At 38.4% G+C, this 144,179-nt stretch overlaps 4 protein-coding genes and 7 non-coding genes across 18 annotated transcripts in view; 3 read left to right on the top strand and 8 right to left on the bottom strand.

Moving 5' to 3' along the window:
• Positions 1-13,519, bottom strand: part of spint1b (serine peptidase inhibitor, Kunitz type 1 b) — a 16,681-nt gene extending 3,162 nt beyond the window's left edge. The window contains exons 1-7 of the mRNA XM_065263729.2: positions 12,879-13,519; positions 11,957-12,114; positions 11,093-11,234; positions 1,422-1,592; positions 1,244-1,282; positions 799-924; positions 663-710 (exon numbers count right to left, since the gene is read on the bottom strand). Of these exons, the coding sequence (XP_065119801.1) occupies positions 663-710; positions 799-924; positions 1,244-1,282; positions 1,422-1,592; positions 11,093-11,234; positions 11,957-12,114; positions 12,879-13,287 (1,093 nt within the window). The 5' untranslated portion in view covers positions 13,288-13,519. The remainder of the gene's footprint in view (positions 1-662; positions 711-798; positions 925-1,243; positions 1,283-1,421; positions 1,593-11,092; positions 11,235-11,956; positions 12,115-12,878) is intronic.
• A 19,105-nt stretch (positions 13,520-32,624) lies between these two features.
• LOC135745481 (apolipoprotein B-100-like) lies at positions 32,625-91,543 on the top strand. Its single transcript, XM_073816318.1, is given in 51 exon segments — positions 32,625-32,913; positions 33,136-33,174; positions 33,719-33,831; positions 34,013-34,158; positions 34,668-34,812; positions 35,224-35,376; positions 35,813-35,937; positions 36,021-36,106; positions 36,221-36,665; positions 36,905-37,022; positions 37,113-37,259; positions 37,397-37,608; positions 37,691-37,919; positions 38,007-38,186; positions 38,307-38,510; positions 38,658-38,822; positions 38,943-39,148; positions 39,265-39,438; positions 39,513-39,637; positions 39,766-39,967; positions 40,133-40,305; positions 41,013-41,185; positions 41,311-41,426; positions 41,520-41,893; positions 42,002-46,266; positions 46,504-47,655; positions 49,396-49,493; positions 51,055-51,319; positions 51,830-51,852; positions 53,991-54,354; positions 56,060-56,128; positions 56,270-56,375; positions 56,599-56,786; positions 57,293-57,465; positions 58,319-58,613; positions 59,010-59,103; positions 60,114-60,218; positions 60,299-60,441; positions 61,178-61,286; positions 64,261-64,401; positions 64,489-64,794; positions 65,111-65,341; positions 70,475-70,745; positions 73,315-73,444; positions 73,544-73,678; positions 75,629-75,766; positions 75,934-76,059; positions 77,821-77,892; positions 82,574-82,695; positions 82,926-83,118; positions 89,272-91,543. Coding segments are annotated over 51 exon segments (13,551 nt in total). The 5' UTR covers positions 32,625-32,858; the 3' UTR covers positions 89,404-91,543.
• Positions 91,544-93,273: 1,730 nt separating this feature from the next.
• Positions 93,274-102,028, top strand: ccnk (cyclin K). Of its 8 annotated transcripts, none has more exons than XM_065263731.1 (11): positions 93,274-93,429; positions 94,094-94,365; positions 94,498-94,579; positions 95,464-95,595; positions 95,678-95,783; positions 95,884-95,968; positions 96,197-96,369; positions 100,603-100,805; positions 100,897-100,930; positions 101,011-101,079; positions 101,400-102,028. In XM_065263731.1, the coding sequence occupies exons 2-11, from the start codon at positions 94,166-94,168 to the stop codon at positions 101,972-101,974; spliced, it is 1,659 nt and encodes a 552-aa protein (XP_065119803.1). In that variant the 5' UTR covers positions 93,274-93,429; positions 94,094-94,165; the 3' UTR covers positions 101,975-102,028. The 8 variants fall into 8 exon arrangements, with proteins under 8 accessions (XP_065119803.1, XP_065119809.1, XP_065119808.1 ...); XM_065263737.1 differs by having other exon boundaries at positions 93,276-93,429; positions 94,084-94,365; positions 95,911-95,968; positions 96,200-96,369; XM_065263736.1 differs by having other exon boundaries at positions 93,276-93,429; positions 94,084-94,365; positions 95,911-95,968.
• A 3,122-nt stretch (positions 102,029-105,150) lies between these two features.
• On the top strand, positions 105,151-107,787 carry casp8l1 (caspase 8, apoptosis-related cysteine peptidase, like 1). Its single transcript, XM_065263752.2, is given in 6 exon segments — positions 105,151-105,162; positions 105,374-105,427; positions 105,429-105,503; positions 105,553-105,777; positions 105,780-106,013; positions 107,618-107,787. Coding segments are annotated over 6 exon segments (732 nt in total). The 3' UTR covers positions 107,750-107,787.
• Positions 107,788-129,185: 21,398 nt separating this feature from the next.
• LOC135745497 (5S ribosomal RNA) lies at positions 129,186-129,304 on the bottom strand. Its single transcript, XR_010531272.1, has one exon. It is a non-coding gene; the product is annotated as a 5S ribosomal RNA (ribosomal RNA).
• Positions 129,305-131,395: 2,091 nt separating this feature from the next.
• On the bottom strand, positions 131,396-131,514 carry LOC135745505 (5S ribosomal RNA). Its single transcript, XR_010531280.1, has one exon. It is a non-coding gene; the product is annotated as a 5S ribosomal RNA (ribosomal RNA).
• A 2,082-nt stretch (positions 131,515-133,596) lies between these two features.
• On the bottom strand, positions 133,597-133,715 carry LOC135745506 (5S ribosomal RNA). Its single transcript, XR_010531281.1, has one exon. It is a non-coding gene; the product is annotated as a 5S ribosomal RNA (ribosomal RNA).
• A 2,083-nt stretch (positions 133,716-135,798) lies between these two features.
• On the bottom strand, positions 135,799-135,917 carry LOC135745507 (5S ribosomal RNA). Its single transcript, XR_010531282.1, has one exon. It is a non-coding gene; the product is annotated as a 5S ribosomal RNA (ribosomal RNA).
• Positions 135,918-138,024: 2,107 nt separating this feature from the next.
• LOC135745508 (5S ribosomal RNA) lies at positions 138,025-138,143 on the bottom strand. The gene has a single exon (XR_010531283.1). It is a non-coding gene; the product is annotated as a 5S ribosomal RNA (ribosomal RNA).
• A 2,107-nt stretch (positions 138,144-140,250) lies between these two features.
• Positions 140,251-140,369, bottom strand: LOC135745498 (5S ribosomal RNA). Its single transcript, XR_010531273.1, has one exon. It is a non-coding gene; the product is annotated as a 5S ribosomal RNA (ribosomal RNA).
• Positions 140,370-142,460: 2,091 nt separating this feature from the next.
• On the bottom strand, positions 142,461-142,579 carry LOC135745499 (5S ribosomal RNA). Its single transcript, XR_010531274.1, has one exon. It is a non-coding gene; the product is annotated as a 5S ribosomal RNA (ribosomal RNA).
• Between the last annotated feature and the right edge of the window lie 1,600 nt (positions 142,580-144,179).

Raw genomic sequence — 144,179 nt, 5'->3', positions numbered from 1 at the left:
AGATTTTAGATCTAACTTTGAGAAAAAGTTTCCAGCAACTTACGTTTCATTTTGATCACATTATGTCATGACTTCCGAAAACCTACAGTGCATTTCATGAATCGTATAGACCACGTTTATGTTGCTTTTTGCCCCTTTTTACTTTTTCACAAAGAGCCACTTGGACTGGTTAGGAAACTTCCATAGAAGTTAATAATTTCTGAACTTAAAGGGTTAATGCTTAATAATGCTTCACCCAAAACGAAACATTTCCACATTAAAAATATTTTACTTTTAAACTATAAACACTGGCTTCCAGTAAGGGTCGAATGTGCCATGATGAAATGCACAGAGAGTCAATGTCTGGCGTAAGTGTGACCTCTGACCGTCTGTGACGCATGACATTGGCCTATGTGTACAAATACTACCACAAGCCAGTGTTTACGGTTTAAAATAATATTTTTATTACAAAAAACATCATTTATCTTCAGAAGACATTTACTAACCCACTGGACCCTTATATGGATTATATTAATGATGGATGGGTGTGCTTTAAAATCATGGCCCCCAATGCAATGCCATAACAAAACTACTGTAATGGGAGACAAGAGATAATTTTAATTTTAGGGAAAATTATTCATGTTAATCACCCCATAATTTTTTAGGAAGTGCAGGAAACTCACCTTTGTTATCCGCCTTAATGACAAGAAGTTGGGACAGGCTTTCAGTAACTAAAAAGTCAAAGACAAATGTGAAATCTTTTGTAAATGTATACTTCATGTCTTAAGTCATGTATGATTATGATGGTTAAAGTCTGACCTTTCACGCAGGACGCCTCATCAGAACCGTCGCTGCAATGCATCTGTCCATCACATTCAACCTCTTTCTTCAGACAGCAGCCATTAGAGCATGTAAACTGATCTTCATTACATGGAGAACTACAGTCTGTATCACACATACACAGAAAACACACACACAAAATCAAATGAGCACAAACCCAGATAAAGCTTGTTGATGAACCTTATTAAGATCATATTTCACCCCAAGTAAAAAAATCTTTAAACAAAAAATGATCAAAGTGAAACCTATTTGTAACAGTACGTCATTTAACTGGATATTCCACTTAACACTAAGTGCGTTTAAAAAAAATGACAAAAAACTAATATTCGATATTTAAATGGTACGTCTTTAATTTAAGCGCTAAATATACTTGGGGTGAGGTTTCTTGACAAATTTCATGAGATTCATCTTTGAGTAGATTTACCTTCGGTTAACCCCTTTCTTGGTCCCACAACATCTATTGCTGCAGACAAACAACATTTCAGTGTTTACATTGACAGCTGTATTTCAAGGGTTAAATTCAGTCAAATAATCTTACCCACTGCAAATCTATAAAGTATTTTCCATCCACATTGCATTCATTAAAATGAGATATACATTACCTTTGGTGTCTTTGCAGGCATCCGAACATTCCTTTTCGGAGAGGTAGTTGTTCCGATTCTGCTTACAGCCTCCAAAAATGAATTCTTCACAACTGCTAGAAGCTGCGTTGTAATGCCATCGAAGGAAAGACCCTCGGCAGGGACCCACCTTTTTAGGGATCAAACAGTGATCTAGTGGGAAATCAATTAGATTGTAAGTTAATTCCATTCTGATAAATAGACCCCTTTATCACCCACGTCACTGTGACGTCACCTCTCTAGCTGGAGGCAAAAAATAAGTAGGAACTCATACCCGACGCGCTAAAAGTTTGAGTTTTTGACTTTAAAATGTCATCTTGTTGTGTTTTTGGCTGCCAGATTAGAAGGAACAGCACTTTTGGTTCAAAAATAAAGTTTTACCGGATCCCAGCAGACATTTCTTCACAGAAATCAAGAAGACAATTGTGGTTGAATGCAATACGGCGCACAGACTAGACGGAGACGATCATAAATAATACTCGTGTTTGCAGTGCACACTTCATATCAGGTAAAATTATCTATGCATATGTACTGTTGTGTTGGCTTTATCTTGTACAAATCAGCAAGTTTCTGTTTTATAGGTGACTTTTCGCCAACCGCGCTATTGTTTAGCTTAAATGTTAAACAAACATACAGCGATAGATGTGTATGCCATCGTTTAAATAGTCTCTTAAAAAAATCCACATTGCTAATCATAGTTAGCCCAGTGATAGGTTACGTAACACAGTAAGCCTAGACAAAATTACCCAAATCCACCTGAAAGTAATTCATATGTTGTCTAGGAAATATCTAAAACCTGGTTAAAATCGCAAGAGTTAATTTACAAAAATACCTGTCACGGTCCCGCAGAATCAGTGACTGTACATATTCGGACTGATCCGAAACTTCTTCTGCATCCATGTTTAATAAATCCCTCCTAAAACATGCTCGTTTAAGCTTGTCAGCATAGCCTCTGCGGCTCTTTCTGCCTCCAACTAAGCCCCGCCCACACAAATACGTCACAATGTTAACCAACTGTAAAAGGGTCTATAAAAGAATTGTGGAAATCAATCTTTTTCTTGTTGAATGACCAAATAAGGACGAAACATTTGCACTCTTGTAAGTAAATAAGCACTGTGTTAATATGAATTTAGTTGATTTAATGTGACTTGGCAGTTGTAGGCAACTGTATTAGGGATGCTTAACGATTAATCACGATTAATCGTTAGCAAAATAAAAGTTTTTGTTTACATCATATATGTGTGTGAACTGTGTAATAACTTTGTATAAATAAATGTTCACACATGCATGTATATGTTTTAGAAATGTTTAAATGTGTATATACATTTGTATATTTATGTATAATTTATATTATATATAAATATAAATACTTAATATATACATTTTTTTTCTTAAAATTATACATGAATGTATTCATATTTATAAATATACATATTTATTATACAAAGTTTACACACATATGTGATGTAAACAAAAACTTTTATTCTGCTAACGATTAATCGCGATTAATCGTTAAGCATCCCTAAACTGTATCTAGTGTTTTAAGCATGAAAAATCATTGCTACTGTATGACCCACAACCGTTGTGGGTCATTTCTTTGTATTTATTGAGGGGTCCAGAATCTGTAAAACATTGGCCTGGTTTTACAGACAGGCCTTAGATTAAAAGCCAAAAGTTAGTACTGTATTAGTTAAATTATGACATTTACTGTAAGTAGCTTTTGTAAATGTGCCTTAGAAAAAAAACAGCAGTGCATCCTGAGACAACAAAATGGCAGAGATATATTTTAAGATGTTACTTAAGACATGTTATAAGATATTAAGATACAAGTTATTTTTAATACACCTTAAAAATGCATTTCAATCTGGGGCTAAGTACTGTAAGTGTATAAGTGTATTTTTTTTTACTGGTATCATTGACTGATCAGATAAACAACACTAAGTCTTTACCAAGTTGTCATTCATGTCTGTAACACAACTAACATGTCAAATCTGACTTTGCTGGTTTTGTTAGTTGCAACATTGTTACGTTTTTAACAACTGCCATGCAATGTGCTATTAATGAGAATAAAGTTGACTTTGAAAACTAAGGGTTGGTTTAAATCCTTAACTAAAAGCACACTGATGCTTGCCTTAGCAAACACCACTAATAAGGATGAATAGCACTCCTTGACTACAAATAAGTATGTAAGAGAAGAATAAAGGACTTCATGAGTACATGTTGATTTTACATGACACAACATGCCCCATTCGGTTTCAACTGTGGAAGTTCCTTTTAAACGTATTGTTAAAACATGCAAGTGGATTCAACACTTCTGGCAAACATTCAAACTCTTGATTCTTTTAGTTGTTTTCAATAATGTTCGACTCAGTGGGTAGTATGAATTTCATTATCCATAAACCCATTACCCATATCTCACATAACTGGAAGTCCCCCAGTAGTCGATAATTTTATCAGTTTAAACTCATCTTTTAGCATCATAAAAGCATATGTAAAAGTTTCTCCTGTCACAATAATTTTGTTATGCTTTAAAACAGCTTAAAATGTAACTCTGCACCCTAACCCTCACCCTCATTTGATATGAATAGATATGAATATCCCAATCAGTCCCCACCTTGACTTGGACCATAGATATATGTGTAAACAGATACTACATTCGTCATTCTGGTTTCGAACAATAGGTGAACTGCGCGTCTGCAGCACTAATTTTTTAGCGCTGATGTTAACAGGTTACAGCACAATGTGGCACACACCAAAAAACTTAATTCTTAAAGGGATAGTTTCCCCAAATGAAAATGTTGTTTATTTAATCGCCCTCAGGGCATCCAATATGTTGGTGACATTTTTTTCTTCAGTAGAACAATAAAGAAGATATTTTGAAAAACCTGCAGTGCTCTCTGTGACTCATATAATGCCAATTTGAGAGCTTAAAAGCAGATATATCCGATACAAAAGTAATTCCCATGACTTCTGGTGACATACTGACGTCTTGTGAAACCAATCAATCAGTTTTTACAAGAAACAACGTTATTTACAACATTATTAGTGTTAATGCAGAGCCACTGCTAAAAATAAGTGTGATCATCTTCTTGTGATATCTTCTATCTTGCATGTGTGTGTCGAATCCTAATCGAAGCCCACGTGTTTGCCAAGAGCAATTGCAACATCGTGTGGCTAGCGGTTAATTTTCGTTGAGACAGAGCTGTCAATCAATTTTGAATGCACATTTTAACGGTAACCTTGGTGTCGTCATCAGATAAATTATAATAAATGGAGCAGCGGGCCAAATTAAATGCGAGACCACCAGGGTTTCCTTCTGTCTGACTGAACACACGTCAGTGCCGTTTACATTCGGGTCCACTCGGGTTAAAAAAAATTGCCAATGGGTCGGCCTCAGGTTAGTCTCGGGTTATTTATTATTAATTCTTTATTCAGGTCAGATTTGGTTAAGTGATTCGGGTCATTTCGGGTTGAATGCATTTCTTTGTACCCGAGAAGACCTCTAGTGTTTGGTAGCGGTTGGCAAAGCCTCTCATTGCCACTTGTACAGCGGAAAGGTAAATCGCACCTCCTGTACTATGTAATGTATTGTAATGTATTAAAAATATACATCATTACATTTCTGGCAATAAAAAATCGATTTGCTTCACAAGACGTCTATGCGTCACCACGAGTTGTGGGCATTATGCGTGTATTAGATATATCTTCTTTTTGAACTCCCAAAGTAGAGAAAAATGTTTCCTTGCATCATATGAATCACAGAGCACTTATCTTCTCCATTGTTATACTGAAGAAATAATGTCATATTAGATGAGTGAGTAAACAGTACATTTAAATTTTTGGCTGAACTATCCCTGTAAAATCTGTCTGATCGCCGACCGTCATCTTGGTCTGTTCCTAGCTGGTGTCTGATCTCTGTTAAACACAAACTGCATCACTGGAAGGGGAAGTGTGTGAGACATGAATGTGTGTCAGGCATTAGCTAAACAGCAAGTGCATATGATGATTAAATTGACCTCATATACACTACAAATCACAGATTTTTAATCGTTTTCCATGAGTTTTTAATCCAACAGTTTATTTACTCAAAAATATACTCCATCTATCTGACCACTTCATTTCTCCCCTTTTTATTACTCACTTCTCCTCAGTTCTCATGAGTTAATCTGTATTTGCTGGGGTGTGTTGTCTGTGTTTACAGTACTGCTTTCCATATACTGAGAAACTCCAGTGACTCACGCTGCAACATGTTAAACCGGTTCTTCACATTTATAAAAGGGAGCGGTGAGTCCTATTTCAGGCTAAAAAATGGAAAGAGCCTGTCCCCAAATCATCACTGACATTACTGAACAGCTAACAAATAACTAGAGTATTAAAAGAACACCTACTGTAGCTCTTACGCCGGGTTTTTACAGAAAGGGCTTAGATTTGACCTTTACCATTCACACAAAAAGAAGATTCTGTTATTATTTACTCCCCCTTATGTTGTTACAAACCAATAAATCTGTTCTGCTAAACACAAAGGAAGATATTTGTAATGAGGAAACAGAGGCACCACTGACTTCCATAGTAGGAAAAATATTACTATGGAAGTCAAGGGTGCTCAAAAAATGTAAATTAAGATGCGTTTTGGTCGATTGGATCACAAGTGGATGACGTTTTTTACAGGTGTAAACAGGGAGAGAAACGTTTTGAGGTCATCCACTTTCGACCACATTCAGAGGTTGACAAGAAAGCATTAGACCGGATTGCTTTTGTAGTGTAGACATGCATGTGGTCAAATGTGTTTGAGCAGCCACAAAAGACCACCTACTTTCCCCCATTGATCCAATGAGTGATGTATGAACGCAATGTTGCTCCATCGGTCCTGACTTCTAATGCAAGCACTCAGGGCTATCTTCTTTAGGCATTCATTGATCAAACTAAAGCAGCTGCTCGCCGCCTCTTTCATTTCTGTTTAAGTCTTTCCCCGCCATTGACGAGTTTATACAGCAATCCATATTTCTGCTATTATCCACCAGGTGGCGCTCTCACCCAACTTATAAACACTGAAGCATCCACTAAGGCCAAAAAGTAAAAACTCTGTGTATGTTTTGATCATCGCTCTGAATCTGATCTATAACAAAAGTAATTCACAAAAATGCAATTATCATTTTTGAAGATTATCTGGTATTTTTCTACAATTTTTTTCAGGGTCTTTTCTTTCATTTAATATATTATATGTTTATATATTTAAAGAAGAATATTTTCTGGCAGGCATTAAACTTGTGAAAATCATCAAAAATGCTGGTGCTGGCAACTTTTTTTTAAATCCTGTTGGGAAAGAATTAATTTGTGAGCGTGTGAAAGTTTTGCGAGCTTATTTCATCAATTACTTTAAAATATCACCAAAATCCTTGTGTACAAAACGTTATGCAGCATGTTTACTAATAACACAAGCAGTGCACATCAAACTAAGGGGCTGTATTAAGATGTGTTTTCATCGATCGGATCACAAGTGGACGAGAGAGACACATTACGTTTACACCTGGTATTTAAATCCGTCTCTTTTGTCCACGTTCGACCGCTTCTGTCCTGAATACTGTGCGGGGGTGGTCTGTGAGACGGTGGGCGAGTCTCTCTGCTGTCATTCAAACGCAAGCGGGGTAATGATGAGTTTTTATTAGGGCTGTCAAAAGATTAATCGCGATTAATCGCATCCAACATAAAAGTTTGTGTTTACATAGCATATGTGTGTGTACTGTGTACAAATATTATGTATATATAAATACACACACATTCATGTAAATATTTGCATTTAAATACTGTATATACATTTCTATAATTTATATTATATATAAATATAAATATTTTATATATAAATATAACAATTTTTTCTTAAATATATACATGATTGGGTGTGCTTTTATATATAAATAATAATTATACACAGTACACACACATATGTTATGTAAACACAAACTTTTATTTTGGATGCGATTAATCGCGATTAATCTTTTGACAGCCCTAGTTTTTATGGACGCAAACTAATATTATGTCGGAGTCCGATGCTTGTTTAACAAGTATACATGCTGCACAGTGTTTTGTACGTGTGTATGTAAGAGCTTTCTCTGAATTTTCAGTGCAATTGATGAAATAGGATCGCGCAACTTTCACGCTTTCAAAACGAAACTACGGAGAACACCCGCAGTAGTTTTATCAACGAAAGGCTAAAAATAGCGCTGTTCACATTATGTTCACGCCAGAAGTAAAACTTGTGTTTAATACCTCAGATTAGATAAATGGGCGGAGAGAAGGCGGTCGCGTGTGGCTGTTCGAACACATTCAACCACATATGCGTTCCGCAACTCCAAAGCGATCCGACCGAAAGTGGTTTAGACTACCTCTGGATGTGGTTGAAAGTGGTCGAAAGTGGATGCATTCAAAACGTTTTGAACACCGTTTACACCTGGCATTAACGTCGTCCACTTGTGATCCGATCGACAAAAACGCATGTTAATGTCAAGTGTAAACAGCCTCTAATTTGTAACCACATTTCTACTGCTTGCGTTTGACCCTCCTGTAGAGGTCATCTCAAGTCCTAATCAATGTACCCAACCCAAAACTACCTGAATCACTTTTTACCCAAACCCAACATGCATAAATAAAAAAACCTACTTGAGACAAACCTGAGAAAATCAGACCCAAAACTGACCCGACCCAGTGGCAATTTTTTTAACCCGACTGTACCTGATTGTAAATGGCACTGACGTGTGTGCAGTCTGCATCCCCGCACCACCAATCAGAGAGAAAGAAACCCCGGTGACCTTGCATCCAATTTTGCCCCCTGCTCCATTTATTTTCATTTGGTATCTGACAAAGACACCAAAGTAACCAATAAAATGTACATTCACTTGATTGACAATTCTGGCAAGGGTCTTGGCAAACAGATGAGAGGGTTGGAAAAGGACTCGATGCAAACACGAGAGAAAGTTTGAGTCTTTTCGGATCTGTCCGGCAAAAACACATTACTTTGAAATTGCCACTAATATTCTACCCGACCTGTGCTCAAGGCACACCACATAAAACTTTTAGACCTGATCCCACTTGGGTCGGACCTCGGTTTTCGGATCTAAGTGGACCCGTAAAGACTTCTACCCTTCCCTTCAAAGTAATCAGGACAGAAGCGCCGAAAGTTGACAAAAGAGATGGATTAAATACCAGGTGTAAACATGAATGTGTATCTCTCTTCCACTTGTAATCCGAGCGACCAAAACGCATCTTAAAGGTGCAGTGTGTAATTTTTAGAAGGATCTCTTGACAGAAGTACAAAATAATATACAAAACTATATTATCAGGGGTGTATAAAGACCTTTCATAATGAACCGTTATGTGTTTATTACCTTAGAACGAGACCTTTTTATCTACATACAAAGAGGGTCCCCTTACGTGGAAGTCGCCATTTTGTGCCGCCATTTTTCTATAGAAGCCCTTAACGAACAATTTTTTTTTTACAAAGTTGTCTCCGATGATGACATGTTTGTCCGGTGACAGCTACCATAGTTTCTCTATACGTTTCAAATGCAAAGGGTGAGCAGTGGACTACGCCGTTGGTTGCAATTCGCAACTCCACCACTACAAGCCGCTAAAATGTACACACTGCACCTTTAATACCGTGTATAAACAGCCTCTTTGTGTTCAGCAGAACAAAGAAATTAATACAGGTTTGTAACAACATGAGGGTGAGTAAATTATGAATTTTGTGTGAACTATCACTTTAAATAGTTAAGTTGTTACTATTAAAGTAGTTACTATTTAAGTATCATGAAAATCAGATGTTTAAGTGCTATAATTGGGTCCCTAGTGCTTCTATCAACCTTGAAAACATGAAAAAGATCGACCCAGTAACTTCGTTTTGGTAAACCATTCTCTACAAGACTATGAAAATATAGTTCATTGAAATTTGGTTCTCCTTGTGATGTCAGAAAGGGGGTCTTATTATAATAATATTCCCCCTTAATCTGCAACAATCTAACCACAGCACTGCCATTTATTTAGGCAAAGTTTTCCTCACAAAATGGCAATAAAAAATGTGCATCTATCCTTCACAAATCCAAACGGCTCCACGATGATAAACAAAGGTCTTCTGAGGGTAATTCGCATGGTTGTAGAAATATCCATATTTAAAACTTTTTAAACAAAAATAACTAGCTTCCGGTAGCGCCGCCATCTTAGACTCCTCTGTATTCAGGAGAGAGTATCAGCGTAGTGTACGTACTTTTCTTAGTGACGTTTTAACGTTTTTAGTTTTAAATATGGATATTTCTACAACGACACCGCAAGATTGCCCTCGGAAGACCTTTGTTTATCATTGTGGAACCGTTTGGATTTATTTTGTGAAGGATGGATGCACATTTTTGGACTTGAAGGACGTGGACCCCGTAACTTCACATTTAATTAACTGAAAGATCTCAAACATTTTCTAAAATATCTGAAAATGTGTTAGTCTGAAAAATGCTGGACATATGCATCTCGGACGGCTTCGGGGTGAGTAAATCATGGGTTTAATATCATTTTTGGATGAACTATCCCTTCAAGACAGCTCAAACTTGTGTTTTGTCTGGGACTAGACTTAAGCTTTGTGTTTAAAACCAGGTCTCAATGTCCTAATTTTGTTTGCATAGATGAAGACTTTTACTCAGTACAGAATTCACTTTCATTAAATAAAAGTCAGGTTCCCCTAAACTGTTCTAGCAGATTAAACATAGCTATACACTACATCAACTGCAAATATCTTCCACAATGTTTAATATTGATAATAACCAGTAAATGGCAATTTGTCCATATTTTATGAAGTGGCTAATTCGCATTAATTTGTATGAGCAACATTATTTTAACTTTTAAATTTCATGATTAATTTAAAGCTGCAGTTCGTAACTCTGGTCTCTCCATCGCTATCTCTGATTGAAATATAAAATTGTAGTTACTTGAGTAGTAATGCTCTGTGCGTGCTTTGTGCTTCACCCCACTTCACCCCACTACTACTACTGCGCAGATGAATCTGATGTCAGTGATCACAGCATCAAAGCAGATCTGTCAATATACATCCACATGACAGAAGTACATCCTAGTACAGTGTTTCTCAACACTGGTCCTCAAGGACCCCCTTCCAGAATGTTTTAGATGTCTCCTTATTTAAAACACCTGTACCAACTCATCAGCCACCCTCCAGAATGTCAACCTAACAAGCTAATGATTTAAATCAGGTGTGTTAATTAAGGAGACATCCAAAACATTCTGGAAGGGGGTCCTTGAGGACCAGGGTTGAGAAACACTGTCCTAGTACATCCGCATTTCCCGGAAAACCGACCCGACTGCTCAAATTATAAATCATTATTATAAGCTTACCATTGTGAATTGAGGCAAGGTAAGGAGAGGTTTTTAAACCGATTTTTTTCTACATATCAATGACATTGACATTTTTACGGATTGCAGCTTAAATGTTAGGTGGATGATGCTCGCATGGTGACAAATTGGAGAATCGAAAAATGATTCAAAGTTAATTTAAGTCACCAGATATATAAACGGTTTAAAAAGTCCAGTTACAATGAGACTAGGGGTGGGTCAGACCAGCTGATCTGGAAAATAATGATCAAACATACAGTAATACTCACGCTCAGACTGTTCAGGAGTGAGAACCAACACAGTGACTTGAGCTGAATCAGAATGATGTGCTGAATCAGTCACTGTTAGTTTGAACCCATACACTCCAGGAATCAAGTTGGTCACTTTTATTTGGTCCTCCAGATTTGTTTTCTGTGAAATAAATTTTTAGATATTTTAATCAACATTCCTATTATGCAACTGATGGGTCGCATATCTGAGGTATGATACGTTCCAGACTAAATATACTGTATATGTAGTACATATTAGTAAGAGGACTAAATCGAACAAGGTAAACCTGGTTTGTGCCCAACAAAACTCTATGAGGTGAATTATTAATTGTTAAAAATTTTAAATTGTGTTGGGTCTATATAGTTACTAGTATAATACATTTCTGTTTGATTTGTAATAAAAAATGATGATCTGTACTGTGATGGATGTCCAAATAATATATAAGGTAAAATCTGGGTCCTTTTAAGAATCTGGGACTAGTTAAGAAATAATTCATTTTAGTCCACTACACTCTAAAAACAAACGGTGCTATATAGCACCAAAAGTGGTTCTTTGCTTGTAATCATAGAAGAACCGTTTTAGTGCCATATAGCACCGGTGACGCACCAGTGAAGCACCTGTGTAGAACCAAATAGGGGCCATATAGCATCTACACAGGTGCTTCACTGGTGCTATATGGCACTAAAAACGGTTCTTCTATGATTACGAGCAAAGAACCACTTTTGGTGCTATATAGCACAGTTTGTTTTTAGAGTGTACATTACATCTTTATTTAATCTTAACAGCATAATAACCTTAAACTGAAACATAATTTCACGTCAGAAACACTCCAATAATCATTGATCATATCAAAAGCATGATACCTCCATCACGACAGATGGATCTCCCTGGGCAAGGGTCCATGAGTAGCTTATGATTTTCTGATCATCCCAACTCTCTATGCCATTTAGCAGGACCTCCCCTTTAGGCTGCACCACCACATCTGGCCCAGCATTGGCGATGGGAGGTTTGTCTGTTTCATCTAGAGGCAAAAACAATGATTGCTTAACTTTAACGGCCATTGAGTCATTTCTAAAGAATGGTTTACACATAATTGTTATTGTGTGATAGCATGCAGTCATTTAATAAAATGAATGTTTCTGCAACCCTACAAAAATGGGGTCTGACACTACTAAAGGTGCTTCATGATGCCACATAGAGGAATCAATTTTTGCTGAATAGTTCCATAAAGAATCATTAACATCTCAAGTACCTTTCTGTTTCAAAAAAGGTTATTTAGATTATAAAAAGGTTTGATGTTCTTCTATGGCATCGCTTATTTTTAAGTGTGATGGTGTCTTTCACTATGAAAACTTTAGCTGTGTCCCCTAAGACAAATTGGTATTAGCCATTAGCCACAATATTTGAATTTAAACAAAAAGAACCAAAAGACCATTAAACCTTTTGAAAGAAAATATTGGTTTCTTTTTTTATTTTACCTTAACAAAAATTGTATTAAACTGATTCCTCAGCACAGGGACAAACAGGCCTCAAAAATAAATAATTAATTTGAATTACTCTAATAAACTTTCAGGGTAGAAGCATTTCCTTATGACCCAAGAATTCTGTGTCATGCAATTGTTTAAATAACTAAGCTTTGGCAAAACGTGTATTTCTCCCTTCCACATAAAATGTATGCAAGCACATATCAATTGTAATGTAAGGATATTTATTTAATAAAATATTTCTCTCCTCATTTCATAGGCTTCTTATAAAAGGTTGATAACACCCTTTTTTAATATTTACCAGATGTGTGTCGATTCAGGTAATGCTCATACACGGACTTCAGTATGTAAGTCGTAAAACTGGAATTTTTGATAAATCTACAGACATATTTTTGCTTATATAAGCAGCTGAAGAGGAAGCAGTTGGTAACAGATTCTTCATCTTGTCCTTGTTCAATAAGCGCAACGTTACACTTGGCATCACTGCAGCACGCGGCGACACATTCGTTCATATGATTGACGCTCGGGTTGTCCAGGTACGTGGCCCCGTGTTTAATCGAGTCTTCCGAATCCAGAACAAAATCTTGTCGACCAGCAATGAACTCTTTCTCACACTTCTTCTCATGTCCAGACGCGTCGCTCTCCGTACCTTCGCCATAAACAGCGAGGATCTGAAGCAAGACGACGAAAACAAAACAGCACGAAGCCATTTCTGAGGGGATCCTGATGTATTTGTTAAGTCCTCAAAGATACGTCAGTCACTTCAGCTGGAGTTTAAATCAAACTTAATTATTAAGACTGAATCAAAATTGAAACATCCTGTTTAGTCAGAAAAGATAAGCTCAAAACAACGCTTTTTTTACGAAGGCTGTGTCTGTGTGCCCGTTCGTCTGCTGTGTGTTTTACCTGAGCTCAGGTGTGTTTTCGGTGAGAGTGAGGAAGTTAAACCGTGACGTAGTGCACGGTCGTGTCTAAAATCATAGTAAGCTGACTTGACTGCATTTATGGGCATGATGTCGTTGTTTTCCTAATGAGTTGCCTTTACTTTTTAAAATATATTTTTGTTATATAATATTAATGATAATAATAATGATAATATAATAAATGTATTTTTTTAATTGTTACATGTTAAAATAAAATTGTAAACCATCAAAGAAATGTCTATACTCATTAAAAGTAATATTTTAATTTAATTTCACATATCTGAATAATAGTAAATCTTGTTATTTGTTTTACAATATAGGCTTATTTTTTGTGACCCTCTTTGTGAAATCTAGGCTAAAGTCTCAACAATTAGTAATATATCATATTTTTACAGAATGTTATTTACATTATATATAATGAGTTTATGAAGAAAAGAGTAAATCACAAAAAAAGACTAGCTGATTTTTCAGGCAGGGTCAAATTTGTCTTAATGTATTCGTTTTCACCACTGTTTTTATTTTAGCAAACTGAAAGAGGGCATTTGAGCTTTTGTGGGAGCTTGGATAATGCAGATCATTTGGTAAGACAAACATTGACAACTTAAATTGTAGGTTTTATCTTTCCTCAGTTATAGGTACCAAAATATAAGATATATGACTGTAGTTTTAAAAATAAAGAAAAGTAGCCTATAGGATTCACTTGCAGGTTTTAATGATAATGGTGAAGACACAAGAGTAATATAAACACTAAGGACCAGAACTTCTCAGTAAAAGTTTAGTTAAAGCGTACAAAACAAAAACTACTACTGATAATAAACTGAGGAAGAGGGAGGATATAAAGACATAACAAAGTAATAAAACTAAACTAGAAAAAGGTCACTTTAAAAAAAACTAATGATAAACAGTTATGGGAAAAGGAGCTAAAAGTCTATAGGGTGGTTTCCCGGACAGGGTTTAAGATTAGTCCTAAACCAAAATGCATATGAGAAACAACTTGCACTGACATATCTTAACATATGTGCCATGTTTTGTCTCAAGATGCAAATAACAGATGTTTTTTGTAAAGTATGTTTATAAAAACTACTTAAATAGTACTGGCTTAATCTAAACCTTGTCTGGGAAAACCGCCACTAAAATTTTAATGGATAAATATTAAAACAAGAGTCCTTGTTTTAAAGAAAACGTGACAGCAGGACCTGCATCAGGAAACTTTATTGTTTTATTGCCTAGTAACCGCTGAAATGATAATATTACTTTTTTTTACAATTGCAAATCAAAACGTTTAGCTGTTAATTATGGCGAAATGTTTTTTTTTATCAAAGCTTACGTTAATGTTTTGAAGTAATGACAACAGCAATATTATACAGAGCTTAAACTAAAACCCTTTTAGTGTAAATTGTTATATTTCAATGTTTTTGCAGTTTTCATTGTCTGTTTAGATCTCTGTGTATCTAAATGATAGAGATCTTATAAACTTATAATTGTGTTGCACTGACAGATTTGTCTCTTTTCTGTAGGCTTTATATCTACATACAGTATATGTATGTATATGAAGCTGAGAAGAGATAGGTGGAGTTACTAGACAGCTGTGAGAAATAGGGTAAGAGACAGTGGTGTGTGTGGGGGGCTTTTCTCTTCAAATTTTCAACATACTGTCTTCCCAGGATTCAGCATTTCACAGGCATGAACCAGTCCAGAGTAATGTTTATTGCTTCAAACTGGGGGGAGGACAATGAATCCCCCCCATCGCATGCTTGGGAACTGACTGTAAAGAACTGCAGAGGAGGCTGGACATTAAGGAATGGATTGATATTGCATCTTCTGTCTGATTGTGAGGTGAGACATGGACTTTATTGGAGAAATACATTGATGACTGAATAGTAGAAAAGATAGGATATTTTGTAACACATTTTCATTATTTGTAACTGGATTTTTACAGATGTTGATATAGGACTTCAATATTTAGTTGCTACATATTAACCCTTAAGTGTTTCTTCAATCATAAGTACATGTTCGGGTCTTTAGTGACCCGGGATGTTTATCTAACATGATTGGATCTCTAAACCGCCCAAACAAAACTGTCCTAATATTTTATTAACAATTCCAGAATGATACATTTGAGCATGTTTTCATCAAATAGATGATGGAAATACAGGTTCAACACTAATAATTTACTCACCACAATGGTCAGAGCACGGCAACATTTGTATCAAATACACTTATGATTTATAACTTCACTGTCACGTCAGGATGATGTTCGTATATATGAAAGTGACACTGTACAACTGTAGCTAACCTCTCATTTGGTACTGATTCGAAAAAGAAAGATTAAGATTGCAAAGGAAGAATCCAAATGAATTTGGGCCTCATTATTCCTCCCCTTGAGCAAGAACGATGATAAATGGATGAATAATATCCTGTGAATATATGGCCTATTTTTGAGTCTTTACCAAACTGTTATAACTGGCTTTGACTGTCACTGCCACATACAGATACGAGATCAGTGACATCATTACCACCTCCAGCATATTACTACAAACAAGCTTGTGATTATTGTGTTTCCCTTGACAGCAAATAATGAGATCTTTTTAAATTACGTCATACCCTAAAACATGCTCCTGCAAGAAAGGATCTGATCACTGGCTAAATGATTCTGTATGTCAGAGCAATGAGCTGCTGGACGTCTGTTACTTTGTATATGTATATGTATGTGAGAATAGTATCCCAAGAACCCCATTGTACTGATGTCTGGGCTCTGTTTCAAAGTACAAATAGACTGGTATAAAGCAAACATTTGGATCTCAAAAGCTTTAGTACACACTCACCTTTGTAAATTGAATTAGAACATACAGTAAAAGTTTACACAGGCTGATGTCATAGGCCAGGATAACCTTTCATAGTTACAAAAAGGGTTCATGCATAAAAAGTAATAAAATAAAAATATAATTTTTAAGTGTATGGAATTGTCGAAGCAACAATCTTGAAATATTTATTGGGTCTTGATCAGAGCTTTTAGCCTCGACCTGATCATCTGATGCTCACAACTGAAGACACACCTTTTCCATTCAATTCTAGGAACACGCATACTGATAGACGAAAGTATTTAATCTATTTAATGTATTATAAGTCACTTTGGATTAAAAGCATTTATGTCCGCAAACATTTGTAATATATTTATGTTTTGAGAGTTTGAATTGAAGTCTTACAACAAATGCAATCGTATGAACTAAACACTGTGTCTTCAGTTAAGGACAGTTGTTGACTAAAACTATGAAACATGGGTCACAAGTGAATGATGTACAGAAATACACACAGTCCTTTCCCCCAGCTGGTCTAATGGAAATACTTCTCCTGATTGTCTAGTGGAAATACTTGTTTCTTTGTCTGTGAATGAAACTCCCAGTAGGACATGACAGACCGTGGGTTTATTCACATCCTGTTTTGTTAATAAACAATGGTTCTAAGCAAAGGCCTCATTTTCCTTTCAAACTGAGGGGGCACAAACATTAATCGTCTATTAAAGAAATGTCCATTAATCTGTTACTTGTCTTTTTATCTGTTTAATATGCACAATATTTTAGTTCTGTGCGACAACCTTGTCACTTTTCAGAGATTTTTGCCATTTAGATAGGGTTTTGATCGTGTTACGTGTTAATTTATTCATGAGGAAGGCCCTGCAGATGCAACAGCACAGTCGCCATCTTTGTTGACTGCATTTTACAATCTAAAGAATTTAAACGTCGTCGAAACGCTGACAACATTTCCAAACTCTTGGTACAACGTCAGAGTTCTCGGGAGTTGAAGAATCACATTCCTAACAGTCACATATAATTAAGTGCAAAAATGTGTTCCTCTAATTATTTTATATACAATTTTTTTTTTAAGTTTAAATATTTGCAATTCAAATAAAAATTGGGGTGGTGCGAAGACATTTTGTTGCCTTCATTAAATTGACCTCAATAATTGACCTTATAAGTTGCAAATGGGTCCTTCAGCTGTTCCTTAGATGTACATTAAAATTTCCTGGCCTCTTATTGCTACCTGTCCCAACTTTTTTTGGAATGTGTAGCTCTCATGAAATCCAACTGGAGCCAATATTTGGCATGACATTTCATAATGTCTTACTTTCAACATTGGATATGTTATTTATATTCTATTGTGAATAAAATATAAGTTTATGAGCTTTAGGTTTAAGTTATTCCATTCCTTTTTACACACAATTTCTACAGTGTCCCAATTTTTTCTGATTTGGGGTTGTTCAAATATGGCCTAGTTCCTAGTTCACTTTAAAAATAAAGTTTCCAATTTAAACCCAAAGAAGTTTTTGGAAAAGGGACAAGCCCAGGGTTAAATTAACCTAGGAAATGTTTATATTTGACCCAACAATGAGTTAAAACAACCCAGCATTTGGGTTAAAGCAACATTACAACTCAAGAGGCTGGGCTCATCCCTTTTTGACCCAATGCTGAGTTGAAAATAACCCAGCAGTTCTTTCGAAAAAGCATCCTTATTGTGTTTTTGCACTTGAGCCCTCTGTAAAAAATTAACCCCCTTTTAAAGGCGCTCTAAGCGAATTGACGCGTTTTAGGCCATAAAACATTTTTTGTTACATACAGCAAACATCCCCTCACTATCTGCTTGCTGCCTGTCCGCTGATCAAACTGTAAAAAAACGCGATCTCTGTAGACAGCCCAGGCTTCACAAACGGCAATAACAACACAGTGGCCAAACCTACAAACAGAAACCATAACAAAGTATTCTAACCAATAAACGACAAGAAGGATTTGGGGTTGGGGGTTGGGCGCGTTCATGAAAGCACGGAAGGGAGGGGGAGGGTAGAAGTTAGCTACACTCCATCTGTTTGAAAACAATTTAAACGTCAACAAAAACTAACGTCTCGCAGATTCGCTTAGGACCAGGATGTAAAGTGAAAAAGGACTGAGTGTTTGTTACATTCACACTGTCCATGACTTTTGGATTCAGATGCGTTTATGGTCCACTTAAGTAGTAATGTGGTCTAAGACCCTTCTGCAATGCTCTGGATAATGATGTAAATAATACATGAATTTTAATAAATTTTTGTTCGATTAGAATAATTTTTTGTGAAATTATTGTTTGCACAAAAATAACTTTTGTGTACGACTGCATCCCTATTTTCCACAATAACACTGTGTAATACTGTATCCCAATACATCTATTTGTATAAACCTGTTTTCCCATGTTTTATGTATTAGTCAGCTGCCAATATGGTTTGACCCCAAAAAATTCTAACAAAAGGTTTCTCTGTGGTTTACAGTAGTATCAGATGTACTTAAAAACATACTAAAAGTTTACCAAAGTTTGATTATAAGAAAGGCCCCATTTTCAAAATAGCGGCCGTCAGGTCCTTAAAATGACCATTACTCCCTTGTATTCCCCCTAAGCCAGGAATACTGGTGCCGGATACATGTTTTGACCATATTCTAATAAGCATATCTGAATAATAGATGAGTGATTACAAGTACAATAATTTATATTAAAGAAACTGGATACAAGCATATTTATGCGAAAAACAAGTACAAGTAATTGCATATTTCTCCTTTCCCATATTGTTTTGCCTAGTGTTGGTGGTTTCTGTAGTTCATAACCATTCTTTTGATTCCAATAAAAAAATAAATTCATTAGAACTGTGTGGTACTGTAAAATTAGTCAAAAGAGGACTGCCATGTGAAGGCTCAGTACCATTAACACCTTTTATTTATTTATTTTTTAAGTTTTATAATGTGTTTTATTTTTGGCCTTTTTAATACTTTTCTTATTTATACATATATTTTCTATTTTTTTTTTCAGTTGCTTCCTCTTATTCTGGTTTATTTTGTATATGTTTTTGCACTGTGACCTTCACTAGATTTACCATTAGTCGTCAAACTTTTTCTCCCATAGAGGTTGATTATAGTGATTCTCACGATTCCCAACTTGATATGGTCCACAAGTAGTCCATATGTCCTCCAACTGCACTGTTGTGTTCGGCAGACAGTTGTGCAACTACAGTGGATCATCTGCAAAAGGCTTTCTGGAGCAGCAGTCTTTCCATTGCATAGACCTCACCAGTTGGGTCGTGCCAGCTCACTTTACTTTGGCTTGGTTAGCTTTTCTATTAAGTTTAGTACCACTTCAGAGTGGGTTTGGTTGTGTTGGCTGGGAGTCCGGCCAGTAGCACACTGCAGTAGTCCAGTCTGGACAGGACAAGAACCTGGGACTAGAACTTGTCTAGCATCCTCAGATAGAAAAGGTTTAACTTTACTAATGTTGTAGAGGATGAATTAACAAGAGCGGGCGGTGCTGGCAACATTCTCTGTGAAACTAAGCTGACCATCAATGACCAAACCCAGATTTCTGGCTGTACTGAAAGGCGTAATGGTCAAAGAACCAAGTTGAATGAAAAGATTGTGATGAATCTTAGGGGCAGATGATATGACAAGCAGTTTTGTCTTTGCGAAGTTCATCTGGAGATGATAATCCTTCATCCAGAGTGGCATAGCAGAGGTAGGAAAAGCCATGTTTCTGAATTATAGAACCTAGGAATGTCATGTCAATGTCATAGAAAAAAGCAGTGGTCCAAGCACTCAGCCTTGAGGTACCCCGGTATTGAGACGTTGGGGTTCAGAGATGTCATCTCTCCAGGATACTCTAAATGACCTCCCTGAGAGGTAAGACCTGAACCATAGTAGCGCCATGCCAGAGACAACCATAGCCTTGAGGGTGGACAGGAGAATGTGGAGATTGACAATTTCAACAGTGGCAGATAGATCCGAACAGATTATTTGCCCTTGTCTGCCTTAGAGCTTCCATGACTGAGAGCAGCGCAGTTTCAGTGTAGTGACCGCTCTTGAAACCAGACTGGTTGCTGTCTAGGAGGTTATTTTGTGTGAAGAAGGAGGAGAGCTGGTCTAAAACCACATGATCAAGAGTCTTGGCAATGAAGGCAAGGAGAGACCAGTCTGTAGTTTTCTAACAATGCAAGATTAATTGTGTGTTTCTTCAGCAGTGTTATCTGGGCATCTTTTGAATGCTGTGGGGAATGTACCAGTGGAAAGAGATGCATTGGTAATGTGGGTGAGAACAGGTATAACCAATGGAGGAATGGCCTAAAGGAGATGGGTGGGAATGGGATCTTGCGGGCAGATAGCCAGGTGTTTAGAAACAAAGATTGTGGAAACATCTGGTTCCGCTAGAAGAGAAAAAGAGGGGAGTGAGCATGCATCAGGAGTTTGAGCATGTACAAGAGGTGGCAGCGCAGAGCACGGACTTCTGATAGTGTTAGTTTTTTTCACAAAGAAAAAAGCAAAATCTTCAGCCATTAAGTCAGATGAAAGTGGGGTGCGGTTAAAGGTTCAAGTTATATTTCAAAATATAACTTTTTAAAGTTATATATTTTGGCCTTTTTGCCTTTATTTAAACAGAGGATAGAGGAGAGGACAGGAACGTACAGGGAGGAGAGAGGGTATGGGATTGGCAAAGGACCACAAACCGTGAATCAAACTTGGGTCACCGGAAGTTTGAAAGCACCACATGTCCACCATCAGCTCCTATAGTAAAACTAATCTTGCATTAAGCAATGACGCTGGTAATGATGATTCTCTTAGACCAATCAGTGTTTTACAGTGCTTTCACATCATGTTTTAGTATGAGCTCAGCTTGCTTGGAACCTCAACCAAGGATGTACTAAGAAAGTATTGTGCACTATGTACTGTACCCAGTAAAAGCCCCCAAAAGTGAGCTGGAAAGCTTCATCCTGGTTGTCCACCAGTTTCCATCCCCAAATCTGGGTGGGGGTGTGTGGTTTAAGTAGTCAAGGATGTATTCTGTTTGAACAAAATGGAATACACTGTGCTGCCAACAACATTTCAATGAGACAAGCAATATCAAGTGTCAGTATTCTCTTCCATCGTCTTCTTAATTGCTAACAATTGTGAATTTAGTTTTGTTAGGTTTAGTATAATGCCACTTTTATACTCAAAAACATCTATAGAAGATGCATTACATATTTAATATCTTATTCAAATTGAAATGAATAACCATTTTAGAGGGCTCACATCCAGGCCTCTGTTTGGGCTAATTCAGAGTTGTTTGTGATCAAAGTTACACAACTCCAATTTAAGTTAATTTTTGGTGCAATACATTTTACGTTTAATGTCAAGTCTGTATTTTAGCAAGAAAAGGGTATGTGTCTAAAAACACATATTGGGCCCTATTGTAACGATCTGAAACGCAAGTACGAAGCGCAAAGCGCAAGTGAGTTTGTGGGCGGATCTTGGGCGCTGTTGCTATTTTCCCGGCGTGAGAAATAACTCTTGCGCCGAGCGCAAATCAATAAGGGGTTGGTCTGAAGTAGGTTCATTATTCATAGGTGTGGTTTGGGCGTAACGTCAAATAAACCAATCAGAACGCTATCCAACATTCCCTTTAAACGCAAGGGTGCAAGTTCCATGGCGGGTTGCTATTATTATGACGGATTTACCAGGCGTACGCCAGGAGCGGTTCACAGCCGAGGAGACCCCCGTTCTTGTAAGAGCAGTCAAAGACAGAGAAGTTGTTTTGTATGGGGATAGGATAAACCTGCCCAAACCAGCGTAGGTTAAAAAGGCATGAGAGGAAATATAGCCATAGTCTCATCAGCTGGCATCCCCATCGTTGCGCCAAGCACTACAATGATGTCAGGAGACAGGGGAATCCCAAGCTTGCCTGCATAAATCGGGCACACCATGTAACAGGAGGTGGATCTGCCTACACATATGACCTGACGCCAGCAGAGGACATCGCTGCGTCACCTCACCGCTGAAAGGGTTTGGGGGCTTTGAAATCGGACCCAAGAAACGCAAGCAAGGTCCAACCCCAAAGTACTCTTACAAATCCAGTTCATATACATTAAGGTTTCTTATGAAAACATTTTAATTATTATTTACATAAAATAAACGTAATACAGCCACACAACAAACGTATGAAAATATTTCAATCGTTATTTGCATGAGAATTTTTTAACGCAGCCACACAAAATAAATAAAAACTATCACCACAATGCTCACCACTATGATTCCCCTTATCTCGTGTATTAATATTTTTTTGTGTAAAAATTTATGATTTACAAAAATAACTGTTGCATCTGTGTAGATTAGATAAGCAAAGTGTATGAGCGTTGTGCACGCTATACATTATGGTCAAGCATGCGCCCTTAAAATAGCATAATGAACAACGCGCAACGCGCCACTGACTTTAAACTTTTTTTTCTGGTCAGTGGCGCAATTGTTTTTTGAAACTGCAAAATAGCATAAGAGATGGTTTGCGCCGGAACACGCCTCCTTTTTTGCGCTGAACCGCCCAGGGAGCGCAAGTTCATTCCCTAGTTTGCCGATGTGCGTCTGTGGAGGGAAAAACCCGCTGTGCGCTGGTGCAAAATACGAATGATACATGCGTCACTGACAAAGTCAATTGCGCTGGCTGCAAGATAGGGCCCATTGAGTAGGCGTTACATGGCATAGGCTACATCGTTTACATCTCTGGTTCACCCCAAACAAATATAAAACCTTACAGTAATCTCACAAAATCATGTATTCCATAAGTATATAATCATGTCAGTGAAATTTTGACAAGTCCAATGGCTTCATAGACCCATAAATCATGGGGTTAGACACCAAGATTACTTGGCTAGGTCAAATAATGAAGGAGTTAGGATATTTTAAGGGCTTCCTGCCTGTCTTGGATGCCATCTTGAAAATTACACCGTTCTAGTGGTCAAACTTTGGTAAACTTTAAGTATGTTATTAGAGACACCTAATACTACAAAAAACAGCTGAGAAACCTTTTGTTAGAATTTTTTTTAGGGTTAGGTGTTTTTTTTCATATATGCAGCCGCCTATATAGAAAAGCAGCTTCACATTAACAATCAGAAAAATAAATGCAAATTACATGATGCAAAGTTCAGAAACAACTGAGAGTAATTAAAAATCTGCTGTAAAACAGATCTATAAAAGACAATAGCGTCATTATTCAGTTGAAGCTAAAGTTCGGTTGAGTTTATTTTATTTTATACCACAGGGTTGTTGAAGGCTTTATTCTGATTGGTAGAGAAATGTTCCCCAGGTGTTGATTATTTTTCTGTGAAACGCGCACCTAAGGGCGGATCACACAGAATGCGTTTCTGGCAGTGGCAGGTGCCTTTTTTAAATTGTTTTCTATGAGTAAGTGTTTTGCACAATGTTTATGCGTGCCGAACGCCTCGCTTTTCAGTTGGATTACAGTCTTTGACAATAAGCTTTACTAGTACTTTAACAAATAACCAGAAGTTTTAATCCTAAACCAGTCGTTTATGATAACTCAATTAGGTTTACAGATAAGTCTTTAAAATTAATCAAAAATGAAAATGGGCATTGTCTTTATCTGTTTCCTACTATCCAATCAAACATTTCCTTTAATAATTGATAAAAATGGCATTACTGCTTTTGTCTTGGAGGTTAAATGTAATCAGTTGATTCCCTAATTTGATTACATTGCTCTCTTCTTCATGATGTCTGTCATCAATCCCTTAGGCTGTGCTATTGGCTTTGTAAAACTCACATTGCCTGATATTTGAAATCAGACTCATAGCAACACCCTTTTTTCTCCTTACTTGTATTGTTATGAAATTTGTTATTATGTTGATTTTTATGTAACTAGATACTCAAATAAAAAAAAATGATGATGAAATGATGATGATGACCCTTGGCAACCACACGTATCAGTTTGAGAACGGTTTGTTGTTGTTGTTTTAGCTTTCATGCATTTTACACATGAAACGTTGTTGTTCACGGTCAGGGACTATTTTTTCTAGCGGAAGGAATGCTTTTATTGATTTAACTTCATTAAGTTACACTAATCCATTTTTTTTACTTTAATATTGGTAACCGTTTTATAAAAACTCAGCTTTGCGTCGTGCCTAACAACACCCTTCAGCTGCTACTTATTCACGATACAGCAGCAAAGCCTTTCGTACCTTATTGTTTACGTAAGTGCACAGACTTGACTTTAGTTCCATCTCTGTAAAAATGTATATTAGGCTACTGCTATGTGTAACTGCATAGCAAGCAACATAATGATATATTAGAAATACTTCAATAAACGACATGACGTGAGGTGCAGATGAGCAATAAAATCCAATTATGCATTCTGTTTTACTCGCCGGAAGATGTTTTTGGATGCAACTGAAAACACCCACTTAAACATTTACATCAATAATCATATATAAATATGAAAGTAAATGAAACTCTTTCTGCAGGCCAGATAATTATATATTTTGGACAGCAGATGGTAGTTTGAGACGACTGGACTTAATGTCAATATAAATGTACTATAGGCAAATATGCACATAAAACTTCAAAAATCCAGAGCCGGACAGTAACGGAGTACATTTACTTAAGTACAGTACTTAAGTACAATTTTGAGGGTTCTGTACTTCACTCGAGTATTATTTTTGAGGAGTACTCATGACTTTACTCAAGTACATTTGAGAGGTAAATATTGTACTCTTTACTCCACTACATTATCCATAACCATAAGTACCCGTTACTTAAAAAAAAGGAAAAAGGAAAAATCTCAGAAACGCTCAATTTGTGGTTTCCCTCTCAAACGTGATTGGATTGTGCAGGTGCCACTGATTGGGACAGCCTATCAGCAATCACCTTCAGCTTTCCGCCAAAAGACGAAACCATGGAGGAAACAGTGGATGAAGAAGCAGCAGGTTTATCCCAGGAATGTGACAACCCGTGGCCCCACCTCACAGACTATTTCAATTTTCTGAACAAGTTAATGATAGTTTTCGCTTCAAGTGTTTGCTGTGTTTACTAAAAAAGAACTTTATCACCGCCTGTAAAAATTCAACCCCTTGAGTGGCAGGGATCACTGGTGATCCCGGATTATTGTCGTTCAAAATTAATTACTCGTCAAAATATCACAATCTCACTTGATCTGGACAAACTCAGCATCACAAGACTCCAGCTTCGATATTTAAACACTATTTAAACTTTATGATTAAACTGGTTTGCAGTGACATTAGTTTCTTAATTTATGCAAGGAGTGTATTCTTTTGAATAGAAATCATCAATAAAACATTCATTCTCATCTTCTCCAGTTTATTTGTGTTGAAATACATAAAATATACAGAATCTGCCAGGTTATTAGTAAAATAGTGCACATATTTGGACAAATAATGATTAATTATCACATGTTAGTAAAAAATTTTATCATACTGAATAAGATTTCTATACATTTTCCACTGAATTATGCGATCCGAAGAGCTCAAACAGCGAATCCACTTTTGCAAGGTGTTTGGACATAAGTGTGCATTGGCAGTGTGTGAACATAACCACCCTACAATGAAAAAAATCCCCATTAAACCAAAGCAGTCTCCAACTTATTTCCAGTAGTGATCTGTTTCAGATCCCCACATAATATTTAAACCAGGGATGGGCAACTTCGGTCCTGGAGGGCCGGTGTCCTGCAGAGTTTAGCTCCAACTTGCCTCAGCACACCTTCCTAAAAGTTTCTAGTATGCATAGTAAGACCTTAATTAACTGCTTCAGGTGTGTTCAGCCGCTCCAGGACCGAAGTTGCCCATCCCTGATTTAAACATTTGACTAGAGTTTTTCTCTATGGTTGTTGGAAAAACAGCATCACCTTGTGGTGATATGTACTGTAAAGTGACCTCAAAAGGTCATACAACTGCCCAGCATAGAAATGCAACATGCACATTTTTATATTAAGTGTCAACACCCATCCACCTCCGCCTCCCTCGCCTTGCCTTTGTTGTCATGGACAGATGGGATTTTATAGAAATTGGACAAGATATTATGCCATCAAACTGTATCTCTATAGCACCACATGGTAATATCATTATATTCAGTAACCAAAAACATTTAGTTTATCTGAACTCCTCATCCATTAAGTTACACTATAGGGAGGGTGCCAAAAATATGTTTTGAAAAGTACAGTGGTCTTATACTGAAAGTCAATAAACATGAGCATGAGTTATCCTGATTCAAAGTCTTATCACAAGTTCCTCAGCTCCATAAAATGTCTGATGTCTGATGTAATCACAGCTCAATTGTTGTGCAATATTGTTTTTTTCAGTTTTTGTCAGTGTGAATACCAGTAAAGAGATATAATTGTTTTGCTAGATGGTATTAGAGGAAATATATTTTACACTGAGAAAAAAAGTACATACATATTAAAAATTGGTTTAACAGAACAAAAACTTTTTGTCAGTTTTGCAGAGTGCACTACATGACCTAAAATTTAAGACAAATAACAAGCAATGATATTTTTCAATGTAATATTGTAAGGGACTGTGTATTATTGTACAATTGCTGGCTAAAACCCTGTAAATAAGCTATGAGCAATTACCTAGTTTAATCAAGGAAAATTGTTTTAAAAAATATACTGGAACTTATTGCAGTACATCATCAGGTCCACCATTAGGGGGGGTGGGGGGTGCAAAGACTGTCCTCTAAAGACATGTGAAAGCAGTGTTTTTCTGAATGAAAGGCACAATAACATTTTCTCAACTGGTTTCAATAATTTACTGTATAGTACAATAAATATACTAAATAAAAATAAAATCAATAAAATATTGTTACATTTTCATAACCGGTCCCTAATTTAATATAAAACACATGAAAAGTATGTGATAAGAGCACAGGTTGTTTACCTTGAAATACTGTAATATAAATCAAATTTAAGGTATGTTACTATGCTATCCTATTTACTACATTCAGGCACTAGCAGGTGCTTTTATCATTAAAGGGACTTAGAAAATAATAAAGCAATTCATCCTAAACAGGCAACAACAAGATAAGTGCTAAGATACGATATTTTATATTACACTGCCCTGTTTTCTTGCCATATCACAAATATGTTTTTGTACTGTAACTGTAAATGTTTTATCAATCTATATAGGTTTATCATCTAATTGTCCTTTTAATCATCTGTTTTGAATAACACATGTTTTATTGCTTTTAAATATATAAAAAAACTGTTTAACTGCTTTGTTTCACTTATGTCCCTTTAAAGCCCTAGCTTGAACGTAACTGAGACTTAAGTCCTTGAGCCTTGATCCTGGTAGTTTAATAAGTACTTGGTAGTTAGTTAAAATCAGAGACTTTTATTCAAGTAGTGCTGGTACTTGTAACCTGTAATAGAATATGTACACATTTGTTATGGGTTTACCTTCAATTTATGTTGATTGAATGAAGTATTTGTTTGAAAAAGTTTATATAATAGGATTCGAAAATAAGGAGTGGCAGATGGCCTGGTGTCAGCATGTATGATGCTCCGGACAGTTGAACGTCCCTTGCCCCATCTGGCCAGTGTTGCATCATTCTCACGAAAGGTTATCATAAGTTTTATGCCTTGTCAATAAAAAAAATTTAAAAAAGAAAATGCAAAAAAGATTTCAATCTGCCACTTATGCACTGTCTGAGAAGTTTTGTGTATATGCACATCCAAAGTGTGTACACCCTGAAGTCTGTGTAAACCACTTGTCTTAACAATATTTAAAAATGTTATTAGTTAGGTTTACAGTTTTTGGGCAAAATTTTTTATAAGATTATGCAATAATGAAACAAAACAATAATCAAGTCTCACGTGAGATGGCAACAACAGGGACGGCCTTGCCCCTAGGAGCTGGACATTCTGGGTGGCTGGTGTAGAAGTCTGTGAGGAGAGACAGGTATAAGATGTCATCACTCATGATCTTTTTTGGGACTATAGCCTTGCCAGTCTACAAGGTCTTTGAGAAGGCACATGTTGTGTGATGGCACATGTTGTGTGTTGTCGGGAGTCCAGGATGGTTTCAACATGGTAGATGACTCAGTGATAGACTCAGTGGAGGAAGGCACAAGAGGATCAGTGAAAGGTTTAAAAAGTGATACGTAAAATGTGGGTGATATGCAATACTTTGCCGATAGTGCCAAATGGTAGGTGACCTTGTTTATTTGCCACTTTATAGCAAATGAACCTATATAGTGGGGACACAACTTGTGGCACGGGAGATGAAGACAAATATCCTTGGTTGAGAACCAGACCTTCTATCCTGGATAGTAAATGGGAGTGGCAGATCTTTTGTGTCAGCCTGGCTCTTGTGTCTCCAGATGGCATGTTGGAGATGAAAGTGTGCTTGCTCTCTCGGAACCAGTGGTTCTTGGCTGGGACATCTGATTACTCCCCTGACCAGGGAAACAGGGGAGGCTGGTAACAGATTATGCATTGGAAAGAAGTTAATCCAGTGGTGGATGGTTAAAGGGATTCCTGTGCATACTCAGCCCAGGAAAGGAAACGTCTTCAGTCCTGTTGATGTTAGTCACAGTATATTTCCTGCTTTCCTGGACCTTATGTTCAGCCTGGTCGTTGGTTTGTGGGTGATATCCAGATGAAAGGCTGATGGAAATGCTAGGTAAATGCTGGATAAAGGAGTGCCAGAAATGGGAGATAAATTGTGGTCCACAAAGACAATGTCTTCTGGTAAGCAAAAGTGACAAAAGGCTTGGTGGAAAATGGCTTCTACTGTTTCTAGAGCTGTTGGTAACTTTTTCAGGGGAATGAGTTTGCAGGCTTTAAAGAATCAGCTCACAACCACCAGAAAGCATGTGTATAAGGTGGATTGTGGGAGATCTGTGGCAAAGTCTATGCTTAAGTAAGACCATGGATGGTTAGGAATGGGTAACGAAATTAGTTTACCTGTAGGGAGTTGTTTTGGAGTGTGTGAAATGGTGCAGACTGAACTGGCTTTGACTGAGTTTGACTGCCAGCAGCTCAAGATTTCTGATATTGTCATTTCCCTTTGCCAGAGACCGTTTCTTGGAGAAGAAGGCACATGGATAGAGTACAGAAAGATAACCCTGCCACTGGGACAACAAGCCTCCAACCCCGCTCATAGAAGCATCCACTTTCACTGTGAACAAAAGGGTTCTTTAAGGTGTTAAAAAGATTTTGTGGCAAGAGGAATCCAGGATAGAAACATGATCTTGTCTTTCAGTAATAATGTGAGTGGAAAACTGATTGAAATGTAGTTGAAGATAAAATATCAGTAGAAAATGGCAAATCCCAGAAAGCTTTGGATATCTTTGATGGTGATGGACTGTGGTGATCTCTTAATTTCTGGAAGACTTGGGTTACGTGTTGGCAATTGTTAATGAGAATATTATAAATGTAGATAATGACAAAGTGGTGGAGTAACTCCTGAAATACCTCAGTCATAAAGGATTGGATCATGGAAGGCAAGTTAAACAGGCCATAAGGCATTACTAGATATTCATAATGGCCAGCAGGGGTTATGAATGCACTCTTTCACTTATCTCCCATCCATATTCTGACGGGGTTATATGCACTCCGCAGGTCTAGCTTAGTGAAGATGCGGGCTCCCTGTAACTGTTTTAAGGAAGATGGGACCAGAGGAAGTGGATAACAGAACTTAACAGTGCGGGTGTTCAGGTTGCTATAGCCAATGCACATCTCAAGCCTCCATCCACAAAAAAAGAAGCTGGAAGTTTGAGGGAGACAACATTTTCTGCAGATCCGGTGTGGATTAAGGCTTGTGCTGCAACACATGGTTGGGACGTAGTCAACGATACAATAGTATGAGCTAATGTGGCAATCACTTGTTGAAGTTGGATGGTACTTACTTCTGGATGGTTGAATGGTTCCTCTTGGAAACACAGTAGAGGCACAGCTTATTCTGTATACACTTTTGTCGTTCCACGTGAGACAGATGGCATGAATCCACTTGCATAGGTTCTGGTGTCGGAGGGGCGACAGATGTTGTGGTGGGAGGTGATTTTACAGCAGGTTCATCCAGTGCATGCACATAGTTGTTGTAAGATGTGAATCAATTTGGATATGAAACTCTCCGTTTTTGGTCCCAAACCGATTTTGCCCATTGCAATGCATGTCCGGAGAGTAATGAGATGATGTATGGGATTTTTAACCCAACATGTGTTCTATCCAATATTTTCTCATTATGGGTTAAATATAACCCAGCTATTTTCAGTGTTGTAGACATTTTTCATTAAATTCAGGAATATGCCAATTTTACTTGTTTTCTGTAGAAAAGCTTTTGAAGATAAAAATTTCCTGATTAAAACTTCTTGTTACATTTCAGATAAATTCTGTTTTACTTTTAGTATATGTCACTGAACACTGCAAAAAATGACTTTCTTATTTAGTATTTTTGTTTTGTTTTCGGTAAAAATATAAAAAAGTTAACTTTTTCATAAACACTTATTTCAAGAATTTTTTTCTTATTCCATTGGCAGATTTTTTGCTTGTTTTAAGCACAATTTCACTTAAATTTTATATTTTTTGTCTAAAACCTAGACTTATTTTCGTAGGTCATTTTGCTTATCAAGAAAATACATCTTAATTTAAGGATTTTTAGATATTTTTGCTGAAAACAAGACAAAAATACTTAGTAAGAAAGTCACTTTTTGCAGGGTGGACCTTTTATTTTCTGTCCCTTTAAAAAACTTAAAGCAATTGAAGCGTTTTTAATCTTCAGTCTTATGTAACTGTGCATATGTTGTACTCTGATTAAGTTATCTCTTCTCTGAGTGATCTCACACAAATAATGAGAGCAACACGTCTGAAATCTCTATGACTACTTTGATTACCTCATGGATTTCAGTATGGATGAGCAAGTTGACAATTTCATTTAATCAGACATTGTCAGACGTAAAACCCAACCCAAATTAAACATTTTGCTTTAAAATAGTTATCCCGACCATCATTTTTAAGGATTTACCACCAGGCTAAAAACAATTTTTTAGTCTTTACATTAAAAATCACTCAAACCAAGCAACCAGTTTTCTTTCCTACTTACAAGATCCAGGTGCTGTTCTAATGATACAGGAGATCATTTGGGATAGATAATTCTGAACACAGTCCATCTGGGATCCTAAATGTTCTGTGAACTTTTGCACACTGACTTGGTTTCACATGATAAGGGTTGTAAATTGGGAAAGACATGTTCTGTGAAAATAATTCAGATTAGAACATGACTCATATACTGTATGTATCACATATTCTGGAAAATGATTTAAGTTAAGGTTTCTTTTTCAAATAAAGAGATCCTGAATGCTGATTGGTCAGTGCTGCTGCAGTGCTCCAGCTGTTCTATAATATAATATGATGTAGTATATCAGTGGTTCTCAAACTGGGAGCCGGGAGATGGTGCTAGAGGGTTTTATGACATTTTATAAAATACATTAATTTATCATGAATTCTGTGTAATAAAATCTAAAAAATAAGGCTACTCACCAACAGCACTACTTTGTATATTTTAACATGTTTTGTTTAATTAAGATGTTATGTTTTAGAACAACATTGTCATAAATTTTCTTTGGGGGGGCCGCAAATTAATGCACTGTACTCAAGGGGGGCCGCCCGCTGAAAAAGTTTGAGAACCACTCTAGTATATGATGCGAACATCTCTTTACGTGGCTTCTGTGAATATCTTTACACAGCTTCCATAGTAGCCCAACTGGCTCTTTTTAATTCACTGTATCAAACTGCAATAAAAACTTGAGTCCTTAATATCTTTATCATGCAGTAGTTGTTTGAAGAAAAGCAAGAAGGTACTCCTAAGAGACCGCGCTACTTTCTGAATATAATCTCGGTTGAAGAGTTGAAAAAACAAATTTTTTGAACAGGATATTTGTCTTAATAAATTATATAAAGTCTTAATTGCAAAACCTTTTTTGTTTTAATTTGATAAATATTTTATTAATATGCAGGGCAAACACAATTTTGCTCTGCAGACATTTCAAAACCCATCAGCCCTTTGATGTGTTATTATGATATAATCTATCCTGCTGTGTGCTTTATCGTCTGTTCAGATGTGAAAGATGCATGTATTTATTTATATATCAACCATGATGATTTTCTTTGTTCAAAATTGTTTGAGAATATCCAGTAAATAGATTTTTTTTATCTAAAAACCTTAACAAAATGTACTTTTCTGGTCTACATCCCGAAAAACAACCTTTGGCCTTTGCCAGATTTTACGTGAAAGACAACAAAAATCAATCAAGCAGGGGTACTAAAGGCTATAGCTGCTGTCGGCCCGATGCAATCAGTGAGTTTCATCAGTCCCATTGCTGACGGGCAAGTCTTGGGTGTTGTTTATGAAACAGTCTTTGCCTTTGGCCTGCCACACTGGCTGGTGGAACTTTGAACCTGTTGCAACCTTTGTTTAACCCCCCAAGATGTCTGAGTATAAAAGGTGTTGATATAGGAGCTGCATCAGTCTCTGTCTGGAGGAGGACTCGCTTTAGTCCTTGAGCTTCTTCTGACCCAACATGGGCAACTTGAAGCTCTGTCTGGTGCTGCTACTTGGCACTTGTGCCTTGGCCCGTGAGTATCATATTACATTCTGCTCTGTAGATATAACAAAAACACTCCATCCTGTTTCATTTTTATTGCATATTATTTTGCCATTTTACTAAGATTTAATCTCAGCATTTTGTGTTTGTGGTCAGGCGTATTACACATTTATTTAAATTTGTATTTATTATTTACTTTAGTTTTAATAATAAAAAACAAATATATTGTAAAATACTTTTCTGTCACCTGCAGAGCAAGAAACTGAGTCTAATTCTCATCCAGAATGTCATCGTAAGTTTAATTACATTTTCTATTAATGTTTTATTAATGTTATCTGTATTATAAACCCAGACTTTCAAACATATAAAAGCACCCATACTTTGTATTTTTACCCTTTACCTACTGGACTTATTGTACCTTTGTTGTTGTCAGTTACTTTGGACCTGCAATAAATTACATCAACTAGGCCTGTCATGTACTCTGAGTCAAGATGTCAGAGTCCAAATGTCTTAATACCTATTGTGATTAGATAATACAATACAATGTGATACAGTTTATATGATGCGTCACTGCATACTTAAAACCATATTAAATCAAGATAAACGTACCTAATAACAATATTCACAGTGTTACGAGACATAATACAATAATGTTAAAGACATATTCTCTGAACAGATATCTGACATTTTCGTTCCTTAATAGATTAAACTTGCTTTTAATATGTTAAGGGATTTTTTCTTAAAAAACAAAACAAGATAATACTTTAAAAAATAAATGATTATAATGTTTCAGATATTTCATTGTTGCATTTAACTTGTGTATTTTTTCTCTTCAGTATCTAAAAGATTTAAGATCTACAAAAAATATACATATAAGTATGAAGCAGAGATCCAGAATGGTGTCAAAGGGACAACCCCTCTCAAGAATGGCCCTAAAGTCTCCTGCAAGGTACAATTACATTTAAAAGTCACACTTCAAGCTTCTGAACGCCTTGGTTTTTCCTTTTTTGACCCAACGCTGGGTTGAAAATAACCCAACATTTTTTACAGTGTATACACGACTGGTCTACATGTTTTTGTAGTACTAGATTTCCTTCCTGTTAATAATAAATCTAAACTATCTGATCTAGGTTGAGATTGATGTACCTCAGGCATGCAGCTTTCAGCTCCGTACCAGCGAGTGCTCTCTGTCTGAGATAATAGATGTGAGTTCGGATGGGACGCCCATCTATGAACCTGTTGCTGATGCCCAGAACTTCCAAACTGCCATGGAGAAGTATGTTTAACGGTTACTTCACAGTAACTTAAAGCTGATAACTCTAGATTTGCAAATCTGTTTGAAAATTAAGTATGTTTAAAATGACTACAGCAACTCAGAAGCGCAAGCAACCTGTAGAAATTAAATTTTAAAGTGAAGATTTTTCAGGCTGGATTCACACTGTCTCATAATTTCCCAACAAATACCAGCATTTTAAACATGATAAAGTTTGCTGTTGTGTTAAGAACGGTTGTAAACAAATATAAAATGTCCACACTGCCACATCACACTAATAGGGTTCTGGCTAGAAGGGATACTGCAATATCCAGAGGAGTGCTTCTTTATTCCAAACCTAAATCCAACATTTCACAGGATTTTAGCCATACAATCATTGTTTTTTGTGGACAGTGAGACTTTAAGTCTCCATTTTAAAATAAACTGATATTAAAAGTGATCTGAATTCGTCCTTAAGCCACAATTTACAACAACCACGCATGGGTTTAACAGCAATTTTTGTCTTTGAAAAGGAATGTACTGAAGTTCGTAGTTGAAGGTGAGACCGATGTGACACTTTACTCCGATGGTGAGGATACCAACATCCTAAACTTCAAGAGGGGTATAATCTCCACTCTGGTTGTGCCTGTCATGGAGAAAGAGCAGACCAAAGACATGGTACAAAACCAACGTTATCTTTTTTTATAAGTCTTAATCTATAATGGTATATATGCTTTATCAAACATTGTACAGGTCAGATTAACTTAATTTGCATCTTATGTAATGCCAATATTAGCACCAGCTTAATAACTGAGCAGATAAGATCATATTCTTATCGGGAATAATAAATTCCACTCAAGAACATCTTGACCCATGCAAACTTCATAATACGATAACATTACCTGTACATTGTCCCTAATTAAATACTGTCAGTGTTTGGATTTAACTGTCAGATCCAAATAGTGCAAAATCTTTTGTGTAATGCAAGATAATCGATAAGTACCTATTTAATAAGTGAAAGTAGATTTTTAGGTCTTTCTTAAAATGTTTGCTCTTCTTGATTTCCCTTTTGTTATTTCATTAATTTAGGCAACTGTCCATGGAATCTGTGCCACTGAGGTCAAGGTCAATAACAAGGAAGATATTGCCACTGATGTCACCATCACCAGGGATCTGTCAGGATGTGATCTTTTCAAAACCCAAAGAAGCCACTCTAGCCCTCTTGCAATTGTCACTGGTTTGGTAAGGCATTAACACAGCATTAAACTTTATATGTGAACCCGGCCTGGGACAACTCAGCAAGTCATATTTTGTAATTTACTATTTTCTACATATAAACGTCCAACATAATTTAAAGAACATTTTGTGAAAACATAACCTTGATATCTGTAATATCGAAATCAAACTTTGATGCTCATAATCTCATTATTAGATTATAAGACTTTAGCCTGGATTTTTGGCAGTTGGCAAAGGGGATAAACCTATTAAACTTATTACTAAATATATTTAAACAGTTGGTTAGGGATTGGGCAAGTTATCATTAATCAAAATTGTCAAATGCATAATATCACATAGATGGCTTAGATTGGTCTATGCCTCCTGACCCAAAAACAAATAACAATAAAATATTTTAATTATATAACATGATATTTTTTAAGCTATATCTGTTTGTCCACAGCAATACCCTCTGTCCAAGCTGATTGACAGCACCCAGTCCTGCACATACAAGTTTGACAACCAGAAACAGCACATGACTTCAGCTGCATGCATGGAGAAACACATCTTCCTTCCCTTCTCTTACCAGTGGGTCATACTGACATTTGCAAATTCAATTTGGGTTTATAAATTGAATATATGTCAATTAAATTTCCATTCTCTCTCTGCAGGAAAGAGTATGGTATCTCTTCGCTTGTGAAGCAAACCCTAACTCTTCAAGGAACCAGCAAGATCAACGACAGAGTTTTTGCTATCAGTAAGTTTTTCTCTTTCTATGTAAATCTATTGGTTAGGGATTTTTCATCAATTTCACTATAAGAATTCCTAACATATAAACTGCATATCACATCATCTTCCATCTTTTATACAGATTCTATTGACAGCAAATCCTTGGCACTGGAAGCTGTGGAAGAAAAAGCTAGAATCCAGACCTCTGATGCTTTGATGATGTTGTTCAGAGACCTGAAAACCATGCATGAACACCACAACCAGAGGGCCAGCACCTTCCAGAAGCTGGTATCTGAGCTCCGCAGCCTGGAAGTTGAAGTTCTGAAAGAGGCAACCGCTCAAATGGTTGAGGAGGACAAATTCTTGACCTGGCAGGCCCTGACCCAGTGTGGCACCCCAGAGTGTGTAAGTTCCATGCTCAGTATCCTGAAGACGATGGAACCCGATGCCATTGAGGTAGATGCCGCAGTCTATGCTCTGGGAATGATGCACAGCCCAACTGGCCTCCTGGTGAAAGACGTACTTGAGATTGCCCAGACCAAGAAGAGCAAACCAATCATGTATGCTCTCAGCAATGTCGTAAGAAGGTGAGTAAATTCTTCCTAGGAACCTAGTGAGAAGCACTCACAAATAAAACCAAATAAAATTTAAGATGGTTGACCGATATGGTCTTTCTAGCGAAGTTGGTTGACCAAGCAAGTAGTCTTTCTGTTTAAGCTGGTTAGGCGACAAGCACACCAGCATCCAAACCTGGTACCTGGCTATGCTGGTCTTGCTTTACAAATCCAAAATATATGTACATGTGTGTGGTATATTAATTTTCTAGGCACTTCGAAGCTGAGGGTAAGCTCACCCCTGAGATTCTTGAGGTATACAACTTTTTCACCTCCATCCTTGGTGCTGACTGTGCTGGAGAGAAGGAACTGACCTACCTGACCCTAAGGGTGTGTATTCTTGAGCATCTTCCCTCTCAAACCTTTTCCCAATTCATACATTCCAGAAAATAATCTCTTATTTCAATCTGCCTTAATTAGGTTGTTGGAAACATGGGCGAGGCTATGGAAGCAGTTGATCCAAACATTAAAAACATGCTGCTCAAGTGCATGAGACAGCCTACCACCACTCTGTCAGTCCAGCTGGCTGCTATCCAGGCTTTCAGACGCATGTCTGTGACTCCTGATGTAGGTGTCACCCGATATTATGAATTTCCTTAAAAAACAACCAATTGTGTTCTACTGCAAATATGGCAGATTTAGGTCTTAGGTTCTATGGAAATATTTTAATAAGAATATCAAAACTCCAAAATCTTTTTCCTCAGATCCGTTCCAACATCCAGAGAGTTGCCCTTTATGGCAAAGGTGCTGTTCAGAAAAGACTGGCCGCATATCTCATTTTGATGAAAAAGCCTGAGGCAAGCGACATAGAAGTTGTGAAAAAGATCCTTACCCAGGATCCGAACGTACAAGTCAAGTCCTTTGTGGCTTCCCATGTCTACAACATTGTTCACTCTAAAGACCCTGAAATTCAAGAGTATGTATTTTGCTTATTTGTCGGTTATTTTTTTAGAATACTCATTATCCTTTCCTCAACACTATAATTTTTCTCTTCCCAGGTTGGGCAAGAAAATAATCGAGGTCATGCAGGAGAATGAAGTGCTTACCCATTCCAACTACACTCAGCTTTCTCGTAACTACAAGATGGACGCATTTATGCCAGGAAAGGAGGCTATGGGCTCCATCACGCAGGGCAGCATCATCTTTGATCCCAGCAGCCAACTCCCCAGAGAAGTTATGTTGGAGACAACTCTTAAGGCATTTGGTTTTAGCCTTGACTTCATAGAGGTGGGATACTACTTTAATAGTAGTGAAGAATTCAAGATCCCAATTGTTGTTATTCGGTTTATTTATTTGTACTTTCTTTTATATCAGTTTGGCATGGAGGGTAAAGGATTTGAGCCAACTGTTGAGACTATCTTTGGAAGCAATGGGTTCTTCCCTGACACCATTTCCAAGGCCATGTACTGGGCTGGGAACAAGATGCCAAATAAAATCAATGAGATTCTGCAGGAGTGGGTTGAGCCTCTGAGAACAGAAAAAACTAAGAGACAGGTAGCGTTATCTATTACTTACTCCAACTATAATTACAGATATTTTATTACTGATGTTTGGTGCAAGTACAGTATCAAAGGATGGCAATTACTTGAATACTGTTATAATTCTCTTTGACAGGTTCCTGAAAACATTGTAAGGGAAATGGTGCGCAACTTCAACAAGCTTGTTAAAGACCTGTACAACCAGGACTCACCAGAAGCCATTGCCTACTTGAGGATCATGGGAAATGAGCTGGGATACATCAAGGGCACAAATGAACTGTCGGCTATTGTGGACAGGATGGTCACATACATTCAGGCCCTCAAGTACTCACCTGCTTTGGTATGTTCATACATTTTCACATACATATGTTTACTCGATCTTGTATATGGAACAACTTCATATCCAAAATCATGGCATGTTTACAATTTGCTAAGTGATATCCTAAGTATAGTATAGCAAAGTATATATACTTCTCTTTCAATTCAGATTACAAAGGCCCTGATGTCTGGAGATCAGAACATCTTTGCTCACTACATCTTTATGGATAATGAGTTCTCCCTGCCAACCTCTTCTGGTTTCCCACTGAAGTTCGCTATGTCTGGAACCTTTGCACCTGGAGTAAAGGGTGGTCTGCAGATGAAACCTGGCAAGGTATTAAAACAAGTAGCTGATTACAATTTGATCAGATGATAATTGGTGTATATGTCTGTTACATAATCTTGTGTTCGACATTTGCACAAGAAAAACTCACTGATTGTTTTTATTTCACAGCATGAACTGTCTTTCTCACCTTCAATTGGAGTACAATTTGTCACCCATATGGGAATCCACATTCCCAAGTTTGTTGTCTCTGCTGTGGAAATGCACACTACCATGTTCCATGAAAGCTCTCTTAATGCCAAGATCACCATGGGCAATGGTCAAATAAAGTTGTCTATCCCTGCACCCAAGGGTACTACTCAACTCTTTAGGGCCAGGTAGATTTGCGTAATTTGTTATCTGAAACCTAATTTCATCTTTATTTCAAAATCTAAAGTAAATGTACAGACACATCAAAAATGTAATGGAAAACCTCTTGTATTTTTTTAAACAGCAACAAGCTAGTGATGGTTTCCAACTCCCTGGTCAGAGTTGTGCCTGAAACAGGCGACAGATCCGCCTTAGTGAATTGCAGTCCTCTAATTTCTGGCATCAAGTACTGCAGTAGTTTATCTTTCTCAGGAGCAAGACCAGATTCTCCATACTTTCCGCTCAATGGAGAGTCCAGGTAGGAGTACTCCATGTATTTTAAACATTTTGCAATGCATCACACGTTATACTAACGCCGTTGCCTGCTCACAGTTTTGCTGTGGAAATCCAACCCACCGGTGCAGTCACTGAGTACACAGCAACCTTTGCCTATGAGGTCTTGAACAAGGAAGGTGGCAACAAGGTTGATTCGCTGAAAATGATTCTGAGCACAGAAGGCATGTCTATTTAACTTTGTAACTCATGATGCTACAAAATTTCAAATTACAGCTATGGCACAGCAGTGCACATAGAGTTCCCTGAGTTTCAGGTAAATACATTTTTTTTCTGTGTTCTCATCATAAAGGTGCTGATCCCACTGAGGCAACTGCCACTGTCAAGTACAACCGCAACAAGAATATGTTAACCACCAGCATTGAAATCCCTGACTATGATGTTGAGGCCGGAATTAATGTTGGTTTTGCTGAAAGCTCTTCTGATGAAAAGAAGGTCATCTTTGAAATCACCAACAAAAATATTCCCCAGCTTTCTCTCATTGGTCGTGCCAAGTAAGCACACATCACATTTTTATGTTATGATGCTAATAGATCATTGCATGCATCTCTGACACAACATTTATTCATTCATTCTGAATGTAAGAACCATACCAGGCTTTACAAATTGACAAATTATGAAATGTGTGAAATGTAAGTTTTTGTTTCTGCTAATAACAGACTTGAAGGCATGAAAGACGGTTTGCTGGAAGCTCAGTTGATTGTACCCTCACTCGACACAGATGCCACCCTGTCTGCCACCATGACAAATGTTGAAGGTTTAAATGTGGAACTTCAGAGTAATATCAAGCTCCCAGAGACCAACTCTGTGCAGAAGATCATTTTCCAATATGGTATTTTATCTTCATACAGTTTTTGCATGATTTTGAATGCAAATATAGACACACATGCTCATACATCTTACATACATCTGCCTACATTTCTGCATAATGACGTACGTTCATATCGCTTTGTGTTTCGGTTGGAGTGTTCACTATAGGCACTGACGGCTTGTTTTTTCTCCATTTTGATGCGGGTTCATTCAAGGTTACAAAGAAGACAATACTGAATATTATTGAAGTATATTCTTCAGGCCATGGTTGTGTGACTATGGCAGATAAATGTCTGATGTTGTCACTCTCATGATTGATTGTGTTCAGCTGATGTATGTCAAGAAGTTGTTGTTTACAGGAACATAGTGGCGACTTACAAAAGGGATAGTAATGATTGATCACAATACATTAGGTTTTGATGGCTGTGTTTTATTAAAATTTAACTGCAAGGAAAGCGTATGTCACTTAGGCATGCAAGACAATAAATAAGTACCAAACAGAACAAATCTACTAAACAAAGATGAGCAGGTTTTAATTTCTGTGTGTGTGTGTGTGAGTGTGCTTCGTAACTTTTGACACCAAATGCAACTATATGTACAGAAATGCAGAAATGTGTGTAGAGGTATGTATGGTAAGTGAGCCTGGGTTAAAATAGTGTTGGTCATAAGAAAAATCTCAATAAAGGTGATGAAAAAAGTCTGAAAATCTGACATTTGTTGTCATAACAGCTGATGATGAGATGAAAGTTCAGCTAAAGTCTGACATGGACTCAGAGATCCAGAAGCAGTTTAACACAGAACGTCTTCAGAGTCACCTACAACAGGCCTTTGAAAAAATCATGGAGCATAAAGTTGTCAAGACTGACATGAAGCTGCGTCACATTTATGCAAAACTCTGGGAGGTATGAGTTCGTCTATATTTATAAAGTTTACACTGATTATGAAACCCAACAAAAATTAAGACAATTTTGTTTTTTTATAAATTTGTGGAAGAATGTTTATTCCAGTTTGTTTAATCCTATTACAGGCTTACCTCATTTGGGTAGACAAGATTTCCGCCGACATGCCCTACCTTCAGAATCTAAGAGAAAAAATTCCAGAACTGACTATTCCATCTATGCCTGAGAGGGTGTACATGAACACGTAAGATTACTGCTAACCACCTTCATTTTTATATTTAGTTTCTACATTATACATTAACAACTACAAAATGACGGTTAATTTTTTTATTTTTAGTGAGAGCACATTCAAATACAAGTTCAACAGAGATCGTTTAACAGTCAGCATTTCCTTGCCTTTTGGTGGAAAGACATCTGAGGACCTGAGAATCCCTGCTACCATGGCCACCCCTGACTTGGTTATGCCACAGATTGGTCTAATGCTGCCCTCTAAGCAGTTCAATCTACCATCCTTCTCTATCCCATCGAGTTATGAACTCTCAATGCCACTCCTCGGAATGGTAGAAATATCGACAAAAGTGAACACCAACTTCTACGATATGGAGGCAGTTTTCTCTGGTGGCAACAAGACTGAAAATGACCTCGCCTACATTGCAAGCTACAAAGTGGTCGCCAACTCCCCAATGGAGCTTCTTGCCTTCGCTGTAAATGGTAAGCCTATGCGTACATGCTGTATTAGATTTTAATTTGTATGATTGATAATCAATGTTTATTCAGTCAGTACTAAAAGAACATAATGACCGTATCTGTTACATGCAGGAACTGCTCAAATTGGTGAAATATCAAGCGACACTGTGAAGTTCGAAATCGATTCTTCCCTAAAGCATAAGCTCATAGATGCGCAATTCAGCCTATTGGAAACATCCACAACTACAGATCTAGTAAAGACAACAGGAAATTACAAGATCAAAGCTTCCAGCCCTCTGGGTATGAAGATGTCCCTCGAGTACACAGCCCAGTGCTCTATCTCCTCTGAAATCACAGGAGATGGAAATCTAGATGGATCACTGAAATTAGGCCCACTGTCTGCTAGCACAGTTGCTTCGCAAAGTTACGTACTACAACTTGAGAACAGAGAGGCAAGAGCCGAATCTTCTTTCAGGTTGAGCTCTTCCATTTTCAAAATTCGAAACAAAATGAAAGCTTCAGCAGCAAATGGAAAAATTTCATTTGAGTCAAACACTAACATCGACAACAACCCAGCCCAGCGAACCGCTGTTAAGCGCACACTTCGCAACCAGGTAGAATTCTCTGCAACCTTGAAGGAGGTCACTATCAAGATTGAGTCCCAGGCTGATGACAGCACAAATCGTGCTTTATCCCTGCTTGCTGGATCCTTTAACACTCAGGGATTGGAACTCAATACTGATTTCAACATCAACTTTGCTGCCAACCGTGCCTCCCACAAGGGCACCCTGTCTTTCACCAAGGATGGCCTGTCCACTAGCTGTACCACCAATGCTCAGGTCAGCTCCGTGACCTTTGAAAACATTTTTCAAGGTGGCATTGCAACTTCTGGTGCAACCATTTCTGTGTCCACAAAGGGAGCAGTCCAAGATAACAGCGTTGAGCTGAAAGTTGAAGGAAGACTTGCAAGTTCTGAGGTATATTTTAACAGCATGTATAAGGGTGATATCTTTAATGCCAACACTAGAAACAGGATAACTGTAAAGTTGAATAAAGAGGGATTGAACCTCTCCAACAACTTAATGGCATCACTTCAGGAGATGAAAATAGAAAACACAGACTCCCTGGAACTTACCCTTGAATCTTTGAACATCCGCTCTGAATCTGACAACTTCCTGAATGAGAACAACTTCTACAAGCACAACATTGCAGTGGACATTCGTGACTTTACATTATCCTTGAATGTCAACAATGATCTTAAGGTTATTGGTGTCAACTTAATCAATGATGCCCAGATGAAAGCAGAGCTTTACAAGATGGAACTTACTGGAATTCTGAAGGGAACATTTGGTGAAGAGGAACTGAAACATAAATATGAAATTATTTATGCCGATCAGACAGCTTCGGCAAAGTGCAGCAGCAATGGAAAACTTCTGGGCACTCAAATGAGTCAGAGCTCTGAGATTGAGATTGTTGGATATTCATCAAAGTTCACCAATGAGATGCGCTTCAACTCTCCCTCTCTCCAACTGGACAGCAACATTCTCACCAAAGCAGAACCTTTTAAATTGGTTGTTGACTGCTCCTTCAATGCTGATGGAGAGCTTAACCTGTATGGAAAACACAGTGGTCATGTGAAGAACATACTGCTACTACGTGCCGAGCCGTTGTCTTTCTCACACAATTATGAATACAAGGCCTCAACCTCCCACCAGCTAAGCAATAGAAACACCATTACAACTAACTTCCAGAATGAAATAACAAGTGATGTCACTCCTCACCAGCAAAAGTTGAACAGTAAGATAGAGTCTAAACTGAATGACCATGCTTTTGACCATACTTTGGAAATCTTCAACACCCCAGAGAACATTGGTATCGTATTTATAGACACTGTGTCTACCAACCTCCTGAATACAGACAGCAACGAAAATCAGGAATTTTCCATCTCCAGTGCTCTGAAATATAAGAAGAACAGTGACAGTCATTTTATTACCCTGCCCTTTACTGACAAGCTCCCCATTCTCACTGAAGAGGTCAAAATTGCAGTGCTTAACATGAAAGAGCGTAGCATTGACATGATGAATGACATTAACAACAAATATGACATTACAGACACTCTCCAGAGCAAAATAAGTGAACTTTTGGAGGCAATTAAAAATTTTGATTCTAGCAAGCTTTATGATGGTATAAGATTTGTTTCCACGTACATGACAGAAGTAGTATCGGAAATAGATATAAACTTGGAACCCATCCAGAATTTTTTTTATAATTTCGAGCAAAGAACTGGCATTATCAGCAAGATAAAAGAAATCTTCTACAGAATTGTTGTGATTTTGAATAGTTATAAAATTGAGAGAATTGTTGAGGAAAACATTGATAATGCTGTGGAACTCATGAAGCAATATAAACTAAGGGAGACCATGCAATCAGCTGTAAGTTATCTAAACTCTTTTGACATAAAACCACAGTTTGATTCATACTGTGCACAGGTGTGTGAGTTGACAAATCAACTATACACCAAAGCCAGTGATTTAATTGATTATGATTATGACACCTTAGCTGATGAAGTAAGACAGAGGGTCACTGACCTAAGCAGGGTTCCATGCTTTGGAACGTTGTCCGGTGAATTTGCGATTAAAGCATCTGAGCACACTTTGATGACCACTGCTGAACTCAGGAATTCAACGGATGACTTCAATAAGTTCACTGCAGTGCTGAATTCCCAGTTCCAGACAACTATTGATCTCTTGGCCTACACCTTTGATGCCACTGCTCATCTTAAAATCCCAGAAATTAATGATGTGTCCCTGACTGAAACAGTAAAGGCCAATCACATGGCCTTTTCAGTTGATCACCAGGGATTCTTGTCTATTAATAGCGCTTTAGCCCAAGCATCTTCAAAGACCACTGCTAAGGCAACCACAGAACCATACACTGCTGACTTTGTGAGCGATGCATTCTTGAGCACAGAGAATGGATTATCAGGCACTTTGGAGACCTCTTACAGTCACAGTGTGAACATGCCAGTGGCCAATATCTTCAGCAACGCCAAAATTACCCAGAAAGCTGTTGGTCAACTGGAATCTGGAATTATTACCTTCACAGTTGGAACTGACGGCAAAGGAAAGTACTCTATTCATGATTTGTCTAATGAAGGAACACACAAGAGTGACTTGGAGATTCTGATCAGTCTAGAATCCCTGAAATTGACCTTTAGCAGCGATATAGACAGCAGTCTTATTAAGATGAAGCAGAAAGTGGATGCTGAGACAGTTGGTTTGACTGAGATCAAGTTTAATGTACATGTGGAGACAGACACTCCCTTCATCAAGAAGAGCATTGCTGCGGCTAAAGGGCAGTTAAATGTTAAGAATCTCATGATAGAGCTCAGTGGGTCCCACAGTGCTGAACTAACTGGCAAAGTTGAAGGAACCATTTCCAACTCTGTCACCTTCAAGGCTAAGCCTTATGAAATTGTCTTTGACACCAAGAACAAGGAGAACACAAAGCTGGTGCTTCCCTTTACATTGTCCGGTAAAGTTGATCTGCAAAATGACATGTCTTTAACTCTGAGTCCTGCTGTGCAACAGGCAAGCTGGACCGGTCTTGCTAGGTTCAATCAGTACAAGTACTCCCATTACATCGCTATGGCTAATGGTGAGAAGGACATTCGGGTTTCTGCATCGGTTAACGGCGAGGCTGATCTTAATGTGCTGACCTTACCAATTAATATTCCTAAAATGACTGTCCCATTTATTAACAAGGAAACACCAATCGTAGAGGGATTTTCTTTCTGGGAGGACACAGGCCTTAAAAGAATCTTGATCACACCTCAGCAAACCTTTGATATGGATGTGACGTTCAACTATGTAAAGAACCCTGAGATGTTCAACATGGAGCCAATTCTGAATGCCATCATTAGCAAAATCAAAATACCAATACCAACATCTCAAACATACCCATGTCCATATTTTACAAAGATCACTCTTCCCAATATTCAGAAACCAGTCATGATTCCTGTCATGGGAGACCTGACCTATGAGTTCTCTGTTAAAACTGCTATGATCACCACAAATACCAAGGCTGAGATCCTGAATCTGGAGGAAATTGTTGCTCAGTTTGAGTCTCGTTTAACCTCAGAGTTTGATGTTTTAAATGGCAAGACAAGCGGCAAGTCCACACTGAACAGAAATTCAGGGATGAAACTGTTGAGCAATTTGAATGTTGAGCATAAATATTTTCCCACTGGGAATTTTATGCTCTACCACAAACTAACTAGAAATGCTGAAGAAGGTCTTACTGTCTCTGTATCTTCTCCATCTGCTGGACTCCTTGGTCTTCAGCTGCAATGCAAGGGCTCATCCCAACATACAGGAAGACTTTTTGGGGCATATAACGTAAGTATTTATAATTCATTAAAGGAATAGTTCACCCCAAAATTAATATTGTTATCATTCATTCACCCTCAAGTTGTTCCAAACCTGAATCAATTTCTTTGTTGAACACAAATTTAAGGGTGACTTCATTTTGGGGTAAACTATCCTTTTAAGAACATTACTACATACCATACTAGACTTTTACTGTAATACTTAAAATTAGCTGTTGACATGACCATGCTTTTTTTTAAATTACAGTCTGAAGAAAATGTGGACCTTCTTAAGGTCAACGTTGCCATCATGGACTCAAACCGGCTGAGCATTCAGACACAGTGGAACAAGGAAATCTCTGTTAAGATTCTTATGTGGCTTAAAGAGAGAGCTGCTTCCCTAAAAAGCACAATGACAATTTATATCAATGCAGTTTACAAAGACATGAGCAAGAAGTATGAGAAGCTAGATATCACCATTAATCAAGTTAAGGATCAAGCTAAACTCATGTACAAGAGAGCGGCTGAACAGATCAACGCTGTTGATCTTGCAGGAATCAGCAGTAAGATTTCTGACAACATTGTGATCATCCTAAGAGCGTACCAGAAGAAAATCCAGGCCCTGTTGGAAGCATCCATTACATTTATGAGAGACACCCAGTTCCAACTTCCCGGATACAACGAGAAACTCACTGGACTTGATGTCTACAATAAAATCACTGTCTTTGTCACTGATGTCATCGAGGAAGCCATCACGAAGTTACCAGAGATCTTCAGTAAATATGTTGAGGTTCTCACTGAGCGTATCAGAGAAGTAGAAATCACCATTCCAGGATCCACCTACGTTCTCCGTGGAAGCGATATGCTGAACGACCTCCATGTAGTTTTCCAGAAGATCCAAAGCCAAATGATCACCATTGTAAAGAGGTTAGGAGATGTTCGGTTTGAGTCCATTGTCCAGAAAGTGTCAGAAACCCTTAAATTCACTTTGGTGAAAGCAGAGGAGCTCCTTAAAACGATCAAAATTCAAGATCTTGACAAACTCACTGCCTGGATAAGCACTGTTTACAGAGATGCTGTCAACTCCGAAATTGTTAGAGAGATTAGTAAGCAGGTTGAGACATTCAGAAGAATCATTGTAGAGTACTACAGAAGTGTCAAAGCTAAGGCCCAGAACATCATTGATGAGATGACCAATGAACAACTGATTGCAGATGTCAATGCATGGATTGAATCTACCGTGGCACGTCTGCGTGTCTTTCTGAACCAAATAACCAAGACCCTTAATAATGTCGTCGAGAATGGTAAATTCTATGTGAAAGTGGATGACACGGAGATCGACATTGACATTCCATTTCCATCAGTATGGAATTTCTTCAGTAGAGTAATTTCCAATCCTTGTATCGGGACACTCCTTAGCTAAACTATTTTCAAAAAGAAATTATCAATAAAGTGTTATGCATAAACAATATGCCTATAAGCTGCTTTTGTTCCCTTTTTTATTTTGTAAATGACTAATTTAGAATAGTGTTATTAAAGCAAATATATGAATGTTAGTTACAATCTGTCTTACTGTATTTAAAAAGCAATGACAGTGAAGCACCAATAAAAACATTTGTACTGCAGAAAATGTTTTGTATTTAATATAATAGGTCATCTCCCCTTTTGCATTAACACACGCACAACACTCGTGATATTAATGTTGTTCCTCATTGATTCATCTTGGGTACATAGAAAATCCCCATTTCTAATGTAGGCCTACGTCATAGGAAAATGACTAAAGGCTGTACTGAACCACCCCCCCCCCCCCCCACCCACTAGGTGTCACTATAACAAATAAAGACATATAAAATCTTCACATTTGTAATCAAAGACCACTGATCAGTCTCAGGGCAGCTATTTAAAATGAAACAATGCAGATTTATGGTCTCATCAAGATGCATTTATTTTCACCTGAAAATTGACATTTCATCATCCCACGAAGAGACATAAGTAAACAAGTGCAACATTTGAAAATAATAGCACCACTGTTTAAATGTCTACATTCTGTGATAACTCTTCAAGTGAAGTCACTCAGCTAGAAACCCACCACATGCTCCAGTCCAACTGTATATCTTAATATAGCTCACAGACATAGATGATGTCACGGCCAACAGAGCTCCTCCCATGCCATTTCTTTGGGGATAAACTGAGCTATGAGGCTGCTGACTCACTGTTTGTTCCACTGTTGAAACTAAAAACACAACTTTGAAGTAGTGGTGAAACCAGGGGTGAAACTTGGACTATTGGTTACTGTATACTGACACCATTGACTGCAAGATTTGTTCATTAAACAGTCAGTATTCGATCTTATTGATAAGTATTTAACATGTTTTTTTATACAATTTGAAAAAAATTATATTGTTTAAATACAATTCTTTATATAACAATTTTTTATACAATATATTTTTTATTATGGTTATCTATACAATACATTCTATAAATAAACATTATTAATATACATTTTGGGTCCATAAAGTGATTCTCAACACCAGTCATGGGGACTCACAATACAGCAAGTCTTTGTTATAAAAAAGGTGGAAGACCCCTGACTAGATGTAATTCCCCTTCTGAAGGGGAGATTACTCCTTGAGGTTACACCCAAAATTTACCTACATTAAAAAATTATTAAACAAAAATACAGACTCATGATGAACATGAAAAAAGAAATATAAAAAATAGAAATAAAACTTAATTTTTGGTAAAAAGTTTACATTTTTGCTTTTGTTTCATTTTCTTAAATCCCTTTCGCACCTCCATGAGGGTCTCTAACCTTGTATGAAAACCCATGTCTTAATGCACATACTTCCAAATTGCCCAGACATTAGTCTTTTTTTAGGTTTAAAACAGTGCTAAATAGAACTAAAAGTGTAGAACCATATTGTGCTATACAGAACCATATCTGGTGCTATAGTGGTGATATATCACCCCGGATGGTTCGTCATAGGTGCTTTATATTTGCTATATAGCATTAAAAATCGTTCCCCTATGATAATGAGCTTTTAGTGATATTTAATAGCAGCACTATTTTTATTGTAAGTAATTTTTATTTAATAAGCTATGATCAGATGTGTTTAATGTGCTCAAGGTTCTAAAAAGAACCGTTTCTTTCTTTTCTTAGTTTGTAGAACCTTTATCCACCACAAAGAATCTTCAGAAAGGTTCTCTGGATGTTAAAGGTTCTTCAGGAAACATACAACCTGACAAAGAACATTTCAAGTATACCTTTATTTGTACATTTATGAAATACTGACAGCAAGTAAAATCATATACTGTAAGTTTAATAAAAGGCTCAACATAAGGAATGTGCCAAATACATAAATAGATTGTACTAAATACTAAATACCCTCAGGGAATGATACAACTCCTTTCATTTACACAATTTAATGCCAATTTAAAATACAGTACAAATTAGTTTACAAAATGCTGGGGGGTGGGAAGTGTCCCACTTTTTTGTTCTAAATCAGTCACTATTGTATTTAAGATGTAGTTGAAGTTATAAAGTGCTAAAGATGTATCAGATGTATTCTCATTTAGTTTGGGGCGGTTTCTCAGACAGGGTTTAGATTAATCCAAAACTACTTTAGTTATATAAGGACATTTGCAGGTGTTTTTAACCCTGGGTTTAATTAAGGTAGATCAAACATGGATTTTAGTCTGGTACTAGCTCTGTCTGGAAAAATGCCCCTATAAAGTATAAGTAATATATAAAGTATCTTTCATGAACAAAACCATTTGTTTTGTTTTTTTTACATTCACTTATATTGCATGTAAATACCTTACAGCAGCAAATGTCACAGAATTAAAACAAAAATTATTTCCTTAATTGCAAAAAGATCCTTAATACAAAACAAACTGTTTGATGACAATAGGGATGCTCTGAAATATAGGCTATTAGTTTGTGTGATTTCAAATCCCAATGGCATGACCGGAAACAACATTTATTTTTCAATGCAATATTTACAGTTAACAAAGACACGGTTGTGTTTAACTACAAACTCAGCTGTTCACATCTAAAATAAAGTTTAGTTGTCATATAGGACCTGCATCAATACAGCACAAATGCTTCCTAATTCAGAAACAATGACTTTTTCTCTAAACCTTCCAATGCAGCTCATTCCAAATCTAGTCAAACAATCTTAAAAAGATCCTTAAAAAGAAAAAGATTGGTGTAACTAAAATCTGAACTCAGTATTGTACATGAAACATTGTGCTAATAGTGTTTAATATTCATATTGTGCCAGGTATACAATTTTATTTAGATATTTTGGCCTAATGGTGTCCGTTAGGCCTACTTAAAATGATGTACGCCTACTGGAACAGCTCAATTGGCAGTGCCTTATCTTTTGTGCCACAATTATCATTCATTCACATAAAATGACAACCTTTCAGCCAAGCCACTAGTGTTCAGTCTGAATCTTTTCATGGCCCAAATGACTTTGGATAGCTTTGAAACGTTGACCTCATTTGAAACAACAGTGAAGTGTGTTCTTTGACTCAAAAGTCATTTCCAGCTATAAACACACCCACAAAAGCAATCCCTAGAAGGTGCAGTCTTTTACCACAGAGTAATGGTTATGGTTAAAGATTCAGACTATAGCCCCGAACCTCTCAATGCGCGACCATGAAACGGGTAACCTGTTTGTGACTTTTACACGCAATGACTTTTACGCCATTCACATCAATCGACAACAGTTCAAACAACCAGGAGCCGGTTTAAATCTCTTCTGTAAGGCAGCTCGAGTAGCGGTCTCGAACACTTCCCGCACCCCTTCTTTAGTTTTGGCAGAGCACTCAATGTATTCGTGCGCTCCGATGCGCGCAGCCATTGCGCGTCCGTCTTCCGTCTTTACGGGCTCTTGTTTCATTCTCGACAGCTCGCTTCTCAAAGTCTCATCGTTCCGCAAATCTTTCTTATTCGCCACCAAAATTATTGGCACGTTAGGACAGAAGTGTTTCGCTTCCGGTACCCACTTCTCCGGAATGTTTTGCAAAGAGTCCGGGCTGTCCACTGAGAAGCACATGAGAATAACATCAGTGTCGGGGTACGATAAGGGCCGTAGGCGGTCGTAGTCCTCCTGTCCCGCCGTGTCCCATAAAGCAAGCTGAACTCGTTTGGTGTCCACTTCGATGTCCGCCACGTAGTTTTCAAACACAGTGGGCACGTAAACCTCTGGAAACTCGTCTTTACTGAAAACGATTAACAGACAGGTTTTGCCACACGCTCCGTCGCCAACAACCACCAGCTTTTTACGAATACTCGCCATGAATCAAGAGTTGCGCAAACTTTAAATAGCGGAAAAAGTGGTAGCAGTCCTTAGACTGTACTTGATCAGTAGTGCGCAGTGAGTAGTCCTGACTTATAAACGTTATGCGAGTTCTTATTATAGCAGCCAATCAGCGCGAAGTGCGCTCTGAGCTCACTCCTAAATGCTGTCGGGACATTTTTCTCCTTATTTCAAACAGATTGAGTCAGATACGTGTTGAGGAGGAGTTATCAACACAAAGCACTCTGGGAAATGTGAACTTTTGGATGATCTTTGTTTCAATGTCAGAGACAAGGGGAAGGGGAATTTTGGTAAACCACACTCTGGAAAGGATGTGTTCATTTTTAACAAATTTTTGTTCATGCTATTAACACATGATGTGTCATTTTTACACATTATGTGTCATGTTGTGTTAAAAGTAACACAAAATGTGTCCAATAATAACACAGGGATGTGTGTATTCTGGAACAACGAATTTATGAGTGTGTTTGAAGAAACGCCTAATGTTTTTTATTGTTATTTGTCACAATTTTAAAAATACTAAAGTCATTAAAACTGTAAAATAACACAAGTGGAAGTAGGCTATGTTATTAAAAAAAATTTTTATTTTGAGATGCTTCAAATGCCTTAAAATGAGACAAAACAAGCATTAAAATAAGTTAAAACAACCAGAGATCAAGATATTTCTTAGTGTTTGTATGTTTGTAAAAAAAAATATACATCTATCTAGTAATGAAAATAGGCTATTTGGTAGAAATTATACGTGTTGGGGGCTTTTAAATATTGTTGTGGACCTTGGCACTTTAAAGTCAACTGAACAGACATGATCACTTTATCATGCTGATAAACTTGCCAAACCTGTAGTACCATTCTATCAAACCTCATTAAATGCATTCAAATCGATGTGTTTTGCATGAGGATCAGTGATTGTGAGTGTGATCTAGTGACATGTTAGTGCGCAGGTCTGATGTTGTATGCGCCCTGTGAGCGAGTGTGTGTGCACAGGGGAGGAGGGCACCAATCCTCCCAAACTCCTGCACAAGCGCCTCCAACACCTAATCATTAAAACACACACACACCACATCTCCACGGAAACTAAACTTATACACAGCATTGCGTCCTTCACAACCTCGGAGCATCGGCCTTGAACATCATCACACACAGCGCGTGAGTATTTTGAAGCAAATATGATGGATATATCGGCGAGAGAGCGTCAATTGTTGCCCCTTTTGTTTAGGGGCTCGTGTAGGGGGGCCATGTTGTGAGTCTATCTCAGACAGGAGACCTGGGGCTTTATTCCAGAATTGTGACCAAATGCTCTCGTTATTGGTTTCATAACCACCTGGTCGGCGCGTAGAGGTTTGTAATTGTTTGTAGTTGCTGTTTAAGACATTCATTGGTTGTGAAATGAACTTTTAGAGGCGAGAGGCCTGTGTGTTGTTTTATCAACAAAGCGGCTCGCGGATCTGAGCTAACACGTTAGCATGGGCAAACGCTTTAAAGCGAGATTTCCTCTTAGTCCTAGGTTTACGTTTAGATTAGTTGTTTTATTAAAGTAGTTGATCTGTTTTCTACATCCGTTTGGTGGATTTTAAAACACAAACAAATATGTTTTTGTACGAACACAAACCCTCACTTGCGCTTAGTGCTAGCGAGGCGCTATCTGGCGGAGTCACGGGCCCTGTGATGCTAACAACCAACAGACACACTCGATCAAAAAAGACAACTGCTGAGACTACACATTTACACGTTAAAATAGTGTGTTGTACAACTATGACATCGTTGGCAACCGTGTATTCGTTTATATCTAATATAAGTCTTACTTCACCGCCGTCCATCAGCAGTGGGTTAGCTATTAGCATTGTGCTATCACTGTCCACCCAAGACATTCACATTGGCACGCATGTTAATTAAATATAAATATGTCGTCTAAATGAAAATGTTAATTTTGTTTTTATAGTTCCAAATTGAACAAAATTGTTTAAGCAAAGTGGTGTGTATATAAGTTAAGATTATAAGAAGTCTTAATACTGCCTTGATCTTATGACACTTTTTGTGTATTACTTGATGGCTTAGCGGTTATATTTATGACACTTCTAATGACAGTCATAAACAGACCAATATATGTGTTTGAGTTGTTAGATTGTTTGAAGGCTGATGTTTCAGGTTTTTTAATAGATATAAAGCAAAGTGTATGCGTCAATATTGGGAATTGCAATTTTGTGGCACAAGGTATAAAAGTTAATAATCTTTACTGTTGTCTGCCGGTTAGTGTTTACACCAGGTCTGTTTTTTTATATAAAGAGCGTGTTTTGAACAAGTACCGGTATTTCAAGGTAGCAAGACATCTTTTTGCATATTCAAAATAGACCGAACAGTTCAGGAGAAGCCACTTAAAAACATATTGTTTTTAATACTAAGAGTGAGTAAACTTGACATTTATTTTTAGGTTTACTCGTGGAATGAGCATTCCATGCAGCATCCTAGGTATGAATGACGTGGCCTGGCAGGAGACGCGAGGCGGGATGCTGCACACAAACGGTGCACCAGAGACCGGAGGGGTACGAGTCCATGCAGGGGGCTCTTTAGCCACTGTAGGAGGTGCTGGGCAAGGGCCTGTAGCACACCCTCTGTCAGGAATGGATCGAGGGGCAAATCCCAACCCCGGCACCCCTCAGCCCCCACTTAGTGGCCGTTCCCAAGACGATGCCACTGTGGGCTATTTCTTTCAAAGGCAGCCTGGAGAGCAGCTGGGCGGCTGCGCTACAAGCAAACACCGCTGGCCCACTGGTGATGGAAACCATGTTGACCAGGTACCTAGGGGTGAACTCTTGTTTAATTCATGCTGCAACCTGAAGTTGGTCTTGCTTCATCTTAAATTCTTCATCCTTGTATTACATAATTCTCTGAAATGCTTGATTCTTATTGGTCTGTTGTGGTCATTCTGTAAACTTTAAAACAAGAAATTCATACTTAAATTTTCATTGCATTGCCCATCATGGGTCAAAACATGAATCAAACCTAAAATGTGACTGAAGATACTGTATTTTGAGTGTTTAAAGGCAGGGTCCATGATCTCTGAAAGCCAATGTTGACATTTGAAATCACCTAAACAAACACGCCCCTACTACCCCAATAGAATCTGGACTTTCTTTTGATAGACCCGCCCCACACATACGCAACCCAGGCAACTTTGTTGTTTAGTAGGCACCCGCCTTACTGCCGATTGGCTACAAGTGTGTTTTGGTAATCGGCCTGACTCCTTTTTCCAAAGCGTTTTTCAGAAATCGTGCACTCTGTTTTTATTATAGGGCTGCAACAAATAATTGCTAAAAATCAATCATGAAATTCATTGTCAACGAATCCATGCTCAAAGTCAGGCACTTTTCGTCATACAATGCGAGCTGTACATTTATCAGGCGCTTCTCACCGCCCAAACAGTGATGATGGAAGCAAAAGCGCAAAAGAACACCGCATAATAAAGCTTTAATTGAGTCCTTTAATATAAGTGAGTTTGTATTAGATTAAAGAGCATTAATTATCCAGTTCATGTTTTTGCATTTCCTTTGGTGTGTATTAGTTAAAGATATGCAAAAGGTACAAACCCCAAAGTAAAAGATAAAGTGAGTTATCGTCTTCAACGTAAATCTCTTTTCTTTGACTACAACAAACACACGGATTGTAGGCAACAGTTTACTTCCTGGGTTTGGTGATGTAGACAAGACCGACATTATCATAATTCCTCTCGCTTCAGACTCAGCCTGTAAGTTAACTCCTGACAGCATTGCACTGTGAGTGAATCTTTTAAACATGGTAAGGAGCGTCACATGTCTGGCTGACGACAGAGGTATTCAGGCAAATCACATCACAATTTTTGTTGGGCTTTCATAAAAATAGTAATGAACCACAAACTAAGCATCTGTTTTAAAGTAAAGGGGAAATCCAGGTTTTTATTACTGTAACAAAGCAACAATGTAGCTATATCACTTTCATATCATATGGCTTATTTATTTTGTTTATAACAAATAATGCTAATACTTATCAAGGTCCAAAGTTGAAGATTAAAATGAGTTTATTAATCTGTGGCCAAATGTATTCACCAGTACATCCCTGTAGACTTGATTTTCTTTTTTTATTAATATTTTGAAATTTAAAGATGTTTTACTATTTAAAGCTGCCAAACGTTTTATTATAAGGCTTACAATATCACAATCAAAAGATTATATTAGTAAAAACTATTGGTGTTTAGCTTTTTGCAGTTTTAAAAGTAGAGTTCTAAACGTCAATACCCTAATTTAGTGCCGTATTTAACTATAATAAGTGAAAATTCGAATTAAGTAAAAATGTAGGTTTTATCCGATTAATCAGAAAAAGAATCGCACAATTAATCGATTATGAAAGTGATCGTTCCTTGCAGCCCTAGTTTAATATTTTAGAGGTATGCCCATACAATGTTCAGTGGTGAAAATAAAGTATTAAAAAGTCAGCAAACATGACAAATGCCTTCTGCATGTGTAGGTACGCAGTGTGGATGAGATGAATTATGATTTTCAAGCTTTGGCTCTGGAGTCTCGTGGAATGGGTGAGGTATGTGATTGAGTTTTATTCTTTAAATGGTAATGCGTAAACATGTGTTATAATGTTTATAGTTTTCATTGCTTTTGGATGTGTTTTTTCTTTTTTTTTTTTTACCCGCAAATGAGATTGCCATGTCAAACTTTGTTACAGCTACTTCCTGCAAAGAAATTATGGGAATCAGATGAATTGGCCAAAGATGGACGTAAAGGGATGTTGCTGGGTGAGGAATGGCGAGAGAATGCCTGGGGTCCTTCCCGTAAGTTCTTTTATAATTTTACACTACGTCAAGTAATTTTTGCACATTTTAAAAATTAAGACTTTTTTCACATTCACTGTAGAGGTGAAACAACATGATGAGTAAACTAGTACTTAACCTATTCTAGTAATATCCTGAATTCTTAGTCCATGTTTTATGTGTGTTCTGATTAGATCTTGTTTTTCTCATTATAATGCCTCTGCTTTTTCTGTGCCGTTTCTAGATCATTCAGTATCTCAGCCTATTATGGTGCAAAGGCGACCAGGCCAGGGCTACAATGGTAATGGAGACACAAGTTCAGTGCTGTCCCCGCGCTCAGAAGGAGGTGGTCTAGGTGTTAGTATGGTGGAGTATGTTCTCAGCTCCTCTCCTGGAGACAAGATGGACGGTCGCTACAGAAACGGAGGCTATGTGAGTCCACAAGTGTCTTATTACTGTCACTGAGCCAGTACACAACACTTGTCAGTTATACACAAATCATATAGAAAAAGGTTTTATGCATAAAAGGTTTATCTGGTATTTGTAGTGATACGTTTTAATCAAAAATGTCTAATGGCTGTTTTTCTAAAAGGAAAAATCAGTATGATAGTATGTGGCACTTGGTATGTTGGAATAAAATAAGTTATAAATTGAAATTTCAGCCACCAAAACTGTTAAATCTTAAGGATATTTATTTTCGGTTTATAATTTCATCTTAATTAGACATCATATTATTAAGCCTGCTGAGTTGTTGCATTACTTTACTACTGTTTTTCATATTCTAGTTCTTAAGAACTTTACATTATTTAGATAAAAAGATAGTCTATCTTTCAGTATCTATAGGTGATTTTCTTTGTCTAAATTCATATTGAGGTAATACTACAGTATTTGTCCTCTCAGGGATTAGCACATTTAACTTCGATTGATGTTGATTTCAGGGTGGAACAGATACAGATCCAGATGGCAGGGAAAAGGGTGATCCTAAAGAAAAGGTTTCTCCATTTGAGGAGGACAAAAGCCCTGAGATGAAAGTCTGTGAAGAAGGGGACGCCTCCAAAGGCAATGCTAGAGGATTACTGAATGGAATGGACCGTGACTGCAAAGACTTCAAGTATGATGCTTTGTTTTTAAATAAGTGTAATATATAGTGTTGTAGTAATAAATAAAACCTAAGTAAATAATAACTACTATAAAACTAAAATTAAATACTTATTATTAATACTATTTCCAGAATTTCACTGTGTATGTTCAGGGACAATAAATATCTTCTCTATTAGATAGGGATGCACCGATACCACTTTTTGGAATACGAGTACGAGTACTTGCATTTCAGTACATACCGATACCGTGTACTTTATAAAAAAACGTGATTTAAATTTACAGGTAACAGCTTTAGTCATATATTTTAACAAAAAAACAAAGGGCTAGTTTTCCAGTTTGTTGTAAACTCTGCCTCTTTGGACAACACGAGGCATTAACCCCTTACACGCCGCTCAAACAGACATTTCTCAGACCGTGGTATCGATTCCAGGTATCGGGGGACTTTTAACGAGTACGAGTACTTTAGAAAATGTGGTATCGAGGCCGATACCAGTATCGGTATCGGTGCATCCCTACTATTAGACTATATTCTGGCTAAAAGTATCACATTATGGACGATAACATTAAAAGCGTTATAGAAATAGCAGCGTTCACAACACAAATATAACGATAAAGGTACAAGGAACAAATCTTTGGGATCACTTTAACAGCCAATCAAATCTATTAAAATGTACAGCCCTTGCGTATTTGAAATGACAGCCGACACTTTGGAGAAGCACATCGCTGAGGTCCGTAAGTTTCTGACAAGTATGCATCGCTTCTAGTCAGATACCGATCAGATGAGTTTGTGCAGAGCTGCATAATGTCTTTTATGTTTTTATGTAGCATTGACTGAATAGGAATCATTGTTTTTTTATTTATAGTCCTACTCCAGGCAGCCGCCAGGCGTCCCCCACAGAAGCAGTGGAACGATTAGGTCCCAGTCAGACGGGGCTCGAAATGATGGGGCAGCACCATCCACATGTAATGCAGCCACCCAACACGGTCACAAACAAACCTCCCACCGAGGACTTTCAGAGCCAGGAAGCCCAGAATATGGGTGGCATGGAGCAGCAGACAGGCATGGAATCACTTCAGTTTGATTATGCTGGGAACCAAATCCAGGTGGACTCAACTGGTACTCCAGTTGGCTTGTTTGACTACAACTCCCAACAGCAGGTACAACTGCTACAAAAGATTAAGCACTTATTTCTAGATGACTTTAACAGTGTAGACGGTTTCATCTGATGCACGTGATACACGTCTGGATCCGAACCTTACTTCCGGTTTCGTTTTTTAATGGTCTGACTAGTTGCTAAACTGATCTCTTGAACAAATGCCTCGTCGAAAATAACACATGTTTTGGTTTCCTAGGTAATCTATGTGTTGTTTTTTTGCTTGTTATATAAATAAACTACGTTTAAAGTACTTTGTTGTTATGTATTATTAGCGGAGTTTACCAGAAGTTACGTGCGGACCGCGACAGCCGCTTGTTTATGTTATTATTGCTGAAACCGTCTATAAAGGGAAAACGAAGATGAAAGGCTATCTTTTTTATAAATGTTTTTTTTTTAGCTGTTCCAGAGGTCCAATCATCTTACTGTTCAGCAGCTGACAGCAGCGCAGCAGCAGCAGTACGCCCTCGCTGCAGCCCAGCAGCAGCACCTTGGTAACATCACCATATACTTGCATCATACATTCAGTTTGATCTGTGCCAGCTTTGAGTTAGATGCTTTACCTGAGACACTAGCCTGGTTTCCATTATCGACGTATCACAAAAGTTTTGATGGTGTTTCCATTAGTCAATTTTATGCGACTAAAATTTTTTTGTCTCATGTTATGAAAGTCGTTCCAAAAATTATGGCTATCATATATAACAGCCACTACACTAGCCTTTATTATTTTTTATTGAAGGAGACGCAGGTTTGTTATTCAAGCTTTAATAAAAATATTCATGTGACTGTTATGCACGTCAGGTGAACTGAAAATGTTTCATTGCAGTTTGTGATATATTTATTTTTCGAATTGCAAGCGTAAAAACTGGTTATTTTTCAATTCACAAATTTCAGTTTTATTTTCAAAAATAATTGTATGGGTAATGGAAACCTAACTACTGTCATGATAGAAGGACAACTTTAATTTATGGTCCGGTTTCACAAACAAGGCTTAGATTTAGCCAGGATTAGGCTAGATCTGCTTTTACAAATGTAAAAAACACAATACTGATGTGCATCCTGAGACAAATATTTGAAGATATGTCAGTGCAAGTTGGATTTTTGAGCTGCCTTAATTTAAAAACACTTTGTACTGACATATTTTAACATATATCAGTGCCATTGTTTTGTCTCAAGATGCACACCAACTACTTAAATGTCCTAATATAAATAAGGCGTAGTCCTGGATTAATCTAAACTTTGTCTGGGAAACTGCCCCTTAGACATCCAGTTTAGTCTGGGACTAGTCTTAAGCCTTGTCTGTAAAACTAGGCTTTTATATAATACTGTTTTCGTACAAACCGTAGCAAAAATTTAAGTGAGAGTGTTTGTTTGTTTGATTTTCCTGTCATTTTGTGATTAACCCAGACAATATGATTTAATATACGAGTCATTTTGTGCGTAATGAAATAATTAATTTAATCTGTATGGCATTTTATTATGCCGGTGTGCATGTTCCCGGTAGGCCTTGCACCTGCATTTGTGCCAAATCCTTACATCATAAACGCTGCCCCTCCTGGAGCGGACCCGTACACTGCTGCTGGCCTGGCAGCAGCTGCAACACTTGCAGGTACGTGCGTGTATACACTCAATCAATCACTGTAATGGTAATGCTGCGATTGTTGAACTAAATTGAGTGTTTTCCCTTAGGTCCAGCAGTAGTCCCTCCTCAGTACTATGGTGTCCCATGGGGCGTGTATCCAGCCAACCTTTTCCAGCAACAGACTGCAGCTGCTGCCAGTCATTCTGCCAACCAGCAGGCATCCAATCAAGGGCCAGGACCGGGACAACAGGTCGATTGCATCAACTCAGCATATAAGCCTTTTCTAGCACGTGACATTAGTATTACCCCTTTATTACTTCACTTATGTCTGAATATGAGTATTTTTCCATAAGCAAAATTAATAATTGCTAGTGTGAATGATGTGCTTATTGACTTTGTGTTTTTGTATGTCTTATCTTCTAAGTTCATTATGATGTCTTGTAATCCAGTAACCAGTTTAGACAGTATGTGCAGTGAGGCCTGAAAAAGCGGTGTGACACAATATTCCATAAAATACTGTTTACTTTGCATTGAACTCAGAATAGTCTTTAAAAAAAGGTTCAAAGTTCAGTCACAAGTTTGAAGATCCCTTCATGTTAAATGCAGTGACCTCAACATTGTTTGCATTTAATCTTAGGGTTTCTTTGTATTTGATGAGATTAGTTTAACTCATCACATATTAAGTTGTTTAAAGAGTACTGCATTTTTCTTATACTGTGTTCTTAATGTTTTATAACACTCCTTGGAGCCCAGCAGTGTAGTTTTTTTTTATATTAGTTTAGATCATTAGTTGTTTTTACTCTGAGAGCTTGTAATCTAATCCATTGTTTGGCTTCTCTATGGTCTGAAATGCTACACCAAGACTATGAAATGCATTAAAGTTGAGATGTTTTTGGCATTAATGTGAATGATGAAAGATATGTGTTATGCTTAGGTCATTGGTTTACTTTAGGCTCTATTGTGAAACTCTTCCATCCCCCATTCAGGTGATGCGTGCAGGAACCAACCAGCGACCTCTGACCCCCGGCCAGAGCCAGCAGAGTCAACAGGAGTCCCTTGCTGCCAATCCGGCGCTGGCCTTCACTGGCATGACAGGTGAGACACTCTGATCTTTTCTTCCTGTTCTAACTTGAGCGGTTACTTAAACTCAGGAGAGATATTCCTTACATCTCAGATTACGTCTACTTAGCGCAGCCCGTGATGGGACACGCTTGACCTCGCCAGTAACAAATGAGCTTTTTGTCACTTAATACTGACAATACGCTCAATTACGGAGTATTTTTCAGTCTACTCATCTGCAACTGTTTATGTGTGATTATTACTCCTGTACTTATTTTGGCTAGCTTTGATTTGTGGCCTAAAAGGAGATGTTTTACTTAATGTGTGATAGGGAAACTGAGAACAAATGTTGGAAGATTTTAGTCAGGAGTTCCCGCTTCATTCCAGACAGAAAAGCACAAGACTTAAGCAAAAAGCAGTTAGTAGGTGTGATACTTTGTTTTAAAAAAATCCTTAATTGTGGTTTCTAGGCCTGAAAAAGTAGTTTCAGTTTCTATCAAAGGGGTCCTATCATGCCCTTATTAACTCTTTCACCGCCAGCGTTTTTAAAAAAAGTTGCCCGCCAGCGTTTTTCATGATTTTCACCAAAGTTTAATGCCTTCCAGAAAATGTTCTTCTTTAAATATATAAACATACAACATACCAAATGAAAGAACAGACCCTCTGCTTTCAAACAAAAAAAACCGTTTCATCCTACCTTCAGTGGTTCTTTTGTAATCAGCTTTTGAATATGGGTAGGTTTCTGCCAAAACACCACATTTTGAGCAAAAGCAGAGATAATTCAATTTTTGTGACGGACTTTTCATAGAGATCCCATTCAGAGCGATCTTTAAAACAGACATGGACATGCAGCCGCTTGCCATAGGGCAATACTTCTGGGTTTAAAAAGTTGCTGAAGGGCGTCACCTAGTGGATAATAGCGGTATTGCGGAAAGACGGAAATACTCGTCATCGGCGGGGAAGCGTTTTCTTCTTAACTGCCATTTTTATCTTAAATTCAAGCTTAAGAAAAAAGTTAAGAATATTTTGTATTCTCAAAAAAGCTTCTTAAGAAAGTTCTTATTTTTTTTCCTTAAGTATGTTCTTAAGAAAAAACTTAAGAAGAATTCCAATTCTCGAAAAATAAACTTAAATAACATCTTAAAGTTAGGATAACCTTACAGTAGTCTTAAATCTCAAAATGTAAGATGTTTTATAAGTTAATGTGATTGTTTTAAATGTGACCTGTTGTATTTTGTAGTCTGAAATGGCAATTTAATCAGTTTACTTCACATAGATTAGTTTAAAGAGGAATTTTAAAGAAGAATTTTATTTGAAAAAGAATATTTTCTGGAAGGCATTAAACTTTGGTGAAAATCATGAAAAACGCTGGCGCTGGCTGGCAATTTTTTTTTAAAACGCTGGCGGTGAAAGAGTTAAGAATGTTTTGTGAATCCGGCCCCAGATTCAGAACTTGCACAGTATTTTAGTGTTGAGTGCAAGCATCAGTGTTCAAGTTGGGTAAGAGCTCCACCTAGTGTATAATAGCGGAAATATGGATTTGTGGTAAAAACTCAAAAACCGTTTGCTCTTAATCGACAATATTTATTGACATTTTTCCGGATATAGGGCTGCTGGATTATGGGGAAAAATCATAATCCTAATTATTTTAGTAAAAATCTTAATCTCGATTATTTAACACGATTACTTAAATGACTGTAAAAACACGCAGCTCTCTGCACATGTGGGGGAGAGAGAGACAGACATGGAGCGGCCCCACGATGCAGCTGAATATATTTTAAACGCGAGTGATGGTTTGCCTCACCTTGCTTTAAAAGCATAAAACTGAACAAATACGTGAGGATTACTACTTTGTGTTCAGACTTCGGATAGATGCTCAAGAGCGCATGCACGTGCGTGCGAGACGCAGCTGCTTATGACCCACTGGATTTATAACTCAAAACTAAATGACAGAAATACGGCACACTTATCGATCTCCCTTGATCATCTTGTTTTTGCAATTGAAATGTGAAAAAAACCTGAAATGTGCAAAAACCGAAATTGAAAAATGATTAATTGCACCGCCCTATCCGGATATCGACATTTTATCGTGCAATTGTAAAAAAATTCTAAATATGTTTGAAGACTGTGGTGTTTATTTAGTTAACAGTGGCACGGTGATACTTAAGCTACAGTCTGGACCGTGGGATTACCGGGTTTTTTTTATCACAGATTAGAACGTGTTTTAACCAATCAGAATGAAGAACCAGAACTGCCCATTTTAAAATTTATAATTGAAACCAATCCACTGTGTGTTAAGCAGCTAAGATGTAAGGAGTAAATGAAGATTTTATGTTCACTCTTACATCCAACAGCAAAACAGCCTTAAGTGCTTATTAGACATACTTGTTGCTACAGCTTCTCCATCATGGAGACAAATGGTGGACAGTGCACAATTTACTCAGGGTGGAAATGATGCTAATTCAGCAGTCTGTCAGCAATCGTGGGTGTGGCTTATGCAATGTGACATCACATTGCTAAGAAAATGAAAACGAGTTGGGCTGTGTCACAAATGGTGCCCTTCATATGGACTTGCGATGTAATAGACATACAAAGTCCACAAGACTATAGTGTCCAATTGTCATTTTAGGTTTGAAAAGGTGGCTCATGGGCACCCCCTTTATAGTCGATGTGCACCCTTGATGCACACTTTTCTTGAGCCTGCAATTGTGTGTGCTTCGCAGCGGACTTCTTCCCAACAGTCTAAAAAACAGCGTTACGTCTCGAAAGTCTTGTGAGAACACTGAAGTGTTTAGGTTGCCATTTGGGACATGGCCTTGGTCTGTGGGACTGTTAAGTTTTATGGGGATTTTTTTTAAATAAAGGGAGTGGGTGGATTTTTATCATTATGGTGTGGTTGTGTAGAAACTGACATACATATATGTCCAAAGTGAATTTTACATATAGGTCCCCTTTAAATAAATATTTTTTCTAGGTTTAACCAGACCCCTTTCTTTTATGCTTTGATCAGGTTATCAAGTTTTGGCACCAGCTGCGTATTACGATCAGACTGGAGCACTTGTAATGGGTCCTGGAGCTCGCACTGGCCTGGGTGGACCTGTTCGGCTGGTCCAAACCCCACTTCTCATCAACCCAGCAGCTGCACAGGCTGGTGAGTATCTTGGCTTGTAGCGATGCTTTAAAAATATTTTTAGGAATTTGTATTAAGAAGTACTTAATCCAAAAATTTTTTGTTTAGCTGCAGCTGCATCTGCCTCAGGCTCCGGCAACAGCATGTCCGGTCCTGCTAATGGTCTGTACCGGTCTATGGGCTGCCAACAGCCACAGCAGCCTCAACCTCAGCAGCAGCCTCCACCACCCTCCAGCGGCCTGGCCTCCAGCTCTTTCTATGGTTCAGGCTCAGTGGCACCCAGCTCCCAAAGCAGCTCGCTCTTCTCCCACACAAGTGCGGCACCGCCACCCAGCAGCTCGCTGGCTTTTAGCAACACCGGTGGATCTCTGGGAGTGGGGCTCGGCTCTGCTCTTGGTGCATTTGGCTCCTCAGGTCTGTTTTTAGATAGAACAGAGAATAGTAATTGTTGAGTTAGTGATCTACCTCTTAAACTTATTTTTATTTTGTGTTATGGCATTAAATGCACACTCTAGTTTTTGCAGTTAATTGTCATGGTTACACTAGTTATAAAACCAACCTTAGGCCTAATGGGATCTTGAAACTGGGTGGTGTGGAACATGGCAACATACTCTCTGGTTGACCATTTTACACTGGTTGACCACTTATTGGTTGACCAAGTTTACTGCTTGTAAGAAAAAAAATCTCACCTTGCCTTATTTTGTTGTCTTTGTCCTTCATTGCTTTGCAGTGTCAAGTTCCAATAGCAGCAGTGCAAACCGCCGGGACTCTCTATTGGCCAGCTCTGACCTTTACAAGCGTGGAGGTGGCAGCAGCTTGACTCCCATTGGCCAGTCTTTCTACAACAGTTTGGGATACTCTTCCTCCCCCAGTCCAATTGGCCTGACACCTGGCCACTCACCTCTGACACCTCCACCCTCTCTGCCTTCCTCCCATGGGTCCTCATCCAGTCTTCACTTGGGTATGATTTCTTCAATTAGTTAATTGATCCAGCCCATGATATCTTCATATTTATTATGTCACCAATGTAAGAACCATTATAAGTTATAGTGGTGGCTTATTACCAATGTAGTTAGGAATAAACTAGTAAACTAATTACCTACGGAGGAGCGTGAACAACAAAGCATAGTTCACTCAGTGTTACTGTCACAGTTTTTTGTTGCATTGCTACAAGGACAAATTATTTGGGTATTTTCTTAGAATAATTTGTTTACTTTATAATTCCAGCAGCATTTATGTTATACTAAAATCTGTAAAATGGTAATATTAAGAAAGGTAGTGATGCACCGAAATGAAAATTCTTGGCCGAAACCGAAAACCGAAAAAAGGAAGCCAAGGCCGAAAAACCGAAACCGAAACACCGAAATAAATTATTATGCCAATTATTAGTACAATGGCATTTATGGCCATCACTGTGTACTAACTTTACTAGGGGTGTGTGACGAATAAAAAAAAACTCAGTTCGGATCACATTACAGTTTTTGAGGCACAGATCAGATTATTTTTCGGATCAGCAAAAAGCAGGTGGGAAAAATCTAATAAACAATAAAGAAATTGCAAACATTTATAAAAGAGAACAAAGTTGTACATTAATAAGGTCTGAAATTAGCATTAGGTACAGAAATCAAATTAAATGAATCATAACACAATCTATTAAATATATAATTATTTTTTAGAGCTATTTGTCTCTTTGTCATGGGTTGTTTGATTAACATTAATGACACAGATTTAAGTAGGTTAATCTGACTGTAATCTATACATACACTTAAGACATAAACAAATGTTTATATTAGAAAAAGAATACTGTGGAGAGAATTTTGTTTATATGTGCCCTGTCAATAACAGCGAGATTTTATGTTTGCTTGTTTTTTTTTAAACGCGTTTCTCTCTTATGTGCACTACCCAGGGCACTTAAACGCATGCACATACAGAGACCGAGGGTGTATCCCAAACAGCGAAACAGTCGCTCCACATAAAAAACGTTACGTTGTGTTTCATTGCTTTATTCGGCAAATGTATGTTAATGGATTACAGTATGAGACACATTAGCGCGACTCTCTCTAAAGTTTACACATCAAGACATGCTTAATCTTTGCAGACGCTTGCAAACAGCTCGACCGTGAGTGAAACCTGCTTGAGCACGAAGGGGAGGGGTGGGAGAGACGACTGATCACCGTGAGCGAAACCCAAGCGCTAGCGCACAGATGGGAGGGGCGCGGTTGACATTCATTTGCGGTTTACATTTTCGGCTGGATTTTTAATTTCGGCCCGAAACCGATAATGCCATTTTTGGCCGAAATTTTCGGCGACCGAAATTTTGGTGCACCCCTAAAGAAAGGTATAATGTATTGGCAGTGAAGCAGAGTCTTGTATAAAACTGAAGGGGTTTATTTCACGATAACAACTGGCCTGTACATTATCCCACTTATTACATGGCTATTTACCTCATAAGTAAGTTAAGGAACATTAAATATTGATTTGTAATATTGTATTTGCTTATGTTTAAGCAACCCTCTGTTAGGGAAAACACGTTTACTTTCGGTTTTAAAATAAGACGAGACTTTCAAATGTCACACAAACACACTCTTTGATTTAATTATTTGTAAAAACATTGGGTCTCATTCACTAATAATTGCGTACGTTTTTCGCATTTGTCACACACTTAAACTTCTCACGAAAACGTTCTGCTTAATTCACAACACGTATGTACGCACATGAGTTTGTTCTTATATTTGTTCTTACGTAAGTGAATTTGGAGTGTTCTACATGAGCAGCCGCGTGCACAGGGTTGGTAGTTTGCATAAAACACGCCCAAACCAGCACCATATAACCCCCAATTTCCACCAACTGCGGAATGGCGGCGGAGTCAATCGGTTTCCATTGAAGTCAATGTGTGTATTTCCAATGACTGCGCTCCGAATCCGTCACAGCTCCGGCCATCCGCAGCCCTCCGGCACAAATACGCAGAGCTTCTATTTTTGACGGATGCCGGACAGCTCATGGGTCCTCGTCACTTCAGCACGCAGCCGCAACAAATACGGAACTGGTGGGTATTGGCGGACGGCGGAGTGCGGAGCCGTAACGCAGCGGAGCCGATCTGCAGCCGCTCCGCAGTTGGTGGAATTTCCGGCGTAAGGGTTTTCCGAAAATTTAAGAACAGTTTGTCATAGAGGCAGAAGAGCTCGAAAAGAAATCCATGATCATATTTATTATCGGTAAAGTTCAGTTTTGCTTTGCATTTTTTATTTGGGAGGTTATGTTGTTGCTGGAGGAAGACAGGAGTAACATTATAGTATTGGATGTGTTAACAAATATGACATTGAATTAATATGACAGAGCATCTGTATTTAAAATAAAAAAGACAGGAGATCAAGTGATTGATTGCTTGGACTTCTCGTTACATTATGTTTATATTAGGCATTAAGCAGAAGCTTTCATATAGAGATTTAAAAAGTGAGGAAGGAAAGCGTGAAGATTTGTCATTACGTGCATCTTCTTTATGTGTAGAAAAAATAAGTAGGCTATGTTAATGTATAATATAATGTATATAATAATAATAATATAGATAATGTATAATAATATATAATACAGAAAATATTATTATGTAAATTTTATATATCAACAGTGAGTGCGTTTACATGCACAGAGTAAGCGGATAACTATTAAAAATCTGCTTATTATAAAAAACTGTTTTCATGCGTTTACATGCAAATCAATAAACCGGCTATGCAGACAACTGCGTTTACATGGGACTTGGAGAATTATCAGTTTTCTCGGAGGCAGTGACGTCACCACCTATAGTACATAATAGTCGATCAAAAAGCCAACGGCATATCTGTCTTAAGCTGTACTGTTGTATCTCTCCTCGTGTCTGCAGAACCTGTAAATGTAACATGAGCTTCTATTTTAACAGTTTCTCTGCCAACTGCTTTAGTCGAGCGGAGACTTATGCGTTACCTTGCGCTTACTTCCGCGTGTGACGTTTATCTTTCATACGCGGAGACATGCGCACATGGACAAAACCATGAGAAAGCCGGTTAAGGTGTTTACATGCCACGTGAAATCGGCGTAATGAGCAAAAAACTACCTGTGCCGATCGGTTTTTGCTTACGCCGTTTATGGGCTTTCCCCGATTTAAGAAAACCGTTTTACGCGTTTACATGACCTCACATGTTATCAGTTTATTAAGCATAATCGGCGTAAGACTGTGCATGTAAACGCACTCACTATCATACACATTATAATTATAGGCTAGAATTTTATTATTGTGTATGTGATTATTGTGTATGTGATTATTGTGTATGTGATTATTGTGTACGAGTGGCTTTGTTTTCTTGAATTTTTGCATACATGTAGAAGACATTTTGATACAAAAGGTTTTGTTGAATCATGATTTGTACGCACAAAGTTGTACATGCTTGGTGAATGAGACCTAATGTCTAGGGGTGCACACTGCACAGATAAATGCTGAAATACACTAATAATACATACGTGGCCGATTACTATTCTGAATCGCACAGCCGATATTATTCACAGCTATTTCATGTACTATGGCTTTTGATCAGTAAGTAAATTGATCTGAAATCACTGTTAGTTTGAATCGTTTATAACGTGCATTGGAAAAAGCAGCACTTGTTAAGCATAATTATTACACATATACTTTATTATCATGAAAATACCTGAAAAGGTTTTCAAAACCAGCAATATAAATATATCCTTATAACTTTTATAACAATTTCCTGGACCTACATGTCATAGTTTTGTGTGTGTGGTTTATTGTCTGCAGTGCATATTGAGTTTCTGCACGAGAGCGCCCTCTGGCTTTAGGATGTAACGTCTTTTCACAGTAATTCATTGAGAAGCATAGCAAGCACCCCTAACAATTTCATATATATTAAAAGAAACATTTAAATTTAATTTGTGTGCAGTATTAAACTGTACCTGCAGCATCTGCGTCACTGTGTGTTATTAGTTTTGAGTGGTTGTTATCTGGGAATAACAAACTTGCAAATGTCACGACTGGCCAATCAGAATCAAGCAATCCAACGAGCTGTGTCATAATAATTGTTAAGTAGCCGTTTCAAAACATTTGTCTTGTAGTGTTAAATAAGTAGTTCATCTCTTCAAATGTTACCAGAGCTTTCATTTAGTAGTAAACAAATGTTAAAAAAAATAAACCGGCAAGCAAACAAATTGTCAGACCTGTTCATTTTGTATATCTGTAGTCTGGGAAACAAACACCCTAAGCCTGGGTTCCTTTGCTATACCTGTAAAACCGGTTTGTCAGGTGCCTGAGCTTAGTATATTTTCATGTAGTCACGATACCAAAATTCTGACTTTGATTTCCCAGTAAAGTGTCATGATACTGAATAGATAACATGGCAAAAACTAAAACATCAGGATAAGTAATTTATTAATAGATTAACGAATATATGGAACTTAAAATTCTTCTTTAAATATTAATAAAAAACACCAAAAGCTCTCACTGAAACATGGCTGGATTTACACTGCATATCTTGATGCCCAATTCCTGTTTGTTGCCTGTTTCCAATTATTTTGACGACCCGCCTACATCATCTTTTAAAAGCGGCTCGTATCTGATTTACACTAAACACTTGGCAAAACAATTTATGGTGGACATACTGACCCAGAAAAACTTAAAGCACAGAGGCCATAAAATGTTGCAATATGCAATGGACACAGAGAAAATGATTGTACAAGATTGGAGAGCTTTATTTCTGTAACAAGACATAAAAGTTCAACATCACTCCAGTAAGCGGAGCCATCGTCCTGAGTTGATGTCATTTTCCAGCGTCACATTTTTAATGACACACAACATGTCTTATGATGGGAATATCCAATCTGTCCGATTACACTGCGGACGCGAATGTATTCGATTCATATCCGATTTATTTCCACATATTGAATAGAAGGCCTTAAACCATTAAGAGAATATCAGATTTTATGCACTTTGATTTTGATTGGGCCATTTACTCAGAAAGTGATGCAACCAAATCTCTCCACTTTTGCTTTTTTAAGTAAAGTAAACAACATTCTCATCAAACTCGAAATCTGTTTTTCTTACAATTCCCAGGTGGTCTGCCCAATGGCAGCGGCCGTTTTATTTCTGCCGCCCCAGGAGCAGAAACCAAATACAACAGGAGCTCAGGCAGTACCTCCAGTCTGTTCAGCTCCAGCAGTCAGCTGTTCCCCCCACCACGAGCCCGATACAGCCGCTCGGACGTCATGCCTTCAGGACGCAGCCGCTTACTGGAGGACTTTCGAAACAACCGCTTCCCAAACCTGCAGCTCCGAGACCTGCCGGGACACATGGTGGAGTTCTCTCAGGATCAGCATGGTTCCAGGTGCCAACACTTTACACTTTGTTTTAGGGATGTGCATTTATGTCATTTTTTCATTTCGATTAATCCATAGGTCTGAAGAACGAGTACTCGATTAACTGGGGGCGGGGCAATCAAAGGGGCGGGGCGTACACGTCATGGTGAAACTGAAAATATTTTTATTAAAAACACTCAAATAAAACTTAATTTCGAAGAAACTATGACAGAACAGTGAACACATACTGGAGTTTTAATGAATTAAATGTTTTTTTTTTTTAAGTTATATTTTTGGGCCATTTTGCCTTTATTGATAGACAGTAGTAATTGAAAGGCGACAGGAAAGTATAGGGTGAAGAGAGGGGTATGAGATCAGCAAAGGACCTCGAGCCGGGATTCGAACTCGGGTCGCCGGAAGTGCATTTGCACCATATGTCGGAGCACTGTCCACTACACCAGGGGTTCCCAAACTTTTTTTCCTGCGCACCCCCTTCTATGTCCCAACCGGGTTGGCGCACCCCCAATCCCCATTTAAAAAAAATCCAAAAAAGCTTTATTTTCTCACCATAAATACTCATGTTTAATCATGCGCAAATAACCAAGGGCTGGTTGCACTAGCCGGACGTTAAGAAGTTGGGTGGAATAGTCCTACGTCGGGCTTAGCTACGTCCAACATTGTGAAAAATATTTACGCCTATTGCACCATCTGAAACTACGCTCAGCGTAGATGATGCGCGCCCCCGTGTATGCGTTTAACCACTGTGATATTTAGACGCCATTCGAGTTTACTATGGTAAAAAACGTACACTTACTGCCGTCAGCTAATAGATGACATATGAGAGGTTTCCTCATGTTTACCAGTGCGTCACGTGCAGACCCATCAAACACATTAACGAAAGCCTTTACTGTTCGCACAAAAGGTGTATAATAGTTTGCAGATTCATTATAACAGCTCAAGTTTCAAACAAAATTAAATAAAAGCTTTTAATAAATTCTCTACAGTAAGTATTTATGTATTTTATTATATAATTCATTGGCGGTCTCTTTACCATGCATGAAAACACATTGCTCGCGTATCCTGTGCCCATGTCTCGTCACATTTCATTATTTCTATTTTTGCCATAAAAAAGTCTCTCTCTCTTGGTCCCTCTCCTCCTTCGTGACTAACAACTTTATCATAAGACGACCCACACTTGACAGTTTCCCTGATTTCAGTCAGTTAAGCATATTTATAATATATATGGAATGAATGAAACGAGTTGGCACGCATATAGCGGCTGCAGTGCATAACAGAAGAGCAGTGCGTAGAAAAAGACAGCAGCTGTCTTCTACGTTTCTATCAAATAAATAATAACTAATTACTAATAAATTATAGTTTTTATTTAAAATAAAAGCGATTACAAAGGAAATGTTTACTGTTCATTTTTTTATTTATTTATTGTATGTAAAAATCCCACTTAAAGAAACAGACCGCCATTACATTTTTCCTCTAGCGCACCCCCTGGTGGCAGCTCGCGTACCCCTGGAGGTGCGCGTACCACACTTTGGGAATCCCTGCACTACACCATCGGCTCCGACGAATTAAATGTTTTTTACAGAAACCTCTAACAGGAAAAGCTGCGTGATGGAATGAAACTAAAGGGTTAACAAACACAAACCGAAGCGCTCTGCATAATATTAAGCCTTTATACAACATAAATGTACAACGTGCATCTATCTGCATAAATGCAAGACTTCAACTAAGTTTTCAACTAAGTTATCTAAAAAAAAGAAAGTTTAACTCCCTTTGTGGATGTGCATCATAAACAGCGCACTTTTAAACACGTCCAGTCAAAGCACAAGCTTCATAACATTAAGCAGCTTTAAGTGTTTTGCTATCATTTTAGCATTTAGCTGTGTCGTGTCGTCCTCTTACCTTAGTCAAGATGTAAAGTCTATCTCTTGACATTTGATGTTTAAATATGAGATGATAACCCATTGAACTTTTGACGGCGGTGTACATTTTACAACTGACTGACTGTATTTCCGAAGATCACGGCATCCTTTTAAACCATAGTGCCTCAGTGATGTGAGGTGTGACCGGCTTCGCGGGCTCGCGGGCTGCCGCGCATTACGCAGACCGGCGGGTTGCTGATGCGCGGTCGCGCGGCATCTGTTTGTTTTTGAATCACGCATGGTAATGTAACTGATGTCATACGTCGGTCTGCGTAGCTCGACACGACGTCAAACACGCATCTCCAGACCCAGTCTTTACTACCACATGCGCTCGTAACGCTAACCAGACACCCAAATGCCGCCATATCCACAATAAATAAATAAATAAACCCACATGATCATCGTTTTCGTGATCGATCATCGATGCCACGTTCGAGTACTCGAGCAATCGAGTACTCGTGCCCATCCCTACTTTGTTTGGTCATAGCAACACCATTTTTATTGTGAAGAATTCAGATTATGTGTCTGATATTCAGTACATTTTGTTTAGCCATTTCAAACACCACCTGCTTAACTAAGTTAAGAACGTTCTCAGTTTCACTATATTGCCTGCTGGTCATGGTTTCTCTTCTTAATTTAATGTCTTTACCTCATTGTGCAGGTTTATCCAGCAGAAGTTGGAGCGTGCTACCCCTGCAGAGAGACAGATGGTTTTTGGGGAGATCCTACAGGCTGCATACCAACTCATGACTGATGTCTTTGGGAACTATGTCATTCAGAAGTTCTTTGAGGTAACTTGGTAACCACCTTTTACCGTCGTTTAAGTCCAAACTGTCTTTTTTGTTTCTGCTTTTTCAATTAATTGTATTCACTATCTTCGTCTGCTGTAGTTTGGCAGTGCGGATCAGAAACTCGCTCTTGCGACTCGCATCCGTGGACATGTTTTGCCACTGGCTTTGCAAATGTATGGTTGTCGAGTGATCCAAAAAGCTCTGGAGTCCATCTCCTCCGACCAGCAGGTAATTGTAAGTTGCCTTTTGTTTACTTTTCACATCACACCTCAACACAATTTAGATGAATTGTTGCGATTTATTACCAAAGTCATTTTAGTTGTTTATTAGTCATCCTAACATAGTGATCACTTGTCTTCTTACTGTTTAAGGACTAAAATATTATATATATTTAAAATATTCAACAATCTTAAAATGTAAGTCGACAGATTAATCAGCACCATGCTGTTGTAAAAATCCATGTCGATAGTTTTTCTGAGTTACATCCATTGCTTCATATCATTATGAAAAAATATTCTGCTGATTAGATGCTGCGTTAGCAGAGAAACAACAACAGAAACTTAACTGTGCGTTCACACCGGCGAGAGCATCAAAAAAACCTCTGCCTGCCCTGCCAACGACGCTATAAAAAATATAGTTTACAATAATGCATTCTTTGGAATTCTCTTAAGCGGACGTTTCCGCCTTCCGATTGGTTGCCGCGTCATGGCTCATTACCATAAAGCTGAGCTGATTTCAACTCTCCTCGACGCTCACACCGTACATGACGTGCCACGTCGCTGATCGCCGGAGCTCTCATTGAAAATAAATGCCTTCCGGAAAATTTGACGCTCTCGCCCGTGGCGATGTAAAAGCACAACAAGTTTATCATCAAGGCTAACAGGACGCTAATATTAGTAGTACCTCAAACAGTTAAACAAAAATATGCGCAGATAAATTCAAACCAAATGTTTAATGTCATGATTATTATCATCCATTTGGATTAGTTTATATCCAGCTGGTTACTTTTATCCATGATTTAATCGGCTAAGCTGCATATTTTAAGTTAAGAAAGCGAACAATATGTGGCTGTCGGCTACATTAACATATCTAACAAAAATTTATTGAAAAAAGATTTTAATTTATTGCTTTTATTATAACTTCAATACAATAATTTAATTAATATATTTTTATTTATACATTTATTTTATTAAGGGCTGGGTCTTTGAAGTATGCGTCCTCAAATGCAAGGGCTCATCCTTTGAATTTTGCAGCCTCTGAAGTCCATAATTGCAGCGTTTGGGGGTCGGAGCATTCGAATTGGGATAAAGCTTATGACATGTTTGGTTTTGAGCAGTGCTTCCCAATCCTGGCCCTCGAGTACCCCCTCCCAAAATGTTTTAGGTGTCTCCTTATTTAACACAACTGATTAAACTCATCAGCTTGTTAGTGAGACCTGTTTACCATTTTGGAAGGAGGCTGATAAGCTGAATCAGGTGTTTTAAAAAAGGGGACATCTGAAACTTTTTGGTAGGGGGTGCTCGAGGACCAGGTTTGGGAAGCACTGGTTTTGAGGAATAGGAAATTACTTTGTCTCTACAGTTCTACTTCGTTTCAACACAAATAATAATTTTATATTTAAATGCAGTCATTATAAAGTTCAAATAAGCTTAAAATATGCATTTTTTTCTCAGAAACATATAATTATGCTTTAATAGATGTAAAATTAAATCATTTAAGTCATTTGAATTACTTAAATAATGGATGAATTTGCTTTTGGAGCTTTGACATGTTGTCTCCCATATAAGAGAATAACATGACATTATTTTAATATAGAATAATTTGTTTGTACATGAAAAAACAAAGTCTCATGCATTGGGGATGATTATTGGTGTTTATCCAAAGTGACTTACAGTACATTCCATCTATATAATATTACTTTAGAATGTGATCCCTGGAGTGAAAGTCATAAACTTCACATTGCTCACATAATGCTCTACCAATTAAGCTACAGGAAACTGTGTTAAGGACCTTTTTATTTCCTATAATCCATTATGAAATAAGTTCTTAAGAAAAAAATTAAAAATACTTTTCCAGAGCACAAATCTGTTGTAAATTGGAAGTTATAAAGCCTGTTTTTTTTATGTCCAGCAGTGTGAATGATGAACAACAGCAGTGTTACATTTATATTGTTTTTTTTTTCAGAGTGATATTGTGCGAGAATTGGATGGCCATGTGCTTAAGTGTGTGAAGGATCAGAATGGGAATCATGTGGTGCAGAAATGTATCGAATGTGTCCAACCCCAGGCTCTTCAGTTCATCATTGATGCCTTCCAGGGCCAGGTATTATCTCAGAAACCCTCTTTTTCTTACCCACAACACATTTACACGAGATCACATGGTGATTATTAATACTGTATGTGCAATGATATGCTTCCAGTTCACCAATTCTTAATTACGTTCTTATAAAGTGCTTGTTTCATGTTCATTATGTGTTTTTTTGCGTGTAGGTGTTTGTTTTGTCCACTCACCCGTATGGCTGCAGGGTAATCCAGCGTATCCTGGAGCACTGTACTCAGGAGCAGACCCTACCCATCCTGGAAGAACTCCATCAGCACTCAGAGCAACTGGGACAGGTATGATTTCTCCACACTCACATCCAGAAAGGGAGCTGTGATCTCTCTGATGTCTATCACCTTTACTGTAGTTTAGGGTTTGTATTGGGTGGCCTCTCTTCTTCTCATTCTTCAAAATGACTCCAATAGATATGACAGATTGTGTAGAATGCAGGGATAGGTCACATAGGTACAAACTTGGGTCATTAAGCACTTGCTCACTGCGCTCATTTAAAGACACAGTATTTTCTTGTTTTATAAAACTAGTCGCAGAGTAGGTCTATCAGTTACAAGATTATCTTCCTTTCTCATCATAGTTAAAGTTCTCTCACTCATGTTAGTAGCAACACAGTAGTAGAGACTTTATGATGATGATGATGGGAAAATAGCCCAGAAAATGAATGAAACCATTGTTGTGGAGACGTTGGTAGCATTTTTTTTTTCTCCCGCTTCCCACGGCCTCATCCACCTGCACTCTTTTTTTTTTTGCTCTGTAGCATTTCAGTTGGATGTTGCTCATTGCTGCTCTCTTGCTGTTTGCAAACCAGAAAACCTGCGGCATTATTAACGCTTTTTATATTTATTGCTCTGTAGAAGGATGTGTATTCGTGCACACGCATAGTTTTTCTTCACAAAGTAACGTCACCAACTACTGGTCTAGCACACATAAAACTGAATTTTTAGTCATTTTAGACCGCATTGTTATGTGAAAGTGAAAAAAAAGGTACATGCACAGACAAATGTTTCCGTTTTCACTATGTTGTTATCGTGTGAACTTAGCCTTAAGAGGCGGTTCCATTGACTTCCATTCATACGCATGCGAATGCATCAGACTGAAAATGCAAGCTCGTGCGAAGATATTTCACATTCCGCATAGCAAAGTTTAAGTCTTATGAACTTTGATCTGCGAATTTGTATCACGTGAAGATATGTGACCAGTAGAAAACCGGTACGTCATGGCATGACCTTTCTACAGAAAAGCAAAGAAAAGAACTTGTATTGATGAAGTGCTCCCTGCCCATATTCACAGTAACGTCCGAAAAATAGTCTAGTGTGATCGCCCCTTTAGTCAGCAACAGGCTTGCGCTGTGATTGGTGAAGATCTAGGGCTTGTCGCATATTTAAAACCTGAAAGTGTAAAGCTAAGTTTTGCAGTGTGCTTTGCTTGCATAGATGAAATGTAAGGAATCAGATAAAGATTTTCTTTAAAACGGCTTTTCTGGTCAGACTTTATGAAGGCGCGGTTTCCCGATCAGGGTTTAGGCTAATCCAGGACTAGGCCTTATTTATATTAGGTCATTTTAAGAAGTTTTTACAAACATACCTTACAAAAAACACTACATGTGTGCATCTTGAGACAAAAAATGTCACCGATATACTTTAAAATTATTCATGAACTAATAGTAAGCGATTTAAACATGCATTTTTGTCTGGGACTAGGATAAGCCCTGTCTTGGAAACCACCCCGTGGAGTCTAAAAGGTTTTGCTAACTTTTAATTCAAAACCTTCAGCAGACCAGTCAACATATTGTGAATGAAACTTTTCATCTGATCCTAGTCTTTTGGGTGAATGGAAAAGAGGCCACACAATGAGAAAGTAGTTGGGTGGTGATGATTGCATGACATTTTCTGCATGACCTGTGAATGTATTTGTACCATTTGCCTATTTAATTGTAGCATATTCAGTTGCTATGCAGGATGTTCATGTGTCCAGTTAGATATGCTTAATGGATTTTGATGCAAAACATCACCCACCCCTTGACCCCCACTTATTTTATCTAGAAATATCAAGGCGTTTCTTTGGAGATGACCCCCAAAACATATTATACAGTGTCCAGCGATGCACTGTTCAAGGTCAGAGTCAAGCGTCCTTCCTCCTAATGAAAACCTCCTGGCGTCTCCTCGTCTCCCTTCTAACCAGCCTGTGTCTAACACCTAGATGCCTCTTCTCCACTTACTATTTGCTTTGCAGGGTTCCTGTCCCTTACACGCCTCCTCTTTCACACGCTTGCCTTCCTTTATTTCTTCCTCCTGCTCTGCTGTCTGCCTTTAATTTACTTATTATACAATTTAGACCTCAGTGTTGACAGCTTGTTTGATTTGACAAGAATGTGGCTGTGAGGTACGAGTGGCACAATACCAAGATGTCAGTCATTTATATCAATACCAGTGCAATTTTACCACTTTAAAAAATAATATGCTAAACATACTCCGTTAAAGCTGCAGTCTGTAACTTTTGCCTCTCTATCACCATCTCTGTTTAAAACATAAAATTGCAGTTATTTGTGGAAACATTTTCTGTACATGCATTGTGCCACTCCGCTATGCTGTGCAGATAAATCTGTTTAGTTTGTTTTATCTGACAAAATAGGAAAAAAATAATCTGAGCAAGTAATATGTTGCTTTTTATGTTTTGTTCTGACTAAATGAAAATTTAAATGTTGTAAAACTTAAATGGCATTGCTCATGTTTTACCTATCCAAAAGAGAAAGTCATCTCTAACTGGGTTTCCATTATTTCGTATTTTATGTGCATTTTGAAGTATCCCATAAGAAATGCCAAATTTGGAATAAAAATCCCACAATTTGCAAAAATCTTTTAGAGCTCGCTTGAAGCGGTTTCTGAACTTGTGCGAATAGGTGTTAATGCGATAATTGGAGATGAAAACGAATTTGCAGAATAGATTGACGTAGTGAACATTAAGCCCACTTGACTCATCGTCTAGCTCTTTCATCCAAAGTTGTCTTTCCAATATGTGGTCATAATGCCCTTGCTGCTAGTGCCTGCTTTGTTTGTCTTTTTTAATGCGAATTTTGAAAATATTTGTTTCATGTTTTGATAAACCCAGCTTCTGATATTAACGCGTTTTAGCACTAGCTTTGTCATGTACGTACTGGAGGTTCTCTTTAGTTTTCAGTGTTTTTATATATATATATAAAAATGAAATACAAATATCAATTCCTTTTTGTTTTTCCCTCATTAACAAGTACTAAGGGTGGACACAAACATGAACAATCCCAACCCTCAGTCCCCACCCACCCCGAAGGAGGAGATTAAATACATATTTCAATTGAAAAAAGATAAATAAATAAATAAATAAATGAATAGAATAACCCCCAATTTCCACCCACTGCGGAAAGGCTGCGGATCTTCTGCGGAACGGCGGCGGAGTCGTCAATCGGTTTCCATTCAAGTCAATGTGTCTATTTCCACTGACTGCGCTCCGAATCCGTCACAGCTCCGGCCATCCGCTAGCCTGGTTGGTAGTTTTGCTTCGCTTCATAGACAGAGTCTGGCTGGGCATAATTGACAATCGTTTTCCTTCTCGTGGGAGGGGCTTGTCTGAAGTTTAAAATCATTGGTCTAAACGTAAGCCAATCACATAACGTTTGGATATGATGTGCGTTATGCGCCGGCTCAGCCGCATCGAATTTCTGCTGTAAAACACACGTATGATGTGAAAACAAACCCATCGAGCGAAATACCGGAGTTAACATGGCTATGAACGACTTCTGCAGATTATGTAAAGTAAATCGGGCCAGAGCTAGTTAAACACTATCCTTACGGTGTCTTTCCACTCACATCTAAGTGGAGGAACGCCCCTCTCTCCTCTCAAACTCTTCCACCAGACAGCCATAACCACATGTAAATTAAATCTTCCTACCTTATTTTCTGATTAATCAGGAACGTCACCAAAGAATGTTTGCCCACGCGTCCTCCACCATTAACTGTGAACAATGAAATTTCCTTCCATGATTTCTCGATTGTTGTGCATGTCAAGCTGTGCTGCACACAGTTTCTCTCTGACGATCGGTTATAGTTGATGAATTAAACTTTTCCCAAAACCTGTCGGGAGTGGGGCAACAACATAATCTCCATTCAAAATGTTTTACAAACACGCTTCTTGTTCGAGCTTAAGTTGGCAAGTGCCGGTTCTCCACAACAGAGCAAAAAGCTTTCTGTGCCTCCATGTCCACTACAAACTACAACCGTACATTCGGCGCTTAGCGTCTACGTCACGGCTCTCAGCCCGCCCTCTGTTCGTTGATTCGACGGTTGTTTTGAGACCTGAGGAAAACGGTTTGAATGGGAGGTATCTCGGACTGAGTACAGAATTGTAATGAAATTTAGCGGAAGTACAAAGTCTGACATAGTCTGGCTAGCCATCCGCAGCCCTCCGGCACAAATACGCAGAGCTTCTATTTTTGCCGGATGCAAAAATCCGGCGGAGCCATGACTTTATCGCGTGATCATACCTGAATTCGCGAGATCTTGTGTTTTTTTTCCTTTATTAAATCTTTGCAATACAAACATTACAACGTCATTAATACAGAAACAACAAATAATACACAAGAACAGAGACAGGGGGAGTTAAATGGTAAAGTATATGGTATAATAAATACATTAAAGATAGAGCATAAATAAATGGTTTTAGCAGCTTTCTTATTTTTTTTATTTTGGATGGATTTGATGTACTGCTCTGTCTACGCGAGATCTCGTGTTGTGATCTGGGCTGGTTTGTAAAAACGTCATAATTCAAGTCATAATTGGCGGAGACAGAACTAGGTATCGCGCGATCATCACGTGAATTTGTGAGACCTCATGGGTTCTTGTCACTTCAGCACTCAGCTGCTCTGCAACCAATACGGAACTGGTGGGTATTGGCGGACGGCGGAGTGTGGAGCCGTAACGCAGCGGAGCCGATCTGCAGCCGCTCCGCAGTCGATGGAAATCCGGCGTAATAATAAAAAGGAATAAAAAAATTGAATAGAAAAATAAACGGATGAATCTGTGGAATTATTAAATAAACATATTAAGGATCAGCAAAAGTAAGAGATGTGTTTTTAACAAAAGCAAGTAGAGGACATTTTCAGTTTTTAAACCTGAGGTTTTCACACTTTTTTGTCAGCTGTACCACCTGAGATTTTAATTAATTATTTCAATAATTTAACTCCCTGCTAGCGTTTTTTATAAAAGTTGCCAGCCAGTGCCAGCATTTTTCATGATTTTCACAAAAGTTCAATGCCATCCAGAAAATGTTCTTCTTTAAAAACATAAATACACAATATATCAAATGGAAGAAAATATGTCATCCTACTTTCATTAGCTGTTTGCCCTATGGCAAAACTTCTGCCAACTTGTCAATGGCGAGGAAAGAGTTAATAGCACATTTGCATGTTTAACTTTATAAATATTATTATTTTTAATCTGGTTTTAAAGTTTTTATCTGTAGTTATTGTTACCAGTTATTGGATCTTTTATTGCTATCAACGTATTTGTCTATTTTACGTAAGTTTTCTGATATATTATAGTGTTGTGTAATGGTCAAATGACATCCATAGTAAACATATAAAATATATATTTTTGTTAGAATTTTATTTAGATTTTTTTATTCTGAAATTATTTATTGACATTTTATGATTTAATTATAATTTATTATTTTTATCAACTCACGAACCCCCTGCAATTCCCCCACAAACCACCAGGGGTTTACGAACCTCAGTTTGGGAAACCCTGGTTTAAACGACAGATGATTCCCCAGATGTAAGGTGTAATAAATTGACGTGTTTACTTGATATTCCCCAGGTGATCGTCGCTTAACTTTACAGATAAAACGCTGCCATCTTAGATGACAAGTAACTGTTGAACCTTAGCAAACACACACATGCAATTTAGTTACCAAGCTCCTGCAAATGAAAAAAACCAACTGTTATAAACGTAAAGTTAGGAGACACTTTCTATGTCATTTGATTTATTTTTACCGTATAAAGTTAAGGACTGCAGCAAATATACATCAAGTTAAATTTAGCCTATAGTAATGTACTTATTAAATAGTAGATGGGTGAAGTGTCATCAGATATTATCCTCATCCATTTGACGCAGACGCTTAACTGTTTTTAACACTTGCAGCTTCGTTTTCATTTCTGTCAAACTAAATACGCCGTCTTCTCTGAGGTCTATTTCATCTCCTTCACACGCTATTTTCGATCATCTCTCTGCATTTCAGTGTTGTTATGGTATTTACTTTCTTCACAGTTGCTTTCTTTCTCTGCTCCACTGAAACACCTTCTTGGCATCTCGGACCAACACCTTTGATTTGTAGTGGGCATCCTTAATAGCTGAACTAATCTTGTTCAACTGAACCAACCCAAAACAGTAGTCACCACTCCTTCATTTGAGGGATCACTCCAAAGTTAAGACAGGCAGGAGGGTTTAAATCAAATGTCCTTATTGAAATATTGACTTGCCTTCACATTGATAATTGCTGTGTCTGTACTCAACTTGGTGCTGTAATGGTTTCTTATAGGGTCATGTGTAGTGCCAATTTTTAGGCCCAATCATATTCCAGAAGATGCTAGTGTTAATTCAGCAGTGGTAATGGGTTGCTTGTTTTGGGTTTACCCCAGTGAGGGGTTGGAGATTTCAGCTCATTAAGGTCAAATGAGAGGGTATGGTATTAAAATGTCACATTTTAAAACCGGACTGTTAGTCACGTCTCTTTCTCTTTTCATCTGCCCTTTGTCTCCAACTGCAGGATCAGTATGGTAACTATGTGATACAGCATGTTTTGGAGCATGGGCGTCCCGAAGACAAGAGCAAAATAGTGGCAGAGGTCAGAGGGAAGGTTCTGGCTCTGAGTCAGCATAAATTTGCAAGGTAGGTCAATACTGACAAAACTATCATTTAGTGCAGCACTGTACTGGGTGGAGTAATATTGCAATATTTATACCAGATGACTTGATAAGTTCAATAATGTGTGGCATCACATTGGTCACAAAGTCAAATGGAAAGCATGGTTTTAACAGTACGCAACAACATGATAGAGATTCACCTGAATTCACAGCTGTTTTGCTGATGTTATTTTTTTAAATATGTCTTTCCTTTAGTAATGTTGTAGAGAAGTGTGTGATTCATTCATCTCGTGCGGAGAGGGCCCTGCTTATAGATGAGGTTTGCTGTCAGAAGGACGGCCCCCACAGCGCGCTCTACACCATGATGAAGGACCAGTACGCCAATTATGTGGTGCAAAGAATGATTGACATGGCTGAGCCTGCCCAGCGCAAGATCATCATGCACAAGGTAAAAACCAGAAAACTATACCATTGGTCTGTTGCTTAAAGCTAGTTTAATGTAAGTTTGCTTTAGCAAACTGAGTTTTGGGGCTCAATAAGGTGGATTTGGTTTAAATCCATGATTATTGCCATGGCAGCTTGTGCTACATGGCTAACCGGCTACGGAGCAGGACCAAAGTCCCTTTAATAATGAAGTCGCATCCCTCATACCGCCATATTTGCAACGCCTCCAGTTCTTGTTAAAAAACAGACAAGCAAGAGCTGTCGATTCTGTGCATGCGCAAAACTCCTTTCCCAGACGATTCTGATTGATGATTGGCTCTTTTTACTGGAAAGTGGAACTAGACCAGCGATCTCCCCCATTCATATCCAGTGTTTCCCACAGAATTTTTCAAAATAATAGCAGTACAATGTGACTAACCAGAATAATCAAGGTTTTTAGTATATTTTTTATTGCTACGTGGCAAACAAGTTACCAGTAGGTTCAGTAGATTCTCAGAAAACAAACAAGACCCAGCATTCATGATATGCACGCTCTTAAGGCTGTGCAATTGGGCAATTAGTTGAATTAGTTGAAAGGGGTGTGTTCAAAAAAATAACAGTGTGGCATTCAATCACTGAGGTCATCAATTTTGTGAAGAAACAGGTGTGAATCAGGTGGCCCCTATTTAAAGATGAAGCCAACACTTGTTGAACATGCATTTGAAAGCTGAGGAAAATGGGTCGTTCAAGACATTGTTCAGAAGAACAGCGTACTTTGATTAAAAAGTTGATTGGAGAGGGGAAAATCTATAAAGAGGTGCAAAAAATGATAGGCTGTTCAGCTAAAATGATCTCCAATACCTTAAAATGAAGAGCAAAACCAGAGAGACGTGGAAGAAAACGGAAGACAACCATCAAAATGGATAGAAGAATAACCAGAATGGCAAAGGCTCAGCCAATGATCACCTCCAGGATGATCAAAGACAGTCTGGAGTTACCTGTAAGTACTGTGACAGTTAGAAGACGTCTGTGTGAAGCTAATCTATTTTCAAGAATCCCCCGCAAAGTCCCTCTTTTAAAAAAAAGGCATGTGCAGAAGAGGTTACAATTTGCCAAAGAACACATCAACTGGCCTAAAGAGAAATGGAGGAACATTTTGTGGACTGATGAGAGTAAAATTGTTCTTTTTGGGTCCAAGGGCCACCGGCAGTTTGTGAGACGACCCCCAAACTCTGAATTCAAGCCACAGTACACAGTGAAGACAGTGAAGCATGGAGCATGATATGGGCATGTTTTCCCTACTATGGTGTTGGGCCTATTTATCGCATACCAGGGATCATGGATCAGTTTGCATATGTTAAAATACTTGAAGAGGTCATGTTGCCCTATGCTGAAGAGGACATGCCCTTGAAATGGTTGTTTCAACAAGACAATGACCCAAAACACACTAGTAAACGGGAAAAATCTTGGTTCCAAACCAACAAAATTAATGTTATGGAGTGGCCAGCCCAATCTCCAGACCTTAATCCAATTGAAAACTTGTGGGGTGATATCAAAAATGCTGTTTCTAAAGCAAAACCAAGAAATGTGAATGAATTGTGGAATGTTGTTAAAGAATCATGGAGTGGAATAACAGCTGAGAGGTGCCACAAGTTGGTTGACTCCATGCCACACAGATGTCAAGCAGTTTTAAAAAACTGTGGTCATACAACTAAATATTAGTTTAGTGATTCACAGGATTGCTAAATCCCAGAAAAAAAAATGTTTGTACAAAATAGTTTTGAGTTTGTACAGTCAAAGGTAGACACTGCTATTTTTTTGAACACACCCCTTTCAACTAATTGCCCAATTGCACAGCCTTAAGAGCGTGCATATCATGAATTAGTCACATTGTACTGCTATTATTTTGAACAAGACTGTATGTGACGTCATTGCGTCATGTTTTACTATTCCGACGGGATTAGTTTTACATAGGGAGGTGGAAGAAAGCAATTATTATCAGAGCTTCTCAGTGATTTTTTTTCTGTCTGAATGCTCCATGTCAGTAATCATTACGGCAACTTTTACTTTCTGTAAAAAGGTCCGGAGAAATTACCTCTGGTAATACTAATCCTGTGCGAATACATCAGGGCTGCGTTCAGCCCCGACAAAACGTTGCACAATGTTTAATAAACAGAAACAGTGATGCGTTGCACACCCTGTTGTGATGACGCAAGAGTTGCAACTACGTTAGCTGAGAGGCCATTCTTTGTGTTCTTTTATAAATGTTTCTGAAGCCTGAGGAAATCGTTATAAATGTGTGTTTAATACTGTTAAATACCCTCCATGTTACAGTCACTGACCTGGCCGTCCAGAATGAAAGACAACATTCCAACTTGAACTCATTGAGAGAACTGTCTCTTTACTACCGCGTGGTTTTATACATCTTGTCGCTGATTGGACCGACATTTCTGACACACCCACCAAACACGTGAAAACGCTTCTAACACCTGTTGCATTCCGTTGCACACCGTTTCAAGGAAACATGTCGTTCAACCCGGAAACCGTAGCAAAACGTTGCGCACCGGTGTGAGATTGAACATGCCCCTGCTGTAAATAAACACGTAAATTACATCATTTCCTGTTAATTTGCGGGGTTCTTTTAAATATAAAAGCGCTTAAAGAAGCATTTACTTGCCAAGTCAGTGTCAAGTCAGTTCCTGAATAACACGACACAAACTTAAAAAAAGTCAAATTTACTTCTCAGAGGCACGGAACTGTTTCTGAAACTGACGTTCTCCCCAAACTGAAATTAAACACTGTGTCGCGTTTTCCTCATCTGTGTCATGTTGTTTGCACATCTGATATCAGGAAGCAAGGTAATGTGCACGTGAAGACGAGAGTTTACCCCTGTAAAACGAATCCCGTCCGAATAGGGCTATCTGTCACATTATATTGCAGTATATACTGAATGCTATTTTAGGCTACATATTATTTGTTCTGTTGTCTATAAAATAGTGACTATAGAGAACCCAGTAATGACCCATGACCCAGTAACTCTCGGTTTAATCCAACCAGCTCTTTCTTTAACTGCTGCTTAAAACGCGACATCGTCTGAAAAAATCATAATACATTACAATGAGGCTGTACTGATGATGCTCTTCTCATCAGTGTTGCTGTGTTATGAGCGCTTTTTTATTTAAATACGAGTGGTAGTTTTATTGTATATCGCGTATAGCGCAGACAATTTGTTGCAAATTCAGAAATATGAGAGAATACACGGTTGCCGTTAATACAGAACACGTGCACGGGCATACAGCATCATAGGTAGGGAGAGAGCTCGGACACAGACTCACACCGGAACGGGTATATGTGGGAAACACTACTGCTAACCTTTCGTTAAGTCATGAACACGATCAGTCGTCTTCTCTGTAATAACATCCGTGACGGTTGACGTTTTCACGAAAAAGAAAGTACACGGAGGAACGCGGAGTTAAAATACTCTTCACTGTTATGTGAGAGAGGCGTGCTGGCGCTGCACGGAGGGGCGTGGGCTGTTGAGGCGCTGACCGCAACGAGAGAGAGAGGGAGGCGCGCTGAGCGCTCGCTACAATGAATTAAGATGTATTAAATGGTAAAGTTTCAAATGTAAATGGAATCATGAAAAATCTATTTGTGGCGGATAGTGTTGATTCTGTGGCAGGCCGCCACAGATTAATCAATGTATGGGAAACACTGATATCAATACCAGTGATGTATCTTGTTAATATGAAATATCTTTGGTAAAAGAGAGCAAACCTTACTGGACCTGTGAGTAAAGTGATCAGCTGTGACATAAATCTGATGCATCACAGTAAACCCTTAGTGTTGATAAGAGCACTTTGACTGGAAAGAACATGAGGATAAACGCAGTCTTGTATTATATTATATTACAGCACACAAGGACAATAAAGACTACAATGCAGTTACTTATCATCTTAAACAATGTTTAGATTGAATTTACTGCCAAGATCTTTTGGAGTAGCCCTTTTTTTATTGCAATCAAAAAAGTAAGATACAGCGACATATATTCATTTTCCAAGTAATAAACATAGGAAATCATCAGATAACATAAGTACATGAAGTCTAGAAGAAATTCACATTTAGATCATGAAGGGGGAAAAACACAAACAAAGAAAAAAAAACAGAGGGCATTTTACAAGCAAATTTATTCCTAGTCATTATTCCTGTACTGTATTGTTCTTGTATTATTTCACAAATCTATTTCATTGATATGAAACTTTTTATTTTAAATGAAATTCCCTGAAATAGTTTTGATTTTTCAGGAAGTTTTATTCCCATTGCGAGACTATAAATACGTACTGTAGATGCCTAATCCAAAGGTTTACAAAGTTGCTTTCTGCAATTCCTATTTTAAACCCTTTATATTTATTTATTTTAGGGCTGGACGATATGGGCAAAAATGTTTATTGCCGGTATACTTCTAAATTTCAGTTGATGTGGTATAAATCTGATATCAGTATTAATGTTAAAAAAGCCATGGTCTAAACTGCAAAGAATGACCAAAACGAATGTCTGTGCATACAAATTTCAAAACAAATGAAGTCTATGAAGCCTCCTCCTATAAAACGATATTATGTTTATTTATTATTTGTATTTATCCTCAAGTTCAAACTAAATTAAATGTAAACTCACTGCCAAATAACAGACTTCAGGAGTCACCTTTAATATTAAGTTTCATCTGAATAACAATCAGTGATAAATGCTGTAAAGCAGGGGTCTCAAACTAATGGATCATTTTAATAACAAATTTTTCAGTCACAGTATTAACTTTCAGAGTTCCATGATTTTGATCAATTTACTATTATAGTAATTAGTGGAAAAATATTATTAAATAGCCTGAGTGTAAGTAACCCTAAAACTTTTGAATGGTAGGAGGCTATTTAATGATACAAAAGATAGTTGGACAGAAACATTTATATCAAAGCTCTATTTGTAATTGAATAGCAAGCTTCATACTGTGTATTAGATATTAGCATACTACATCATATACTCATAACAAGACCAATAGCTGCCTACATACTTGTATCTATTGCATGTTTTTCCCCTTTTTTTAACACGTGAACCTGAATTTTCTCATCCGAAGTTCAGTTTGTGTTGCATTTCATCTTCTGTTCTCTCTCACATATGGTGTCGTCATTGGAAGCTGTGACTTGACGCGAACTAAACCCGCACCTCCTTCTCGTTTTCTGAGTGACAGCTCTTCTCTGGGCGCTGTAATGTTTATCGAAATATCGGAAATGTGTTTCGAAGCCATATCATCGTTATTGGAAAAAATATATAACATGACATATATCGATATACAATTATTGTCCAGCCCTAATTCATTTCTTTGAAAGAGAAATATGCTCATCGACTTTTTCAAGTTAAACACTACTGGTTGTTCGCAAACATGCATCATTGAATCAGGAATAAAACAAAAGTTTCAAAAAGCAGATTAATCCAAACCAAACCACGCACGGGCACGTTTGACCCCCAAATCCTTGTTTGTTTGACTAGTGTGATCGCTCTGTATTGCGCCAGGGCCTGGTTTGGTTAATCGCGCACTGGCTGGCTTGCGGAGATGTAATGTGATAACAAATCGCGCCAGAGTGCGTTTTTAAAGGAAACCCGTCAATTGCACGACCACTCACCTTTGTAAAACCTTCTGATTCACGCAGCAGGGTAACATGAATGTCTGAGCTGCACACACACAACACAGACCAACTAGGCAATATGATGGCATGTGAGAGGGCTGTGTCTCATCATGCACCAAACGACTATGAATCAAAAACAAAGACTTAACATTACGATGGGTTCCAGTGTTAAGAGAGTGTTTTACTTCCTGTTTTCTTCAAAACAATCGCATCCTTATGATGAAAGCATGCCTGGGCTTGGGTCAATAAAAGTATAGTGTAAGCGCTTCTGGGGGAGGCGGGAGGGGGGACAATCATGCTGGGGCATGGTTTGGTTTGGAGAGCGCCCTAACCCATTTGTCAGGTTTTGTTAACTCGAAACACACTCTGCAACTCTGAGGTTGTTTAACTTGCTTTGTGCAACAGGCCACGTGTCATTGAATGAACTGTTTTTGTTATGTCTACTGTATGCTGATATAGAATCACAGTATCTTAAATCATTTATTCCATGCTGTTTATTTCAGATACGGCCCCATATCGCCACTCTTCGCAAATACACGTACGGAAAACACATCCTGGCTAAGCTGGAGAAGTACTACATGAAGAGCGGCTCAGACCTGGGGCCCATCGGGGGGCCCACCAACGGCCTCATGTAGGGGGCTCCCACCTAACCCTCGCCCCCTTACCCTCAAATCACATCTGCTACGGGCATCTCCTCTCCACCGTGGAGTTCAGTCACACCCTTGAGGGGTTTTACCAAATAAGAAAGAAAATAAAGTGGGCTTCACCTTAGAATGCTGTGACATCTGACCATGCTAACCCTTAGCTGTTCCCGGTGCAGCCGCTAGCGTCCCCCAACAGTGAGTGCATGGTCCGTAAACTGTTTTCTGGGTAAAGCACAACACTCTTGTTTATGATGTAATTGATGTAACTGACTGTTTACTTTTTCTTTTCTAGTAAATATCTTGTACATTTTTTTTTACCTTGTAAATTCTCTGTAGAAAAAGAAACGTTTGCCGAAAACTTACAAATTCTTACAATTTACACCAGCAAGTGACTTTATAAGGCCAAACTTGGTGATCCTTTTTAATCGTTTTTCCTTCTCTCTTTAGTTTTTATATCCAGACTTCTTATTAGCAGTTAGGGAGCGTGGCGCATTTAAGGGCCCGTTTTGGCACATGCCAAAGCTGTTGATGAACTAAACCAGTCAGCTAATCTCTAAGAAACTTGCTCGTAGATGACCACTTCCGTCTGGCCATTGATTTAGCTTTAAGAGCTTGAATGGTGGTTTGGTGTGCCGGCAGTCCCTCACGTGTGGACCTTTTCACAACCAAGCGTTGTTTTAGCAACTGCTCCATCTTTAGAGTATTTGAGTGTCTGTCGATGACCAAGACCTTCAAATTGAAATCAGAACACGTTTGGAATCAAACGAGGAGCACAGCCTTGGGTTGTACCGTACCGTGATGGATCGTTAAGACCAGGAATCATTTTTTTTATTTTGGAATGGGGGTACGTGAGGCTTGGGGGTGGCTGGGTTGGGATATGGCATGCTTTGTCTGGATTTAATGTTTATTGGAATGATTTTTCTTTGTCATCATGTTTGTGAAACATCTATCCGTCTAGAAGTTTTTTAAACACTGCCCTAGAAACGATATGGTTATGTACTGATTATCATCTCTTTACATTGTAATAGCTTAGGCGAAGTGTATAGCATCTTTATGTACAAGTAAATATTAAATCGTTGCTCTTTTTTCGGGTGGGGTAGGGGGCAGCGCTCGAGTTTTAGACAGCATCCGAGTGCGACCACTCTTGTCTGTGGTGCCATCCCAGGACTTTTAACTTTGAAGCGTTTAAAGCATAATGATTTTTTTCTTAAACGCGAGACGTGGCGGGAGGGGTAGACGTGTGGCTCGGTAAGTTAGATGAAGAATACACAAAGATGAGTTTGAAGAGAGCGGACGTCTTCTGCTACACAACTTTTCTGTATGGCTAGTATATTAATGGCTTTCGTTCTTTTGCTTCATATGAATAAATGTAGAATATGTGTAGTATATGTGGAGTTATTAAGTGTAAGTTTATTAGTTGAATAGAAGAAAAAAAAGAATCTAGTCGTGATGTTGGACAGGCCTTGCTAAATTGCGTAGTGATTGCTTTTATTTTGTCTGTACAGTTGTACATTTGTAAACGTTAACGCTGTAAATGGAATGTCTTTTACACTTTCTGGGGAAGAAAAAATTAGCGAAAATGTGCATTTTGATGTGTGAATATTCATCACTCCTTTCCCCTCGAATATAATGTATACAGTTTTCTTTGAACAAGCGTTATTTTAAGGATAAAAATCTTTTTATGGCGTCACAATCTCAAGGTGGTTTTGTTTTTAATCCGTTCTTGGAAAAGGTCTGCCTCTCTATGTACCTGGAGCAGTGACACCTTCTGTCGGCATTGTCGTTTCGACATGTGGCAGTTGAATAAAATAATTAAAAATTCATGAATAAAAATAAACTATCTTTGGTCCTACCTGCTACCATGATGGAAAATCACAGGACACGACAAGAATTATTTTTGTATAAAGGAGTGCTGTATTTTGGAGCAGCCACTAACTTGTAAGCGAAATAATTGTAAAATATTGTCAATTATATAAATATGAACATATGAGTTTTGTCACACTGTCAAAGTCATGTACATTTTCAGGTGGCCTTATGTACATTTCCAGATGTTAGACGAGGAGAAAAGAATTCATTTTTTTTGAAGCAGAATTGTGACTATGTATGATTAAACTGTTCTTCTAACATTTGATTTCTGTGTCCGACTAATTTATTATTCTTTCTCAGTTCACATTCATGCTGCCACAAACTTTCTGGGTTGAACTTAATTAAAAGCGTTTGTCCCTAACTACCATAAATCATTTCAGTTCATCTCTCAATTTGGGGAGGCAGGATGAGACCTGGAGAGAAATCAAGCTGATATAAACATGGTAGCTGGTTTTAAATTATAATGCAGTTGTATGTGTTCAGCTTATTTAGGCATTAAAAACCGTGAATTATTCATCATTTTATGAGCATTCTGTGATTTAATATGTCTCAATAATAACAACTGCTTACAGCAACCCGGTATATCTGCCATCTTTACACAACATTTATTATTGCAGGTACATCCACACTGCAGGTACCACAAAACAAAGGTTTCGAGGACATTTCCTAGTTAAATTGTAAACAAAAATCATTGAAATCTTATTTGTTATCTATGAATTAAAAACGGAGACAACTTTTAAATATTTAAAATGTTTGTGGAGGACAGGACACCAGAAAATTGGACTGTCCTTGATAAACTGGGACACCTGGGGGCTCATTTATAAAGCGTGCGTACGCACAAAACGGGGCTCGAAACGTGCATACGCCAGTTCTTACGCAAAGGTTGTGATTTATAAAAAAAAAACTTAATGGAAGAATGGGCTTGCAGGGTGTGATCTGAGGATGATTTACGAATGCACACTTGCAGGTGATGTGTGATTTATAAAGGGAACATTGCTTTGTTTTATAAGTCTTAAAATGTTTTGGGGGGATACCATTTTTTGCGTTTGTGCGTACGTAGAGTTTTATAAATGATGCATTATGGCACATATGGCACCACCTGCTGGTAAAAACGTTGTAAAAGCAACAACTCTAAACATTTTACACTTTTTACAATGTAATCGCAAAGGTTTTTCTTAACATTATGTTTTAGAAAAATAAATTATTCAATTTAGGCCATTTAATAAAAGTGTATTCTATCGTTTAAGTTTTATCTAGGGCAAACAGATTACTCTATCGCCCCATTAAATTATGCATTTTTTTAAAAATTATGCACATATTTTTATTATATTTGTCTAAAACAGACAAAAAGTAGGGAAGTAGTTCACTTCACATTTGTGATCACCTCCCCCTAGTGGTGAACAATCGGATTTTCGAAACCGTTATGACGTAATGAGGCCTCGTTTGCTAAACTCACGTGAATTGGCCAGTTTGAAACACGCTCTTAACCAATGATTCGAAACAAAAGATTCATAAATGTTTCGAGGCTTTGTGAAGCAGATATTATTTAGATATAATACAGATGTGGAAAGATTTGCTACCTTTTCACGACAAAAGAACCCAAAATTTCTCTTTCTTTATTGTACAACCTTAAAAAGCATTCAGTGCAAGCTGGTGATTTCTGTAGCTCTTAAAGTGATAATTTGCTCACCCTCATGTTGTTCAGAACCTGTATATAATTTCTTTATTATTTTTGATATTTTGATAAAGAAAGGTAAGCACGCAGTCCCCATTGACTTCCATAGTTGTTTTTCAACTGAATAGGCACCATCAACTGTGAAGTTACCATCATTTTTCAAAATACTTATTTTATGTTCATACGATTAAATCATACCGGTTAAGAACAATAAGTGACTAATAATGACAGAGTTTTTATTTGTTGATGAACTATCCCTTTAGTCCCTGTGTGGTCAGTACGCCACAGTGTACTGTCCTCCAGGCCTGCAGGTGGCGATGTGAGTTGATTTATTGCAGCAGGCCGCAGCAGAAGGAGACGCGCTGTAAATGGCCACCTCCATCTCCTGAAAACGAGACCAACAAAGATTACACGGAAAATGAACGTCGACTTTTAATGAATCACTGAGATCCTGAATTCTGTCATATATTACAACGGTAAGATGATCGATTTATAACAGTAATAACGAAATCTAATATGAAGAATGAGTTAAAAATTAGACGGTCGTGCTCGAGCGCAGTTAACAACGCGCTAGTGTCTCTGTTTATTGATATCAATGAAAATCGATAAACTTATTTTATTCCTCAAAGCAGTTTTATAAATATTAAAATCACATTTAGTGAAATAATATTGCCAAACCCGCCGTATTGTATTACACATTTGAGACCAGAGACCTCAGATCCGAAAGTAATGTGATGTCACTTGAACTCTTAACATAGGTTACATAGATCTGCTGATATTTTCTCATTCGTGGTTAATGTGCCATGCCAAAATGCCTTAAAATAACAGGATCGTAAATTATTTACCTTAGTGATGCATAGTTATTACATCTAATGTTTCATTTTCAAACTTGAATAGCATGGTAAAGTGGTGGTACCTGATGGTAATCACAAGGTGGGTTTAATAAACCTTTCAAGAACTGTCTAGTTGCGCACAAAAATCAAAAGAATAAAAAATACATATATTTATCTGATTTAAAAAAGCAATATTTGGTTAATTTTTTATTATTTTTTTTACTAGATTTTTTACTAATACAAAAACTATTACTTGCATGTCTGTCTACTAAGTTAAAATGGCTTTGATATGTTCAGTGTTTTGTAGACCCTGCACAGGGATTGCTGTCCAGTGGACTTAAAGTCCAGTTTGGTGTCAGCATACACATCCTCCAAAGTGATGGACGGCAAGGAAAACTCCAATGCCACTTCTGGAAGTTTTGCCACAAATCTGGACCACACGAAACCATGCTGGTACTGGGATAAAAAGGATCTAGCCCGCACTCCATCCCAGTCCGACGGCCTCGACCCGGCCACAGAAGCCCGTTACAGACGAGAGGGAGCCAGGTTCATATTCGATGTCGGAACTCGTCTGGGACTGTATCCTTTTGATGCTTTTTGCGCAATAATATATTTGATTTATGACTGTTTCATGGTCACAATCTCATTTCATGATTGAGTTTAAATACTTTCAATGCTGTTTTTTTACAATCCTTAACCATTTTGTTTTAGACATTATGATACGTTGGCTACTGGAATAACATACTTTCATCGTTTTTACATGTTTCATTCTTTTAAACAGTTCCCAAGATATGTAAGTAAATGTCTAATTATTATTAAGTGTGTTAAGTGGACATCGTCAAAAAAAAAAGAAACGTTTTCATGCAAATCAACCGGCTACATGGAAAACTGCGGTCACACAGAATTTGGAGATTTGTAGAGTACACTTCTCTATGTGATTTTTATCTACTACATGTGAAGATATGTTTCTCGCTAAACTGTGAAAGGTTTACGTGTAACACAAAATTGGGTAATGGGCAGTGCTGTACCTATGTTTTATGCATTTATATGACTATAAACATTATCAGTTTATTTGCATAATAGGAGTAAAACTGCATGTAAACACACTTATTGTTAATAATTTCTAATTACAGAAATGTTTTTTTGCAGAAAGCCTAAGAGCCAATCAGTTTTTAAGGGAAAATATTATATCATTTTTACAAGATGTAATATAAGTCTCAGGTGTGTCCAGAATGTGTCTGTGTCTGAAGTTTCAGCTCATAAAACACCACAGATCATTTATTATAGCATGTTTAAAATGCCCCTGTTTGGGTGGGAGGAAAAATAGCACTGTTTTCATGTCTGTATCTTTAAATGCAAATGAGCTCCTCACTCCTTTACCAACACAGTGAGAGCGCTTGGTTAAAAATAGATCAGATTTTTGTGAATACAGTCTGAAACAATAGTATCAGTGGGCAGGGTGTTATCAGTGTGATGTCACATTACACATTCTGCTTTGATTCTCTTGTTAATGAGACTGCTTTGGTTTAATGGGGATTTAAAAATGAGCATGTGGATTTTGTCATTGTAGGGTTGTTTTGTTCATACACTGCCACTAAAGGTGGTTTTTGCACAAAATATGCCCTTTGAAAGAAGCAAAATATAGACGAAGTCATATGTATTGGCTCTTATTCAAAGGTTACTGGGGCTTGCTGTCTTTTCTTGGCTGGTAAAGTGGAAGAAACCCCTAAGAAGTGCAAGGACATCATTAAAACAGCTCGCAGTCTGCTAAACGATGTGCAGTTTGCCCAGTTTGGAGACGATCCGAAGGTTTGTAACCCCTTGCCACACAATATCAAGCAATCTTGTAATATCCCATCTGTACTGTAACATTTGCGTGATGTCTCTATAGGAGGAGGTCATGGTCTTGGAAAGGATTTTACTGCAGACAATAAAGTTTGATTTACAAGTCGAACACCCGTATCAGTTTCTCCTGCGCTATGCTAAACAGCTAAAAGGTACTGTCAGGTTTTTAAGTTTCACTTTAAGATGAGTCCATTCAAGTCAAGTCTTAATTGTGCTTTATGATGATTTATTTCATAATATACTCCTTTAAAGAAGATCACTCGAGGAGTTGTTTTTCAGGTGATAAAAACAAGGTTCAGAAGCTTGTGCAGATGGCCTGGACCTTTGTCAATGACAGGTTTGTTTAACTTGGATTCATTTTGTTTTGCTGGCTTAGTCCAAATAATATTCCACACAGTTCTAAGTGAAAAAAAACACAAGTATCCTACTCTCCAAAGTAAATTAAATTTTGTTTTTTTACCTTTGCATTCTTCTTCCTTAATAAGCAATAACTTAACTTTAACCAGGACATTAAAATACAGCTTAGCATTTTTTAATGAAATGTTGTTGTGTTTGTTTGCACCAGCAGTCTCTGCACAATGTTGTCCCTACAATGGGAGCCAGAGATAATAGCAGTGGCTGTCATGTACCTCGCCGGCCGACTCTGTAAGTTTGACATCCAGGAGTGGACGTCCAAGCAGTCTTCTCGCCGGTGGTGGGAGCAGTTTGTACAGGACGTACCAGTAGAGCTGCTGGAGGGTAACTGACTCAAATCAAATGCAACACAGTATTTGATAGAGGGCGGCCACAAACTTATTTTAGGAAAATCACAGGGACTGGACTTTATTTGGGTAATCTGTGTATTATATTGCTTTTCAAGACATAATTTAAATACATTTGACTAAATTAAAGGTGCCATAGAATGTAAAGAGTAGATGAATAATTAAGAGTTACAGTCAAGATGTATCTCCCAACATTAAATTAAGTACAAAGTTGTTAAAATGCTAAAAACAAAGTTGTGACTGTTGTGTTAGCTCCAGTGATGTTTTTGGCAGCCCTTTTAGTTAAGTCTTAGTCTTTTGGACGAAAATGCTTTTTAGTTTTAGTCACATTTTAGTCACTTGTAAACTTGATGGTTTTAGCCAAGTTTTAGTTGATGAAAACGCAAAAAGGTTTTAGTCAAGTTAAAAGTCAATTTTAGTAAAAAAGTAAATTAACATTTTAATTTAGGTTAAAAAGTGCTGTGTATTTAAAGCTCTACTGTGTACTTTGAGTTAATTCTTAACAAAAACCCATGTTTTCTTTCAAAAGTATGTGGTCATTCATGTATAATTACTTCCACCCCACTAATCAAAGTATTCTCGTAAGTGTAGAATCTGCTATATAAAATGCATACCGTCGAAGCGCTCTCTGGCTGAATCCATGTTGTGCCTCCATCTTTGAAATACATTCGCCGACGAGGGACATTCCTGAAATTCAAGCTCCACCTTTCGCGCTTTCTCTCTACACTCACGCTGGCCGATAGCTGAAGCCTCCGGAGGTTGCATGTGTAGGCGGTATACGTCATCAAGACAGTCTTATTTCAGAATATTAACAATTATAAAGCTGACAATTATTCTTAGTTAATTGTAAATTGATGTAATATGCGTATGACTTGCGAATGTAATGCTCAGTTGATTTAAATAAACCAGGCTTGATGACGTATCCAGCCTGTGACCTGCGTAGCTGAATCCTTCGGCTGCGACAGCTGCAAACCGTGATGAACCTGTGATCTAATGCTTTGATTTGAAAGCCTGTTGAAGACATATTCTCGAGGACATTAAAACAAATCGCCAAGGAAGCGAAACGGGGATTTTAAACGACAACGTGACAGGAAAAACATCAAGACCAAAGTCAATATTGGAGTTAGTTTTCCAAGATGGGGCTCAAGGGACACTGAAGTTGCACTTTATATCTTCTCCACGGGTAATTTAGCATATTCGTTTACATCGATACAGTCCATGTTGTAAACTTGAAGTTTTATAGTTCCTTGGCTAACTTTAGCATGATTATGCATAACACTTGTTAGTGTAAACATGCATGTGGTTTAATGTGTTCGAACAGCCACACGCCGTCTCTCCGCACATTTATGTAATCTGAGGTACTGAGATAAATGTTTTTCATCTTTTCTGACCTCTAGCACAAACACACGGTGACAGCCCTATTTTTAGCCTTTCATTGATGAAAGCGTCTGATCTGCGCGTCTTTTGTTTCATTTTAAAAGCGTGTGAAAGTTGCGCGATCTTTTTTCACCGATATGAGAGAAAGCTCTTACATATACACGGACATGTAACGTTTACTTATAACATAAGCATTGGACTTTGACATAATGTCTGACATAATACTCTGATAAAAGCGTCTGATCTGCGCGTCTTTCGTTTCATTTTACAAGCGTGTGAAAGTTGCGCGATCTTTTTTCACCGATATGAGAGAAAGCTCTTACATATACACGGACATGTAACGTTTACTTAAAACATAAGCATTGGACTTTGACATAATGTCTGACATAATACTCTGATAAAAGCGTCTGATCTGCGCGTCTTTCGTTTCATTTTACAAGCGTGTGAAAGTTGCGCGATCTTTTTTCACCGATATGAGAGAAAGCTCTTACATATACACGGACATGTAACGTTTACTTAAAACATAAGCATTGGACTTTGACATAATGTCTGACATAATACTCTGATAAAAGCGTCTGATCTGCGCGTCTTTCGTTTCATTTTACAAGCGTGTGAAAGTTGCGCGATCTTTTTTCACCGATATGAGAGAAAGCTCTTACATATACACGGACATGTAACGTTTACTTAAAACATAAGCATTGGACTTTGACATAATGTCTGACATAATACTCTGATAAAAGCGTCTGATCTGCGCGTATTTCGTTTCATTTTACAAGCGTGTGAAAGTTGCGCGATCTTTTTTCACCAATATGAGAGAAAGCTCTTACATATACACGGACATGTAACGTTTACTTAAAACATAAGCATTGTACTTTGACATAATATTAGTTTGCGTCCATTTAAATCGTCATGGTTGCTTTTTGTATGTGATTTTAAGCGGACATATCATGACAATCAGACTTGATTCATGTTAAACATAAATCTGTGTGCTTTGATGGATCACAGGCAAAGGACATTACAAATTGTTCATTTTTTTCTCATTGCTTTTGCTTTGTAGCTACTGGAAGCCATGTTAACCTTGGCATGACACGGCCGGGCCACCGTACGAGTTAAAACGCGTTCCGAATGGGGGGGGCTAGAAAGTAATATTCAGTTGCTTGTCATATAGACTTTCACCGCTAGATGGGAGTAGATCTTACACAGTGGAGCTTTAATACTATTAAAATGTGCATTAAGGTTTTCCCTGAGGGCTTGCCGTTGTTTTAGTCGTTGTGCATTCTGCGCATGTCATAACAAAAAAGTTGAGCCTGATAAACCCCCATGTTGAGTTTGTGTGTTACGCTGAGACCTCACTTATAAAGTTGAGAAACGCGTGCCTTGCCTTGTTATTTAAATACACCACAAAAAGTATTAGAAATGGGTTTAGGTTTGACAAGTTGATACATGTAAAACCTTAAGCTTACCATGAAATGTGTCACAAGCCGAATGTCGAGTAAAATTGAATGTATATATGATATGTTAACAGCGTGACTTGTTAGTTACCTTTTAAAAAATATTAGCGTGATGAGCCTTCTGGTGCCGCTTGAGGTTGGTGGTATTCTTCCCACCTGATTTGTGGCCACATTTACCGTCGTCTCCCAATATGCATTCCGATTTTTCTTTCTGATGGACTATACTGAAAGTATGTCCATAAATCATCTTGTCATTTCCGTTTATTGGCGTCACCTCCACGGTCCTTCGAACTCGCCACAGCCGCAGGTGTGTTGTTGTGTGAAATCTGGTGTGCGTGCGCGGCATGGTGGTGGGCGCGAGTGAGACTGTGTTGACCCAAAACAAGGATAAGGAAGCGGCAGCATCGCTGATACTTTTTAGCTAAAAACAGACAGATTTCACGCAAAATAGGCAGAAATGACATGCATTGTGAACGTCAGACTTATAATCATATTCGTTACGTCTCGTCAACAAAAACTCGAAAGCGTCTCGTCATGTTTTTGTCACCTTAGAGCCATTTTTCCATAGAGATATTATTCATGACCCTTTCAAATAAGGTAACAATGGACAGTTTCATTCTAAAGGCAAATACTGTCTCTGGATCATTTTTGCACTTAAAGGGATAGTTCACCCAAAATGAAAATTCTGTCATTTACTCATCCTAATGTTGTTGTAAATCTGTATGAATTTCTTTTTTTCTGATGAACCCAAAAGAAGATTTTTTCATAAATAATGGTAAGCACACATCTGATTGTAACCATAGTAGGAAAAACAAATATGATGAAATTTAAAAGGTACCATCAACTGTGTGCGTACCATCATTTATCAAAATATCTTCTTTTGGTTTCTTCAGAAAAAATTAATTCATACAGATTTACAACAACATGAGGATGAGTAACTGACGACAGAATTTTCATTTTTGGGTGACCTATCCCTTTAATAAAGCCAATACCTTCTATGTAGAATAGATATCAGATTATAATATTTACTAACATATTATTTCAATGCATTTTTTGGCACCTTTAAAGCTGGCATGGCGTTTTAAAGTAAGGAAAGTGGTCTCTCCCTCTGAATTGGGAGAAGTGGAACGTATGCCTTTTATTATAGCTGTCAAATTTTCTTTTAGTACTATTTTAAAACCAAAGTATGTTTTGACGTCTGGGCGGCACAGATAGATACATTATTATCCATAAGGTTGTGTACATTGCCTGTGTAGGTGATGGGGAGGTGTGATGAGATCTCGTTGGGGAACTGTATGATGCTCTGATTGAGGATGCTAGAGGATTGAATGTCACACTTGAATGTATATTTTGAGCTTGTTCTTCATTTCCATACCCTTCAGACATCTGCCACCAGATCCTGGACTTGTACTCTCAGGGTAAGCAGCCAATACCCCAGCAGCCTCAAATTCAGGAGAAGGAGAAACCCCCACCTCCTCCTGTGGCCCTTCCCAGCCAGTCGGGAGGGCAGAACCCACCTGCTCAACCACCTATAAAGAAGAACTCCCCACAGGCCAGCCCACCTGCCAAGATGAAACGGCAACATGTACGTTTACACATTCACTATCTGCTCTGTTTAGACTTTATTATGAAGAGGAAACAATTTGACTCAATCACTCATATGTTTTGTTTTGTAGGTTTCTCCTAAAGAAGAACCCAAAGCTCCAACAGGTAAAACGCAGAAAGTGAAGGTGCTAATTGGTGTCATAAAACTTATTTTCCGTTACTTATATTTAATCTCTTTGTTTCAGAGCAAGTTGGGTCTAAGATACCAAGACTGGAGAGTCCTATGCCCCCTCTTCCTGTTTCTCAACCCCCGGGTAAGACTTCTACTGATATCAAATGACCAGTAGAAGCCACTAAAGAGTTTTCATGTCAAGCAAAGAATAAAGTGATCATATTTCTTGCAAAATTTAGGGTGGGAGCTAACAAATATCATGTTTGGCTCATGAAAACATCCTCTATATTAATTGTTGTAGTCCAAATTCTATTTAATTTGATTACAGTGTTTGCTTTTTACAATCTGTTTGTTAAACTGTATTTGCCCCATTTGTGGAGTTTTTCATTCAGATGAAGTTAAATTGCAGTTCTAGGCACATTAACCCAACTCATTCAGATCCTAACATCTTTCCTTATGTAGATCGCAAGGCTCCATCTGCCATCCCAGCACCGCCTGCTGAAGCAGAACCGGCCACATCAATCGACATCGACCCAGCACAGGGGCCGGCTCCTCCTCTGCCGCATGGAGCCCCGCCTCCTTTACCTCACCGCCCGCCTCCCCCACCCCCCTCCAGCTATATCATGGGAATGTCCACGTCCAGTTCGTACATGTCAGGGGAGGGATTTCAGAGTCTGCAGTCTATGATGAAGACCGAAGGGCCCTCGTATGCGCCTATGCCCCCTTCGTACGGTCTACCGTACCACCCGCACGTCTATCCGCATCAAAACCCTCCAGGCCCACCACCTCCATCCACTTACCCCCCTCCCAACCTGCCACCACCCACCCCATCTTACCCCCCTCCAGGTTACAACCCCAGCTACCCCCCTCCTCCTCCACGTATGCCACCAGGACACAATGTACCACCTCCTGTAATGGGCTTGCCACCTGCTGGGTACCCACCTCCGCCTGTGCCCCCTGGGCAACCTCAGGTGCCCCTTCCACCCCATGCCATGCCACCTGTGGCAGGAATGAACAGAGGAGCTTGGATGAGATGAGATGTTTTGTATGAATGTAGTTTTGGCAGTTAATAAAAGTTATTTTTTCCTCTCGGATTTGATTCTTTATTTCAAGTAAAATGTTTAGGCACTTAAAATGTGATGCTTATTTCTCCTTTTGAATACTTTCCTAATGCCTTGCCCTCCACACCCAAGTACAAGACTGTTAACAAGGTTTTCATATTTTTTAACTTGAGATAGAAATTAAAATGATTTATGTACAGTAGCCTACATTGGCTCATGTCTCTCATCTGATTTCATTGGTTTATGCTCTATAGTACATGGACCACAAAAGCGTCCAATCTCTTGTTAGTTACCTTAATAGTCTATAGCAGGGGTAGGTAACGTCGGTCCTGGAGTGCCAATGGCCGTTTCTCAATGTCAAGGATACTTCCTTGGCAGGACTAGTTCTTACAAGTCACTTACTTCAGAGGCTAGGCGAGGCTCCTTTTAAGCATTCGGAGAACACGTTAAATGGAACAGGCTAGCAAGTGCACATCATTGCGTCAGTGAAAGGTGTGCTTTCGGAGCTGCGCATAGGATTGTGGGTGATTTCAGCACCTGAACAGTGAAGGATACACACATGCATCCTTTTTCTGTACATGGGATATTTCTCGAACGAAGGACTCAGTCCTTGGCTGAAATTTCGAGGATCCTCGACATTGGAACAGTCCTTCGACGGACCTCGATGACGTAGCATCCTCGAAATTCTGGCTTCCAAGGATCCTTCCCTGACATTGAGAAACAGCTATTGTCATGCAGAGTTTAGCTCCTCCAGCTTTAACTAAGCACACCTGAACAATCAAGGTCTAAAGAGTCACCTGAAAACTACGGGTAGGTGAGGTTTTATCAGGGTTGTAACTAAAATCAGCAGGATAGCGGCACTCCAGGACTGACGTTGCCCACCCCTGCTCTATTACATTTGCCAGAGGCTTTTATGAAGCAACTTACAATGCATTATAAGGTATACATCAGTATGTGTTCCTTGTGTTTGACAAGAAAATGAAATAAAGGGCACTTCTCATAATTATGTATATATTTTTCTTTTTTTTAAACAAAAAGTATATATTACGCAATTCTGACTTCCTTTTTAAAAAAAAAAAGATTAAAAAAGTTAATTAATTTTATCTTCCTCAAACTCACGCAATTGTTAAATTTTCAAAATATGTCTACAATATGTCTACCATAGTCTCCTTGGTAGTCTAGGTTTATAGAGCAGCAAAGGAAGCCAATGTGCATGTTTTGAAAACATTAAATTACACATTAATTACAAATTTGTTGAAATGCTAAAAACAAAATTACACATTAATTACAAATTTTTTAAAATGCTAAAAACAAAGTTGTGACTGCTGAGTTAGCGCTACATTCCAATAAATGCTATATCATATGCTAGCGATTAGCTGATTAGTTGTTAGTTGTTACTCAAAATGTATTTTTGTCAAAATGTATTTTTTTGTTTTTCTAATAAGGGCTCAAAATATAAGGTCTGTTTACTAATGTGAGCTGGCATGAGCCTCAGAGCAGAGCAATCAGAGCAGAGCTCAACATTATTATTCATGAGTCATGACACTTTCAAATAGGGCAAAAATAGACCATTTAATTAAAATGACAAATTCTGGGGTTGTAAATGGACATGTAAAAACGTTTCTGGATAATTTTTGCACTTAATAAAGCAACATACCTTCTATGTAATTGTCAAAGAACAATTTAACATATTATGACAACACATCCTATGGCACCTTTAATCTGAGGTTTCATATTTATTATGGTTACACATGTCAGAAACAACAAATATAGATTAGGCCTATTTTATTTGTATTTTTATATTTTACTTTTTTGTGATGTCAGTGAAAATTCAGACTGGGCAAGTAAAATACTGAACCATCAGATTTCTTCCCAATCTACTCCAGCACTCCACTATATAACACATTATACTTAGCCTATTTAACAGCCATTACAAAAAACGCAAACAAAAAAAGCTTACTAATGCAGTTAGCAATTATATTATTGTTTGTGCTTTATTATTTTATGAGCAGTCTGTTTAAACTACATAAACTTTACGGATACAAGTTTGCAACTCTTCAGGTTAATATGGGATTGCCATGGAAAACAATGTCCCTGAATCGTTATGTGTAACAACGTGTCCCATAATGTGTGCATAAAACTGTTAATATAAGAATGCTTTCTTCCTCACACACTTACCGGTAGCCTGCCTGCATAATCATGCACATGTTCGCGTCTCGTTCAGGCTGAGCTTTGGCGCTTGAAGCGCGAATGATGCAGCACGAGTGTAGACAAACCAATCATAAAGCGAAATAAGTTAGAGAGGCGGGACTAAGGAAAGGTAAAGCCAATCATATTAGCGATGTGAATTTTGGAGGCGGGACTCATCTGTTAACCGTTTGTGTGCCACAAATAGCGCTATTTTTCTTTATATAAGAGTTTAAATCTCATTTAAATGATTCCTGAATAAATTCATGTTAAATTAAATAAGCAACAAGTAAAAAACACAAGAAACAGACAGACATCAGTTGTTATATGAATAAAGATCATATTTTTTTTTTTTTTAAAGCACCCCAGAAAAAAGGGCACTTTCTCTCCAGGAATAAAAAGGGCAGGTGCTCAAGCCCCCTTTGATGTCTATGTGTGCACGTGCCTGATACTTAACCAACAATACAAATTCCAGTGAAAACTAATGAAACAAAAAGAAACCAAAAAAATCAATAGTCTTTTATACACACCGGTATATAATACACCTTAAAAAATAAAGTACCCCACAAAGCAATACAGTGGCAAGAAAAAGTGTGTGAACCCTTAGGAATAAACTGGTTTCCTACAGTGATTTGCAATTAAATGTGATCTGATACTCATCTAGGTCCCAACCAGGGACGGACTGGGGCTAAAAAGCAGCCCTGGACTTTCTCCCAAATAGGGCTCATCATCCGGCCATTCGCCCCTAGCCGTGCGCAACAGACACAAGGATGTCCTGATACTATGCCACAATACTGTCAGACTATCAGACAAGGTTATTTAATATTTTGTCAATGTCATATTACACTTTTATGTATAATAAGGCTGTGAAATAATGAAAATGGCTAGGCCCTGTTAATTTTGTCTGTAAAACTTTCACAAACAACCACCAGGTCTTTGCCAATTCCACAATACTAAACACAAATATGAAAGACATGGTAAGGAAGGAGACCCTCTTTTGGTCTTGCTACTGATTCACATATTGAGAAACAGACAACCACATATGATGAGGTAAAAAAAAACAAGATTACATTTAACTGTTTATACAGTATATACATTTCAACATACTTGTACTGTAACTCTTTGCTTGTATGACCAAGAGAGAGCGATTTGAATGTTGACACCATAATGTGCTTTGCATTCATGTAGAAATACTACTATACCATCAGCCATAGACCTGTAGGACACTGTTTAATCATCAACAAATGAAACATCCGAAGATCTGAAATTATGCAAACGAAAAGGCACAGATACAGACAAAGATTTTCCAAACAGTTTGGTAACTTTACTAATGACAAATGTATTTCTTATAAAAATAATCACTTGAGAGAGTGTTTAAGAAAATGCATTTTGAGATTACTGTGCAAGATGACCTCACAGCTTCAGAGATACTCGAAGTGGCAGAAAAGGATCACTCTCAAATGGACATTTTTGTGTGCTGTGTCCTCTCCTACGGAGAGAAAGATGCAATCTACGGTGTAGATGGCTAGCAGGTTGAAATCTGTGATCTCATGCAGCACTCAGCTTAATGCCGCACACTGGCTAACAAGCCTATAAGCTTTTCTTCATTCAAGCATGCCAAGGTAAAGTGGGCCAGAAAGCCATGTGGATGGCGGATGGGCAGGAGCAAGAAGAGGATGCTCAAAAGGTTGCGTCCTACAGTATCCCTATAGAAGCTGATTTGCTGATTGGAATGGCCACAGTAGAGGATTATAAATCTTACCATCACACCACAGATGGATCCATTTATACCCAGGAGCTCTGTAGACAACTGGAGAATCTTTGCCCCATGGGATAAATGGAAGTTTATTTGAATCCTAGTGGTGAACTTCTGCAGTACAGTTTTTTTTTCCTAAATTCATTTTTTATAAATAAAACGTTTCAGTTTCATTCAATGAACAATTAACAAAAAAAAAACAATACTATAATATTTATCTTAACATTTCTATTAATTTTGTTATTAATCTTTAATGAGTAACACAGTGATTCAGTAACCAGCATATTTTTTATAAGTTCAATCAAAATGTTTGCAACGCCTCGGGAAAGAAAGACCAATATTTCTAAATTCACATAATGAATTCACAAGTAAACCCCATGGGGCGGTTTCCCGGACAAGGATTAGCTTAAACCAGGACTAGGCCTTAGTTTAATTAGGAAATATAACTACACTGTAAAAAAATTCCGTAGAAATTACAATGTTGTTGCAGCTGGGTTGCCGGTAATTTACCGTAGAATTTAATTTATGTTATATACTGGCAAGAGTTTGTTCAAAGTTAAATACATTTTAAATATTAACAAGTCTTTATCTTTACAGAATGAAACTATACAATAACAGCCTCATGCAAAGCATTCTGGGAATCAGAAATCATCATCAACCTTTTTCTGTTTTTTGCTTCAGATTTTGTTTCCCAGAATGTTTTGCTTGATGCTGTTTTTTTAGTTTTACTCTGTAAAGACAAAGACTTGTAAATGTTAAATGTTCATTTAACTTTGAACAAAATGTTACCAGTAAATAACATAAATTTAAATCTACGGTAAATTACCGCAACCCAGCTGCAATTTCTACGGATTTTTTTTACAGTGTAGTTTTAACAAACATGCCTTACTAAAAACATTACTTGTGGGCATTTGAGGCCAAACAAGGAGACTGATGTATTTTAAGATTTATCAGTGCAAGTTGTTTTCAGTTTGGACAGCTCTTACATTTATTTTAGTCTAGGACTAATCTAATCCCTGTCTGGAAAACAGGCCCCATATTTCTAATCAACAGTTAAACCTGACATTAATTTTAGCATAACTTTAAGGAGTCATATGACATGTTTTTGTGTGTTTGATCCAATAATATGGATATATGTCAAGTATAAATGAGCTGCTAAGGTAAGACAAAGTTTTACAACAGTGTGCTGTGGAATTTGCTGATTGGGTCTGCATCTTTCTGGCAAGATTTGGGTGAGCCATAAAATAATAGATGTGTCTGTGTCGAGTATAACATTTTTGGCACGCCTCGGTTCTTCACGGGTCCAACCTTTTCAAATATTAGACGGGTCCGGGTCAGTTCTGGGTAGCATATTCTTTGGTTTCGGTTACAAATTTTTGCACCTGTGAAGACCTCTACTCCAAAGGAAAACATGAAATTGCATAATATGACCCCTTTAAGCTCAAATAGTGCTAAAAACACATTTCAAGGCGTTCTCCCCTTTTAATCGCAAAGTTTAATCTTGTTATAACCAATATCTTTAGTTTAATTTCTTACTACCGGTTGTTGTTTGCCTATTATTTAAAGTCACCTTCAATCCATTGGAAAAGAGTCAAACTAGTTGAAAACTCGCTTACATTTGGACAGTGTTGAGGTCAACAGAAAATACAGATTAATGTTATGTTTGCTTATTTGACAGAAAAGAGGATATCTTGTCAATTCTGACGAAGGTGAACTCTGAAATGAGCACCAGGATGTTGAAAGGATACAAGCAAATGCCTGAACCTCAATATACCCTCAGAAAGAAACTTGTCCTTCCCATGGACTGAAGTTTTTTGCTTTGTATGACTGTCTTCATGTTGGACAAGTTCCCACGGGCTCTTTGGAAGAGTATCAGAGCTTTGGTTATTTGGATTCATTTTAAATGCCAGAGTCTGATCTTTCTATGATATTTATGAAGTTTATATTTATGTACAAGACCTTTAAAGAATCATTCAGAAGAATAAAACATTTGATACTGGGCATAGGATTAGACAATTAGATTTCTAGCATTAATATAGTAAAGTGAATCATTGATGTATGATATTAATTAATTGAATAAACATCCGCAAAGTGCTCATTATGCACTTTTTAAGCATTTTATTTTGAACCCCTAGTCAATTTATTTTTTGCCATAGACAAATGTTGCATTATGCTGCGGGTAATGTAGCAAGTTTAGCAGACTTGCCCATATTTTCCTTTTATCAATTTTCTGGTGTTCGGGAACAATGATATCTATGCTACTTTTTACTCATTGCGTCAATGTAACTAGCTCTCTAAACAACAAACAACTGTTGTGAATATTTCTAAAATCCAAGATTTTTACAACATGTTTATAGGTTAATTTGAACTTTGGTCTTTTTATGCAAAAAATATTTATATTTATTAGGTCTTGTATAAGGCTAAAGCTGTATGTGTGGAATGAATGTATCCAAATGTTTTGTATGTGCACAGGATATTTTAGTTATTTTAAAATAAATGTTTTTCTTTCAAAACCTCTTTGGACTGCTATTTAGTTAATTATAGTTTACATGTTCAACTATTGCTAGAAACCAGTGATTTTTCTGTAATATTAGAGTGGGTATATCATTGCCATTCTGTTTACAACTTTCAGGGAAATCACCCTACACTGAAACAAATCTCTGGTTGCACATGATTGAAATAAGTTTTCTTAAAATGATTTTTCTTTAAAAAATTGTTGGATCTACATAATTTATGTAAATTGCATGTTTTAAGAAAGACATTCACACAATATTGTATTAACTGTTTATTGAAATAGTTATTATAACATGTATTAGAAAGAATAATGCATTTAACCTGTAAAATTATAGACAAAGGAACAAACAGTTACTTACCATCAGATGGGATGTCTTGCAGACACGTCGGAGAAGAATACAGCGAAGGCGAGTCTGAAGATGGAGAACAAAGGAATACCGTTGTATTTATGCATTTCTTTCTCATCACCGAGAAAGAATTCGGACTTGGAAACTTATCTATAAAAGGATAAAGTTTTGACGAGTCCAACAGAAACTGGACACAACCTCTGTTTCTCCGGTGTCTGACAGTCTGAGGCTTTTTACTTTGAATTAGGGCATTAGACTTTTATTTTTTACAGGAAAACTTTTTTTGTACTATCATTTGTATTATTAAAACTTATAAAAGACAAGAAAAGGTCAGCTTGCTTTTACTAGAACCTTAGCTGTATCGAATGACCCACGGAGGAAGTCTCCTGAGCCCTGACCAATTGATGTTAGTGTAATTTATCACTAGCTTGCCTGATAGATGGGGGTATAATGATTATTTGACTTATTACATACAGAAATTGGTAGGTTCAACTATCCTAGCCTAACCTGAATAAATAATGAGGCTAAAGGTGTTTTTAACCCGCACCGTAAAACAGGACCTACACAATATTAGGCAGGTGGTCATAATGTTATGGCTGATCGGTGTATATTTATAAAAATACATTTAGACAACGATTGCTATCAGGATGTAAGGAAACTTTTAACCAGCATAACTTAAATGTTTATTGATGAAATCAGCTACCCTGCTTTTAATATTAGGCAATTTTACAACTTCAGAACATTAACGAGGGCCACACCACTGAGACCTCAATAGTAGGCACGGCCAGAAAAGACACTTTGTTTCAAAATAATTTACTGTAGAGCAATTGAACAATAAGTTTAAGAGTGTTAAGATTGTGGAATAGCGTGCTTTATTGACATATTATCGCTGTTCTCGTATCTGGCCTTCGCTGCTGGATAATTCACTATGCTGGGCCTAATTTATCAAGCATGCATACGCACAAAACTGGGCTGAAAATGAGCATATGCCACTTCCCACGCAAAGGTTGTGATCTATAAAAAAACTTGACTGGAGAATGTACGCAACTGTAAGGAAACACTGGCCCATTCCTTAACAGCACAAAGCCGGGTTCACGAATGCCGGGGGCGGCAAGCCGCTAGGCGCTGCATCCAGAGCTAGGAAACAAGCGAATGTAATGGAAGCACATGGGAGCGACCTAAGCCTGAGTAAAAAAAGTCTCATTTTCACGCTAGACTGCCAAAGCAGTTTTAGGCTACTTAAAAACGGGCCACGCCTCTTATGAAACTATGCCCATCCCACATACGCCGACGACTTAAAAGTGGAGCTACTCACGGCGTGCTGTGGCGTCTTCAGCGTCATCACTGGGTGCTGGCAGGCGAGGGGTCCGTCGGAAGTCGTTTGCTTGTCGGGTCCTCCGCCGTGCAGCGTCTCGGCCACGTAACCCGCCTTCCTGTGAAAGAAAAAGAGGAGCTGCATCGTCGACACCACGTCGCAGTGGTATGTCCAGAGATGGGCAACGTTTCAAAGACATGTATGGCCAAACCACACCCACTCGCACACCCACCCTATCATCAAACGTCTCAACGTTTCATTCTTAAGGCAAAGACTGAGGCCTAGTGGGTATTACTTCCAGGTGCCCCTTAGACAAAGTATAACAATCCCTTATGAAAAACCCATGCCGCTTCACCACAGTAGTAGTGAAAGCACAGATGTTGTAAACCAAGGTGCTTGCCATTACACGCTTCTGCGTTTCAAAAGCAGACCCCTTCCTGTTTCCCGACCGCGCCCACCTTACAGTGCAGGCCCTGCTTCTAAATCTAAAATGAGACCCTGGGGTTGACTGTGGCCCGCGCCCACCCCCCACTACAATTCCGGGTGCGGCGAAGGGCATAGCAAACACGAACAGCGCACACCGGGTGCGCATCAAACGGCCGACACGAAGCCAGGTCCGCGATGCCGGGGGCGCCAAGCCGCTAGTCCCGCCCAGGGCGCTGCATCCAGAGCTAGGAAACAAGCAAATGTAATGGAAGCACCTGGGAGTGACCTAAGCCTGAGTAAAAAAAGCCTCATCTTCGCACTAGACTGCCGAAGCAGTTTTAGGCTACTTAAAACAGGGTGTCCGCGGGGTTTTAAAAAGTATTAAAAAGTGATAAATCAAAAATGGCAAATTTAAGGCCATTAAAAGTGTTAAATTTGGTCTCAGAGGAATTATTTTTTTCCAAATTAGGTATTTTTTTTAAGACTATCAGGTATCATATTCTGATTGAAATTCTATCTGCGTTCGCGTTAGTTAGTTAGTTTAAATATGGGCTTTAGCATATCTGGGTACATAATCAAAGATCTTTCGTCTCTGGGATGTGATCAAAGCCTGGAGTGGAGCCAAATCACGTTCCTCTCTCCACTGTAAGCGTTCTGTAATCACTACGCACTACGCTGTATCACGTTAAGCTGAGGTAAAACTTTTATTTCAGCTAGCATGGTCAAACTTAATGCAGGAAGGCTCTGATGTTTTGGCGATTGATAAAGATGTAAAAGACCAATTGAGATTGACTTGGCTTAGCGAAATCAAGGTCAAGGTACCATTTATTGTCTCCCTTAGGAGAAATTTGTCTTAGATGAGAGAACTGCTGAACATCAGTCCACCCTAACCACTACATTCATACATACATCTATTACACATAACACACTTTACCTTAAATAAATAAATAATTAAAACTAAATATATATAAAAAGGGCGCATTCTAATAATAATACATTTCCTATAAAAAGAGTACATTCAGTACATTTAAACATTGCTAATTCAACACCTGAATTACATAAAAACATACCACTACTATTCACTACCATATCATCACCCTTGCTCATTAAGCAGTTTTATCGACTGTGGGACAAAAGAATGTTTATAGCGATTATACTTACATAATGGGATCCTATATCGCCTTCCAGAGTTCATCAACACATACTCAGAATACAAAAACATGTGAAGGGTCCAGTACAATTGTATTAACCCGCTGCAACAAAGACCTCTTAAAAATGTCCTGTAAAGCGTTTAGTGTCCGTACTCCCATGATTTTCCCTGCTACCTTAACTAAATTGCTTATCTGCGCTCTCATTTTCAATGTTAAACTTCCAATTTCCAAACAATTGGTAATTCCATAACGCAAGACAGACTCAATTGTAGCTTTATAAAAAATTTGCATAATATTGCTACTGACTCCATATAATCTTAATCTTCTTAAAAAATGTAAACGCTGGTGGACTCTTGAACAAATACTTGACATGGGATTGCCATTTCAGCTCAGTATCAATATGAACTCCCAAATATTTGTAAGAAGTCGTCTGTCTAACATTATGTCCATGTATTATGACAGGGCTCCTGTCCCCCAGTGATCTGGGATCTATAATAACCTCTTCAGTTTTTTTAACATTAATCAAGAGGTGATGAGCATCATTCCAGTCTACAAGCCCCTCCACAGCTGCTTTATACTCATCAGTGCTGGAATCTCTTGTTAACAGGTTCACAATGACAGTGTCATCTGAAAATTTTAATATAAATTGGTTTGATTTGAACAGTCATTTGTGTATAGAGTAAATAGAAAAGGTGAACTTACACAACCTTGTGGAGCCCCCGTACTACTTACTGCAACATCAGATAACACAGAGTTAATTTTTACTTGTTGCATCCTGTTTGTCAAGAAGGAATAATACCAATATATTAGAGAAGAATTAAAATTTAAAATTAATAATTTCTCCAGAAGAATATGTGGTTGAATTGTATTAAACGCCGAACTAAAATCTATAAAAAGCAACCTTGCATAGGCAACTGAACTTTCCAGGTGCTTCAAAACAAGGTTCATTAGTGTTGAAATAGCATCATTAGTACCACGATTACTCTTATAAGCAAACTGATAATGATCTAAAGATGGGTCCACTTGTCTTCTCAGCTCTCCTATAATAACCTTTCCCATTGATTTCATGACATTAGACGTCAAGGCCACTGGCCTATAGTCATTATTATCCTGAGGAGAAGAATTTTTAGGAATTGGAATTATAATAGATTTTTTCCAGAGCTCTGGTATTTTATGCAAATCAAGTGAGAGCTGGAAGAGACTATGCCAGACTGGTGTGAGCTCCTCAGCAAATGTCTTAAAAAGGAAGCATGACATTCCATCTGGTCCCGTTGCTTTGTTAAAATGCAAAGATTTAAAGACCTTCATAACAGCGTTTGAGTCTATTAGTATTCTATCATTACAACTATTATAGTTTATTTTACTTAATATTTCACCGCATTCTTTAAAAGTATCAGTCTCAAATCTCATATAAAACATGTTCATTTCATTTGCCCTTTCCAATTCATTGCAGGCTACCATTGGTTTTCCTTTTGGAGTCATGTTAGTCATTCCTCATATTGAGTTCCACAGTCCTTTGGTGTCTGTTTTTAACAGATATTGTTCAGCCTGTTCCTTATATCGCGTTCTTGCTGTTCTCAGTTGCCGGTTAAGGTCTTTTTGTGCTGACCTAAGTCCCAAAAAGTCCCCCGACTTTTCTTCATTTTTATACAGCCTTTAATCTCTCGGGTTATATACGGTTTATTGTTCGAATATGTCCTCACAACTTTTTGAGGTATAATTGAATCCACACAAAATGAGATATATGCAGTAATTGATTCAGTTACCATATCTATGTCTGTATCTTGATAAAAAATGTCCCAGTCTGTACAAAGGAAACATCCTTTCAGCTCCTCTATACTATCACTGGACCACACTTTTACCACCTTAGATGCTGGTTTGTTGGACTTGAAAACTGAGCGGTAAGTGGGGAGCAGATGGACAGCGTTGTGGTCTGAATTACCTAGGGGGGGTCTGGCTTTGGCCACATATGCATCCTTGATGTTACCGTAGCACTTATCAAGAGTGTTATTTTTCCTTGTGCTACACTTTACATACTGAAAAAACCCTGGTAAGGACCTCTCCAAACCACACTGATTAAAATCACCAAGGATCAATAAGGGTGCATCAGGTTTGTTTTGTAAGTGTCTGTGGACACAGTCAGCAATTTGACTGGATGCTCTATTAATATTCCCACCAGGTGGAATATATGTCACAAGGTGACGATCTTTTTTTCTTTGGGGCGGAACCAAAATTATGGAAGTTTGGTTCCGCCTGGAAGTGTTTCTGCCCGGACAGGAAAGGACGAACACCGGACTTCCGGTAAGCGCCGCGAGCGGGAAAATCAGCGAATTCGATGCACCTGTGCCTAGTTAGGAACAGCGTTTGGCGATTGGAGGATACACCAAGCAAGGCAGTACTTAAGGCCAAGTTTATTCACAGTTGGAGAGCTTTTTTGGTGTGCGTTGAAACGCTGTGTTGGGCCGTGTTGGTGCACTGTTGGTGGCTGTCTAAACTCTCTCTCGCTCTCAGGTTGTGGTAATACACTTGCGAAGACATCCAGAACCTTAAAGGTTGAGGAGAATACGGAACAATTGGTGAATTGAGACCAAGGGAAAACGAGGATTGAAAACGACATGGTTGTGAGTACCAAGTACAAGTTATAACTGCCTTGTGTATCGATCTAGCTGCATGTGAGATTCCTCTAGGAGGAAGGAGACGGCCCTACCCCTATTATAGCGTGGTGGGTGAGCCGAGTGGACATTCACCGAAGCCGTCACAACGACGACACCACTAGCTGGGCCGCATTATTCATCGCCAGGTCTGACCGAAGTGAAGTAAAGGAAGACGGGAGTCCTTTTTGTGCACTGAGCGTGGTGGGTGAGTCTTTGTGCTGTGAAAACCTTTAAGTTGACGTGGTGTTGTATATTGTTGTGGGTTGCTGTGGATTACTGTATGTCCTGTCTGACAGACCCCCGCCTTCACGCACTTCGTTCAGGGAAGACCAAGAGGCTGCTGGCCTCAGCTTACTCAATCCTGTATATGTTGTGAGCGTGTTTCAGATCTCAGAAAGTAGCACGGTGCCCTGGGACGATCTTTTCCCCGCCTAGACATTTGGTGGGTGGTGCGAGCAACAACGAAGAGCTGGAGAAACAGCAGCATTGTGAGTACGATTTGTGGCTATTACCATTCAATACTGTAAACTGTGCGAGTCTTATTGTTGCAGAGAGCGAGGTGAAGTGATTCTCATCGTCCCGTGGCCTCTACAAAGGGGCGCCCCTGTCCAGAGTTCGAACGCCGACGGCAGCGAGGAAAGGGAAGCGCTCGGCCCGGTGAGACGTTGAGTTATCCCACCCCCCTGCCACCGCACCGCCGTCGAGAGGGTTTGCCCCCGACGCCACGTAGGGACGACTTACTCCATCAGACGTTTCGCCTAAGCAGATACCTGTGGAGGAAAGAACAGAGAAAGTGAATAACCTGAGGAGAGATCGAAGAAACCTGTACTTACGGTACGCTGTGTCCAGCAGAGAGGTGAGAGCCATTCAAAGCCAATTAACTGTGCTTCTGTGTCCAAGTTGATACCTGTGAAGGAAAGAACAGAGGGAGTGAATAACCTGAGGAGAGCTCGAAGAAACCTGTACTTACGGTACGCTGTGTCCAGCGAGAGGTGAGAGCCATTCAAAGCCAAATCACTGTGCTTTTGTATTCAAGTTGATACCTGTAGAGAAAAGAACATAGAGAGTGAAGAACCTGAGGAGAGATCGAAGAAACCTGTACTTACGGTACGCTGTGTCCAGCCGAGAGGTGAGAGCCATTCAAAGCCAAGTCACTGTGCTTTTGTATTCAAGTTGATACCTGTGGGGAAAAGAGAGAGTGAATAACCTGACATAGAGAGTGAATAACCTGAAGATAGAGCAACAAAACCTGTACTTACGGTACGCGGTGTCTAGCCAGGAGGTGAGAACCATCCACATCCGATTAACTGTGTCTCTTCGCCAGTTGTTACCTGTGGAGGAGAGAGAAGAAATAGTGAGTGACTCGACGAAAGGTGTGAAAGCAGGAGGAAGAGCCCGCACCAGGGAGACCCAGGTACGCAGCCCGAATAAGAATCCACAACACTCATTTGCTTTTGATTCTGCCTCCAGGAGGACAAAGGAGCACGCCACGGATACCCTAGACCAGGTTGGAGCCTGAGTCTCACGCCCCCCTGGTCCACAGTGTCCCGGACCTTTCCTTCGCTCCCCTGCTCCCTGTCCGTGGCCCACCTGGAGGGCAGAGACGGATATTAGTTTTAATCCCCCCTCCCCATTTCCCAAGAACATTTTAAATATTTAATAAATCAATAAAGATTATTTTTATACTTACCTGTCCGTGTTGTTGTCTGGTCATTGGGTTGGCTTTGGGGACCTCCTCGAGGTGGAAGTGGAGAAGGGGCGTGGTTTTAGCCATTAGTGGCCACCCCCTGGGTGTGACATATACACAGCAAAGATAAAAATGTTCGTAAATTCTCTTGGTAAATAGTATGGCCGTAATGTAATACACAATTCTAAATCAGGATTGCATATACTGTCACGTACTGCGAAATTACGACACCAGCTATCATTAATATATACACAAACTCCCCCACCTCTCTTTTTACCTGAGTTCTCATCTCGGTCCAAACGTACATGAGAAAAGCCATCAATTTGTATTAGGCAAAAAAATAACCAAAATATAACCAAAAACTAACGTTAGGGGAACGTTCTGTGTTTGCTGGGAGGTTAGTTAGATGAAGATTGGCAAGACTTTCAGTTCGTGGGCTAAGAAAATCAAACAGCCAGGTAACTTGCGTGTCTTTGCACAGTATGACTAACTTTAGGGGTCCTGTATTTTGGGGGTAAATGATTTCTCACGTACGTGATCATCCGCCTCACGTTTTTTAATTCTATGCTGATCTGGCCAGTGGCTGATACAACGGGTTTGTTAAACTCATGGGTATACTTCATGTGGCGCCGCAAGAACCAAGAGGCAGATGACATCCAAATCACGTGAGAGTGATTGATGAGGAATCATTAGAGGAGACTGCTTCCGAAATGCTCTCGCGGGACTTTGATGTCATCCACCTGTCGGTTCTTGCAGTTGCATTTGGCGTCTTTCATCAAAGGCAATGTGATTTCGTCCAGGAATCGCGAAATCAAAATGCTTAAAAATGGGTTATATCTACCGCATTCATCGGATTTTGACGAGCTGAATCTTATTCGCAGCTTCTTATTGACGCTTTTCGTTCCACCTTGCTTCCGATAGCTCGTTATAGTTGTGCGTAGGTCCTATGGCGTAGCCGCAACGGCGTAGGTTATATATATATAAATCTTAAGCGTCAGCGACGCCCTAACTAACCTCCCAGCAAACACAAAACGTTCCCCTAACGTTAGTTTTTGGTTATATTTTGGTTATTTTTTGGGAACCAAATAATAACGTTCTGGGAACGTTCTTTTTAGGTTTTATTTTTTGCAACCATAAAATAACGTTCCCATAACATTGCAGGGTGGTTATTTTTAAATAGCCTAAAAATAACTTATACAGAACGTTATTTTTTGGTTATTTTTTGGTTACTTTTTGGAACCATAAAATAACGTTCCCATAACGTTGCAGGGTGGTTATTTTTAAAATAACCTAAAAATAACTTAAACAGAACGTTATTTTTTGGTTATTATTTTGGATCCATAAAATAACGTTCCCATAATGTTGCAGGGTGGTTATTTTTAAAATAACCTAAAAATAACTTATACAGAACGTTATTTTTTGGGAACCATAAAATAACGTTCCCATAACGTTGCAGGGTGGTTATTTTTAAAATAACCTAAAAATAACTTATACAGAACGTTATTTTTTGGTTATTTTTGGGGAACCATAAAATAACGTTCCCATAACGTTGCAGGGTGGTTATTTTTAAAATAACCTAAAAATAACTTTTACAGAAAGTTTTTTTTTGTTATTTTTTGGGAACCATAAAATAACGTTCCCATAACTTTGCTGGGTGGTTATTTTTAAAATAACATAAAAATAACTTATACCTAACGTTCTCTAATGGTTATTTTTTGGTTATGTTTTTTTTTTAGGAATTTAAGTAAAAGCATAATTAAACCCATTATTTCTGAAGTGAGCACGTCTGTTACGCGCGTGCTCCTCTGTACGCGCTTACCTCGCGCTCTTCACGAGCACCTGCTTTCTCTTGTACGCGAATTTGCATAATTTTAAAATTAAAGGTCGTTAACGATTTTCTTTCCTCAGAGACATACATTATATTAGCGTTTCTTTTTTCTCTTTCTTTCTTTCTTTCTTTCTTTCTTTCTTTCTTTCTTTCTTAAGTAACTTAAATATGTGAGAAAAAATGTATATATGAGTGATTTCCGATCGATTTGAGGAGAATATGAGGAGAATATGATGTTAGAAACTTTTTATTGTCGAATAAACGAATAGCCGCCTAATGGTGGTAAGATCTTTTTACCTAAAGTGAATGAAATGTTTATTTATTTGGCATTTGGTTTTTACTTCAGAGTCTAACATTATGTCACCGGGTGACGATCTGTCAGGGCGGAACCAAAAGTAGGGAAGATGGGTTCCGCCCGGAAGGCTAATTCCGAACACGGGAATTTCCGGGGTTTCCCCGAAAGTAAATTCAATTCAATTCAATTCAATTCAATTTTATTTATATAGCGCTTTTCACAAAAGTCAATTGTTTCAAAGCAGCTTTACATAAATAGAAGCAGTGAAAAGCACAGAAAACGACAGATAGCACAACAAAATACATGAAAGCATGAGCAGTTAAATTTGCTGCGGCTATGACTCAATATTATAATTGCACGTATTACTAAAGCAACGTATAGAAGAGGAAGCTAGGTAAAGCCCAAAAAGGCTGCCTCCCCGGGGTGAAAAACCCCCTAGGAGAAAAAAAACCCCATGCTTTTATCCGAGGAAAAATAAGTCCTAGGAGGGAAAAACCCCTGGGGGAACGGAAATGGAGATTTAGCGGAGATTAAGCGGTTCTGCCGGTGATCGTTGGTCAGGTATCAGCTGGGCATAACGTTGAAGGACAGCCAGTAGATCAGAGGTGTGCCGACTTTCACATCTACCGGGACTGGGTCTGTTTGTCTCGTCCTCGGGTCGAGGACGAGACAGGGAGAGAAAAACAAAATCGTATTAGCGTAGCGGCCGTTCATATGTATTGAAGTGTCACACAGTGATGTGGTTTAACTCAGCTTAGTTCCAGACAGACTAAATATTGCGGCATAATTATGTTATCCACAGTTGAGGATTTAGCAAATTGGGGGCCCAATGCGAGGGTATATATGGTAAATAAGGGTCACCTTCCGATCTTTAAGAGAAAATGAAACCTGACGACCCGTTTGACTAAGGCCTAAAGCCCCACTGTCGTCGTTAATACAGGTTCAGTGGCAAACGGGTCTATATTGTATACCATTTACAGGACCAGGAGAAAACGCCAAAAACATCGCAACCCGACCATACGTGTTAACCCGTTTGACTAAGGCCGGAAGCCCCACTGTCGTCGTTAATGCAGGTTCAGTGGCAAACGGGTCTGTATGGCATACTATTCATAAGACTTACGATAGCGCCAAAATCGCAACCCGACCATACGTGCCAACCCGTTTGACTAAGGCTGAGAGGCCCCACTGTCGTCGTTAATGCAGGTTCAGTGGCAAACGGGTCTGTATGGCATACTATTCACAAGACACACGAAAGCGCGAAAAACGCAACCCGACCATACATACCAACCCGTTTGACTAAGGCTGGAGGCCCCACTGTCGTCGTTAATGCAGGTTCAGTGGCAAACGGGTCTGTATGGCATACTATTCATAAGACTTACGATAGCGCCAAAATCGCAACCCGACCATACGTGCCAACCCGTTTGACTAAGGCTGGAGGCCCCACTGTCGTCGTTAATGCAGGTTCAGTGGCAAACGGGTATGTATGGCATACTATTCACAAGACACACGAAAGCGCGAAAAACGCAACCCGACCATACATACCAACCCGTTTGACTAAGGCTGGAGGCCCCACTGTCGTTGTTAATGCAGGTTCAGTGGCAAACGGGTCTGTATGGCATACTATTCACAAGACACATGAAAGCACCAAAATCGCAACCCGACCATACGTGCCAAACCGTTTGACTAAGGCCGGAAGCCCCACTGTCGTCGTTAATGCAGGTTCAGTGGCAAACGGTGGCAAACTATTTAATGCAATTCATTTTAAGTGTTCATGCAGAAAAGGTTTTTATTTATTTATTTGGTTGGTCTGTGTTATGACCGTGAGTGCTTTGTTCCGTGAAAATAACTATTGCGAGTTAAGAACCTTTACTAGACAAATTATGCGAATGCTTTGTTGAAGAGAAAAGTTTTAAGTCTAGTTTTAAAATGATCGACTGTGTCTGATTCTCGGACATCGGTTGGTAAATCATTCCAGAGCTTAGGGGCTAAGTAGGAAAAGGATCTTCCACTTTTAGACACTTTTGATAGTCTAGGGATAATCAATAGGCCAGAATTTTGCGACCGTAGTGTGCGTGATGGATTGTATTCTGATAGTAATTCTCTAAGATATGAGGGTGCTAAGCCATTTAAAGCTTTGTAGGTGATTAGTGATATTTTAAATTGGATGCGATATTTAACTGGTAGCCAGTGTAAAGATGCCAGAATTGGGCTTATGTGGTCATACTTCTTAGATCGAGTAAGTACCCTTGCAGAAGCGTTTTGAACTAGCTGAAGCTTGTTGATCTGATTTGAATGGCATCCCCCGAGTAGCGAGTTACAATAGTCTATTCTAGAGGTCATAAAAGCATGAATAAGCTTCTCTGCGTCAGATGTAGACAGCATATGGCGTATTTTTGAGATATTTCTAAGATGGAAGAATGCTGTGCGGCAGACGTTGGCGATATGACTATCAAAGGATAAGTTGCTGTCGAACATCACACCTAAGTTCCTAACCGTGGAAGATGGCACCACAGTACAGCCATCTATGTGCAATTTGTAATCTGACATATTATGTTTGTAGCGATTTGGTTCAATAATAAGTACCTCTGTCTTATTGGAGTTGAGCTTAAGAAAGTTATGTGCCATCCAGTCACTAACATCGCTAATGCAGTCTTTTAGCTTAGAAAACGTGTGTGTTTCGCTGGGATGCGAGGAGATGTAAAGCTGGGTATCATCCGCATAGCAGTGAAAACTTATGTTATGTTTCCTGATAATGTCTCCTAGGGGTAACATGTATAACGAGAACAGGATAGGACCTAAAACTGATCCCTGCGGTACACCGTATTTAACCAGGGAGTGATATGACTCTTCCTCATTTACATAAACAAAGTGATAGCGATTGGTTAGATATGACCTTAACCAGGCTAGCGCCTGACCACTGATACCAACATAGTTTTCTAGTCTATTGAGTAGGATTCTGTGGTCTATTGTGTCAAATGCTGCACTAAGGTCTAGTAATATAAGAATTGAGATTTCACCACGATCGGATGTTAATAGGAGGTCATTTGTAACTCTAAGCAACGCTGTCTCTGTGCTATGGTGGGGCCTGAATCCTGATTGGAACTTTTCATATGTACTATTATTTGTCAAGAATGTGCGTAACTGGCTTGCCACTACCTTTTCTAATATTTTCGAAAGAAAAGGGAGATTTGAGATTGGTCTAAAGTTATTAAGTTCTCCTTGGTCAAGCTGTGGTTTTTTAATCAGCGGTTTAATAACTGCTAGTTTGAAAGCTGTTGGAACGTATCCTATTTCTAGCGATGAGTTAAAGATGTTTAGAACCGGGGTTGACACTACAGGGAATACTTCTTTAAGTAGTTTTGTGGGAACGGGGTCTAATATACAGGACGATGATTTGGATGATGTGACTAGTTTAGAGAGCTCATCTATTGTAGTAGGTTTAAATGAATCAAGATGTTCGTATGGTAGTCTAGTGTTAAGTGAACTAATGGGTAGAGTGGTGGCTGCCTGGGTAGCTACGATGTTTTCCCTAATAGCCGAAATTTTGTTAGAAAAGAAGTTCATGAAGTCGTTACTATTGTGTTGAAGTTTACTATTGGTTTCTGTTTGTTCTTTGTTTCTAGTCAGTTTCGCAACTGTGCTAAAGAGGAAACGAGGGTTATTATGATTCTCATTTATAAGCTTGCTAAGATATGTAGATCTGGCGGTTTTAATAGCCTGTCTGTAGTGTTTAACACTCTGTTTCCATGCTGCGCGCCATACTTCTAACTTTGTGCTTCTATAATTTCTTTCCATTTTTCTAGCTGCCTTTTTAAGGGCTGCTGTGTGATGGTCATACCATGGAGCTGGCGGTTTTTCTTTGAATCTCTTTTTTCGAATGGGAGCAACGGCATCCAATGTGTTAGAACAGACATTGTTTAGGTTTTCTATTTCAATATCTAAATCGTCACAGTTATCTGCTACATGTTTCATTTGGGACAGGTCTGGAAGAGTGCTAATAAAGCTATCTTTAGTGGTGGAAATTATTGTTCTGGCTAGTCGGTAGCATGTTGTAGATTGAGTGATCCTATCTAGAAGTACAGTGTATGACACAATGTAATGGTCAGAAACTGCATCACTCTGAGGTGATATTTCGACGTCATTAATATTGAGTCAGAGTGACAGAATTAAGTCTAATGTGTGATTACGAGTATGCGTTGGCCCTGTCACGTTTTGTCTAATATTGAGAGAATTTAGAACATCTATAAACGCACGTCCTAACGCGTCTTTTGGGTTGTCCACATGGACATTAAAATCACCAACAATAAGAGCTTTATCTACAGTGACTACAAGCTCAGATAGGAAATCTGCTATTTCATTAAGGAAATCTGCATGGTGGCCCGGTGGTCTATAGATTGTCGCTAAAGCAAAAGAAAGCTGTTTGTGGTTACGATCAGTTATTTCCATATTTAACAACATTACTTCAAATGATTTAAATTTTAGCTCAGATTTTTGGTTTACTTTAAAAATTGTGTTGTTTATTGTAGCTACACCACCCCCTCTCCCCTTTAATCGAGGTTCGTGTTTATAATAATAGTCTTGTGGGGTGGATTCATTTAAACTAATGTAGTCGTCTGCTTTAAGCCAGGTTTCTGTTAAACAGAGTACATCTAAGTTTTGGTCTGTAATTATTTCATTGACAATAGGTTCTTTATTGGTAAGCGATCTAATGTTAAGAAGGCCGAATTTTAACATTCGAGATTCATCTGTTAATGTATTGTTTTCTAATTTTATTTGAATCAGATTTGTACCAGATGTAACAAGCGGTGCCCTGTATTTATTTGTTCGGGGAACAGATACAGTTGAAATGTGCTGATATTTCGGTAAGATTGACTCGAAGTGCTGGGATATAAGTGGTCTTGACATATCACGGCAGCTAACAGATGGACGGTTAAGCCGATCCGTCTGTTTCCTGACCTGGGCCCTGGATAGTCAGACTATATCAGAATTAAGACTATTGATCAGCTTTTTAGTGAGTATAGCACTTCCTTCCGATGACGGATGAAGGCCATCTCGGGTTAGGAGAAATGGTCTTCCCCAGAAATGCTTCCAATTGTCTATAAACCCTACGTTATGCTGAGGGCACCACTTTGACATCCATCCATTGAGAGACACTAATCTACTATGTGTTTCATCTCCCCGGTAGGCGGGGAGGGGACCAGAGCATATGTGAAATCAAGCCGTATTACGCACAGGTGTGGGCAATGAGTAAAGCGATCGCTGATAGGTCGTTGAAGGGGAGAAGCAGAGTATAATAAGGCCTCTGAAAACACAAACGGGGAGTTGGTTGTGTGCTTTGTTCGCTGCTGTGCAGACTCATGTGCATGTTCGAGATCAATCCATTGGGGAAAGAAACGGAAGCCAGTTTATGGAGTTAGAAGTGACTGGGTGAAAGGACAACGATTGATCTACGCGACGGGGTCGAGTGTATATGGAAGAACAGTGTTGATTTGCGGATGTATGGACATGTGAGTAACAGGGGATTATCTTACAAGTATTACGAAGGAAGGATTACCTGAAGTGTGTTTTGAGTGTGTTTACAGCAACGGCCCTACGGTGGAGAGAAGCGTAGGTGAGCCGGGAGAGAATATTAGGAGGAAAATAAGAGCATGCCCCTTGTGAACAGACCCCATTGTATGTGAGTATCTTAATTATATTGTACAGAGTCTTGGTGAAGCGTGTCTGTTTCCCTAACGCATGTTGTGAGTTGTCGCCCAAGGGTTCGGCCCCACTGGATGAGAGAAGCGTGGGCGAGCCGAGCGGAGCATACTTGGAGAGGTTGGGAGATCCGACGACAAACTCCTTAGAACCTTTTTTTGTGCTGGGAAGTGCGCCAACGAGTCACACGAGGGACCTGGGCTGAACCGGCCAAATCCTTATGTCACGTAAAGTGTGTGAGAAATGCTGTGGGTGAGTCTTGAGCTTTTACTTTGTGTGTGTACACTAAGCTTGCAGTGCAGTGCTGTGCTTATAGAGACGGAAGCCGCTTTCAGTCCAGTGAAGCCGTGTGAAGCTACCAGCACGTTGAGGCCAGTCCAGTATAAGGGAAGGAAATCAAATCGTCGAATCTTCAGTGTGTCAACATGAACCCTCGCCGATCCTGAGAGAGGGCGGTGGTGAATTAAAGTTGTGCATCAGTGTGAGTAAGCGACTGGTATTTATTGTTTGGGCCGAAGGCCATTGTTGTACACAGCTGCCTACATTGAACACCTGCGTGCGGGGCCTCTCCAAAGAGTTTGCCCCAGCTCAGTACCCCAGGGACCAGATAGAAGAGGGGAGCTAGGGAAGCGTTCGGCCCCGTACGCCCTGCCAGTCGTTGCTCTGCAAGTCCACTGCCCCCGGGAACAGCGTGAGGTAACCATTACAAACTTACTTACCTCTGTGTGAATACCTTACCTGTGTGGTGTATCTTACCTTTGCTCCTAGCACGACCCGAAGAGGAACGCAAAGCCCCAGTCTGTAACTCACTTACCTCTGTGTGAATACATTACCTGTGTGGTGTGACTTATCTCTGCTTCTAGCACGACCCGAAGTGGAACGCAAAGCCCCAGTCTGTACTTCACTTACTTATGTGTAAATACCTTACCTGTGTGGTGAATCTTACCTTTGCTCCTAGCACGACCCGAAGAGGAACGTAAAGCCCCAGTCTGTAACTCACTTACCTTTGTGTGAATACATTACCTGTGTGGTGTAACTTATCTCTGCTTCTAGCATGACCCGAAGAGGAACGCAAAGCCCCAGTCTGTAACTCACTTACCTCTGTGTGAATACATTACCTGTGTGGTGTGACTTATTTCTGCTTCTAGCACGACCCGAAGTGGAACGCAAAGCCCCAGTCTGTACTTCACTTACTTATGTGTAAATACCTTACCTGTGTGGTGTAGCTTACCTTTGCTCCTAGCACCACCCGAAGAGGAACGCAAAGCCCCAGTCTGTAACTCACTTACCTCTGTGTGAATACATTACCTGTGTGGTGTGACTTATTTCTGCTTCTAGCACGACCCGAAGTGGAACGCAAAGCCCCAGTCTGTACTTCACTTACTTATGTGTAAATACCTTACCTGTGTGGTGTAGCTTACCTTTGCTCCTAGCACGACCCGAAGAGGAACGGAAAGCCCCAGTCTGTAACTCCCTTACCTTTGTGTGAATACATTACCTGTGTGGTGTAACTTATCTCTGCTTCTAGCACGACCCGAAGAGGAACGCAAAGCCCCAGTCTGTACTTCACTTACTTATGTGTAAATACCTTACCTGTGTGGTGAATCTTACCTTTGCTCCTAGCACGACCCGAAGAGGAACGTAAAGCCCCAGTCTGTAACTCACTTACCTTTGTGTGAATACATTACCTGTGTGGTGTAACTTATCTCTGCTTCTAGCACGACCCGAAGAGGAACGCAAAGCCCCAGTCTGTAACTCACTTACCTCTGTGTGAATACATTACCTGTGTGGTGTGACTTATTTCTGCTTCTAGCACGACCCGTAGTGGAACGCAAATCCCCAGTCTGTACTTCACTTACTTATGTGTAAATACCTTACCTGTGTGGTGTAGCTTACCTTTGCTCCTAGCACCACCCGAAGAGGAACGCAAAGCCCCAGTTTGTAACTTACTTACCCCTGTGTTGTATCCCTCGCCTCCAGTCCCTGCTGGCGAAACAACTTACTCCCGGGATCCGTAGTCGATCTCTCCTCTCACAGCCATCATCGATTCATCTTCGACGGCTGTGAAGTGCCCGGTGGAGTTCGCCATAGTAGCCTAAAGGGCGAGAGAAGAGGAAAAACACATCAGATGACTGGTAGTGGTATGTAGAAGAAAATTACTGGATGAAGCACTAATTGTATTTCCCTGTTCTGCCTCCAGGAGAAGCGGAGGGTGCCACGGATTCAAGGAACCCCTGGTAAGGAGTCCTAGTCCCCGCTCCACACTTGGAACTGTCCTGGAGACAAGAAGAAAGCTTGTTTTAATCTGCCCCTTCCCCATTCCCCCTTACCTTTTTAAATATTTAATACAGTTGTATTTTAACTATAGTATACTTGTCTGTCTGGTCATTGGGGTGGTCTTGGGAACCTCCTCGAGGTGGAAACTAGGAAGGGGCGTGACCTTGTTTAGCTATCTCTGGGTCCGCCCCGGCCTGTGACAATTATTTAAGCGATTTATTTTCTTTCTTCATTAGTAACTTTAATATGTGAAAACGAAAATATATTTAATGATTTCCATGAAGGAGAATGTGATGTTAGAAGCTTTTGATTGTTGTAAAAACTGAGAGCTATTCGGCTAACGTTAAACTGATCTGTTAACCTGAAGTGAATGAAATGCTTATGTATTTGTTGTCATTAGGTTTTACCTCAGTCTAACATTTATTCTAGCGGATTATTTTCTTTCTTCATTTAGTAACTTATATGTGAGAACTAATATATATTTTAGTGATTCCCGTCTATATGAAGAGAGGATGTTTTTGATTATTGTAATAATGGAGAGGCGGCTAACTGCTGTGGTAAGATTTTTTTGATCCAAAGTAAATTAAATGTTTATTCATTTTCAATAAATATCTGTTATAAGTCTTCTTTATTGTGTTGAAGTCATTTATATATTTTATAAAATACAATGCTATCTAAATTCAATGTGTGGTGGGTTGAGGTTTTTTTATTTAAAATAACCTGTGTTATTCATCTAATGTTTCAATAAACATTTTTTCAGTAATAAAATAATTTAATTGTTATAAATGTTGTTATTAATATATTGGTTTATTCCTTTTTATATGGAAATGTGTTTAACTTATTTTGGATAGATATGATAGAAAAAAACACAACATGGAATGTACCAATAGACGTGCCATACTTCACTGCAGCTAGAATCTTGAGCTCTGCGCACTCTTTCAGTGCGTGCACGGAGCCGCGGCAACGCGCACTGTCCTGTAGATCATTAAACTGTTTTTGTTCCATGTCAACTGTGCATACTCCCAGCAAAAATGTTTGGTTCGTAAAACGTTCTCCTAACGTTAGAATAACGTTCCCATAACGTTAGTTTTAGGTTCCCATAACGTTATTTTTTAAGGTTTGTTTTTGGTTAGTCAGGAAAGTTTTCTTTACAAAAATAGAACGTTATTTTTAGGTTAGTTTAACGTTCCCCTAACGTTATTCTAACGTTATTATAATGTTAGGAGAACGTTAGTTTTAGATTAGTTTAGTTTTTCTAACGTTCCGCTAACGTTATTCTAACGTTATAATAACGTTAGGAGAACGTTAGTTTTAGGTTAGTTTAAAGTTTTTCTAACATTATTCTAACCTAAAACTAACGTTCTCCTAACGTCGTTATAACGTTATCATAACGTTAAACTAACCTAAAAATAACGTTCTATTTCCGTAAAGAAAACTTTACTGGCTAACCAAAAACAAACCTAAAAAAATAACGTTATGGGAACCAAAAACTAACGTTAGGAAAACCAAAAGATTGTTAGCTGGGCTACTCTGGCTAAAAAAAAATCAAAAACTGTAAAGCGGGTGGCACACGCTCTTAACCTAGTGTATTTGGCAGTTAAAATAATGCCCACGTGTAGGCATAGTGGACATCACGTGACATTCATACCTGTCCGCTTCTCCCAACGAACAAACAGACAAGACAGCCGAGGGGGAAAAGTAACAAACAAGAGGACCGGGGAGAAAACAAGGCGTGCCAACGCTTTACAAAACACAAACAATAATGAACTGAGACAGCATAAGCGAAAGAACAAAGAGGGTACATTATTTCAGCGAAAAAAAGCTGGCTACCGGGATGGCGAGTGGGATTCACATCAGTCCGTGTAACGGGATTGGTGAATGTATGAATGACGTCATCGGGATTCCCCAGAAAGACCCAATGAACGGATTTGAGAAGAATACGGGTACGGATCGCTGGAAAGAGACAGAAAACACGCAAAACACACAGAGGAACGTCACAACAAATATCAATAAGTAATTAAATAGAAAAAATTTTAAATCAATACATAAATCGAAAATTTAATAAACAAAAATATATAAATTCCTAATAAATGATTGTGTTAATGAAATAAATAAATAAATATATCAAGTAAAACACACAAACGAACGTTACAATAAATATAAATAAATAATTAAACAGAAAAAAATTAAATGAATAAATAAATGGAAAATTTACTAATAAAAATATATAAATTACTAATAGATGATTGTGTAAATGAAACAAATAAATAAATAAATACATATATCAAGTAAAACACACACAGGAACGTAACAATTAATATCAAGAAAATAATAAAACAGAAAAAAATTTGATTAATAAATAAATCGAAAACGTCATACATAAAACATAAAAGTTAATAATAAATGATTGTGTAAATGAAAGCAATAAATAAATATATCAAGTAAAAAAATGAAAAAATGTTCACAGACAGACAGACAGACAGACAGACAGACAGACAGACAGACAGATAGATCAAAACCAAGCCAGCTTTCAGTCACAGCACTCATTCATAGAAAATGAAAAGTCTTTGCTAAACAGTGATAATAACAGAGACGCAAAAAATATTTGACAGCATTTTTTTGCTGCACGTTTTAATGGTGTTAACAACTGCTTATGATTTATGCAGTGTCTCTTTAACCCAGCCGCTGTCCTACACAGAGGAGCAAACGAATGGGGGTGGGTTAACTTAACTAACTTTTGTCCTTCAAAGAACAGACCATGCAGCATATACGCTCGTTCTTACACGTGAATGGCGTCAAATCACCTGCAACACAGCGCTTTGTTAATGACCGCTCCTCCGCCGTGCTGCTGTGGGCAGTGAGCAAAAAGCCACAAATCAAGCCTCTGACCGCCCCCTTGTGGAGGACGGCGGAAAAGACGAGACTGTGCGGCTCCTCTGGCGCACAGACGGAGAAAAGACAAACCACTGCAGAATCCGGAAAGGAAATGCGGCGATCGAGGTAAAAAATGAGAAAAGTGCATCCGACAAAGAAGGAAGGAAGCAAGCACAAAAAGCTTACAGCACCTGGTATTCCCAGGCGGTCTCCCATCCAAGTACTAACCAGGCCCGACCCTGCTTAGCTTCCGAGATCGGACGAGATCGGGCGTGCTCAGGGTGGTATGGCCGTAAGCGAGAGACCCTGTCAAAACGGGCCTCTTAAACAATGCCCATACGTGAATAAGCAATAAAAGATAAACAGATGAATAAACGAGCGAGCAAGCAATTAAATAAATAAATAAATAAATAAATAAATATAAAGTAGAAATTAAAACTAAAATAAATAAAAGTTACGACCCAGAGAAGCAGGGCAACAACAGGGATGTTTTATTAATGTTTTGTCCGGAGGATCACGCGTGTAACGGACAGAGAAGACCCGGACCGGACGCAATAGACATCTACGATGCCAAGTGGTTTATTATACACAAATACAAGTGCAGGGGTTAAGCGCAGTGAAAGGGGTAGTGGGAACAATATTTACAGTATTCATAGAAAGAGAACACGAACACAGTTGTGAGGGGATAAGGGACAAGAGCAGTGCCACATAAAAAGCAATGAAATACCAATACACACTCTAGCTATACGTAAGCTCTCTAATCTATCTACAAAAAAAAAAAAAAAATACCATTGTAGATAAATCTTCAGCGTCAGCGACGCCCTAACTAACCTACTCTGGCTAACAAAATCACAAAACGTAAAGCGGGTGGCACACGCTCTTAACCTAGTGTATTTGGCAGTTATATTAATGCCCACGTGTGGGCATAGTGGACGTCACGTGACATTCATACCTGTCCGCTTCCTCCCAACGAACAAACAGACAGACAAGACAGCCGAGGGGGAAAAGTAACAAACAAGAGGACCGGGGAGAAAACAAGGCGTGCCGACGCTTTACAAAACACAAACAATAATGAACTGAGACAGCATGAGCGAAAGAACAAAGAGGGTACATTATTTCAGCGAAAAAAAGCTGGCTACCGGGATGGCGAGTGGGATTCACATCAGTCCGTGTAACGGGATTGGTGAATGTATGAATGACGTCATCTGACTCCCCAGAAAGACCCAATGAACGGATTTGAGAAGAATGCAGGTACGGATCGCTGGAAAGAGACAGAAAACACGCAAAACACACAGAGGAACGTCACAACAAATATCAATAAGTAATTAAATAGAAAAAAATTTAAATCAATACATAAATCGAAAATTTAATAAACAAAAATATATAAATTCCTAATAAATGATTGTGTTAATGAAATAAATAAATAAATAAATATATCAAGTAAAACACACAAACGAACGTTACAATAAATATAAATAAATAATTAAACAGAAAAAAATTAAATGAATAAATAAATGGAAAATTAACTAAATAAAAATATATAAATTACTAATAGATGATTGTGTAAATGAAACAAATAAATAAATTAATACATATATCAAGTAAAACACACACAGGAACGTAACAATTAATATCAAGAAATAATAAAACAGAAAAAAATTTGATTAATAAATAAATCGAAAACGTCATACATAAAACATAAAAGTTAATAATAAATGATTGTGTAAATGAAATAAATAAATAAATATATCAAGTAAAAAAATGAAAAAATGTTCACAGACAGACAGACAGACAGACAGACAGACAGACAGACAGACAGACAGACAGACAGACAGACAGATAGATAGATCAAAACCAAGCCAGCTTTCAGTCACAGCACTCATTCATAGAAAATGAAAAGTCTTTGCTAAACAGTGATAATAACAGAGACGCAAAAAATATTTGACAGCATTTTTTTGCTGCACGTTTTAATGGTGTTAACAACTGCTTATGATTTATGCAGTGTCTCTTTAACCCAGCCGCTGTCCTACACAGAGGAGCAAACGAATGGGGGTGGGTTAACTTAACTAACTTTTGTCCTTCAAAGAACAGACCATGCAGCATATACGCTCGTTCTTACACGTGAATGGCGTCAAATCACCTGCAACACAGCGCTTTGTTAATGACCGCTCCTCCGCCGTGCTGCTGTGGGCAGTGAGCAAAAAGCCACAAATCAAGCCTCTGACCGCCCCCTTGTGGAGGACGGCGGAAAAGACGAGACTGTGCGGCTCCTCTGGCGCACAGACGGAGAAAAGACAAACCACTGCAGAATCCGGAAAGGAAATGCGGCGATCGAGGTAAAAAATGAGAAAAGTGCATCCGACAAAGAAGGAAGGAAGCAAGCACAAAAAGCTTACAGCACCTGGTATTCCCAGGCGGTCTCCCATCCAAGTACTAACCAGGCCCGACCCTGCTTAGCTTCCGAGATCGGACGAGATCGGGCGTGCTCAGGGTGGTATGGCCGTAAGCGAGAGACCCTGTCAAAACGGGCCTCTTAAACAATGCCCATACGTGAATAAGCAATAAAAGATAAACAGATGAATAAACGAGCGAGCAAGCAATTAAATAAATAAATAAATAAATAAATAAATATAAAGTAGAAATTAAAACTAAAATAAATAAAAGTTACGACCCAGAGAAGCAGGGCAACAACAGGGATGTTTTATTAATGTTTTGTCCGGAGGATCACGCGTGTAACGGACAGAGAAGACCCGGACCGGACGCAATAGACATCTACGATGCCAAGTGGTTTATTATACACAAATACAAGTGCAGGGGTTAAGCGCAGTGAAAGGGGTAGTGGGAACAATATTTACAGTATTCATAGAAAGAGAACACGAACACAGTTGTGAGGGGATAAGGGACAAGAGCAGTGCCACATAAAAAGCAATGAAATACCAATACACACTCTAGCTATACGTAAGCTCTCTAATCTATCTACAAAAAAAAAAAAAATACCATTGTAGATAAATCTTCAGCGTCAGCGACGCCCTAACTAACCTACTCTGGCTAACAAAATCACAAAACGTAAAGCGGGTGGCACACGCTCTTAACCTAGTGTATTTGGCAGTTATATTAATGCCCACGTGTGGGCATAGTGGACGTCACGTGACATTCATACCTGCCCGCTTCCTCCCAACGAACAAACAGACAGACAAGACAGCCGAGGGGGAAAAGTAACAAACAAGAGGACCGGGGAGAAAACAAGGCGTGCCGACGCTTTACAAAACACAAACAATAATGAACTGAGACAGCATGAGCGAAAGAACAAAGAGGGTACATTATTTCAGCGAAAAAAAGCTGGCTACCGGGATGGCGAGTGGGATTCACATCAGTCCGTGTAACGGGATTGGTGAATGTATGAATGACGTCATCGGGATTCCCCAGAAAGACCCAATGAACGGATTTGAGAAGAATGCAGGTACGGATCGCTGGAAAGAGACAGAAAACACGCAAAACACACAGAGGAACGTCACAACAAATATCAATAAGTAATTAAATAGAAAAAAATTTAAATCAATACATAAATCGAAAATTTAATAAACAAAAATATATAAATTCCTAATAAATGATTGTGTTAATGAAATAAATAAATAAATAAATATATCAAGTAAAACACACAAACGAACGTTACAATAAATATAAATAAATAATTAAACAGAAAAAAATTAAATGAATAAATAAATGGAAAATTAACTAAATAAAAATATATAAATTACTAATAGATGATTGTGTAAATGAAACAAATAAATAAATTAATACATATATCAAGTAAAACACACACAGGAACGTAACAATTAATATCAAGAAATAATAAAACAGAAAAAAATTTGATTAATAAATAAATCGAAAACGTCATACATAAAACATAAAAGTTAATAATAAATGATTGTGTAAATGAAATAAATAAATAAATATATCAAGTAAAAAAATGAAAAAATGTTCACAGACAGACAGACAGACAGACAGACAGACAGACAGACAGACAGACAGACAGACAGATAGATAGATCAAAACCAAGCCAGCTTTCAGTCACAGCACTCATTCATAGAAAATGAAAAGTCTTTGCTAAACAGTGATAATAACAGAGACGCAAAAAATATTTGACAGCATTTTTTTGCTGCACGTTTTAATGGTGTTAACAACTGCTTATGATTTATGCAGTGTCTCTTTAACCCAGCCGCTGTCCTACACAGAGGAGCAAACGAATGGGGGTGGGTTAACTTAACTAACTTTTGTCCTTCAAAGAACAGACCATGCAGCATATACGCTCGTTCTTACACGTGAATGGCGTCAAATCACCTGCAACACAGCGCTTTGTTAATGACCGCTCCTCCGCCGTGCTGCTGTGGGCAGTGAGCAAAAAGCCACAAATCAAGCCTCTGACCGCCCCCTTGTGGAGGACGGCGGAAAAGACGAGACTGTGCGGCTCCTCTGGCGCACAGACGGAGAAAAGACAAACCACTGCAGAATCCGGAAAGGAAATGCGGCGATCGAGGTAAAAAATGAGAAAAGTGCATCCGACAAAGAAGGAAGGAAGCAAGCACAAAAAGCTTACAGCACCTGGTATTCCCAGGCGGTCTCCCATCCAAGTACTAACCAGGCCCGACCCTGCTTAGCTTCCGAGATCGGACGAGATCGGGCGTGCTCAGGGTGGTATGGCCGTAAGCGAGAGACCCTGTCAAAACGGGCCTCTTAAACAATGCCCATACGTGAATAAGCAATAAAAGATAAACAGATGAATAAACGAGCGAGCAAGCAATTAAATAAATAAATAAATAAATATAAAGTAGAAATTAAAACTAAAATAAATAAAAGTTACGACCCAGAGAAGCAGGGCAACAACAGGGATGTTTTATTAATGTTTTGTCCGGAGGATCACGCGTGTAACGGACAGAGAAGACCCGGACCGGACGCAATAGACATCTACGATGCCAAGTGGTTTATTATACACAAATACAAGTGCAGGGGTTAAGCGCAGTGAAAGGGGTAGTGGGAACAATATTTACAGTATTCATAGAAAGAGAACACGAACACAGTTGTGAGGGGATAAGGGACAAGAGCAGTGCCACATAAAAAGCAATGAAATACCAATACACACTCTAGCTATACGTAAGCTCTCTAATCTATCTACAAAAAAAAAAAAAAATACCATTGTAGATAAATCTTCAGCGTCAGCGACGCCCTAACTAACCTACTCTGGCTAACAAAATCACAAAACGTAAAGCGGGTGGCACACGCTCTTAACCTAGTGTATTTGGCAGTTATATTAATGCCCACGTGTGGGCATAGTGGACGTCACGTGACATTCATACCTGTCCGCTTCCTCCCAACGAACAAACAGACAGACAAGACAGCCGAGGGGGAAAAGTAACAAACAAGAGGACCGGGGAGAAAACAAGGCGTGCCGACGCTTTACAAAACACAAACAATAATGAACTGAGACAGCATGAGCGAAAGAACAAAGAGGGTACATTATTTCAGCGAAAAAAAGCTGGCTACCGGGATGGCGAGTGGGATTCACATCAGTCCGTGTAACGGGATTGGTGAATGTATGAATGACGTCATCGGGATTCCCCAGAAAGACCCAATGAACGGATTTGAGAAGAATGCAGGTACGGATCGCTGGAAAGAGACAGAAAACACGCAAAACACACAGAGGAACGTCACAACAAATATCAATAAGTAATTAAATAGAAAAAAATTTAAATCAATACATAAATCGAAAATTTAATAAACAAAAATATATAAATTCCTAATAAATGATTGTGTTAATGAAATAAATAAATAAATAAATATATCAAGTAAAACACACAAACGAACGTTACAATAAATATAAATAAATAATTAAACAGAAAAAAATTAAATGAATAAATAAATGGAAAATTAACTAAATAAAAATATATAAATTACTAATAGATGATTGTGTAAATGAAACAAATAAATAAATTAATACATATATCAAGTAAAACACACACAGGAACGTAACAATTAATATCAAGAAATAATAAAACAGAAAAAAATTTGATTAATAAATAAATCGAAAACGTCATACATAAAACATAAAAGTTAATAATAAATGATTGTGTAAATGAAATAAATAAATAAATATATCAAGTAAAAAAATGAAAAAATGTTCACAGACAGACAGACAGACAGACAGACAGACAGACAGACAGACAGACAGACAGACAGACAGACAGATAGATAGATCAAAACCAAGCCAGCTTTCAGTCACAGCACTCATTCATAGAAAATGAAAAGTCTTTGCTAAACAGTGATAATAACAGAGACGCAAAAAATATTTGACAGCATTTTTTTGCTGCACGTTTTAATGGTGTTAACAACTGCTTATGATTTATGCAGTGTCTCTTTAACCCAGCCGCTGTCCTACACAGAGGAGCAAACGAATGGGGGTGGGTTAACTTAACTAACTTTTGTCCTTCAAAGAACAGACCATGCAGCATATACGCTCGTTCTTACACGTGAATGGCGTCAAATCACCTGCAACACAGCGCTTTGTTAATGACCGCTCCTCCGCCGTGCTGCTGTGGGCAGTGAGCAAAAAGCCACAAATCAAGCCTCTGACCGCCCCCTTGTGGAGGACGGCGGAAAAGACGAGACTGTGCGGCTCCTCTGGCGCACAGACGGAGAAAAGACAAACCACTGCAGAATCCGGAAAGGAAATGCGGCGATCGAGGTAAAAAATGAGAAAAGTGCATCCGACAAAGAAGGAAGGAAGCAAGCACAAAAAGCTTACAGCACCTGGTATTCCCAGGCGGTCTCCCATCCAAGTACTAACCAGGCCCGACCCTGCTTAGCTTCCGAGATCGGACGAGATCGGGCGTGCTCAGGGTGGTATGGCCGTAAGCGAGAGACCCTGTCAAAACGGGCCTCTTAAACAATGCCCATACGTGAATAAGCAATAAAAGATAAACAGATGAATAAACGAGCGAGCAAGCAATTAAATAAATAAATAAATAAATAAATAAATAAATATAAAGTAGAAATTAAAACTAAAATAAATAAAAGTTACGACCCAGAGAAGCAGGGCAACAACAGGGATGTTTTATTAATGTTTTGTCCGGAGGATCACGCGTGTAACGGACAGAGAAGACCCGGACCGGACGCAATAGACATCTACGATGCCAAGTGGTTTATTATACACAAATACAAGTGCAGGGGTTAAGCGCAGTGAAAGGGGTAGTGGGAACAATATTTACAGTATTCATAGAAAGAGAACACGAACACAGTTGTGAGGGGATAAGGGACAAGAGCAGTGCCACATAAAAAGCAATGAAATACCAATACACACTCTAGCTATACGTAAGCTCTCTAATCTATCTACAAAAAAAAAAAAAAATACCATTGTAGATAAATCTTCAGCGTCAGCGACGCCCTAACTAACCTACTCTGGCTAACAAAATCACAAAACGTAAAGCGGGTGGCACACGCTCTTAACCTAGTGTATTTGGCAGTTATATTAATGCCCACGTGTGGGCATAGTGGACGTCACGTGACATTCATACCTGTCCGCTTCCTCCCAACGAACAAACAGACAGACAAGACAGCCGAGGGGGAAAAGTAACAAACAAGAGGACCGGGGAGAAAACAAGGCGTGCCGACGCTTTACAAAACACAAACAATAATGAACTGAGACAGCATGAGCGAAAGAACAAAGAGGGTACATTATTTCAGCGAAAAAAAGCTGGCTACCGGGATGGCGAGTGGGATTCACATCAGTCCGTGTAACGGGATTGGTGAATGTATGAATGACGTCATCGGGATTCCCCAGAAAGACCCAATGAACGGATTTGAGAAGAATGCAGGTACGGATCGCTGGAAAGAGACAGAAAACACGCAAAACACACAGAGGAACGTCACAACAAATATCAATAAGTAATTAAATAGAAAAAAATTTAAATCAATACATAAATCGAAAATTTAATAAACAAAAATATATAAATTCCTAATAAATGATTGTGTTAATGAAATAAATAAATAAATAAATATATCAAGTAAAACACACAAACGAACGTTACAATAAATATAAATAAATAATTAAACAGAAAAAAATTAAATGAATAAATAAATGGAAAATTAACTAAATAAAAATATATAAATTACTAATAGATGATTGTGTAAATGAAACAAATAAATAAATTAATACATATATCAAGTAAAACACACACAGGAACGTAACAATTAATATCAAGAAATAATAAAACAGAAAAAAATTTGATTAATAAATAAATCGAAAACGTCATACATAAAACATAAAAGTTAATAATAAATGATTGTGTAAATGAAATAAATAAATAAATATATCAAGTAAAAAAATGAAAAAATGTTCACAGACAGACAGACAGACAGACAGACAGACAGACAGACAGACAGACAGACAGACAGACAGACAGACAGACAGACAGATAGATAGATCAAAACCAAGCCAGCTTTCAGTCACAGCACTCATTCATAGAAAATGAAAAGTCTTTGCTAAACAGTGATAATAACAGAGACGCAAAAAATATTTGACAGCATTTTTTTGCTGCACGTTTTAATGGTGTTAACAACTGCTTATGATTTATGCAGTGTCTCTTTAACCCAGCCGCTGTCCTACACAGAGGAGCAAACGAATGGGGGTGGGTTAACTTAACTAACTTTTGTCCTTCAAAGAACAGACCATGCAGCATATACGCTCGTTCTTACACGTGAATGGCGTCAAATCACCTGCAACACAGCGCTTTGTTAATGACCGCTCCTCCGCCGTGCTGCTGTGGGCAGTGAGCAAAAAGCCACAAATCAAGCCTCTGACCGCCCCCTTGTGGAGGACGGCGGAAAAGACGAGACTGTGCGGCTCCTCTGGCGCACAGACGGAGAAAAGACAAACCACTGCAGAATCCGGAAAGGAAATGCGGCGATCGAGGTAAAAAATGAGAAAAGTGCATCCGACAAAGAAGGAAGGAAGCAAGCACAAAAAGCTTACAGCACCTGGTATTCCCAGGCGGTCTCCCATCCAAGTACTAACCAGGCCCGACCCTGCTTAGCTTCCGAGATCGGACGAGATCGGGCGTGCTCAGGGTGGTATGGCCGTAAGCGAGAGACCCTGTCAAAACGGGCCTCTTAAACAATGCCCATACGTGAATAAGCAATAAAAGATAAACAGATGAATAAACGAGCGAGCAAGCAATTAAATAAATAAATAAATAAATAAATAAATAAATATAAAGTAGAAATTAAAACTAAAATAAATAAAAGTTACGACCCAGAGAAGCAGGGCAACAACAGGGATGTTTTATTAATGTTTTGTCCGGAGGATCACGCGTGTAACGGACAGAGAAGACCCGGACCGGACGCAATAGACATCTACGATGCCAAGTGGTTTATTATACACAAATACAAGTGCAGGGGTTAAGCGCAGTGAAAGGGGTAGTGGGAACAATATTTACAGTATTCATAGAAAGAGAACACGAACACAGTTGTGAGGGGATAAGGGACAAGAGCAGTGCCACATAAAAAGCAATGAAATACCAATACACACTCTAGCTATACGTAAGCTCTCTAATCTATCTACAAAAAAAAAAAAAAATACCATTGTAGATAAATCTTCAGCGTCAGCGACGCCCTAACTAACCTACTCTGGCTAACAAAATCACAAAACGTAAAGCGGGTGGCACACGCTCTTAACCTAGTGTATTTGGCAGTTATATTAATGCCCACGTGTGGGCATAGTGGACGTCACGTGACATTCATACCTGTCCGCTTCCTCCCAACGAACAAACAGACAGACAAGACAGCCGAGGGGGAAAAGTAACAAACAAGAGGACCGGGGAGAAAACAAGGCGTGCCGACGCTTTACAAAACACAAACAATAATGAACTGAGACAGCATGAGCGAAAGAACAAAGAGGGTACATTATTTCAGCGAAAAAAAGCTGGCTACCGGGATGGCGAGTGGGATTCACATCAGTCCGTGTAACGGGATTGGTGAATGTATGAATGACGTCATCGGGATTCCCCAGAAAGACCCAATGAACGGATTTGAGAAGAATGCAGGTACGGATCGCTGGAAAGAGACAGAAAACACGCAAAACACACAGAGGAACGTCACAACAAATATCAATAAGTAATTAAATAGAAAAAAATTTAAATCAATACATAAATCGAAAATTTAATAAACAAAAATATATAAATTCCTAATAAATGATTGTGTTAATGAAATAAATAAATAAATAAATATATCAAGTAAAACACACAAACGAACGTTACAATAAATATAAATAAATAATTAAACAGAAAAAAATTAAATGAATAAATAAATGGAAAATTAACTAAATAAAAATATATAAATTACTAATAGATGATTGTGTAAATGAAACAAATAAATAAATTAATACATATATCAAGTAAAACACACACAGGAACGTAACAATTAATATCAAGAAATAATAAAACAGAAAAAAATTTGATTAATAAATAAATCGAAAACGTCATACATAAAACATAAAAGTTAATAATAAATGATTGTGTAAATGAAATAAATAAATAAATATATCAAGTAAAAAAATGAAAAAATGTTCACAGACAGACAGACAGACAGACAGACAGACAGACAGACAGACAGACAGACAGACAGACAGACAGACAGACAGACAGATAGATAGATCAAAACCAAGCCAGCTTTCAGTCACAGCACTCATTCATAGAAAATGAAAAGTCTTTGCTAAACAGTGATAATAACAGAGACGCAAAAAATATTTGACAGCATTTTTTTGCTGCACGTTTTAATGGTGTTAACAACTGCTTATGATTTATGCAGTGTCTCTTTAACCCAGCCGCTGTCCTACACAGAGGAGCAAACGAATGGGGGTGGGTTAACTTAACTAACTTTTGTCCTTCAAAGAACAGACCATGCAGCATATACGCTCGTTCTTACACGTGAATGGCGTCAAATCACCTGCAACACAGCGCTTTGTTAATGACCGCTCCTCCGCCGTGCTGCTGTGGGCAGTGAGCAAAAAGCCACAAATCAAGCCTCTGACCGCCCCCTTGTGGAGGACGGCGGAAAAGACGAGACTGTGCGGCTCCTCTGGCGCACAGACGGAGAAAAGACAAACCACTGCAGAATCCGGAAAGGAAATGCGGCGATCGAGGTAAAAAATGAGAAAAGTGCATCCGACAAAGAAGGAAGGAAGCAAGCACAAAAAGCTTACAGCACCTGGTATTCCCAGGCGGTCTCCCATCCAAGTACTAACCAGGCCCGACCCTGCTTAGCTTCCGAGATCGGACGAGATCGGGCGTGCTCAGGGTGGTATGGCCGTAAGCGAGAGACCCTGTCAAAACGGGCCTCTTAAACAATGCCCATACGTGAATAAGCAATAAAAGATAAACAGATGAATAAACGAGCGAGCAAGCAATTAAATAAATAAATAAATAAATAAATAAATATAAAGTAGAAATTAAAACTAAAATAAATAAAAGTTACGACCCAGAGAAGCAGGGCAACAACAGGGATGTTTTATTAATGTTTTGTCCGGAGGATCACGCGTGTAACGGACAGAGAAGACCCGGACCGGACGCAATAGACATCTACGATGCCAAGTGGTTTATTATACACAAATACAAGTGCAGGGGTTAAGCGCAGTGAAAGGGGTAGTGGGAACAATATTTACAGTATTCATAGAAAGAGAACACGAACACAGTTGTGAGGGGATAAGGGACAAGAGCAGTGCCACATAAAAAGCAATGAAATACCAATACACACTCTAGCTATACGTAAGCTCTCTAATCTATCTACAAAAAAAAAAAAAAATACCATTGTAGATAAATCTTCAGCGTCAGCGACGCCCTAACTAACCTACTCTGGCTAACAAAATCACAAAACGTAAAGCGGGTGGCACACGCTCTTAACCTAGTGTATTTGGCAGTTATATTAATGCCCACGTGTGGGCATAGTGGACGTCACGTGACATTCATACCTGTCCGCTTCCTCCCAACGAACAAACAGACAGACAAGACAGCCGAGGGGGAAAAGTAACAAACAAGAGGACCGGGGAGAAAACAAGGCGTGCCGACGCTTTACAAAACACAAACAATAATGAACTGAGACAGCATGAGCGAAAGAACAAAGAGGGTACATTATTTCAGCGAAAAAAAGCTGGCTACCGGGATGGCGAGTGGGATTCACATCAGTCCGTGTAACGGGATTGGTGAATGTATGAATGACGTCATCGGGATTCCCCAGAAAGACCCAATGAACGGATTTGAGAAGAATGCAGGTACGGATCGCTGGAAAGAGACAGAAAACACGCAAAACACACAGAGGAACGTCACAACAAATATCAATAAGTAATTAAATAGAAAAAAATTTAAATCAATACATAAATCGAAAATTTAATAAACAAAAATATATAAATTCCTAATAAATGATTGTGTTAATGAAATAAATAAATAAATAAATATATCAAGTAAAACACACAAACGAACGTTACAATAAATATAAATAAATAATTAAACAGAAAAAAATTAAATGAATAAATAAATGGAAAATTAACTAAATAAAAATATATAAATTACTAATAGATGATTGTGTAAATGAAACAAATAAATAAATTAATACATATATCAAGTAAAACACACACAGGAACGTAACAATTAATATCAAGAAATAATAAAACAGAAAAAAATTTGATTAATAAATAAATCGAAAACGTCATACATAAAACATAAAAGTTAATAATAAATGATTGTGTAAATGAAATAAATAAATAAATATATCAAGTAAAAAAATGAAAAAATGTTCACAGACAGACAGACAGACAGACAGACAGACAGACAGACAGACAGACAGACAGACAGACAGACAGATAGATAGATCAAAACCAAGCCAGCTTTCAGTCACAGCACTCATTCATAGAAAATGAAAAGTCTTTGCTAAACAGTGATAATAACAGAGACGCAAAAAATATTTGACAGCATTTTTTTGCTGCACGTTTTAATGGTGTTAACAACTGCTTATGATTTATGCAGTGTCTCTTTAACCCAGCCGCTGTCCTACACAGAGGAGCAAACGAATGGGGGTGGGTTAACTTAACTAACTTTTGTCCTTCAAAGAACAGACCATGCAGCATATACGCTCGTTCTTACACGTGAATGGCGTCAAATCACCTGCAACACAGCGCTTTGTTAATGACCGCTCCTCCGCCGTGCTGCTGTGGGCAGTGAGCAAAAAGCCACAAATCAAGCCTCTGACCGCCCCCTTGTGGAGGACGGCGGAAAAGACGAGACTGTGCGGCTCCTCTGGCGCACAGACGGAGAAAAGACAAACCACTGCAGAATCCGGAAAGGAAATGCGGCGATCGAGGTAAAAAATGAGAAAAGTGCATCCGACAAAGAAGGAAGGAAGCAAGCACAAAAAGCTTACAGCACCTGGTATTCCCAGGCGGTCTCCCATCCAAGTACTAACCAGGCCCGACCCTGCTTAGCTTCCGAGATCGGACGAGATCGGGCGTGCTCAGGGTGGTATGGCCGTAAGCGAGAGACCCTGTCAAAACGGGCCTCTTAAACAATGCCCATACGTGAATAAGCAATAAAAGATAAACAGATGAATAAACGAGCGAGCAAGCAATTAAATAAATAAATAAATAAATAAATAAATATAAAGTAGAAATTAAAACTAAAATAAATAAAAGTTACGACCCAGAGAAGCAGGGCAACAACAGGGATGTTTTATTAATGTTTTGTCCGGAGGATCACGCGTGTAACGGACAGAGAAGACCCGGACCGGACGCAATAGACATCTACGATGCCAAGTGGTTTATTATACACAAATACAAGTGCAGGGGTTAAGCGCAGTGAAAGGGGTAGTGGGAACAATATTTACAGTATTCATAGAAAGAGAACACGAACACAGTTGTGAGGGGATAAGGGACAAGAGCAGTGCCACATAAAAAGCAATGAAATACCAATACACACTCTAGCTATACGTAAGCTCTCTAATCTATCTACAAAAAAAAAAAAAAATACCATTGTAGATAAATCTTCAGCGTCAGCGACGCCCTAACTAACCTACTCTGGCTAACAAAATCACAAAACGTAAAGCGGGTGGCACACGCTCTTAACCTAGTGTATTTGGCAGTTATATTAATGCCCACGTGTGGGCATAGTGGACGTCACGTGACATTCATACCTGTCCGCTTCCTCCCAACGAACAAACAGACAGACAAGACAGCCGAGGGGGAAAAGTAACAAACAAGAGGACCGGGGAGAAAACAAGGCGTGCCGACGCTTTACAAAACACAAACAATAATGAACTGAGACAGCATGAGCGAAAGAACAAAGAGGGTACATTATTTCAGCGAAAAAAAGCTGGCTACCGGGATGGCGAGTGGGATTCACATCAGTCCGTGTAACGGGATTGGTGAATGTATGAATGACGTCATCGGGATTCCCCAGAAAGACCCAATGAACGGATTTGAGAAGAATGCAGGTACGGATCGCTGGAAAGAGACAGAAAACACGCAAAACACACAGAGGAACGTCACAACAAATATCAATAAGTAATTAAATAGAAAAAAATTTAAATCAATACATAAATCGAAAATTTAATAAACAAAAATATATAAATTCCTAATAAATGATTGTGTTAATGAAATAAATAAATAAATAAATATATCAAGTAAAACACACAAACGAACGTTACAATAAATATAAATAAATAATTAAACAGAAAAAAATTAAATGAATAAATAAATGGAAAATTAACTAAATAAAAATATATAAATTACTAATAGATGATTGTGTAAATGAAACAAATAAATAAATTAATACATATATCAAGTAAAACACACACAGGAACGTAACAATTAATATCAAGAAATAATAAAACAGAAAAAAATTTGATTAATAAATAAATCGAAAACGTCATACATAAAACATAAAAGTTAATAATAAATGATTGTGTAAATGAAATAAATAAATAAATATATCAAGTAAAAAAATGAAAAAATGTTCACAGACAGACAGACAGACAGACAGACAGACAGACAGACAGACAGACAGACAGACAGACAGACAGACAGATAGATAGATCAAAACCAAGCCAGCTTTCAGTCACAGCACTCATTCATAGAAAAT

This window comes from Paramisgurnus dabryanus, chromosome 12, assembly GCF_030506205.2.
Source record: "Paramisgurnus dabryanus chromosome 12, PD_genome_1.1, whole genome shotgun sequence".
In the NCBI taxonomy this organism is placed as follows: domain Eukaryota; kingdom Metazoa; phylum Chordata; class Actinopteri; order Cypriniformes; family Cobitidae; genus Paramisgurnus; species Paramisgurnus dabryanus.
Note: the sequence above shows the minus strand (reverse complement) of the source record. Positions and strands in the feature narration are given on the sequence as shown.

Bases quoted from the DNA above. Each gene is read 5' to 3' on its own strand.
- ccnk (XM_065263731.1), top strand. From the start codon at position 94,166: ATGGACGGCAAGGAAAACTCCAATGCCACTTCTGGAAGTTTTGCCACA. The intron at 95,969-96,196 runs GTTTGTTTAACT...TGTTTGCACCAG, and splicing joins TGGACCTTTGTCAATGACAG to CAGTCTCTGCACAATGTTGT. The intron at 100,806-100,896 runs GTACGTTTACAC...TTTGTTTTGTAG, and splicing joins CCAAGATGAAACGGCAACAT to GTTTCTCCTAAAGAAGAACC.